Source organism: Rhinolophus hipposideros (assembly GCF_964194185.1).
Source record: "Rhinolophus hipposideros genome assembly, chromosome: 8".
Lineage (NCBI taxonomy): Eukaryota > Metazoa > Chordata > Mammalia > Chiroptera > Rhinolophidae > Rhinolophus > Rhinolophus hipposideros.
Window position 1 is genome coordinate 83,257,303 of NC_138054.1, and position 143,203 is coordinate 83,400,505.

At 51.4% G+C, this 143,203-nt stretch overlaps 1 protein-coding gene across 2 annotated transcripts; it reads right to left on the reverse strand.

Moving 5' to 3' along the window:
* Window positions 1-5,811: 5,811 nt before the first annotated feature.
* PAX7 (paired box 7) lies at window positions 5,812-103,629 on the reverse strand (the record flags this gene model as incomplete). Of its 2 annotated transcripts, none has more annotated exons than XM_081056081.1 (9): window positions 5,812-6,189; window positions 12,937-13,183; window positions 42,165-42,367; window positions 43,526-43,691; window positions 50,458-50,657; window positions 99,017-99,145; window positions 100,114-100,243; window positions 100,803-101,038; window positions 103,545-103,629. In XM_081056081.1, the coding sequence occupies 9 exons, from the start codon at window positions 103,627-103,629 to the stop codon at window positions 6,074-6,076; spliced, it is 1,512 nt and encodes a 503-aa protein (XP_080912207.1). In that variant the 3' UTR covers window positions 5,812-6,073. The 2 variants fall into 2 exon arrangements, with proteins under 2 accessions (XP_080912207.1, XP_080912206.1); XM_081056080.1 differs by having other exon boundaries at window positions 99,017-99,151.
* Window positions 103,630-143,203: the final 39,574 nt, after the last annotated feature.

A 143,203-nucleotide genomic window follows, 5' to 3' on the forward strand; every position in this document is an offset into this window, starting at 1 on the left:
GAATATGAATGAGAAAAAAACTGAACCTTTGGTGTTTTAAGCCACGAGCTTTGGAGTTGTTGCTTCCTGCATTCTAACTTGATACAGTGAGACAGACTTTATTTCCATTTGAAGGAGGAGGGGAAGTGGCTTGCCTAATGTCACACAGAGGGTACCTGGAACCATGGGCAGGGCTTTACCTAAGGGTGACTAGAGCCCTGAGCATTCTTCCCTGGCATGGAGGGGAAATGAGTCCACACTCGCTGCCACAACTGTTTACACACCAGGAGAAGGAAAATAATTCTCTGCTCAGAGTAAGTCAATAGCAGCCTGGAGAGTGGGAGGAGTGGTTCTGGAATCTACTTTCTGGAGGACCAGAGAGATAGTCTAGACTCAATTCTGCAACAGATGGGATGATACTCAGAAGCCCCAGTCTCTCTGTCCTGTGTGTCCCTCCCCACCGCAGTGACTCCATTTATCTCTCTCTCAGAAGCCTCATTCCTTCACTAGTAAATTTTGCTCAGGGAAGGGCTGTGAAACTCATCCACCATAAGGTGTGCACGAGCAACGAGACCAAGAACAGACTGCTATGTTATGCAGCATTATTGTGGCAATAGCTGACCAATACACTTGTCTATTCAATATCCATTCTTCCCTTTTCCCTGAGAGGCAGACACTGGATTTTATTCTGAGCACCAGTGTGCCTGGGCAGAAGGCTACATTCCTCAGCTTTCTTTGGGATATAAACAAATGTTGGATGGGACTCCTAGGAAAGCTCCCTTAGAAGGGGTCAGAGAGCTCCCCTGGGGACTCCAATAGGCTGGGAGCTCCTTGGCATCATACAATCGCCACCCAACACAATGAGTTGCATTCCCAGCACTGGTGATGGACAGCTCAGAGCCATCCAGGCACTCTCTGGACTGCTTCAAGGCCAGCCTCTGACTCGGTTTATTGTCATGGTAACCTGGAATATCCTTAGAGATAATCTAGCCTGCTTTTAAAAATATATACAGAAATAGGGTCTGAGAGAGGCAGAAAATTGTCTAAGGGTAAAACTTGATTAATATTGTCCAGACTTACTGAATGATCATTTCCTGGTTGGGGTTGGGGCAGGTGGGGTGATAGACATGGGGTAGAAAGTGGTTGGGAGCCCTGTTTCTGACATGAGCTGCCTGGATTTCATAGGGGGCTGGTACAGAGCTCATCACACGGCTGTGACTCTATGTGGAGGAGTATACTGGGGCAGCCCTCCGATGGGTCTCAGACCCTGGGAAAGCCCAACCTCCCTTGGTCCTGCCCTGAAGCACTTGGCTGGGTTGGATGGACCAGTTCCATAGGAACACCTTCCCAATCCTTCATGTACAATTTTTTCCCAGAAACTCCCCCACCAATGCCCCCTTCTTGTTCAGCTCATTCAAGGAAACCGGCACTCTAGAATGACATGGGGACCCTGGTTTAGAGCCACGGGAACACATGTGGAGTAGACGCTGCTTGTCCTTGCCCAGATGCCCTTTATTGGGTTAATGCACTTGTCCCCTAACTGACATGAATGTTGCTGCTAAAGGCACACCACAGCACCTTTCTGTGGAGCATGGGCCAGACTATAGGAGCCTGATACTTGCGCCTATAAGCCCTTTACCCACCCACCCACATCCCCAATGAATAGCCAATGAATGACAGATACTGCGGAACAAAACCTGGTCCCTGGTTTCAAGGCGTGACTAACTCTGTGCTACAATTCACACCCAGAGCTCCCTGCAGTATCAGGTTGAAGGCAGACTACAGCTAAAACCCCTCCTTCACTCAGCTCCTTCCCCTGCCTAGCTTGCTTCCTTCACTCCCTTACAGACTTCTCTTGAGGGCTCTCCCTCAATAATTTGCCTGGCCAAAACTCCTCCTGTCAGGCTCCACTTCTAAGACAATATGTAAGCTTCTGAGCTCTCTCCCGTCCCCCGAATTCTGTGTCCCAGTGAGATGGCCAGAGGGTTCTCAGCTTAGCAGCAAGAAGAGTTTGTCCTGGTGACGAGAACTGAGGTCACACCAGAGAGATGCTTAGATAACAGGGTCCATTGATCAAATATTGATTAGGTATCCATGTGTCTCGCAGCTGCTTGGCCCTGGGGGACCCGGAGAAACGCAGTTCCTACCCTGACCCTCTAAATTAGGTCAAAAGGCTCCTTGACCACCCCTCAGTCCCTTTTAGGGCAGCTACATAATGGCGATCAACTGAGTACACGAAACCTTGGAAATGCTTTTAATTTCTTTTAATGTATAACAGTTACGCCTGAGTTACAGAGGAAGCGCTTACAAGCAGGTAGTTAAAGCAAATGCCAGTTTCTCTTTCTAGTCTACTACTCCATATAGCTGAATAAATTATGGTGCGATTATAGTTAAACATACACCTTTACGCACACACCCATGCACACACCCCACGCACACTCTCATGCACACACACTCAGTTCCACATGGAGGAAAATGGCTGTGAGTCAAACACAGAAGCAACTGAGTTGCAGTTACTAGGAAGAAGGAATGATCTAGAGTGCTATTTCCCAGGTAGGGGATTGGCCACGTTAGAGTTGACAGAGAAAGCATTCAACATGGATGTCTCTGAGCATTTCAAGATGGCAGCTGGAGAACCCCCATTTGGTCTTGGTTTGGTGCCTCTGCAGGAGAGGAGGAGAGAAGACTTGTCAACCTCAAAAAGCATCCAGTAGTGAAGGGCACATTTGGGAGCTTGAGGAACAGCACATCAACCTGAGAGAGGCCCCAGAGAATGTCTTTTTGGGGGGCAATCATGGAGTTTCGTTAAGTTCCAGCATCCAAAGCTCAGAATGCTTCACCAGCTCCACCTAAAACAACATTGGATTTCGGTGGAGTGGTCAAAGTCTGGGACCTGTCCTGTCCCCAAGCCATAGTCAGATAGGGAATCTGACCTTCTCATTTGAATTCTAGGCAAACCTCTCTCTTCATTCTTCCCTTCTCTCTCGTCCCCCTCTCCCTCTTCTCCTTCGTGTTCCTCTGGCAAAAGAACGGCAAAGGTAAATCAAGTAAAAAATAAGAGTATAAAAGCATAGCTTGGTTCTTACACATTTTGTTTTTCATAGCAAGAGAGAAATACCAAATGAAAAAACAAAGCAACAAAAATGAAAGAACCCAATAGAGCCTGGAATGTATAATCTGAAACACACGATATGCAGATATATCCCTACAGATGGTCCCTGGCACTAGCACGACACGCACTGTGGGGGTTTTCTTTCCTTTTTTAGTATATATATATTTGAATATATAAAAGTCAACTTCCTATAAACGAACAGCACATCACCACATTTCCAACTAATGTACAATGAACTCAGAAGAGGGGCCGCCCGTAGGTAGGACCAACAGCTACTTGTGATAAATTGGAGGAACCATCTCTTATTTCGCTACGGACTCTATTTACAGGGATGGATGGGGACTGTTTCTGGGCTGGCCTCGCCACTGGGACTCAGGCCGTCTTGCTCAGGTTGTGGTCAACCCTCAAGAGCTTGAGGCCTCTTGTCCCAAATCATCTCTCTAGTGAAGTTGCAAGCTGCCAACACAAGACTGGATTTTATAGATTGAGTTGGCTAAACACATGAATACATGGGGTTTTAGAGAAAACCTGTCCGCATCAGGGTCTCTTTCTGAGGCGGGTGGGGTTTCTGGGGGAATAAGTCCCAATTTCTACTAAGATGGTGGCTTGGGAAAACTCCAGAGAAGGTGGACAAAATGAGACATCATTTGGTTTATTCCCATTTCACCATAGGGGGCAGAGATTTGGATTGCTCCTAGCATTGGAATGTCACCGCCTAGGGGTGGGGCTGGGCACATGCCTGACATCCCTGCTCCTGGGTAACACAGGGTGTAAAGAGACTCAGGTGATTCCTGAGCCAGGCCTCCAGGAGGCAGGCTTAACCATTCAAGGAATGTGGCTGAAGATTGTAGTTGATCTTAAGGAAGAGCTGCTTCTTGGCTGTGACAGCTACGAAAGCGTGGACGGGAGCATCAAGGAACAACACAGTCTTCCTTTGTGTCCAGAGCTTGAAGAACCAAAAGTCTCCTGCAGTGGATGCTATAGTTGAAATCTTGGCTGAACTTGATCTGGGCCACACACGTCTGGGTGTCCCCTGCTACCAATGACTCTATTTGTCCCCAACTATTAATAGGTTCCTCTAAACCAGAGACACGAGCCACTCTGGCATGGTCCAGGACAGGCTTGATATTACCGGGTCTGAACAGGAGAGACAAGTGAGCATTTGTCACAGGGGTGACATCCATGCAGGAAAGTGTCCCAGCATCTTGCCAACCAAGCTCCCCAGTAGGGAGGAACTCGGCCCAACTCCCCAAGCAGCCGCCCTTCCCTCAAGGAATGTCGTGTTGGCTGAGGGCAAGAGGCATCGTTGAGCAAAGAGGTGGCCCCCTGTGCCCAAATGGGGACAAGCGATTTGGTCCAGTCTTTGTGGAGTCAGTGCTGCGTCTCCCGTCACAAGTGCCTTTTACCCAGCAGCACTTGATCAAGGTGATCCAAGTGTAGATAATGATGGTAATGGTGAAGATGCATTGCATTTCGATAACTAGGTAAAGGTGGGGCAAAGTTCCAAGGGAGGTGCAGTTAGGGGCTTCAACCATTCCCCAGAGGTCTCAGCTCTTAAACAGAAGGGAGCTTGAGGAAGCCACTGCAGTGGCCCAGGAAGGCGCCTTTTCCCTCTTCTCCAGAACTGTCGCTGTCCCCCTCTGCCCAGGGTGAAGGCTTGAAGATTGGCCACATCTGCCCCGCCCAGCTGTGTGGGATCAGGAGAAAGGGGCCTCCCATGAATCAACCCTCAAAGGTGCCACTCTGGGTGGGACAGGGACATGCCCTCGCCTTTCCAAATGCCAAGGGGAATCGGTGGTGTTGTCTGTGGGGCAAGTAGTCCCTGCTGGTCCTAAACCCCTCTCCAGAGCTCCAAGGGAAGTCCTCTGCACCCTCAGCAGTTTAAAGGGACTCCCGGACAGATAGAGGCTCCCTTCCTAGAGGGTGGGGAATGCAAGGGATGGGCTTAGGTCTCTGCTGAGGCTTTGTGAGAAATTGATGCTCCTTAGAGCTGAAGCTTTTGGCAACAAAAGTTTGCCACCCATAAGCAGAGGGACCCCAGTTACACAGGCCCTTCTGAGACTGCCTCAGGCCTCTTCACTCAGGGGTCCTCAAGACTTGATCCCCTCTCCTTTCCATCTGATCCAGAGAATGAGAAAACTGGAGGGTTCTGTGGGCTCCCCAGGCCCTACATGGGGAGGGCAAACTTCTAACTTGGGCTTCAGTCTTAAAGCTGGATGCTTCTGGATGCCTTATTGGGTCCTTGTATCCTGGGCCCATCCACTGCTGACAAGCTCCACCCCCACACGGCTTCACCCCCTGGTTAGGTCTCTTCCTGTTCTTCCCAGTGCCCCTGCCTTGGCTAGACTGCCCCTTGCACCCAGTAGAGGTGTGTGGAGAGGGTCCTGAAGTCCTCAGAATTCCTAGGTGATTCTTCTAGGAAAACCTCAGGGGTAGGGTCCCCTCTCCCCTGGAGCCCCAGCGTCCAGAGGTGGAATGGCTGTGGTTCTCACCCTGGGCCAGAGACATACCTGGGAGGACTAGCTCCCAGTGCTTCCTGCTGAGAGTGGCCTGTGCACCCCACCCCCACCTCTAGCCAAGGTACCCACTGGAGTCAGGTCCCAAGGGCTCCAGGACTTCATCCCAGACACCATCCTCCTGTGGGTGCCCGTGATGCTCTATTCAGGGTGAGCTTCGAGCTCTGTGCCCGGGATGGCACAGAGGCCACAACAGAACTTGACTGGAAGAGGACTGCAGGCTGAGCAGAAACCCTCCTCGGGAGAGAGTCAAGGGGGACACTCCCAGGTGGGCTCACTCTAGGTCCCTGACCACAGGGGAGTGATAGACTGGCTGCACATCTCCAGAGGGCTGGTTATGAGAAGGGAATGGGCTCCTTTCCTGGCTTCCTGGGACCCCAGGGTGATGAGGGGACTGAGACTGGGAGTTTCAGGGATTGGTGAGGGTTGAGCTGGACTTGGACGGGGACAAGTCAGCCCAGGGGCCCTAGTAGGCCTGGCCAGTTTCCACTGGCAGGAGTCCCAGCACAGCAGAGTGCTCCCCAAGCTTCATGCGACGCTGTGTGGAGAGGCTCACGTTTTTGGCCAGGTAATCAACAGCAGCTGGAAAAAAAGAGGAGAAACTAGTAGAAATTAAAGTTCTTTTAGCCTGTTCTCGTGTCCTATCGCTATCCATCCATCCATCCATCCATCCATCCATCCATCCATCCATCCATCCATCCATCCGTCTATCCATCCATCTCTTCGTGAAGCTCTTTCTCTCACCCCCTCTCCAAGCATTCAGCAAATATTTACTTAACATTTAATTAAAAAAACAACAACACCCAGCTCTCTCATGGGTTCTTTAGGGAGGTCCAGGGGGTGTCCACATTGTTGAGTAAAGAATGAGTTCCTCTTTCCAACACACCTGTGCATATCCCCTGTATGGGGGGCGTCTGGTGAGTCCAGTGGAGCCCCGGTCCTTCTGCCTTCTCTGGACCCTGAGCCCAGCTTATGTATGAGGCAAAGCAGGACCCCTTACTCTAAAGCCAAAGCAGTTTTTGTGGATGAGCTGAGGGGTCCATGCCGAGGAAGAGGAGTCAGGAACATGTTATGCAGGGAGCTGAGACCTTCAGCCTTGTCAATTCTGGTTCCCCGGGGGAGAGAGATGAGAGTCTGAGGGTGTGTGTGTGTGTGTGTGTGTGTGTGTGTGTGTGTACACTGGGAACAAGAATCTCCGTGAAGTAATGTGGGTACAAACATGAATGCTCACACATGAGCAATACTTACAAATGCACGTGTGCACAGATGTATATAATTTGTGTGCACCTGTATGAGTAGAACAGTGGGAATGCTTGTGCAGGTACAGGTAACCGTACAGGTGAGTTCCACCTAAGCCAGGTACAGGTGTCAGTGTCTGTGTGTGTGCAGGTGCAGGTAGCACTGCTAGGCCTGCGTGTGCATGTGTTGTCTCGACTGTACTCATTGTGCCTGCCTGAGGCTATGGCAGAAATCAGCCCTGACCAAACGATTTGACTGGCATGAGACCAAGGCCTCTTGAGGCATAGAGATGCTGCTTCCCAAGCTGGAATCTGCGGCTATAGCCAATCCAACCCCCACCCCCCCCCGCAGCCCCCCGGGATCTCTCAAATCCAGAGACAAGAAGAAGATCGAAAGAGTACTGCACTAAGAATCACGAGGTTTGGCCCAACACCCGCTTTGTCACCTGCCCACTGAGGGATCCTGTGACACTCTACATGCCTTCCCAAAGTTGGCGGCTCCTGCCTAGGACAGGTGGGTGGAGCCAGGAGGTGATGGGCATGATCAGAGGGCCAGGCCCAGGGGGTGAGATGGGCAGTATCAATAATCGAGGCCATACAGCTAAGGGTGCAAGTCACCTAGGCTCAAACCCTGTGCCTGCCAACTTCGGGTGTGTGATTTTGAGCACCCCACCTCGCCTACCCAAGCCTCAGTTTCCGTGTCTGTAAAACGGGGATAATAATAGTACCGAGGTCCAAGAGTCGTTGTGAAGATTAAATGAGGAAATACATGCAAAGCAGTTCGCTAGCACTGTGCCTGGTATATAGTGCGCTCAGCAGACTTGGACTGTGAGGGTTGGGGTTTAGTGAGCAGATGTGACCTTTGATGGCTCAAGAAGAAAAGAGAATGGGGTAATTTGGAGTCCCCACTACCTCCTGCTCATGTGGCTTTGGGCAAATCATTTTGCTTTTGCAGACCTGTTTTCTTGCCTAGCAAATGAGAAGAACGAATTCCACCCTCCTCAAGGGCTGTTATGAGGAGCAAATGAGATCATGTGCTTTAAGTTGCTGGGCACACAGTGCTCAGGGCATGGCCCCTAGATTCATAAAGGACGTGGCATTTTATGAAGCCCCAGGGCATTTGCCCTGGGGTTTCTGTGTGTCTAGATCCTGTGCTCCTCGGCTTCCCAAGCTCTAGGGCTTGAGCTGAGCTGCTGGGTGATGCCCTCACTCAGCCTCCAGGCTCCCGGCTGGTAGGGGCGAGGTGGTGGAGGTCAGCATTGCCCGCCTGGGTCTGCCCCTTACTCTGAGTGGGTGTGAGAGAATCTCTCATCTCTGGCCTCAGGGGGACCCTGCAACTTTGGCCACGCCATCTTTGCTACTTGAAGCCAGTCTTATCTGGGCTCCAGGGTCTGCCACATGAGGAAGTCTCATTTTCAGAGTGATAATAGGAATAGGACAAAGCTAACATTTACTGAGAGCATGCTCTATGCCAGTCCTCTAAGCACTTTATGTGCATTATCTCATTTAATTCTCACAACAACTCTATGAGGCTAGTAATATTATCATTCCATTTTACAGATGATGAAACTAAGGCCCTGCCCTGAGAGACTGCATAACTTGAAAGATCACATGGCTCATAAGTTGTGGAGCCAGGATTCAAGCCCAGGCAGTCTGATGCCAGCTCCTAAGGACCCCACAAGCGTCACCCAGCAACCTCCTCTAGAATAACCTCAGGTTTGTGTGCAGCAATTTAGAGAGCATGAGGCACACCCCAACTCCTGCATCGCTTCATTTTCCACTCCAGGAAATGTAAGTGATTTGTCCCAGGGCACGTGGCCAAGTCAGGGGACCATTCCTGAGTTAGGCTCTTGCCTGCCCCTCTTTATTCACATCATGCCAAGCTAGCTCTCCCCGTAGGTGGGATGGAAAGTTCTGGCTCTGAATAACAATGGTGAGAACAACAAAGCACATAAGAGCACTTCCTATGTGCTAGGAGGACATGATCTCATTGAATTCTTTCAACAGCCCCACGCTTTAGATAGCTCTGTTCCCATTTTCCAAAGGTGTAAACTGAGGCACAGAAAGATTGCTGGCCCAGAGTCACGCGCAGCACATGAAATGGTGGAGCCCCGACTTCCACCTCTCGTGTCCTGTTTGCACGTCTGGTCACTCTGAGTCCCACAGTAGGAGCTTCTTTAAGCTTGGTCAAGGTGGGCAAGGAAACACCACGAACCCAAACTTTCCTGATGACCCAGCCAACTTCAAGGGCATCCATAGCGCTGCAGAGCCTGCCTCTCGCTGGGGTCAAGCTGGGGACTGGTGAGGGCAGGGCTGTGACATTTCTCATTACGGCCTCTGTCAATGGCCCTCCTTGTGCCTCTGTCTCTCTGTGTCTTCCCTTCTCTGCCTCCAGCTCGCGCCTGGGCTCTAAACATCTCAAATTAGATTAATCAGGAGTTTGCAGGAGATATGGATGCGATGCCAACCAGTAAACAAATCTCAGCCGTCAGCATCTCGTCAGCCCGCGGCCCCAGAGGAGGACCCTTCTAGACACAAATTCTTATTAGACTTGTCACATCTATTAAAATTCTTTTCACACTTCTGCGTTCTATCAGCCCCATCATTAGCACGGCCCTGGCCTCTGGGAACACCAGGGCCATATTAATCTTCCGTGTGCCCTGTCCCTGCCCCCTACCGTGACCCCCTCCAGAGACAGGAGAGACAGACAGATGGACGGACAACAGCCAGGGACAGGAACGGAAGGTGCGGACGTGGCCCTGGGAAGACACGACGCCCAGGGAGAAGAGGTGAACTCTGCTGTTTAAGAGTCTGGCCCACGTGTACACACCATGCACACCTGCGTGAGGGTCTCTGGGGGCGGGGCTGGAGGTGTGGCCGTGTGCACACGGATCCACACTGCAGTGTGAGCTCTGGCAAACCACCTGTCTGGAATCCCATTTCCTCACCTGTCTGGTGGGAATAACCATGTCCACGTACACTACACAGCGTGACCGCGCGGATGAAATGCCAGATCCACAGTAGATGTTCCATAAGTGGTCATTTATCCTTCTTTGATACACACGCATTTTGTATATTTATACCTTGAAGGCATGTCTGTACACATATTAGTGAATACTCACGCAGAAATCAATCGCAGTGTGTGTGCATGTGGGCATGTGTAAGTGGGTGTGAGATTGTGAACGTGAAGTCACACACATTCTAGGTGTGTGTGGGTCAAGGTGTGTATCATTACTGGGTGTCTTACACAAGTTTCCGGTTTGGCCAAAGAGAACTGGGTTTAAAGTCTGGAGACCTGGAGTCGCCCAATCACCTGCTGTGTGACCTTGGGAAAGTTCCTAGCTTCTCTGATCTTTAGTTTATGTGTCTGTAAGCCTGAGAACAAGTAACATTTACCTTGGGTGGCGTTTTGAGAATCACATGAAATGAGGAACACGCATTTCACCCTAGTGGGTTAAATGCCTAGTGGGTTAAAACTCATGCACAGGACAGATGTCAGCAGATGACAGGAGGACCTGGGTCTACACGAGGCAGTTTGGGACATGCAACTCTTGCACATGCACTGTGGGAACCAGTCATAGGTTTATTCGATTGCTCATGAGCGTGGAGCAGTGGGAACACAATGTGTCCCTCAGCTGTCCCAGAAAGTCAAAGGTGAGGAGATACTTTGAGAAGACTGAGTCTAATTCCTGGTCCCCATTTCACAGATGGCAAAACTGAGGCTCACATATGCAGGGTGCCTTGCTTCCTCTTATGGAAAAAGAGGGGCAGGCTTTCCCTCAGGTCCCTCCCAGCCTCTGTGGGGTGGGGTCTGTGCTCAGCTTCCCTCTGAGTTGGGCTGGAGAATGTGACTCAGGAGGAGCTTTGAGCTACCCCTAGAGGAAACAGGAGAGCAGGGCTGGACCTAGAGGACAGTGGGAGGAGGGAGGAAGGGTGAAAGATGAGGGAGGAGGGGGAGGAGGAAATGCTCTGGCCAGCTTCTCAGAGCAGAGGAGGAACAAACACTTCTTTCTCGCCTCCTGAGCCCTTCCCCTTTTGATGCCCCCTCCATGCCGCCCATGTGACTCTGGGGTTAATTTTATTTCCGAGTTGGGCAGGCGCCCCTGGAGTGGGGCACGGGGCCGGGTGTGACTAACGCCTGCCCCAGGCCGAGGCTCTAAACTCTTTATCAAGAGCATGTGTGTCGCACTCCATGTCCAGGCACATGGGCTGGGCCAGGGAGTCGCCCCCTGGGCCCCTCTGGAAACACATCCGTGCATATAAGTGCACCCTGCTCTCAAACACACATGCACACACGTTATATAGCTCCACACACTTACTCCTCAGGCACACACATTAACACACACGTGGTTATTCACAGGTGCACAACTGTATACAAGAGCACACAGCCACACCTCTGCACACACACAAGCATACACGCACCCATATTTACACACTGCATACACAGCCTACATGTCCACATGCATACTCCCAAATACACAGATGCACTCAAGCGTGTGTACACACATGTACAGCCACACATATTTGCACACTCACACGTATCTATACACACATATTCCACACGTCCACATAATGACACATGCATATCACATATGTCAAACACACAGGCACATGCAGACACAGCTGAATGTACATTTAAACACACGTGTGTGTGTTACAGCCATGTGTGCTTCCATGACCAAATGTGTGCACGTATATGTTCACATGAAAGGCAATGTGCAGAGCATGTACACACAACGTGCTCATTTAAACTCACACGGAAGTGAATAGTCATATGCACATATACCCACACGTGCCACTCACATTCACACACACACACACACACACAGACTCATCCCTACACAGAATGTGTGCACTAATACTCACATAATACACAGACACAACTGTCCCACATCCGTGACTCATATTGCACTCGTGCACATACAGGTGTGCACATATATTATACGCAAACACGCACATAAACAGGGGCCGTGAACACAGCTGGGAGGTGGAGGCCGGCACAGCTGGTTCTCATTGAGCGGTGGAGGCCAAGGCCATATGCGGAGTGGGTTGGTGTGGGGGACAGGAAGCAGAGGTCAGTGAGGCCAGGCCAGGGCTGCGGCAGGGGAGAGAACCCCCTTGGGCTGGGAGGTCTCACCCTCTCACCGCACGCCCTTCTGATTAGTTTGACACCAGCAGGTGAGGCCTTTGCCCGGAGGTGAGGCAAGCGGGGCAGCCGTGACCTCGGCTCCCTGTACCCTTTTGACCTGCCCTGCTGCTGCCCCATCTAGCAGTTGGAGGCTGTGGCTGAGCCGGCCTTTTGCAGCTTTGGGTCTGAGGACCTGCCTGCCAGCCTCGACCCAGGCCAAGAACCAAGGGAATGGCATTCAGGGTGGGCACGTGAGACCAGCTCCAAGTTTGGGGAAACCAAGGCTAAGGATGCGGAGAGAAGAGAGGACTCAAAATACAGCTATCCCCCAGGGCGGAGGGGCAGAAAGGGGCAGGATTTCTGACACCACACTGTCCCACACGTGGCTAATGTGACTGAGGAACCAAAGTTCCCATTCTAATTTCATTTTATCTAATTTAAATTTCAAACCTGAAATTTATTTAGTTTAGTGATTGGGAAACCCTTCAGTATACGTGGAACAACTTGGGTGTATGTTTTACGAAATTTCAATGGCTAGGTCTTATTTTCAGGGAAACACGGTACGAAGAAAAGACTATAAAATATCTGATCAATAATTGTATATGGATTACACATCAAAATGATCATCTTTTGGGTATATTGGGTTAAATCAAATATGTCAGTAAAAATAATTCCACTTATTTCTCCTTCGGTTTTAAAATGTGGCTACTCAGATATTTTAAATGACATTTGTAGCTCAGGTTATAATTCTGAGAGCAGGGACAGCCGTCCTTTAAGGCAACAGTAGTGTGAGTGCAGGGGCCCCGCTCAGTATCGTCATAGAACAGCTGTTTCTCCATTCTGGACCTCAACTTCCTCATCTGTGAAATGGGCACCTCTGCCCCAACACCATTTGCTGTTCTCTACAAATAAGCAGGGCCAGGGATGGGGAGGAGGACGGCGGGGAGCCGCCAAGGCACTCACTCTGGCCGTACTGGCCATACTGGTAGCCAGCCACGGGGTCCACGCTGTAGCCGGTGGTGCTGTAGGTGGGAGGGCAGTACGACTGGGAGGTGGGCAGGCTGTCCCCCGGCTTGATGGAGTCCGCCCGCTGGCTGCAGCTGGCCGAGATGGAGGGGGCCGAGTCCAGGCCGCCATGCAGCGGCGAGATGGAGAAGTCGGTCTGTGGCTGTGGAGGCACTGCGCTGGGGTTGCTCAGAATGCTCATCACCTGCAGGGAGAGACCATCACTGGGGGCTGAGCAGCAGGGGTGGGGGCTCGGAGGACCCCGCAGATGCGGTGCGGGGGCTGGGGGACGATGCCAGGCTGGCTCTGCACAGGTTTTTGCCGGAGTCGCTCCTCTGAGGTCCCTGCAGCGTGGAGACCCTCAGTTGACCTGTCTGCTTGCCCTTGTGGGTGAGATGGTTAGCGGTTTCTTCTGCTTAGGTCCTGACACATAGAGGCTTCCTCCATCAAAGAGCACTAGGGGCGGAGCAGGGCCTCGTGCACCTCTCTATTCCCAGGCCTGGCCGAATGAATGAATGCATAAGTGCATGCATGCATGCATGCATGAATGAATAAATGCATGAAAGAAAGAAAGAAAATTATTTCTCCCCTATCAGACAGGGAGCTGCCCTATGGCAGGGACTATGCGTTCCCCGTCAGACTGGGACGCCCCCATCTTCCAACACAAAGGTTAAAGCAGGACTCTGGATGGGTCTGGCTTCACGCCTCATCCGGTGCTAGGCCTGCTATGCTCTTGACTTTGAACTTCTGCCACTACAACACCAATGTGCCCGGCTAATGCTCTCCAATAGCCTCCCAGGCACCTTTAATTCTGGCAGCTCCTGTTTGTCTGTGAGCATCACCCGCTTCCTTGCGTGGCCTGGTTTAGCAAACAGGAGCTGGCAACTGGGAGCTGACAGGGTGAGGCTCGTCTCTGGAAACTCAGCTTCAAGAACCAGGTGTTGGTTCACTGGTGTGTTCACTTATTTGTTCAACAAACATGCATCGATGGTGACGATAGCTGCAGGCCTCAGGCTGGGCCCTGAGACGTCAGAGGAGAAAGAGCCATGGTCATGACCCTCCACAGGGGGAATGTGTTGGTCAGGGGGTTGGTGACTAGCAAGAGACCATCAAGATATGGAATGATGAGAGGTGCGCTAGAGCTAGCTCCTGAGGGGGCTTTGGGAGCCCAGAGGAGGGCACTCCACTAGCCATATGGTCCAGGAAAGCTTCTGGAGGGGATGCCTGTTGTTCAGTTATCCAGGAGAGAGCGGTGCAGGCAGCAGGAGTGGTAGGAGGGAGAGGCAGGCCTTTGCGGACCTGAACTACATGACTCAGGACCCTGGCGACCTTCTGGTAACACCACCTTTTGGGAAGGAGGCCACCTGGCCAGGCGGGGTCAGGCTTGCTGACAGTCTGCCTAGCACCAAGCTAAAGAACGACACTGCCATCCATGCTGAGCACGTGGCTGTGTTCTCCGATTCCCCAACCCGCCTCCTGGGAGAAGGCAGGCTGCGGCATCCGAACAGTGACCTTGTGGCTAACGAGACACCTTCTGAAAACGTTTACCTTCTCACTTTTGACTTGTCCCTGCCATGGGCACGGGGGCATGCTGGGACTGACATCCTCAGGCCAGACAGACACTGAGGCCCTCCCCATACTAACTGTTCCGCCTCAGGGTGTCCCTTGCCTTCTGTGACCACCCCATCCTGAGGGAAAGAGATGATGATTGACCTAATGCAAAGGGTGGCTGGAGAATGAGATGAGCTCTGCATGGAAAGGGCTTTGTGCCCAGCCTGGCACACAGGAAGTGCTCAGGAATTAGCAACCCCAGCTCCTCTACTCCTGCCCTTCCCTGCCTCCTTGACTAACTCTCCTCTTAGCCATGAACTCATGTGATGCTCCCAATCCAGAGACCTAGAGAGATATGCGGGGTAGAGTTAGGAAGCCCATTTCTCAGATGAAGAAATTGAGGCCCACAAAGGGCAGGTACTTCTTCAGATCTCACAGCCTGACCCTGCTTGCCTGATAATGGCAAGACTGACTCTCATGGATACGTTTTAGGCACGTGACCCCTTTAGAGGTTCTCACTTCAGGACCAGCCGCAATTTGCTCCCTGGGCAGCTACTGGAGGGGGTGAGTGGAGGTGGGGTCTCTCACCTCTGGGGGCTGGCTCCTCTGAATGGCGTGAGCACAGCCTCCCCCCATTCTTCCCTCGGTGCTCCCCGTCAGCCTGGGGTCATCCCTCTTCTGTCCTTTCACTCCTCTACCCCTTCCCAGAGCAGAGCCAGGGTACTGGTCTGCTGGGGCTGGTCTTTGTCTCCACTGCAGCTGGTGGGGTTCAGGTGGGACTTCACGTTGTGTCAACCCATTGAGATGGCAAAGACACACGGGCATGGGATTGTGAGAAGGAATGAGAAAGTCTGGGCAGGAGATGTCTGGGCTACTTTGGGCAGTAGTCCTGTTTGAGGGACCTGAGTTCTCTCCAACTCACTCTGCACTGAACACGCTTCAGAGGCCTCTGTTTTGGTACAGTCCACACAGGTGTGCTGGGGTGGTAGCAAGAGGGACCCCATAAAGGGATCTCCCCATCGTGGGGTGAGGAAGTCTGACGCCATCGGGCTGTGTTGGTTGCTTTCTGACTAGAGATGAGGTCCCCTGGGCCAGAGAAATTTGCTGTGTATAGGGAGGGGGGTGAAATTCTCCAGGAAAACTCAGGAATCTGAAGCTTCCCTGGGGGTTAGAAAACCCCATTCTCTTTCAGGTTGCCTGTTGGGTTCCCAATCTAGACCTCATTTTCCATCTAAATGAAGAAAATCACCACGTATCCCATTCCCCACCCCATGCAAACACTAACCTTGCTCTTTTCTCAGAGGCCTGGGCCGCAAGAAGAGACCCAGAGGCTCAGGGGAAACACAGGCCCACTTCCCTTCCTTCAGAAGGACACTTCTGGGGACAGAAGAATCTCAGGAGGGTTTGTCAGTTTGGGTAAGACCCCAGTTTAATCCCTCCCTCCTGCGTATCACGAAGATGCCTAGCTCAGAAAAGACGATGGGATAGGAGGAGAGAAACGGGAGAGGTAGGGAGAGGATGAGGGTGTTTTGTTTCTTGCAAAACAGAGACCTACAGGGAATTGCCCCAAAGCTGAACCCAATCCCTGAAGAACTATCAGGGCTCCTCAGTACCTGCCAGATACACAGGGCAAGGCTTCTTGCGATCTGACTGCTACCTGCCTGTCCCACTTCCTCCCACCCCTTCCTACTTTGTACTTTATGTCCCAGCTACACCAAACGCTCTGGCATTTCCTGAAGACATCCTTCATTCATTCATGTATTAACTCAACAAACATTTCATGGAGTGCGACCACGTGCCAGGCCGGAAATAGAGCTGGAGTGTGAGTTCTCCGAGAACAGGATGGAACTGTGTTTCATTCATCTTTGCAGCCCCAGTGCCTACATTGTGTCTGCTACACACTAGGAGCTCAGAAAAATCCTGTTGAATGCATGCATATTCATTTAACGACTATGTATTGAGCACCTATTATGTGCCAGACACTGAACCAGGCACTGAGATGCAGCAGACAACTTGAGCAACTCCCTGCTCTCCTGGGGCTGTTGTTTAATGAAGGAAGTTGACAACAAACAAATGAACACATAAGTAATATAATTTCTGATAAGTGTTATGGAAGAAAAATAAAGGGGGTATGTGGAGCAGTCAGGTAAGATGTCCCCAAAGAGGTGACATGGAGCAAGACCAGAAAAAACCAGCCATGAGAAAACATAGCAGAGTGCTTTCCAGGCAGAGGAATCAGCAAGTGCAAAGGCCCTGGGGTGGGCCCATACCCAGCAGGTTTAAGAAATAGCAAGAAAGTCAACATTGAGAGTGAAAACTCCAGGCGCTGCAAGGCCTCCTGGGGTCCTTTGTGTGCTGCCCAGTGGCTCAGGAGGCCTTGGACCCTGGGACATTTACAGATAGCTCCGATCAGCTCCGGCTCAGGGAGCTTTTGCTGTAATGGGATTTGTTCAATGGGATTTACCCTGGAATAGCAAAGCAAATCCACACCTGGGGTAGGTGTGAATAGGGGAGGTGTGGCATCTCCTTACTCTCTCCCAGAGTCCCCAGAGACCTGTGGACCAAAGGGCTTCCATTTCATCCAGTCCCCTGCCGCTGAACAAAGCAGCTCCCAAGCAAATGGGACAGGACCCAACTGAAGAAAGGTGGGAGGGGGAAGCTGTGACTCCTCAAGGAAGTAGACTGTTATTACCCCCATTGTGCAGATGTGGGAATTGAGGCACAGGGAAGCGAAAAGTTGCACCCGAGATCACAGCCAGGAAATGGCAGAGCTGGGATTTGAACCCGGGTCTCCCTGACGTCTGGCTGTGCTCCTTCCACACCACAGGCTGTGCTGGAGAGCACGGAGTGAGAGGCCTTCAGCAACCCCACTGTGCAGAGCCCTGCAGGCCTAGGTGGCCCTGTGGGCCCCTGGCTGGCCCACGGGCCCCAGGGAGGCACTTTTTGTCCACAGAAGCAGGAAGCATTTACCCACAGTTAGGGGCCCAGCCAAGGTCTGGGGCCTGCAAACTTTTGAATTTGAGGAAGTCCTGGTCTGACGCGGTAATCCACCCCCACCTCCCCAAGAATGCTAGGGCCTCTCCCTGGTGGGTTTTACTTTTTTTCCTGGTGACCTTGCTTTCACTAATGTATTACTTCTTGGTACGTTACCGTTACTAACTCAAAATCAATACCGACCTCCACATCTGTAAGGTTTTATCTGAAGGCAAATCTCTGGGCTGTCCGTCAGGCTGAGTGACAGCCATCCCTTCCTCTCCCCCCAGCCCGCCATGGCCCCCGCCCACCCTCAGCCCCTTCCTCTCCCTCTGCTCTAAATCAGTCCCAGCCTCCACCAGACTAAATCAATAAGGGGCGGCCTCACCCCCCTTCCGCTGCTGGGTAGAGGCTTGCAGGTTTTGGGGGTGGGGGCAGAGGAGCCCTGTGCCAGCCCCCCCTTCCACATCCTCTGCTCACCACCTCCTCCCCCAGGCCGGCGCTCCCCTACTTTAAAAGAAGGGGATGGGAAAAATGTAATTAATTCCCTCCGTTCCTGAGCTGGCCCCAGGGCCTGGGACCAAGGAGGCAGAGCTTGGAGATGTGCACTCTCTGTGATAACCGAACGTGGCTTTGGGAGCGAGGCTGCAATTAGAAGGGGTGATCGCCATCATCGGGGCTCCGAGGCGGGGTTTGGGTGGGTGGCTGGGGGTGTCAGCAGGAGGCAGAGGGGAAAGGGAGAGGCAGTGGCCGACACTGGGGAGGTCAGGACAGTGGACCTGGAGATGAGACTGGGGCTAGAAAGAGGCCAAAGACCACTCGGCCCAGTGGGCAGGTAGGAGTCCCCAGCTCCGCAGTGCCAGAGTGGATCCTGAAGCCCCAGAGGGAATGCGATTTCTACAAGGGCACTGGGCCAATCCGTGTTCTGAGGGGCTTCCCTGCAGCCCTGGAGGCCAGGATGTGTGCGGCAGTCTCCAGGCCCTGCTTCTGACTAGCTGTGATCCTGTGTAATTTCTTTAACTTCCTGTGCCTCCGTTTTCTCATCTGTATAATGGGAATGGTCATCGTAGCTACCTATAGGATTATTACAAGGATTACGTGAGTTAATGCACATTAAGACAGTACCTGGCACATCAGTTTTCTCAATAAATGCAAGCTCTCCCCTCCTCTTCCTCTCTGCCCCCTTCCCCTCTGCTCTTCCATCTGGATTAGAAGGGGACTTCTAAATTAAATTAAAGTAGGGGACCTGGCCTGAGGGTGAAATGCTCACTCAAGCTCCCAGGGGACTGTTCCCTATTTGGGACTGTGTCTTTTTCATCTCTTCTTCCCCACGGGGCCTGGCCCACAGTGGGTGCTTTCTGAATAGAGAATCACTCTGCCTCCAAGGAGAAGCTAGGACTTGCACTCTGAAAAGGGAGTCAGCTGCATGCCACTTGGACAAGCGACCCTCCCTCTTTGGCCTGAATGTGAATCTGTAGAGAGGGGGTGGCCTCAAAGGTCACAGGGCCCGGATGGCGAATCTGTGGCCCAGAATTCCCATATCTACACAACACACACACCATACAGGGCTGCCCACATCACACCTCCACAGGGACACACACCTGAATGCAGGTGAGACAACTCGAAACGTCTTTTGTCTGGATCACCAAATAGCTTTTCATCAAAACCCCGGTAAACTGGCATGAAAATCCGTCACACGTGCACACGTGCTCTTCTTAAACTCATCAGTACATTACATGCACCCACACTTACATGTAAACACACCTACCTACACGCATGAAACCTGGAGGCACTTTGGCAATGGCTACATTTTCACAGATGGGGAAACTAGGGCTCCAAGAGGGGCAGTGACTTGCCCTCAGGGAGAGTGTCCCTGCAAACTAACGGCAGTGAAGCCATCCCGGAGCTCACTACTGCCACTCTTGGCCCAGTCTCTGGTTTGCCTCCGAAAAGGATGGGCTGGCTTGGTGCACTGAGTATATTTATCTCCATGCCTCAGATCCAACTGCAGCCCTGATCCATTCTCTCACGAATTCATCCTCTGACTTCCACAAGAGGTGAGAGGGGGCATGTGTAGGGGGCAGCCTGCTCCCGCTGTCGTGGAAAGAAGGCAATGGCACAGCTTGCCAGGAATGGAAAGCAATGTTTGTCTGGACTGAGTGAAATATGCCTCTATGGGCCAAGAACTGTCCCAGGCTGGAGGGTGAGCTGGAGCCGCCTGGTTCACACTTGCCCTGGTCTCTAAGGGTCAGGGGCCAGGAGTCCATCTCTGTGTCCAGATGGACCCCGTGGGGCAGGCTAAGGGCTGAGAAGAATAGATGGGGCTGCTCCACTGGGTTCTGTCCACTTAGTCACTGCTTCTTCCCCTTGGCTGCCCAGTGGAATGACCTGGGGAGTCGTTTAAAATGGTGATGCCCGGACCCCACCGCTTAGAGATTCTGATTAGTTGGTCTGGGCACCAGGATTTTTAAAACCTCATTCCAGTTCATTCTAACGTGTAGCCAAGTTTGAGAACCACTGCTCTCAATTCATCACTGTTATTGCTACACACACAATACAACCTCACATCTACGTCCAGATGGGTGAAGACACGCGCGCACACACAGAACACACACACACACACACACACACACACACACTCATCCTGGAATGCACACAGCATTAGACAGACTGGCCAACACGAGCACACAAAGAATCATACACATGAAAACTGCACCCGCCCACACCGCTAGGCTACCTGCCATCCACAGGCTTCACAGATGCCCACACGGGAAAGATGCACTCACGTTAGTGCACACCGCGGCCTCACAGCTCCCTACCCGCCAGCTCACGAATGCAAACCTGTGTGCCTATATTCAACCCCCTCCAGCCTCCAACGGACCCCCAGACACGCATCACACAAATGCACCTCCTCCCATCCCGCTGCCTGTCCCCAGCTCCACGCTGGGATTAGTGCAAGCAAGAAATCACCCACCCAGGCAGCCAACCACTCCACTCCTCCTCTCTCCAGCTCAATTCTCTGCTAAGAGGATCTGGGCCCCCTCCCCTCGCGCTGCCCCCTGTGGACAGCGGTAATGGGCTTCGGGTGCTGACTTTGAGCTTCCAAACAAGATTTCCTGCAGGTCTCCCTGTACCTGTCCCCCCTTCTGCCTTCCATCTCTGCTTATGGCTCTCATACTCCACCGCCCTTCACCGTGCACATCTCATACAGCAGCCCCCCACCCACCAGGAAAGCTGGTGCCCAGGCATGGCCAGCAAACTCCCACCCTTACCCCAACCTCAGCCCCAGACCTCTGACTCCCATTATCCCTTCATTTTTCACCACGCAGCCTTCTAGGAAGTCTCTTGTAAGCATGGCTGCTGCCATTCTCTTACACAAGTGTAACGCCACCTTACACCAACTTGCAGTTTCCAAAGCATTTCCCTTTAGTCCTCCAAACTACTCTATGGAGCATTGTTACCCCCAGTTTTCAGATGAGGAAACTGAGGCTTAGGGGCTCACCCAGAATTGACCCCTGGCTTCTAATCCGGTATTCTTGCTGCATCTGGCTGTGGTCTTCACCACCATAAATGACTCTGGGTCCTTCTTTACTCAGTGTGTGTGTGTGTGTGTGTGTGTGTGTGTGTGTGCACATGCGCACGCATGTGCCTGTGGCAGTATCGTGTGTGAGATTAGTCTGTGTGTATGCACACATGTGCACATGAGAGTGTCGTGTGTATTCTATATGTGAATTTTGTACATGTGCTTGTGCGTCTGTGTGTGCCTGTGTGAGAGTTTGTGTGCATGAGAGAGCACCGTGTATGCATGTGTGTGATCACCATGTGTGAGTACTGCTTGTGCATGTGTGTGTATGCATTTCACGTGTGCATAGGCACATGTCTTGTCAAACCTTCTAGTTCACCTCCCAGAGGGCACACACTGGGGCCTGGGAACCTCAGAAGTTCAGAGCGCACGTGGTAAGTACCTGGTCACTGACTGCCATCTGTGACCAGAAGGGGACTCCCAGCCCCAAATCTAGCAGGTTATCGCTTCTTTCCACGTGGGAGCTCAACACACCAGACCCGGAAAGACTCATGAGACAAGCTCCGTGTGATTGCAGAGGAATTTATGCGGAGAAAGGAGTCAGCCAAGACTTTGGTAAGAAACTCGTAGTGTGTGGAGGGAGACTCCGAAAGGCTAAGCCAGAAAAGGCCGTGAAGTCTTGGGTTTGGATCTCATCCAAAGAAAACTTTCAGCCCTATTGTGGCCCCACCTTCTGCCCTGGGCACAGACTGACTCTGGCCCTGGATTTGGACTTGGTGTCTTATTCCCTGTGCCTAGTACATGGTAGATGTCCTGCAAACATTTGTTGAGTGAGTGAATTTCTGAATGAATGAATGAATGAATGAATGAATGAATCTATCTGCTTATCCCCAGTACAGGGCCTGGCATAGAGCTAGTTGAATGAATAGAATAAATGGAGGGTCTTGTGGCATGCTCACACCCACCCCTCGACACAATGGACTTCAGAGCCCCCTCCCAACCCCAGGGGTCCTTGGAGGCTTAGCTAAAGATTATGTAGAAGTGAAGAGCTGGACAGAATGACTTCCCACTCATTGTCCAAAAACTAAAGAGTGTCATTGACACACACACACACACACACACACACACACAAATTTCCCATGTTTGGTCTACAAGATATCAGCCCCCAAATATCTGGAAACACCTAGAAATATCTGGAAACACCGGAGGGGGCCTGGATTTGGCCTCCCCTTTCTCGGGAGGATCTAGGTTGGCCCAAGTCTGACGGTGTCTGTGCCAGGATGGGTCTAAGGGCTCCCGGGCCCTGGTTACTGCTGGAGCTGGTGGGGTGCGGCGGGATTCAGAGACCATCTCTGATGGTGTGATAATGGCGGACGAGGGATTAGCGCGACTCTGCTCAGAGCGGCGGCGGGGCTGCAGAAGGAAGGGGCCGATCGCCGGGAAAGATATGACTATTTAAAGATAATGATTGCATAAATTTAATTAGCACACTTTCACGCGGCAAATGGCCGTTTTGTAATTAATGTATCTGGCCTTACTAAGCATGAAAGATCCCATCTCCTCCCCCTCCCCTCCTGCTCCCCCTCCTCTGAGCCCCCTAATGAAAGACAGAGAGCAAGTGACAGAAACAGTTTGTCAGTGGCTCCAGGTGTCAGGGGCCTAATTGGCTGAGTTGAGGGGAGAAGGGGGAGGCAGGAGGGCTGAGAGGGGAAGAGAGAGGGCCTCCTTGACTCAGACAGGCCCAGGTTGGGAAAGGAGGAGGAGGATGGGGCTGCCTAGGCTCTCAGCCCCCTGGCATGGGGGGAGGGGCTCTCCCTCAGTAATTGCCAGAGCAGAGGACACAGATTGGCCATGGCAGGAAGTGAGTGGTGGCAGGGAGGCCTCGTTAGTACCTGGGCAGACAAGCCGGCACATATCACGACGTGTTAAGGACTCGTAGCCATGATAGCTTGCCCTCTCCAAGGAGCAAAGTCCCTTACATGGAATGAATGAATGAATGAGTCTCAGTTTCCTCTTCTATAAAACGCTGCCGAAAGGCTTAAAAAAAAAAAAAGAAAGAAAAACCATCGCCTTCCATTATTGAGCACCTAGTATGTGCTGAACACCTACTATGTGCAGGCAGCACCTCCAGTCACTCCTTATCATAGCTGTCCGAGGATGCGTATTTTAATCTTTCTGAAATTGGAACGCATTTTACCATCCCTTGCCTTTCTGTGGCTGGGGATGCAGCCAGGCAGCATCACTGTCAGGTAGCAGTGATGACAGAGGTACGTGCAAAACTTTTGTTGACACCTTCGGATAAGATCAAGAAAGGGCCAGCATCAAATTGTCTTAGATTCAGTGAAATATGGGTATTGGCGGTTCTGTTAGAAATCAGGAAACTGAGTTTCTGGGAAGCTAAATAATTTGCCGAAGTCTGTGCAATTAGTAAACTCCAAAGCTGGTTCTCCTTCTAGTGTCTACCTTTGTGACCCACTGCAGGGCCAGCTCAGCGCCTCTCCTACCCACTGCAGGCTAGCTAAGGTGCTCAACTGGCTCCATAGGAAAGTCTCTTGGTTAGAGGGGTACAGCGAATTGCAACAATGTCTCCCAAAGTTAGAGCTGCTTGATTTTCTTGGGGGGTGATGGAGGAACTGGGTTGAGAGGGTTCCAGCTATCCTACATTAATTACCTTAGTGCAGTGGCTGCCTTGGAGCTGTGTGCACTCCCACCTCTCTGACAATGATCTTCCATCGTCTTCACCAGCTGCCCTACCCAGCCCAGGCCCTGTCCAGTTTTCTCCGAGGAAGACAAGGCAGGGAGGCCTTGAGCCAGTCCAGGCCGGGTGGAGAAGGGCCCGGCCAGCCCTCTCCCAGACCAAATTCAATTTCGAAACGTAATGAGTTTGCAGAGGAGCCGGGTGAGCTGGCTGACGCCACTCCTTGCCGGCTGGGTGGTTCCCGGCCAGGCCACCGAGCTCGCAGCAGCCAGAGCAGGGAGAGCCCTGGGCTCCATTGAGAGTGGCGGGGGCACTGAGCGAGTGAAAAATGTCAGAGCAAATTGCTCTTGACAGCGTTAATATCTGCACCTCATAGCAATAATTACATGTAAATAAATAGCAAAATCACACTCAGCTGGAGGCAGCTTGGGGAGGACAGGCACTGCTAAGGACCAGCTGGGGACCTGAAAGCCACTCCATCCTTTTCTTTCCTTTTTAGAGTCTCTGCTCCCCCCTCTCGCCCTCAACCACATTCTTGCTGCAGCACAGAGAGGGGAACTCGAGATCCTGACCACTCATATCGGAAGGGAAAAGAAAACATTTGGGTCCCCATGGCAGGGGACATCTGGACCCAGCATCGTTCCAGTCTCTTTCGCTCCTCTTTCTCTGAGCATCTTATTCCATCCCTGGGTCTCTGTAGAGAGAGGCCTCTGGGATTCACATCGCTGCCCTGACCTCTGTCCTGAGGTCAGGTACCCTCCTGGCCTTGACCTCCACCGGTCCATCCCTGACCCAAGCCTTCCTCCTGCACTCCCCGTTTCTGTCTATGATTTCATCACCCTCTTGGGCCACCCAGACTCCAGACCCCCAGTCATCTTCGCCTCCTCCCTCAGTCCCAATATCCATGACGCTGCAATATCACGTGCCATGCAAAATCATCAGCTAAACATGGCACAACTTCCTGTAGAGTCAATTTGACCCCATGCTAATTAATTTTATTATTATGACCAACAAATATGGCTTCACAGTGGTGAAGAATACAAAATGAGCATGCATTTTAAAGATAATATATGAAAGCTTGTGTTATACCCCACCCCCAGGGCCTCAGGGGGAACACACTTAACTATGCTTAGGGGTCCTTTGGAGAGAAGCTGAAGCCCGGTGTGCAACCAGAATTGCCTCTTGCACCATGGTTGGAGACCTATTAATTCGTTGCTTTGGTTCTGTGCTTTAGTCTGCAAAAGCAAAGACCATGTTTTACGCATGTCTGGATTCACAGAACTTAGCAAAAGACTTTTGGAGATGATTGAGGAAGGAAGAAAGAAAACAAAAAGGCAGTGAAAGGCTAGGAGGAAAGGTTAGGAAGGAAGGGAAAAGTATAGGAAGGTAGGAGATGGGGAGAAGAAAGCTGCTGCCCAGGGAGGTGACATTTTCCAAATGGTCCCAGGTATGCCAGGTAGCTGGATTTAATGCAGAGTTTCCCTCTCCCCTCCCTAGAGGGCTGAGGCTCCCCTCGCTCCGCCTGCACTATAGAAAGTTCCCAGGAGTCAGGGCTCCCCCTCCAGGTAGGAGCACAGAGGGCCCTCCAGTTACTTCTCAGCCCTGCCTACCTCACCTGCACAGGGCAGGGATCGCAGGCTCATTCTTTGCGAAACAAATATCTTCTCCGGAGCAGCCCCCGTGTCCCGGACCATCTTGTTTAGCTCACCGACTAATCCACTTATCGAGGATAAAGTGGCTGTGAATCCCCATTTGATAAAGGCGGCCACAAAATTAGCAAAACCGTGCCCAGGGCTCCCATGTACCAAACAAACAAGCGGCTGGGGACTACGCAGAGAGCTGTCGTCTCTTTTCATGCCCTGGGGAAGGAGAGATGCGGGCGGAGATAGGAAGGAGCTTTCTCACTGGCCCTGGTGCTCAGGCCGGGAAGATGCTGCCAGGCATACGGAAAGGGGTTGGGCATGGTGGGAAAAGGAACTGGAACGGAGTCGCCTCTCCATCATGTACTGCATGCACCCAATGCCAGCCTGGGTCCCCAGCTCCCATTACAACCCAACTCCATGATCCCAGAGCCGACCACACTTCCAAATGCACCCATTCCTAATCCCAGCTCATACTTCTTCAGTGCTTCTCCATGCCAAGCAGTGTTCTAAGCATTCCATGTTACTCCTCACATTTACTCCTCACAACAACCCTCTGAAATAGCTATTACTGTCACCCACGTATTATAGATGAGAAAACGAAGGCACAGAGAGGTCAAGTCACTTGCTTAAGATCACACAGTTGGTAATTGCAGTCCCCAATTGGAGAGCTATTATCTACGTTTTATAACCTATTATCTAACTTAGATAATAACTCTCCAATTCGACCATGACCAATTCAAAGCTCAACCCGCATCTCCAACCACGGTCCCTAACAGCCGTCCCCCAAACCACCTGGCTCTACCCCTAACTACCTTTGGTCCCCACCCCTGCCACTCTGCACAGGGCCTTGAAGTTGCTGGACCTATGTGCCCCATATACAATCTGACGACAGTCAAGTTCACCAACCTGTGTCACTGACAGGGCCAAAGTTATCCCACGTCCACCATCAGTGACTCTTATCAGTGCTGTGGTGCCCTCCCAGCAGGTACCCCGAGGCCTCTCAGCTTTGCCCCAAGGGGCTCTGGTTGCTGATACAACCTCCTGACCTTGGCAGCCAAGTTAGCAATGAACACCATCTCACAGAAGGAGACAGAACAGATTTGAATGAAAACTCAGCCACAATAAACTGGATCATCTGAGCATGAGGTTTTGAGGAGAGGTCTCTTCTTTGCTCCTGCTGGCTGGGGAAGGTCCAGGAAGAGGGAAGGACTAGGAGGGCATTTTGGAAGCTCTGTCCCTGTGCTGTTCCACGCCCACCCACAGACTCTGGTTGGGGGAGGAGGGGCTGGTCCCAGGCCCAGGGGGTGGGGACATTAATCACAGGGGAATACCTGTCAGGGTGGCATCTGGAACTAAAGGGAAACACTTGGCAAAAGGGCAGTACTTCTCACCCCAGGCTCCTGGGGCTCTGGGACCAACCACTGTGACACCAGGAGGCCTGGGCTAGGAGCAGGGCATCTGGGGTTCAGACCCGGCAGCCCCTTTGCTTGGGAAAAAGTCCCTACCTCAGACAACTGGACTGTGGGTGGGAGAAAGAAGCACGGAGAGAAGCTGGGCTCTCAAGGGTTACAACAAAGGATAAAGGGACCATTCTACTGCTGCTGCTCCTGTTGAGGGAGGAACCCAAGGCCAAGTTCCGTCCCTCCCCAAGGCACCTAGCTAGGAGGTGGTAGGGCTGGATTCAAACTCGGGTATGTCTGACCGCAGAACTGTGTCTGAATCTCCCTCAAGCCTTCTCTCTCTGCACCCACTCCAGCGGTGGGGTCCTCCCTCCTGTCTCGGCTCCCTGCCCCATATCTGTAAGTTCTTCTCCTCCAACTGCGTGTTTGACTGTCCATCACTCCTCACGTCTGTCATCCATGGCCATCCCTGCTCCTCTCTCTTTCTCTTCCTATCGCTGTCCCTGTAGGCGCACCTGTCTGTGTTGCTCTCTCGCTCTCTGCCTGTTTCTGTCTCTCAGTCTCGCTCTCTCTCTCCTCTCGCTCCCCTTCTCTCCTAGACTCTCTCTCCCTGCCTGTCTCCCTCTGACTGCACTCCTCCTCCATCCCTCCCTTTCCCTGACCCATCTGTGTGTCTGTCTGGACCCACCTCCCCTCTGTCCACCACCACTTACACTTTGATTCTCTCTATGGGTCTGTCTGTCTGTCCACTTCCATGCCCCGCTGCCCACTGCCCTGCATACCCCCAGCAGGAGGCGCCTCCCGAATCAGCCTGGGAGTTTAGCGCACCAGGGATGAACCCACCATGCCTGGGTGCCAAGCTCGCATGCTGGTCCAACTGGTTGTGAGCACAGGACTACAGGGAGGGCTGGAGGAACCCTCGGCCCACCTCGCCTGACCCCCTGCTTCCTCCTCTGAGCCTCTGAGGGATTTCAGCTTCTCTCTCTCCCAGGCCCCTTCCTTTCTCTTTCCTCTGCCGTCCAGGATGGTCCACACTGAGTCACTGCAGGAAGCTTCTGGGGCATCTGAGAGCTGGGGAGTTGGGGAGGGCATGACGAGGTCATTTCAGCCAATGCTTCTCAAACTTTCCTGCGCACACAAGTCCCCTGGGAAATTGTTCAAGGGCAGACCAGAGCTGGAGTAGCAAGGGTCTAGTCCAGCCCCTGTCTGTTCTGACAGCCCAGCACGAAGGACTGAATTTGACCTCTGGCATCAGGTGGATCTGGGTTTGGGATTTTGACATTGTCCCTTGCTGCCGACCTTGAGCTGCACCTCTCTGAGTCTGCAAAATGGGCATGACGATTCCAGGCCCTGAGGACTCAGTGAGGATCAAACAGATAATGGGATAAAAGTGCCCAGTTGACTGCCAGGTTCTGAACGAATCACGGATAGTGCCATCACTATACAGATGGCAAGATGCTGGAACAGCAGTCCTGCTTCTTCAGGGGCCAAAGCAGGGCAGGACCCCAGTTGGGACAGCTGCTTCTCCCCAGAGGCTTATAGAGGGAGAATGGAATTGGCTGGGGCTGGAGTCAGCACCCTAGGGGCAACGAGAAGGACCCTTGGGGAGTTCGGGGTTGGGCAGGGCATTATCTATGGTGGGGAAGAGAAGGCAGCCCCTGGGGCATCGCGTCTCCATTTCAGCCTGGATGTGTCCCCTTGTGTAAGACACTTGCAGAGCCCTCACAGGACCTTAATCCTCTGACACTCTCTGCTGGCCCCCAAGACCAGCAGGATGGGGGGACAGGAGCTGGGTCAGGTGGGTCCCTAGCATACACCCCACTAGGTCTCCTCATCCCCCTCCCAGGGCTTTGTGTCAAAGAGGGGATTGTCCACGCCACTTGGACCAGAGGCAGAGATGACTATAAAAGCTGTGCACCCATACTCTGAAATGATCCAGCCATTGCTATAGCTATTATGCCCTCAGCAAAGCCCTGCTGACCCCTAGTCTTTCCAGCCAGTGAAAAGCATGCAGGCAGGTGTCTCTATTTGTAAAAGGAGGCCCCGGATTAACTATTTCTAGGGTGCCTTCTAGCTTGGCTGGAGAGGGGCTCTCAGTTCAATTCAAACAGACCCTTCCCTGCATCACTTCCTAAAGAAAGTGGGGGGAGGGGGTCAAGGTGTTCATGCGATGTTGACAAGCTGAAGGCCCCCTAATCCAATGCTTAGATGTGCCAGGCCTGACCTATAGCCTGGGGTGGTGCCTTCTTTAACATACAGATTCCCCCAGGCCCACAGCAGACCTACTGTGTCTGCCTGTCAGGGTGCAGCCTGGAAATTTAGATTTTTCCCGCCCTATCCCTACCAGCTTCCACCCCACTCTCACCCCAGATCATTCTGAGGCAAAAGTTTAAGAATCACTGACTAATTTAATGCCTCACCCTGCAAAGGACCCATTCTCCAACAGGCTTGACAAACCTAGATTCTGCTTGCAGCCCACCATCCTCCCCCAGAGACTGGGTGCTCACTGCTTTACAAGGCTGCCCCTTCCACCCGCAGCCGGTTCCACTGTGGAAAGCCCTTTCTCTTCCTGAGCTGAAACTGCCTCCTCATAATCTCTGCCTCCTGTCATCACTCCAAACACTGGCTCTCTCTGTCCCCAACAGTCAGCCCCATGGAGGGTTAGAATGGGATGGTGAAGGTTCCCTTTTGGCCTCGCTTTACGTAATGTGACCTCCTGAATGTCAGTTGGACTCCAGCTTGCCAAGGAAAGTGGTTAGAAAGCAAAGGTGGGCCTCAGGCATCCTCTGTTCTGGAGGCCTTTGGCTCTTGGTTTGCTTTCTTGTCTCTTGCAGAACTAACTGGAAGGTTGTTGAAGGCAAGGGCCACAGCCTGGGCATAGAATGGATGCTCAGTGTCCAAAGTGTCCTCAGCTGTTTATTGGCTCCTACTAGTGCCAGGCTTTGTGTGGGAAACACAGGCCACCAGGAGAGCCTGGTCCGTGCTTTAGGGGGACGAGGGCGGTAACCACAAACTTAGAATTCAGAGGCAAAACTGCTACCCTGGGAGGGAGGACAGCCTCCCAGACCCGGAAGGCTTCTGGGAGGAAGTGACCTCTGAGCTGAGACCAGAGAAAGGAATCGGGTGTGGCTAGTGAAGAGAGGGGAGGGTGAGAATGTTCCAGCAGGTACACTGGTGAAGGGAACCGAATGAACTGGTGAGGCCTGGGGAGAAAGCCCTCACTGGAGGTGCGAGCTACCAAGTGCCTGCCTGCTGCTTTCCCAGAGCAGGCAGCGTGGCTGGCTCAGCCTCGCAGACCCAGTCACTCGGCCACCAAACACACGTGGGCGCGCTGGGACCTCAAGGTGGAGATAGACCCGCCACCGCAGGTCCGGAGCTCCGCCTGGGCCGGGCGGGCGGCTCGGCATTCCGGGGGGCGGCGGCTCACTGCTGCTCCCCATCCCGGGCCGGGCAGCAGGAATTAAGCAGGCCGCCCAGCCCGAGCGCGTCCTTATCTCGGGGAGACAGTTGTTGGGAATCACTTTGACTGAGTGGTTTTGTCTCCCCGCATTTTCCACTGTCAGGCGGCCTCGGGCCATGGATCAAAGGCGCGGCGGCAGCGGCAGGCGGCAGCTCAGCGCGGGGAGGGGCGGCTGCCCGGATCCGGCCCAATCCTGCCACCTTCCACCCCCCCCACACACACCGCCCCACCCCCACCCCAACCCAGGTCGGCCGGGCCCCCCAGAACCTGTGCCCAGCCAGCCTCTGAGGCCAGCATTAGTGAGCTGGACAGGTCCAAGAGACCCAGGCACTGGGAAAGGAGAAATGGGAGGGGGGTGTCACTGGAAGAGGGGAAGGGTGAGGACGGCGGGAGGAGTTGAAGATGGAGGAAATAGAGGTGTTTGCGGGACAAATCGGGAAGTGAGAGAAGGGCTGCAGAAGAATGAGAGAGATTAGGGGGAAGAGAATGGGGAGGGGGCTGGATTTGAGAGAAGGAAGGAGGGAGAAAAAGGGGGTCTGAAAGAAGACAGGAGGGAGAGGGGTGGGGATGGAGGTGGGGGAGGGGCAGAGGAGCCTGTCTGGGGAGATATTATTGGAAGGAAGCTTATGATGGGAGCAGGGACAGGACGTCAAGGGGTGGTGCAAATGGAGAGAGGGGGAAAGGGGCTGAAGGGAGAGAAGGGGCTGGGAGAACCCGGGAACTGGCGGGAGGAAAGGGAGCCAAGCAGAGGCAGTGTGCAGAAAAGAATCAGGGGTTAATTTCCCATCAGCTGGGCCCAAGAGAAAGTTCTGGGCTGAGTGACAGGAGGTGGAGGCGACACTGGCTGGAGGAGAAGGAAAGTGGGTGACAGGCCTGGCTGGACTGGGGCGTAGCACAGGCTGTCCTCTCTCCAAAGAAAAGCTCACCTTTATCTCTCAGAAGGAAACAGAGGCCCAGAGTGGGGTGACTGGCCGACATTGCACAGGTGTTGGGGTAGCCCCCAGGCCCAGCCTTCCGAAGGTCCCACTGATGCCTGGGGGACAGTGGCCTAGATCTCTGATGCTCCCAGAAGCCCCAGATGGGGAGCTTCCTCTGCCAGTTTCCTCCCCATCAGCTACCACCGGGCAACAGAACTCCCTGGGTGGCTCCAAGCACCTGTCCCCACCCTCAAAGATGCTGCAGAAATGCTCAGAGCTGAGGAGATGGCCAGGAGAGAGAGGGGGCTGGGGAGCAAGGTTGGGGCAGGGCAGACGCCCAGACAGGCAGGCAGGAAGGAGTAGGGGAACGGAAAGGTGCTGGCTGGAGGACAGTTAATTCCGAAACAGGAGGTGTGGGGTCTAGCCCTGTACCCACTCATTGTATGGCCTCAGGAGCCCCCCTCGGCAAATATCAACCACACATTGTGTCAGATGCCAGGGTGCTTTGCATATATCAACATGCTTACTCAGAGACTACCTCTGAGTAAGAGCTAGGAACTCGTGAGATAGGAACTCTTATTAGCCCCACTTTACAGAGGGGGAGACTGAGGGAGAGAAGAATCTGTTTGGAATCACACAAGTAGGAAGTGACAGAGCTGGTGACTGGGCTCAGGCTCAGGGATTCCAGAACTTCTGTCTTGTGACCCCTGCACTCCTGCCTCTCAGGGCACCGGGAATAGCTGAGATCAAAGCGTCGTCACGCTTGGCCCTCAAAGAACTCACCAGCAAGTAGAAAACATGTCCATGATATGTACGGGGTAAGAGCATGGTCTCTGGGGCCAGGCAGGTGGGTTCAAGTCCAGGCTCTGCCACGTGTTAGCAGCTTACCTTAGGCAAATTATTTAAACTGTTTGGTGCCTTCGTCCTCCCATTTGTAAGACAAGTAACTGAGGCCTTCCCTTTTCAGAGGAGATAGCATTAAGATTACATGAGATATCCATTTAATGGACCTTGCACAGCATCTGGCCTATGGGAAGTGCTCAGAAAAATGGAACCATTATTATCAATATTTGTCTAGTATTACAGGTACTTTTAGTATAGTGATAAAGTGTGATAAGTACACAGTGAAAGCACAACTAACCCACCGTGAGGGGTTGAAAGAAGTCTCCCTGGAAGGGGCCAAGTCTTAAAGGATAAGTAGGAGTGGGATTGAGATGATGACACCATGCAGAAGACCCCTGCAGAGGGAGCAGCAGGTGCAAAGACTTGAAGGCAGGGGACAGCATGGCCCTAGGGAACCCTCAAAGTCACCCCTGTGTCTCCTACTGGGGTCTTGCCTGGCCTCCCAGGTCCAGTGGCTGGCCATCCCGGCGGCCTCCCTCCCACTGGGGACCCCAGGGACAGGCCTGTGCAGCTCAGAGTCCACCCGCCATATTAATTGCTAATCTCCCTCATTTTCTTCCCCTCTATCTGCTGAGCCTGTCTCATTCCGAGCCCCCATGCTAATCAGGAAGAAGGACAAATCTGCTATTTGCATTCTTTCCCACCGAACCAGGCAGCTCTGGCCGCTAAAACCCCAGCCTGCTAGGAAGCCTAGCAGGCCCAGGCTGAGGCCCCAGGAGGGTGGGGAGAAGGTTCAGACAGAGAGGAGGGCCAGCCCCTCCCGCAGAACTGGAGGCAGTGACTCACATGCTCGTACTAAAAGCCCACAGAAATCAGACTGAGCAGGAAGGTTCTTTACCAGCAGGCCATCCGTCTCTTTCTTGTACAGATAGGGACACTGAGGCGCAGAGAGGGGAGGGGACACAGTGGGTCAGAAGCAGAGCCAGGAGGGAACTCAGATCTTCTGACATTCCAACCAGTGACTAGGCCTAGCCTAGGCTGAGCCGGACCTCCATCCCCAGGAAAAAAAAATGGCCCAAGCAGAGAAACCTAGCAGGTCATTGCTAAGTCAATTTCTAATCAGGGCATGGAGAGGCAGAGAGGGAAAAACTCCTTTATCAAGCTCTTCCTGTATGCCAGGCATGGTCCTAGGTGTTTCACATAAACAGTCTGATTTATTTCTCATAATCCTGCAAGGGGCGTGGTATCACTCGATTTTACAGATGAGGAAACTGAGGCTCAGAGAGCTCATGTATAATAACTTGCCTGTGGTCACCTAGCAAATAAGGAGAGGACCTGGGATCCGAATCCTAGTTTGTATGATCGTTCCACTGAGTCCACGATGTATCTGAATGAGACACTGTTTTAGTATTTGCCATATTGTTTGCTGCTGTCCAGTCTGCACCAACCTCCTCTCCCTTCCTATCCCCACCACCCCCAGCCAGTCCTACCTCCCCTTTGAGACTCCTCCTCCAGAAAGCTTTCTCTGACGACGACCTCCCTTCTCTAAACTCTTCTGCTCTCTATACTGTCTGACCAGCAATCCCACTCAATTATCAACAACTGATTCTCTCATTGCTCTTGAGGAGGGTGGGGGGAGTACTGTCTCCCCCCAGATATATGTAGTAAGAGTGGAGATAGCTGTGTGTCTTTCTTTTTTGAGCCTCCATGTATGCTGTGCTAATAACAGGAGCGAGATAAATGAACTGGAAGGGAATGGTACGCAATGATATTCAAGTGCAAACTCAATGCTCCGCTGCCTCAAAAAGCTCTTGGGAACAGATCACAGCTGTGTGTCATCAGGCCTACCACCACCCCTGGTCATCAACTGTGGCTGGAGACCTACTACGTGCTAGACACTGAGTTCTGTGTGTTACCAAGCGGACCATCATGCACCTGCTGTCACTGCCTTGCCCATGGTCCTACTGAAGACCACGGTCCCTGATGTCTGCCCTTAGAAAGGGGGAGATGAGCTCTCCCCACACTTTCTCAAGGTACGGAGAAGGTATTCTCAAGGTATGGATTGCTGCAGATGTTTCCGTGGTAGGCAAAAAGAGTCCCAGAGTGGCCCTTGAGGGCAGCCCTCCACTCACATCTCTTGTCAGACTCACCGAGTTGGGCTCAAGACACCATCTTCCCAGAATCCCACTCGGTCCTCTAAGAAAGGAAAAAAGGCCAGGGTTGCCCTCCTGCTTCTCCTTCAATGATTAAAAAAAGTCCCCAAACTCACCCAGAAGCCAGGCAATAAGCCAGGCTCCCCAGTTCCTAGCAGGACCTGTGCCTCAGCATGACCAACCCCTCACCAGCAGTCTGGAAATTTCCTGATCCCAGTCTCGCCTTTCTCTCTCCCACTCACTTGTTTCCCTCCACCCAGGAAGAAGGGGTGAGAGAGGCAGAGACGTAAACACGGGTCTGTTTTCACAGGAGACGAGGCTCTGTCCAGGCCTCTCCCTGTGGGCTAGAGCCGGGCGTCTGATTGACATGAGCAGGTGGTTTTGTTTGGCGAGGAGCCACGAGAGGGAAATAACTCAGCTTTTCCCACTGAGGTAGGTTAACCGTGGACAAAGGCAGAACTGGATGTGAGAGCAGAATCTTGGCAGGCTCTATCTCCCCAGGGGCTGGAAGGACTCAAGGATGCCCAGGGCCCCGTGGCCAATTCTCTGAGACCTATAGATGGCCTGGCCAGAGTCAAGGGGAAGGGGCGCTCAGGGTGTGGGGGGTGCCTGCGGAGATGAGTGGACAGTCCCCACGGTCCCCCGTTGGTGCTCTCATCAGGGCTGTGAGGAAGGGCTGGCAGATATGGCTGGTGTCTCTTGGAGCTGGGCTGTCACTGGGTATGGCGAGGACAGACACTGTAAAATGTCATTTGGCTTCAGGTCCAAGCAAATCTGACCATAGACTCTTGGCCCTTTCCACAGCTGATCTCTGACCCGGCATCATCACCATTGGTCATGGTGAAAAATGGTGAGAAATGGGTGGGTGGGTGGGGTGAGTCAGGTTTTCCCTAATCCTGGGAAAAAACACTCAGAGCCAGAGCCTTCCAGTGTGAGCTAGTGAACCCTTCCATTCCAGCTCATCTCTCCCCAGAGCCGTAGGTGGGAGGGGGCGACAGCCTTTCCTGTGCTTTCTGCAGACAGGGGTGCTACCTGTACCCCAACATCCTCTCTTCTCAAGAGTGGGGTCAGTAGAACCCAGTCTTGTTCTGGATTAGAAACCAACTCAATCATTTTCCAACCGACTGAAGGGAATGAAGGGAAGGGAAGGGAAGGGAAGGGAAGGGAAAGGGAAGTGGGGAAAGAGACCAAAGAGATGGGATGGGAGTAAGGCAGGGTTACCAGAGAACAGGACATAGATGGGGGTGGGGTGGGGGGAGAGAATTCACATTTATTAAGCACCTACTATGTGCCAGGCACTTTATCCAAATTCTCTCTTAGTCCTCACAGCACCCTGGGGAGGTAGGGATTATCCCTCCCATTTTCAGATGAGGAAAATGAAGCCCAGAGGGGTTATGCAAGCTACCCCAGGGTCACACAGCAACTTAGTAAGTTCCAACCCAGGGCTGCTCCTTAGCAAAGGCCATGCAGTTTCTGTTGCCCTGGGGGCCTGTGGGAGACCGTCTCTAGGAAAAGGAAAAGCGAGGTAGAGACCCTGAGAAGGGAAAGGGAAGGAAGATGGAGATAGAAGAGCCACAGGGAAAGAAGGAAGGGCTGGGCGGGGCCCAGAGGAGTGCTAGGCTGGGGTTAAAGCCCTGTGTTCCTACAACCTGCTAAGCCGGAGAAATGAATTCTGATCCCTCCAAAACCCAACCTTGGAAAATGTGCGCGAGAAGGGTCTCCTTTCAGGGGAGCAGGAAATCCTCCACACCTCCTCCCGACGCCCCAGTAATGCCAGGATGTCCCCAATCTGCTTTGAGGAACGGAGAGATTAAGAATAATAAAAAAATTGCAATAAAATATGTGTGAAGGAGGGGGTAATTGTGGACAAACGCAGCATTCAAATTCATTTTTCAGCTCTTTTACACACCATTTCAATCTTATTTTCTGCTTGTTAATGAGATCTTGTTGCCTGGGTTAGGCAAAACCTTCCAATATCGGGACGTAATTGCACATAATTTTCTCTCCTACCAGTGATTTGCATCAGTTTTTTAAAAATTCTGGGCTATTTAACACCCCACAATCCCCCTCCCCGTCTTCCTGCCTACAAATCTCTCACTCCCGCCTCCTTTCTCATCCCTGGTCCAGCAAGACTCATTTTAAATGCTTATTATAAACGCAGTGTCACCAATAAAGGGTGGGGGGAACACAAAGAGGAAGTGAGAGGAGACAGAGGCAAAGGAGTTTCCAGTGTCCCCCGCGTGAGGGGCATAGCTCAGCGGCCCGGAGCAAGTGGACTTGAACGTACCCAGCTGAGGGTCACGGGAAGGGACAGTACACTGGTTAGGCAGATCTGCCTTAAAATTCAGTCTCCACCACTCACCTGTGCTGTGGCCTTAACGTCTCTGAGCAAGTTACTTAACCTCTCTGAGCCTGTTTCCCCAAGTGTAGGGTTTCTGTGGGGTTTGAATGACGTCACAGAGGCAAAGTGCTTACATGCGGGTCTGGCACCCTATGGGTGTTCAGCTGATGGAGTGTCTTTCCTTGCTGGATGGACTCCCCTGGAGCCTTTGAGTGATGCCAGGAGGGCATCAGTGGGAATCTGCTGTTGAGAGGCATTCAGGAGATCCCATTCATCAAGAAATAAAAATAAAGCCTTGAGCCTTATTCCTGCTGGTTTCCGAAGGAGGCGGAAGCACTGAACCTGGCTATGCCCTTGTGGCTGCAATCCTCAGCTTCCCCGTATGGATAACAGGACCAACCTTCCCGGGCAGACGCAACAGGATAGCGTAGTGGGCTCTGGAGCCAGACTGTTTGAATCCTAGCTCTGCCACTTCCTCAGGGCCTGGCACATGGTAGGGGCTTCATAAATAGTTGTTGGATGGATGGGTGGCCCTGGACATGTCAGTTTCCTCATCTATAAAATGAAGGTCATAAGATAACTGCCAAGATTTAATAAGTGAAAGCAGGACGGCAGTTAGCCCCTCCCACTGCACTCCAGGCTAGCTGCCACCGTCATTATTACAAGCACAGGAGGGAAAGGAGAAAAGAAAATCAAGGACAAAAAGGCTTGGTTTACGGTGATCATGGCCTGGCGATGAACTGTACATTTAAGGAATATTTTTCATTAGTTCTGGGGAGGGGGTGGTAAATATATAAATCCCTTTTGCAGGTTCCTTCATGTTAAGCTCCAGAGAGGAGAAAGGAAAACGACGAATGTGGGACATTATGAAGGAGCAAAATGAGTGGTGGTGGCAGGACAGAAATGCCCCCTTTCCAGGAGGCAGTGGCAGGAGCCCTGGGCCGCATCTGGGGCTCAGCTGCTAACTGACAGGGTGCTAGTGTGATTTGGGGCAATTTTCTCCTCTTCTCTGGGCCTCAGTTTCCACTTGCAACCCTGATAGAGTCTGCATCTTAAACAGCTTAGGGCAGAAGGGTGCCCCAGCTAAGGTCTGCCCCCTGGGGACACACCCACATCCGTCCTGAAGGATCCCTAAGCCCCGGGCACCCTGCCTGTGGCCTCCAGGCCAAATGACCCTCAAAATGGCAGAAGTTGGCTCCTGATTCTTTGCTTGGGAGCTTTGACTGGTAAGCGCTACGGCTATGAGCTCCTGATGTCTGCTTCCCCCATCATACTGGGAACTCTCCCAGAGAGGGCTGTGCTTCTACCATCAGACTAGGGCATCTAAAGACCAGGGGATTTTCTCGTCTATCAGACCTGAGCTCCTGACAGCAGGAGCTGGGTACCTCCTCTCAGACCAGGAGCTCCTCAGGGAGGGGGCTGTGTCTCCCCCGTCAGACTGGAGAATCCCTAAAGACAGGCCTAGGTGTCCCTTTATAACTCTGCTTACTCCCCCTCAAAGGGTGGGTGCCCTGCTGGTGATTCCTAGACAAGGGCTGACAGGAAGTGAACAGACTGCAGATATCAGATCACTCAAAGTCATTCAGGTCATAAAAGGTTTCCTTTGCCCTAAGCTGCCCTGCATTGTTTTCCAAGGAACTGACCTCAGCCTACAGCAAAGGGGAGAGAATAGGCTGGGGGTCTTTGAGTCCCAGCCCTCAACCAGCCATCAGAGAGATTCCTCACAGGCAGTAGTTGTTTTCCTCTAAATCCTTCAGAAGGACTCAGCGAACAAAGCTGGGGACATTCAAGTGCTGAGTAACTGATCCTAGAAGGCTGGGCTTTTTGGGTGGATAAGCACTAGGCTACCGGGAAACCAAACCTCATGGTTATCCAAACCTCTAGGAAGGCTTGTACCTGTTTGACTCAGCCCTGCCCATTGCTCTCTAACTTGTGGTCCTGGCCTCAGCTTTCTCATCCATGACATGGGTTGAATAAGCTTTCCCCTCCACCAAGCTAAAAGGACTGGCCCTCTGAGATTGTTTCTTTTGCTGCCAACAAGTCTCCATTAAAAAGAGCAAATGTGGGCATTTCTGAGACAGGAAGGCCATGTGAGTGGTTAAGAGCTCAGACTCTAAAGACGAGGGTTGAATCCTGGCTCTGCCTCGTATGTAGATTAGAATATAGGAAACGCTCAGAAGAGGGTCTGAGTCATAGGGGCTCAGAAAGTGTAGCTGTCCTGGTCAACACTGGCATGAAACATATTGCACGACTTGTTCTTTGATGGTGTTTGCCGTCTGTCTGCCCCGTGACACTGCCAGCTGTACATGGGCAGACAGGGGTCTTCCTCCCTTAGGTTCACTAGCTGTTGCCTAGAAGAGTGCCTGGCACACAGCAGGCACTCCATAACTATTTGTTTTCTTACAGTCAGGGGTCAGGTCAGGCATGGTGCTGAGATGACTAAAGGACTTTTTGGTGAAATTCTGCAGGCAGTCTCCCCGTGGAGTCCCTGAGGCTCAAAGCACCCGCTTCCCAGGCTGGGTCTGTGACAAAGATGGGATCAACCACCTGGAGGGGGCACGTCTTCTGCAGACAGCAGCAAGCTGGCCAGTGTGACAAGCAGGGGCTCAGCAGAGCCCCAAGGTCCTCCCCCAATGTAATCCCCTCGGGCTTTTGTAAGAACAAGGATCAAAGCTATCTGGGCAACAGTGGCAGGGACAGCAATTCTGGGTGAAGGGCCAGCCCCACAGCCCAGGTGGAAGCCCCATCCGAGACGGGGCCCATTCTCTCCCTGCTCCCCAGGTGAACTACAGAGAAACCCCTCCTGTTGGGGAGATAGGACACGGAAGCAGCTCTGTCTTGGTGAACTTCCCCCCCACCCCCGAGACCACAGGGATGTCCAGTGGGCCTGCTCAGACAGAGGAGGGAGCGTGCGGGGTGTCGAGCTCAGAAATGCCTGGAACTTTTGTACGAGACCCACACGCCCCCCCTCACTGCCCCCTTCCTTCAGGAAGTGTTTGCAGCTTAACCCCCGAGGGTCACACGCACAGAAGCACACACAGTCTGCCCTCGTGTCCACCCTGCACGCAGCCCCCTCCCCCCACTCCAGCAGCTGTTCACCTTCTGGTCCCCTCTGCCCCTGTCAGACCCTCCATCTGTCTTCACACCTTTGGTGGGAACCTGTGGGCAAGTCTCCGAAGTTCGCCCAATCCGTCATGGCCACACAGCCTCTCCTCCCTGAGGAACGGGAAGGAAACTGCTCAGGGTCTCGGGCAGGAGGGGTGAGGGTCCAGCTCGGGTAGGAAGAAAGTTGTGCTGCTCACATCAGTAGGTCAGTTTCTCTTCTTCTTCCCTCCTTCCCGGAGGTTCATTTCTGGGCCCAAACAGTGCATGGAACAGCCTCATTCTTTAATCCCCTCGCGGAACCACACTCCAGAAGCCAGGGGCCCCTGATTTGCTAGTTTTTCTTCTGCCCTGTGACAGAAGTGCTGCTCCGCGGATAAACCTCAGCCCACATCTGGATGGGTGGGCTGGGAAAAGCAGTGGTTCGGAAGCCTGGTGCCTTAGAGTCAGCCCTGGCCTGGCCAGTGTGTCCTGAGCCCTCCATCTGTAAAGTAAGATGGCTGGCGCCCATAATCTCAGTGTCCCTCCTCAGATTTCCAAGGAATGCTCCTTCAGCTGGTTTTGTACCCTAAGGCCAGGCCTGGACCACATTCTCAGGTGTGGACACCTCGGGCCTCTGCGGCCATCCTCCCCCAGCTGGCTCTGGGATTGTGTTGTGTCTATCTCCTGGCTCTGGAAGGTTAGCTTGGCCAGTTAGTCCTCAGCACTAATGAGACAGAGGTCATGACCTTGAACCTCAAAGGGGCTCCCCTGGGTTCCAGACGGAAAACATTCTGGTCTGCAGGCTGTATCACCCCCCATAATGTGGGACCTAAGGGGATTTGGTGCACCACCATCAGGGAATCTGCATTCAGCTGCCTGTGTTTACTGGGTACTCAGCTCTACAGGGATATGGCCCAGGGCTTTATATAGATCATCTCATTCAATGCTCAACAACCCTAAGAGGCAGGTAGGTGTTAGTATCATCCCCATTTCATGGGAGAGGAAACTGAGGTATAGAGAAGGGAAGGGAACTTACCCATCAGTAAAGAATGGAATAGAAATGCAATTAGCTCTCAGCTATACACATTAACAGAGGCCAACAGGAATGAACCCAACACGTAGAGAATTAACATTCTTTAGACCAGGGGGTGGCGATTTTTTTCTGTAATGGCCAAATGGTAAATGTTTTAGGCCTTGTGGGCCATATGGTCTCTTTTGAAACCACTCAACTCCGCTGTTGAGCACAAAAGCAGCCATAAATATATACATGAATGGGCATGGCTGTGTGCCAATAAAACTTTATTTACAAAAACAGGTAGCTGGACGGACACGGCCCTGGGGACGTAGCTGATCTCCTCTTTGGCCCCTATTTTTGCTTCAAGGCAACAGCTTTCTATCCTAATGATATCGTCTTGGCAAGAGTCGGGGGACATCATGTTTACTTGGCCCCCACTTTGTGCCACTCTGTGCTTGGTGCTTTGATGTGTTAGCACATGAATGCAGAGAACACCTTTCTTAGGAGGTTAGTGACTGTTTGTTTAATCACTCTTGTTTAATGGGGGATAAACTGAGGCTCAGGGTTGCTACCTTGCCTAACACCTACCTGAGCGGTGGAGCTGGGATCTAACCCCACTTCAAGCCTTCACCTGCCCAGCACACTACAGCTGTTCAGGTCAGTTTGTGACCCATGTGTCACATGGGTCTGTGTCTTGTCAGCACAGACAAGAGAAAGGTGTCTCCAAAAGGGGGAGGCAGGGTAAAACCAGCCTTGGATTTAATTCCTTCTCCTGTGGATATTTGGGAACCTGCGGTAGCTCCAAGAATGAATTCACCAGCTCCTCAAATTCACTAGAATGTCCAGCATCACTGAGACCTGTTCTCCAAACCCACCAGCAAGCACCATCAGCCTCAGCATTGTCTTTCTGCCTTCATCTATAGAAGGCCCCAGGACTTCTAACAGCACCATCAAGCAAAGAGCCATTAACCAGCAACCAATCACACATGAGTGAACAGAGGTCCAAGACCCAACGGAAGTGGAGTTCCCAGTCTAGAACTCCAGCCACTCATTGGCCACTCCTGATGAAAGGCGGGAGATGGAGCACAGGATGGAATCCAGGAAGGACTCCTGGTTCTAGAACAAAGCCCCAACCAAAGTCAGTATCGCCCAGGAAATGGCCCAAGCCTTCCACCAATGCACTGTCTGAAAAAAATGCCTGATTTTTGTGGACGGAAGAGCCCCGAGGTGGGTGGTCGGCCAGTTTCACAAACTCTGGGTGACCGTTGGGTCAGGAGCAAGTCTGTACTACAATATGTGTTTCTGGGTGGCAGGAAGTACAAAAACCTGTTACGGAACGTTTTCTGTGCACCCCCTGACTGGGTCACCCAGGTCTACAGCGTGAGAACATAAACCCAGGGTGAAGGATCGCAGAACATTGACAAGTGAAGGGGTCTAAACTCTCTCATGGTACCCAACAGCCAGAGGTTTCACGGAGACCAGGAACTTCTTCCCCAAGAGAGCCAACCTGTGTCACCCGCCCCTGTTGGCTGGGCTGGTGGGCGTCTGGCGATGGGACTCTGGGCCGGGGGGCGAGGCCACCTACCTGAGGAGACAGGCCGTTGCTGACGGGGTTCATGTGGTTGGAGGATGCCGCTGGGTTCATGAAACTGTCTGAGTAGCTGGAGAAGCTGTGGCGGGCTCCATAGGCAGCGCTGGTGTCTGCGGCGGCAGCGGCGGCCGCTAGCCCCCCCTGGTGCATGGTGGATGGCGGGAGGGGTTGGGGTCGGTGCACGGTGCTGCTCCCATCTGTGGAGAAACCCAGGAGATGGCCTGAGCAAGGGCCTCACCTTGGAGGGCGGGCCTCCTGGGGCAGGGAAAGAACCTCCCGTTTGAAAGGCAAGCCACGAGCCTCCTTCTCCAAATCCACTTCCAGTGGAGGGAAGGGACCCCCTTCTCTCCCTACTTGAGATGGGACAATCTGGCTTCTGGGCAGGGCACTAGGGACTGGCCAAATCTTGACAGCCAACTAACATGCCAGACAACTTCCAGGCAACTACAAGCTGGCCCTGTTGCTCAGTGTTTAGCACACAGTAGGTGCTCAATAAATGTTACCTGGACTGAAACTCAGACATCCTTGGGGACTCTGTTAATTTACCCAGACCTGTCCGCATAGCATTTTGTGAGCACTAATCATTGGCCAGGTGCTTTCACAAATACCATCTAAGGGTATGAAGCAAGAATATGGATTCTATTTTATAGATGAAGAGACTGAGGCAGGAAGGGTTGGGCCACTTGTGCAAGGTGACAAGGCTAGTGAGTGACAGGACCAGCGGTTGAAGTGCTGCATCTGCTCCTAGCTGCTCTGCTGCTACTCCAGTCTGACAAGACCCTTCTATGCAGCCTTTTAGCCGATGAGAACATCATCACTGGCAATGGTTCAATTTCTCATCAAGTATCCCAGGGAGGGTCCCTCGCCCCTCTCCTCAGTCTCCAGAGCTCCAGCCTGCCAGTCCTTTAAAAGGGGGCATTGGGGCTTCATGAGGCAGATACCAAGTAGCGGGATTCCTGATGTGTGCTGTGGGGGTGAGGGGGTGGGGAGAGAAGGGAGAGGGCAGAACTGAAACAGGATCCAGGAGGGAGGGCAGGAGAAAGCCTTCTCCCCAGCCAACACTCACCATCTCCTCTGCATTTTAATAAGAGCCCAGGAGAGTCACGTGACTTTACAGTTTGAGAAGCTCTACGCTAAACATGGCAATGGAGGCGACCTGCTGGGCCTCACCTGGCTGCTCTGTGGCCTCTTGGCAAAGCCAAGAAGTTCAAAGGCAGGACCTCACCCTTTTGGTCTTAAGAATCTGTCCACATAAAAGTAGACAAATGGTCATAAATATACAACCCTTGGATAGGGCAAGGGGAAAGGGACAAAGGGGCACTTCTGAGATACCAGGGAGGGGCTCGGGGGCTCACCTTGGGAGATGGTGGTGGTGGGATAGGTAGAGTCCGGCAGCTGGTAAGGGGGCAGCGTGGGCATGCCAGTGGGTGGGAAGCCCCCTGGCAGGAGGTGGTTGAACGCTGCCAGCTGGTTGGCTCCCGCTTGCTTACGCCAACGGGCACGGCGGTTACTGAACCAGACCTGGGGGATCGAGAACAGAGAATGGAGAGCCCTCGGCCTGGCTCCTGGAGGAGAGCTGAGTCTCAGCTGGAACCGGGCCCCCAGCCATCACCTTCCACCCAGCCAGCATCTTCCCCGACAGGAGGACATCCCCATCTTCATGCAGCTCTGGAGTGTTTGCCAAGCAATTTAATAGGCATGGTTCCATTCTGTCCTCACCATGACCCAGTGAGGAGGTTATTATCATTATCCCCATTTTACAGATGAACAAACTGAGACCCAGAGAGTGGCTGACTTGCCCACGTGACAGGCTGTTTGACTCTTGGTCCAGTGCTCTTTCCACTGTCGCTGTTCCTTCCCCAAGGGACGTCCATAGGTGACTGTCCTTGTTTCAACACACACGCACTCCCCACCTCCTCCAGGAAGCCCACAAGGAGGAAACCACACATCCAAAACCCACCTGAATGAGACCCACCTGCCAGACTCTGATATGAAAGCTAGTTCTTTGTCTGGAGCCTGAAGCCTTCCTTTGCTTGTCCAGCACAGCCCCCCCTTGATTAGGAAAGCCCACCTCCCACAGACACAGGGGTTTGTTAAGTGTCAGTGGACAACTAACCTAACATCTTCAGAGTCTCCCTTCCCTTCAAGCCCTATACTGCCGCTTCACATGTCTGTCCATGGGTAGACCTTCCCATTCCCACTTTACAGAAGGGGAAACCAAGGCTCACAGAGGTCAAGTAACTTGCCCAAGGCCACACAGCTAATCTGTACTAGATCTGAGGCTCAAACTTAAGTCAGTCTGACTTTTTAGAGTCCACTTATCTGGATTAGCAACAAGTTCTCGGATGGGCCACAGAAAGAGAATAACTGTGTGCAACAAGCGCTGCTCTGAGGGGGCTCTTTTCCACCTTCAGGCTTTGCATATGCTGTTCCCTCTAACTGGAACACTCTTCCTTGCAGCTGGCTACTTGGCTTGTAGACTCAGCTGCAATGCGTCCTCCTGCTCCGATTCCCTAATCACTGCTTGGAAGTATGTTCAGGCAGGTCCCCGCCTTCTCTCAGGTAGTGTGTGTACACACACTTCCTCACAGGAGCAGTCATTCTATTTACTTGTTTCTTGGTGATGCTTCTCTTTGTCCTCTCTTCAGGCTCCAGGCCCCGTGGGCAGAGGCCCTGCATGCTTTGCTCACTGCTCCATAGCTTCTCAACCAATGCTTGTTGAGTGAATGAATGAATGAGTGAATGAATGAACCAGGGAAGGCAGAGATGGCGCTGGTGTGTCTTGCTGGAGCAGGGGCCACAAGGCTCAGTTGGCAGACCCTCCTGGTGGGGTGAAGACCCCGCCCTTCCCTGGCATGGTATCACTTAAGACCCCACACCTCTAAATCTTGTCCGCTGACATGCGGGAGGGGAGTCTCAGCTGGGTGGAGGGTGCTTATGTGTCCGTGGTATCATTTGTCTTTTCTCCCAAGGGAGAAACGGTGTTCAGTGGACAACTAACATCCAAGCTGGATGAACAGAATCGCCAGCTTTGGCGCCTTTACAATGCACGGGAAAAGGCAGCCAAATCAGGAGGAAAAACTGGCGCAGAAGTAAAATTCAAGTCCTGACTTCTTCCCATCTCCCCAGGGCACACAGGGCTTCTCCAGGGACGTCCTGGGGTGGGATGGATGCCGGCCAGTCAGACTGAGGCTGCCTCAATGCTGGGAGGAGTGGGCAGTGTCTCCTGCTCCCTGCTTCGGGAAGGCGTGGAAAACAGTTTTGTTTTAATTCCTCGTTTCTCAAAGGGTGGGACTCCTGTTGCCCACGTTGGGGAGATGTCCCAGATGGTGTGACACAGACATTAAATAACTCTAAGCCGCTTCATTTCTCCTCCAGTGCTCCTTCCTGCCTTCCTAGCACTTGCTAAGCTCCCTTTTTAACACACTGAGTTGACCTTTTCCTGCAGGACTTTTATTATATCCTTTTATTTTCCTTGTGTGTGTGTGTGTGTGTTTCCAGTTGCCTTCCTTCTATGAAACTGAGATGCACTTTTATTTAAAAAGATGTTGATATTTTTTTAAAAAAGTAAATAACAATATGGAAAATGCAAATGTGGCAAAAATCGTCATGATGGTCAGAGAATCACTTAAGTGTGGGATATGCTGGTTTACTTTGTTACATGGCAACTGTTCCTTAGGGGTGGGTCATCTATTCCTCAAACGAAGAGCACTAAATAAAGTTGGAGACATTCTTCCCCCTTACTCCTTTCCCTTCGTTCCTTCCCCTTCTTGCCTTCCTTACTTCCCTCCTTCTCAGCTTGAACCTTTACTGGGACTCTGAACTGTGCCAAGCAAGACACTAAGGAGAGAGAGGAACAGGACACAGCACTAGCCCTTAAGCTACCCTCTGCCTGGGCACACAACAGTCACACCAAAGAACAGTTGCTTTTCAGTGCAGTGATGGGGTGGCATGCAAGGTGCTCTAAGGAGGTGTGAGGAGGGGCTTCCAACTTCACCTCTCAGAATCCAGGAGGGCTTCCTGGAGGAGAGGACATGCCCTTTGCTGTCAATTCTCTCACCTCTTTTCACCTTTATTGTCCTGTTTCCCCAGGGCTGCCTCTACCCCAGCAGGCAACTCCCTCCTCACAAAGTGTAACACGATGGTTAAAAGCAGTGACTCTGGAGCCCGACTGCCTGGGTTTGAACCTTGCCTTTGACTCCTAGCTAAGATGGACCAATTCCATTGTCATTCTGTGCCTCAGTCTCTTCATAAAATGTGGCTAATAATAGCACTCACCTCCCAAGTGGTTCTGGACCTCGAATGAGTTAACGCAGGCAAAGTGCTTAGAACAGTATCGACAACGAATATTCCACCGGAAACTCTCCGATGGCTGAGTTGGGAGGGCTCTCAGCCAGCAGCCGGTGCAGGCTACCTAGCTACAGGTGGGGAAATGGGGGCTTCATGAGGGACAGTGGCAGCCTGGCACCCCACGCAGAATCCCCGATCAGGGTTGAGTTCTTTGAAAACAGAGGCTGAGTTTTATTCTTCATTTTTGATCCTTCCCTCCACACTTAGTAATAGAAACAGACTATTTCACCTGGCTCTTTTTTCAATGCAACACAGAGGAAAAGAACATGACCGACAGACTGGAGCTCAAGTCCCAGCACAGTTGCTTATGAACTCTGTCTGTAGGAAGTTACTTCTCTTGCTAAATCTCAGATTTCTCACCTGCAAAATGGAGAGACTAATTGTATCTACCTCCTGGGATTATGGTGAAGGTAATAAAGATAATGTATGTAAAGCATTGAGCATCGCGCCTGGCGTATAAGAAGTGCACTATACACGTTATCTAGTGTTACGACCAGATTCGGTTTAAGTTGCTAATTAGCGAGTCCCTCTAGTGCCTCCAAAAGGGGATTCCGTTCAAAGTGGCCTCTGTTTCTAGAAGAAACGCAGGCTCAGGGATGTTGGCATTGGGACACAATGAATTTGTTTACATCCAAGGAAGAGGTATGTAAGGTTGGGGTCAGCCTCCAGCTGTTTAGAAATGAAGGTTTCCTCCAGAGAAAGTTATTGGTCTGCCTTCCTGCCCATTTTGTTGCCCTTCAGGGTGGCCTGGGCTTTCTGTAGACTGAGACAGGGATGTCTCTGCCAGACATCAGGGGTGCTATGGGACACCCTGCAAGCTTCAAAAGCAGGGCTGGAGGGGAACCAGAGGGAGGTAACACACTTGCGTTACTAGAACCCCTCCTGACATGTGTTTACCTGCTGACTTGTTTATTTGAACATCAACTCCACGACAGCAGAGATTTCTGTCTGCTGAATCCCGGGAACCTAGAACAGTGTCTGACACACAGGTGGTGCTCAATAAATGAGTGCCCGATGAATGAACCTGGAGTTTCAAGATGGCCAGCATTGGAACCACCAAGAACAGGTGGAGTTTTAATAAGAACAACCCCCCTCCCCCACTTACGGCGCTTTTGTATGCTAGCTACTTCCTAACTTTGTGTGTACGTGTGTTTCCGCGTCATTATTTAATCTTCAGAACGAGGCAGACCCTGTTGTCATCTCCATTTCGCAGATGAAGAAACTGAGGGTGGAGGGGTAAGTGATGGCTCTGGAATACCGAGGCATCTGGCTTTGAGACTATGCTGAACCACTTCACTATCCCACCCATTTCCCAGGGCCACCGAGATGAGATGGTATAGGACTGCAAAATCCCTTCACCATGAACTCTTAGAACCAGAGGTGAAGACCTCAAAGGTCTAGCGCCATAAAATCTAATAAACGGTACTTCGGGGGCTTCGAGGTCCCTACCAAACTGTGCATAGCTGGAACTCTCTCACCAGGGTCTCTGACCAGCTGGACATTGGACTTTTGCTTGAATGCTTCTGGTACCAGTGATCTCATCACTTCACGAGGTAGCCCTGATTGTCAATAAGTAAGGATTCTAGAGCTTTAAGGGGCCTTAGCGACCATTTAGTTTGATCCCTTTATTTATAGATGGGAAATTAAGTGTCAGGAAAGGAATCTGAGCTGTTGAAGGTGACACAGCTGATCAGAGGCAGGGACCGATGAGAACCCAGACCTGGGGCTCTGAGCCCTGTGCTCTTAGGACATTTCCCTGTTGACCCTGGTCCCACCCTCTGGGGCCTCTCAGAGCAGCCAGGTCCTCCAACTCTCCTGTTCTCCAGGCCGAAAGTTGTATCATTCCTGTCTCGATTATTTTGGTTAGCCTTTGTTCATTCTTTAAAAAAAAAAAAAAATCAACATTTATTGTTCCCTCCTCTGCAGAGAAAGCTCTCGGGCTAAGGAGGGAAGACCTAGCCCTGCTCTTGGAAGCCCACAGTCTGAGTGGGAAGAACCAGCCCTGAGCTGGGGGGGCCCAGAGTCTGACTGGGGAGTCAGCATGTGGAGGATGTCTGCTTTGGCCCCCTCGCTGTGGCTTTGCCTGGGCTCTGGCCATTCCCACTATTCCCAGCCCCCCTCCCTCGTTGGACCTTGAGTGACACCTGTTTTTGGGTCCCCTGGGCCAATAAAAGCACTGCCCTGACAGCCAGGAAATTTTACAAGGAGCAGTTAGGCTTCAAGGTGGTGGGAAGCAGCCTGGCCCCCAGACATGGGAATGAGAAAGCACCCAGGAATGTGCCCAGGAGAACAGCTGCAGGAGGATTGAGGGGAGGGAGGCCCGAGCTGGGGGCAGGCTCAGATATCACCCTGGAAAGGAGGGAGGGAATGAGATGAGCTGGCTGCTGCTGCCTGCCCGCTGCCCCTTGGGGTCTCCCTCAAAGGCAGCCAAGGGCCCCCCACTCCAGGAGTGGGGGTGGGAACGGCGGAGGGAGGTGCACTGGTTCTTGGAGTGCTTTAATGCCACTTTGCTTCTAGAATTTTCCCTTTTGCTTTCAAATTCCAGGCTCTGAGTCAACGTCTTTTTCCTGGATGTAAAGAACCTGGGCTTTGGCATAGGCCCACCCAGCTCAGCCCCTGTTGGGCTCTGTGCCCCTGGGCACGTCACTTCTCTAAGCCTCAGTTTCTGCACCTGTGGCTCATGGGGTGTGACCATACTGACCTCACGAGGTGGTCTGAGGTTCCTTCAGCTCATGTAGGAGAAGCCTCAAACCCTGTGACTGGCCCAAGATGGGTGCCCAGCAAAGGCTAGTTCTCCTTGGATGGAAGCGCCCTCAGGGAGCAGTTTGGAGTGGTCCCTCTGCAGACCTGCCTCCTCCATTCAAGAAGACAACAGGCCAGGAATGGGTTCCCACAGGAGCTATTCATCATGACCTTCCTCTTTCACCACCCAGCCTGAGCCCTTCCCAGCCTGGCCCCCAGAGAATCTCTCTGCACTTGGAAAAGGACTGCAGGCCTTGGAATCTGAGAGCTCAGCCTGGGGAGAGGAGGCCGGTCCCTCCCCCACTGCAGGCCGTGAACTCCACACGGGCTCTGCTTTCTGCACTCTCCCTTCCCCCAGCCCTGCTGCTTAAGAACTGCACATTTGAGGGGGTAGAGGGCCTGCTCAAGGTCTGCCCACCTTCCCGCTGATGCTTCTAATCCACCAGGAACATGCCTGCCCAGTCTTCTTGCATGCTTCCCATAACAGAAAACTCACTGCCTCTCTTAGGAAGCTAGGTCTGTTTAGGAAATTTCCTCCTGACTACTTCCTCCCCTCATCAGAGATTTGGAGACTTTTACCGTGTTTCCCCAAAAGTCAGACCCAGCTGGACCATCAGCTCTAATGCGTCTTTTGGAGCAAAAATTAATATAAGACCTGGTATTATATTATGTTATATGAGACCTGTTCTTATACTACAGTAAAATAAGACTGGGCCTTATATTAATTTTTGCTCCAAAAGACGCATTAGAGCTGATGACTCGGCTGGGTCTGATTTTCAGGGAAACACGGTATACTCCCTAGGCCCTCTCTTCTGGCTGAACTAGTGCCCTTCCTTCGTCTCTCCTTTTTCCTCCCTCGCTCTCTTGCTCTTTTCTTCTCTCCCTCCATCCCTCCTTCCCTCTTGTTCCTGAAGTCCTTGCTGCCTGGAGAGGTGAACGCAAACCAACAGGCCTCATGACAGCTCCTGGCTCCCATGGGGCTGTCCACTGCTCCTCCAGTCAGCCAGCCAGTCAACCAACATTTGCTACTCACTGTGCATCAAGTGCCGGTGGCATGACTTGTCTAGGGTCCCCAACCACCGGCTGCAGAAGCCCCCGGAGGTCCACTGAACCCTCAGACCCTGGCCACCCCTACCTTCTCAGTCCCAGTTGGTGGATTATGCCTGCCGTGTAAACACCTGAAACGCCTCCATACCTGCACGCGGGCCTCAGTCAGCTTGGTCCTCTGCGCCAGCTCCTCGCGGGTGTAGATGTCTGGGTAGTGTGTCCTCTCGAAGGCCTTCTCCAGCTCCTCCAGTTGCTCGGCCGTGAACGTGGTCCGACTGCGGCGCTGCTTACGCTTCAGAGGGAGGTCGGGTTCCGACTCCACATCTGAGCCCTCGTCCAGCCGGTTTCCTACAGCCAGGTGAGAGGCAGGAAGAGGACAGGGCCTGGTGAGATGGAGGGGTGCTTTGTGCCCACCGTCAGGCCCATCACTGCGCTGAGATCAGCTCCCTCCTTGAACGCAAGGAGAAGGCTGCTCCCACAGCATCGTTTATCAAAGGGAAGGATGGGAAGCAACCTCCATGCCTCGTCCTAGGGGATTGGTTAAATGCCTTATGATGTCACCATTCCTTTATATATACAGAAGGTGCCAAAAACAATGTATACACATTTTAAGAAAGGAAAACTGTATTAAAATTGTAATACCCAATACATACCAATAACAAAAGAGGAATACAAGTCACGTTTGACTTCTGCAATTACAAGAGGTGCTCAGAGTGGTTACCATCAGCGTCCAGAGACTTCTGATGATGGCAAACTACGACTTGAGTAACGTTAGCTGAAGTATCCACTTGTGTAAATTTTTTGGCACCCCCAATATGTTAAAAAAAAAATCCCCTCTATTTGGGCATTTAGGTTATTTCCACTGACACAGAAGGATGTCCATAACGTAGGACCCAGGGGGTGGTTTCACAATGAAATACATTTGTCAAAATTCCTAGAACTATATTCTCCAAAAAAGGGAGAAGTTTACCATATATTAACTAAACTTCAATAAACCATATTTTAAGAAAAGGGCAAGGTACGAACCAGGGTGCAAAGAGCAATCCCACTTGTGGAAAAAGTGTGCATGACACAGTATGAACATTACAGTCCAAAGTTAACAAATGCTAACCTCCAGGATGATAGGAATTTTGTTTTCTTCTTTATACTTGTTTATTGTTTCATATTTTTAAAATGATGACCATTTAAACAACAACACTATTGCATTTGGGGAAAATATTACAAAAACTAAGGAAAGGAGGAAGGCAAGAAGAAATGAAGGGTGGGAGAAAGGGATGGAGGGAGGGAATGCAATCACTATTTGCATTCCTTAATGTGTCCTGTCCTTACCCCTGTTTTTACTCAATTGCTTCAAATGTTTGTCACATAAACAGGTCTTGGCCCCTTTCAAAAGGGACAACCTTCCCACCCCCACCCCCACCCCCAATAACCTAATATCCTCTTAAATGTCAAGTGGAGATGAAGGGAAAGGCATTCTGGGAAGGGGGAAGAGCATGCACAAATCCCAGCCCCACCTTGGGGCCCTCCTAATCTTATGAGTGTCAAAGGGCATGATGGGTCATGTTATCGTGGGGCTGCAGCCACAGCTGGGAGGTCATCCAGTCTCGGGCAATGTCCCTCCGTCCTGGGTCCCCTTCCCTCCATCCTGCAGCCTTGGCCATTAGGCAGTCATTCCTGCTTTTTATTGGTCATTGCCAGGCTGCCCCTGATTGTGACAGCACACAACAAGGGAACCGAAGGCAAGAGAGACTTCCCCTCATCACTGCTGCCTCCTCCCTAAGAGCAGAGACTGAGGTGGATCCAACCCCCTCCTCCAGCCTTTCCTGGCTGCCTAGCAACCTGTCACTGAGAGCAGGCCACAGGAGGCAGAGCTGGCATCCTGGGGCACCTTCCTCAACATGTCTGGGGCTCAGAGCCGAGGACAACTCATCGTCAAGGATTCATTTCCTGAAACTCACTGCCTCACCTCAGTTTTCTGACAGTGACAAGGAGAGCGAGCCCTGGAGGTCTCAGAAAGAGGCAGCAGCACCCGCCGGCAGGAAGGGAGGCCAGCCCACAGACAGGGAACGAAACGCCAGGCTCCGGTCCTCCATTGGGGACCCCCGAGTTCACACAGGAGCTGAGTGAATGGGGATCAGGGTTGTCGGGGGCAAAATCTATGGGCAGAGACTGTGCTCAGAGCTGGGAGGTCAGACTGGGGAGAAGACACAGACACCGCCCGTCCTGGGAGAAACCCCTCTCAGTAAGTCTCAGTTCAGTCCAAAACAGGGGTGTCCAACAGAACTTTCTGTGGTGATGGAAACGTTCTAGGTCCGTGTGGTTCTGTGAGGCAGCATGAGCCCTCTGGGGCAACAAGCACTTGAAATGGGCCCAGTGCAATTGAAGAGCTGAGTTTCTCATGTTATTTCATTTGAATTCAAACGTACATAGCCCCACGTGGCCGGAAGCTACCACCCAGGACAGCGTATCTTTAACACTCCTCTTCTGCCTTTTTCACAAGGAGACGCCCGGCCTCAAGCTCAGAGCTTTCTGCACGCAATAGTCTCCAGGTAGATTTAACAACAAACATGGTGTGTTTTTATGGTTCCCATCCATTTATAGGACATGATACTGATTTTCCATTTACAAGAGCTTCCTTGGATTCAGTTTTTTGTATAAAGTAAAATATTAAGGGAACAATAGGCCAGGCTACGGGACTATAACCAAAAGCATGACTGCAGTTAGCAGCTAACTGACCGTGAGCTAGTAAAGGTGCATCTGATCCTGCCTCGCCAGCCTCAGTGCCCACTCAGGCCCCATATGCACCTGATGCCCTTGCCCTCCAAACGATGTGCAGCTTTCTAGACTCATCGTGGAGTTCTGAGTCTATTTCTTCCTCGTCTCCCTGTCCCTCCCCGTACTCAGCATGGATCTGGGAACTCTGGGCCCAGAGAGATGCCCAGACCAAAACCCAGAGTGGAAAAGGCAAGTCAGAGCCCACAGTTCTTTGAAAGGATCTGGAATGACCTCTCTAGGATGTTAGCAGTTGCCATAACAACCCTCTGGATGCTAAGTGGAGAGAGCAAGGCTCTGTCCCACTAGCCGGGAGATGGAGAGAGATCGCAAGAGAACTGGACTATAGTCTGTGTGTAACTTCAGTCCTCTGAAAAAGATCTCTCTCCTCCTCCCCGATCCAGTCCAGGGGAAGAGATCCTTCTAGGTCTGAGCCAGCCTCACAACAGGTCTGGGGCTATTGGCTCTTTTACAAATGAGGAAAACAAGGCTCAGAGAGGTTGTGTAACTTGATGGAGGCCACACATCCAGTCAGCCTATGCTCATTCCTGGGCAGGGGTGGGGAGGAAGGACAGATTGGGAGGGAATTTGGGGGCCCTCTGGGGCAGCTCTGGTCTAGTCAAGAGTCCTGGTCTGGGAGGCCTGACACCTGGATTCTGGGCTCTGTCCCGCCCTCCTTGTGTGGCCACGGCCAAGTCAATTGTCCTCTCTGGAACTGTTTTCTCTACTGTAAAAATGGAGATAATGATACATCCCTCTCATGCCTCCCTGAAATGCTTTAAGAATGGAATGAATAAAGACTGTGGGAGTGACCTGGAACCTGTACAGGGCACGTGAGGGATGATAATGATGATGACACAAAAGGGAAGAGGGTGGGGGGTGCAGGACCAAAGCAGTGTGAGTGAGGGGGGCTCATTCCCAAAGAACCCCGATGCCACCACACTTCCCTCATTTCGCTTTCCCCAATGATGCCCTCCCCTCCCCCTCTGGAACCCTTTAGTCTCAGAGTTTAATTAATCAACAGGATTATGTGGGCTTGGCCGCAGAGAGGCCCTGCTGGCGGGGGCCGAGTCATCCATGCATCGCAAGCCTGAGCAGCTGGCACAGGGAGGGGTACATGTGGGGAGAATGGATATGGGAGCGCATTCATTAAACAGAGGCTGGATCGGGGTGGCAGTGGGGGAGTGGCCTCCTGCCATCCTGCTCTCAAGCAGCTGTGAGATGGAAAGGTCCCAAGGGTGGGGGTGCGACAGAGCTGGTGCTGGTCTGGAAATAGCCTCGAGAGAGGGTTATGGTGAGGGACCCTGTCTCTGGGTTCCTGGATCCTCACTCTGCTTAGGGATGTGGGGAATCGGATACAGAGCAAGGAAGAATCCCAGCCCCACCTTGGGGCCCTCCTAATCTTATGAGGAACAAACATCCTCCGTCTTAGGAAGCTCCCAGCAGATGGAGATCACTCCTGTTCTGGGAAGTTCCCAGTCCGATGAAGGAAACACTGCTTCCAGATGAATTGGGGCCAGGGGAGGAGTAAAACGCATGACTTGAAAGAGCCAGACAGCAGCGTGAGCATAGAATGAGGGGTGGGAAGGGTGACAGGAGCCATTTGGTTTGTCAGAGCTTACGAGTGGGCAGGAACGAGGACTGCGCAGGGCTGAGTCCAGCTCAAGCCAGGCTGATGGAGGTGGATAGAATGTTGCTTGGGGGGCGGGCGGGGCGGGCAGCTCTCACAGCCTGCACCCCAGCCTTGCCCCCTCCTTCAAAGCTCGCTAGCTCTCACAGCTGCTGACTCAGGAAGCTCAGCTAAGCCATGAGGTTCTGCCACCATCGGCCCTGCCCACATGTCAGATTCACCCCACCACTCCATGTGGTTCCTGGTTTAGCCCTCGGCTTCCTTAAGTGACCCAGCCAGGCTATCTTACACCTCCTTGCCTTTGAACGGGTGGCTCCTCTGCTTGGAACACCTCCCCCCCCTTTCACTGGGCACACTCCTACTCATCCAGCAAAACCCAGCTCACGGCTGTCTCTTCTAGCAAGGTTTCCTGGGCCCATCCAGGCTGGTTTCAGTGCCCATCCTCGGGGCTCTCAGAGCTTATCGGGAGACACCAAACTTGCCTGTTCATGGACCTTTGAATCCCACTGGACCAGGAGATCCTGGAGTGCAACAGGGACTATGCCTGGCATACAGCAGGTGCTCAATAGAGGCTTCTTAGATGAACAGGGCTTAGTAGGATGATTACAAAGCTCCTTTTGGACCCTGACACACTGCAATAGTCTAACCTTGTGCACAGCACACTACAGTTTACAAGCCCATTCATTGTTCTAACACACTTTCTCCCAATAACCCTGGGGAGCCAAGCAGGCACTAAGAGACCCATTTTACGGATGTTCAGTGGAGTCCCAGGGCAGCGAGCCTGGGAAGAAAACCCAGGACTCAGAACTCCCAGCCCAGTCAGAGCCAACTTTGCTACAGTGAATTCCGGGGGATGGAGAATTCCATTTCTGATCATGAAAACGAAGGTGGCTTTTTCTCTCCATCCCCACCCGCCAAACCTTCCATGCTCTCCCTTTTGCCAAAGGAAAAGCCTTCAAATGAGATGGCCACAATTTCTGGACCTACAGGAGGGAGCTGACCCATCTCCAAATCCTTGCCATTCTAGATGAGGGGAAACCAGCAGTGGCCTTGAGGTGTGGGACCCTTCTCTTAGACCCCCACCTCTGCAGAGACGCCCTCCCACCCCTGTTCTGGGCTCCCATCCCACTGCCTCCCAACCTAACCTTTATTACAGTTTAACATAGGACGGCTAGGAGCTGCAGCACAGAAACGAATCACATAATAGTTGATATGCGTTTTAATCAAGTAATTCGGGCAGAGCTGGGAGCTGGCGAGTATGGGCCCAGCATCCCTGAATACCAAACAGGCCTGGGCGCAGGTCTCAGAAAATGGAAAAGTCATTTACAGCTCAGCTGGGGGCCCAGAGAACCAGGACCATAGCAGCACCCTCCCTGCCCCTCTGCTGGAACCGCTCAGCTGTAACCAGGGCATGGTGTGTGCGTCTAGGAAATGTCTGCAGGAGCCGGCTGCACACAAGGGCCAGGCAACAGGGCGTCAGATGAACAGGTGGGGCTTGGACCCCAAAGTCAAACCTCCCTGGAAGCGACACTCACCCAGACTTCTGCCCAAACTTCTCTTGGGTGCCCATCTCAGTACCCCCACCCAAGTATCCAAGTGGCAGACCTGGCACTCATCCTTAATACCCCTTTCCACCTTCTGCCTTAACACCTCACACACAACCAGCCCGGCACCAAAGCTGGGAGATTCAGAACCCCTGTTAGCTCCGAACCTACCCCATACCCGCAGCCATGGCCCTGCCCTGGAGTCTGTCCTCTCCATCTCCCCCTGGTCTCCAGCAACCCCAGCTACTGCAGGGTTTTGCATAGGCTGTGCCCTCTGCTTGAAGTACCCTCCCCACACCCTTCCTGGCCTGCAGTCTGCAGCTGGCCAGGCGAAGCAGAGTGGGGCATTTAAAAGCACAGGCTCCTGACGCAGTTTGCCTGGGTTCTATGAATTCCACATGTGTGTAAAATATGAGTAATATTAGCGTACACACACACACACACACACACACACACACACACACCTGCCCACCCTCCTTGCTTTGTAGTTTTTCTACAGCGCAGATCGCAGTCAGGCATGCTAAATATTCTATTTTATTGACTGCTCTCAACGCCCCCCCCCCCTCGTCCTGGTCATCGCTAGAGCACAAGCTTCCTGAGGGTAGGCGTTTTTGTCTTTTTTGTTCACTGCTGAATCTCCAATGCTGGGCACAAAGTGGATACCCAAATAGTTGTTGAATGAATGAATGAATGAATGAATGAATGAATGAATGTGTGACTATATTAACACCCATGAAACAGTGCCAGGGACAAGTGCGTGTTCAGCAAGTATGTATGTCTGTTACATGCTGTTGAGTCAGCTCCAACTCCTGGAAATGCCATGAATGAGTGACGCCCACAGTGTCCTGTCCTCAACAGCCCTGCTCAGTTCCTGGAGATTCACGCCCATGGCGTCTTTTATGGAGTCTGTCCATCTCATATTTGGTCTTCCTCTTTTCTCCTGCTTTCCATTTTCCCAGCATTATTGTCTTTTCCAAAAAAAAAAAAAAACCCTGCCTTCTCATGATGTGCCCAAAGTAGGACAACTTCAGTTTTTTCATTTTTGCCTCCAGTGATGTTCCAAGTTCCATTTTCTCTAGGACCCACGTGTTCATCTCTGGCGGTCTAGGGTATGCGTAGAACTCCCCCCCAATATCATACTTCAAATGAATCCATTTTTTTCCCTATCAGCTTTCTTCACTGTCCAGCTTTCTCCTCCGTATGTAGTAATTACGTACAAAGGAATACGAGCGTGTGGACAAACAAAGCCTTGGTCTCTAAGGACACATCTTTGCTCTTAGTGATCTTTCTTAATTCTTCTGTTGCTGACCTTCCAAGTCCCAGCTTCATGGGATTACTTGGCTTTTCCATTAATCCTCATCCTTTCTGACTCAGCTTAGAATCACCCCTCCAGGAAGCCTTCCCCGCAGGTACCCTCCTCCATCTGGCTCTGAGGTGTCTGCATTGCCAGAACTCAGCAAAACTACACAGTTTGATTCATTTCAGTTCTGCTCTCCGAGAGGCCTCCCAGGGTGAGGGAGGCAGTTGCAAGGTGGGGCTCCAAACAGGTTCTGTCTGACTCCAAATCCTGCGCTACTTCTCAGTTACCGAGATCAGTCAACAGACCCAACTTCACTCTCCCAATCCAAGGAAAGGAGGGAGGGGAGGAAAGCGTCTTTAGAAAGCTGGGGTGGAACTCTCACTTTGCTTACAACCTCAATTTAACAAAGCTTTTCCTTCTCCAGGACGGCAGGTCTAACCCCATCAGGCTGACTTGTTTGTTTGTTTGTTTGTTTGTTTGTTTTACTCTGAACCACAGGAATAATTTGCATTACAAACTGTGGGGCCTGATCATGGCTTGGGTGCTAACAGCATAAAACTGTTCTCAAGCAGTAGAGGGCACTCTTTATACATTCCTTCCAGGAAGGGGCAGCCCTAGGAAGAAGGAAGTAGTACTGCTTAAAGTGGTGCTGTGCAGTTGGATGGCCAGAATTCAGAGCCACGCTTTCTTAGGTTGGATCCAGAACTGTTTTGGCACCAAACCGCGAATCAAGCACAAGTCACTAATGGGAGAGAAGAGAGGGTGTGTAGAGGGCTGGAACCATCTGAGGCAGGGCACGCAGTCAGGGGAGGCTTCCTGAGTGCAGAGGTCCAAGCTGAGGTTCACCTGCCCTGACCGCAAGAGGTGGAAGCTGAAAAGGTCGTGAGGGAGCTTCCAACCTGGTCTCTTTAACCTGCTGGCATCATACGCCGTAAATGTGGAGGTTTGGAAGGGGACAGCAGGTGTGGATTGGAGAGGGAAGATGGCAGGACATTTTAAGCAGACCTCTTGGAGGCTGGAGCAAGCCCACTAGAAGAGGAACTCAGCTCACCATGTCCTTTTACATTCTGCCTGTGACTGTACGACAATCTTAAAAACAGTCCGTTTCTCTTCACTTCTTCAGAGGGCTACTGGCAGATGGCAGAGCTCGCTGTGTCAGTTCCTGAAGGGGGCTTGCCACCTGGGTCGTGTTTTATGGAGTGTGGCCCAGGCAGCCACGGTTAGACACTGGGGGGAGGTGGGAAGACAAGCTGTGGGGTCAGATGGACCTACAAGTCGTATGAATTCTAGATCTGCCTCCCCCCCAGGAGCTACAGATGCTGGGTGTGTTTTCAAACTCCAGAGCCTCATTCCCTCCATTTTTAAAACACAGACACTGATGGGGAGGGAGGGAGTCAAGAGGGAGAAAGAGAAGAGCAGAAAGCTGTGTCTGGAAGTTGAGCTCCGAGAGCTGTGGGTGCCAGGGCACTCAGAGAGACTCCTGGACCTCATCTCTCCTCTCGCTCAGACAGAAGCCCAGTAGGAGGGGAGCTGGCACTCCAGGCTCAGTCCCTGACTTTCTGTGACCTTGAGCATATCACTTGTCCTCTTGGAATCTCCATTTCCCCATCCACCCACTGGGAATAAGAATTTCCATCCACCTACTTCTCAGGGTATTAGTGTGACTGTATAGATGGGAACCTCAAAAAATGCCAAGGGGTCACTTTCATGCAATTATCACAGCCTGCTTGCCACACCAGCTCAGTTACTGCACTCCTCTAGACTGCAATTTCCTCACCTGTAAAATGAGGGAAATAGTGCCTGCCTCATAGAGTTGTCATGCACAAAGATTACATGAATTACTGCAAGACAGGGGCTTACAACAGTGCCGGGTACACAGTAGGTGCTCAATAGATGTTAGCTATTATTGTTGTCATTGCTGTTGTTATTGGTGCCTGCATACAATGAGAACTTAATGTACCTCTGTATCCCCAAGATGCAAGCTCATTTTTGCCTGGCACAAAACACAGAGGCAAGGGCTGTGTGAATAAATGAATGAACAGATGATTACATGAATGAATACCTGTTTGTCATCCCTTCCTTACTCTGCTATGATGGGGGCTCTGCACAATTCCAGCCATGCCCACAGACCCCACACTCCATCCCATCCCTAGGGGAAGCCATCCCAGGTGCAAATGGTGCCCACAGACAGGAGAGGGTGCAGGGTCTCAGGTAAGCCTGTGGCTGGCGTACAAATGTTGACAGCTGTTAAAAGTCCATAAAGGGAGACAGACCCTCAGGAAGCTGGGCTGGGGGAGACCTGAGGTGAGGCCTCAAAACCAGCGAAGGGGAAACAGCAGCAGCTGGGGCCCCAGTGACCAGATGAAGTTGCCGGCCCGGCGAGGAAAAGGCAGCGAGGCCACCCGTCAGCGCCCCACAAAGCCACTGTGAAAGGACCATATGCCTGAGAAGTCAAGCCTGCCCAGACCCTCCTTCTTCCCCTCCCCAACCCCTCTCCCTACTCCTCAGTGCTGGAGCCCGGGGAGACAGGGGGGTTGCAGCCAGTTGGAAAGTTGTCAAAGGAGGCAGGACGGAAAGTAGCCTCTGAACCCCTGGCTCCTGCCTCCTTCCTGCCATCAAATCCCCTGCCTCTGGGCTCAGCCCTGAGGGAATGGCTTCAACCTGGCACTTGCTGTACCCCAAAGACTGAACTCTGTGATCACACACTTTCTCATACAGCAGGACTGGGCACAAGGGCCACAGGGGAATACACAAAAATAGTTGCTGATGCATTTTGAGCTTACCATGTGCCTTTCCTCTAACAGGTCATGTAATCCCACTGCAACCCTAAGAGGTAAGTACTGTTATTAGTATTATTATTATTAGCCACATTTTACAGATGAGGAAACTGAGGCTAAAAGGGGTTAACTAATTCAATGGCAGAGAGATAGTGAAATCCAGGCAACTGGCCCCAGAGGGTCCCTTAATCACCAAGGTGACATTTGTGAGCCTCACATTCAAAGCCTTCCTTGCCCTGGCGCAAACGTGCCTCTCCCAGCAGGCCACTTCCAGGCCTTTCTACCTGCTGTGGCTTGGGATGAGGCCTTCACATTACTTCCTACTGTCTCACTTCCCTCACCCTTCAAATCTGAACTTGAGGTCCACCTAGTCCCCAAAGCTTCCCAGGGCTGCCACACCCAGATTCAAGCTCTCCTTGAATCCCTGTGGCATTGGCCCCCTGGGCCACCCTCCCAGCACTTGGCAGACTCCTGCTAGAGGCTAGCGAGTCACTTTTTTTCTTCTTTTTTTTTTTGTTGAGGGCACAGTTCACAGTGGCCCCTGTGGGGATCGAATCCACAAGCTCGGTGCTACCAGCAGCACGCTCTAACCAACCAAGCTAACCGGCCACTCTGGAGATTAACTTTTAATGCAGATGCTGTTACAAAATGCACCTCATCCTCCAGGTTGCAAAAAGTATACTTGAACTTCTTGAGTGTGGGAACTTGGTTTGCCGCATCAAACTGAGGACGCCCTAGCGTAGCGATGGTGCCTTTCCAATAAGACTGGGAGTTTCTTGAAGATAAAAACTATGTTTCTTCTATTACAACCGGTTATTACCCCAGGGCAGGATGACTGCAAACAGCTCTGTGGTTTTCATTCTAGAATGTTCTTAGTAACAATCTCTACTAGGAACTGCAGATACCAGTCAGACAAAGAAACCATAGACCTTGTCATACAGACACCACAAGAACAGACTCAAGCTTTCCCAAAGTCCTCGTCTCTCTCAGGACTCTGCACTGACTTCTTTCCCTCGAGGGTCACTTCTGTCCATCCAACTTCCATCTATCCCCACCTCCATCTCTCTTTAAACAGAAAACTCCGAAACCAAACCTAATATTGTGTTGCAGGTCAAGGTGCACAGAGAAATGTGTGCCCAACAGGGACTGACTAAGCACCCAGTGGGAGCCCCACAGACTCACCCTGATAAAAGCTACAGCAATTCACGTCTGCCACAACGGAAATGAGCACATAGCCCAGACACTGCCCCTTTAAAACACAACCACTCTCCTGAAGCGGGGCACAGCTGCAGGCCGACCCTAGAGCACGGATGTGACAGCAGGATCATTGGAAAAGCAAGCCAGACCTTCCTGCCACAGGGACAAGTGGCTTGAAGAAAGATCAGCCTCCCTTCTTAGAAATGCAAAGCTTTACCTGGAAACACACGAGCAGAGCCGTCTTCCCTTCTGTAGACCAACACCAAAGCCATCAACTTGAGTTACTTCTCCCCTTATTGCTACTTCCAGAAATTTCAGATTAACATGCAAATGGTCACTGCCAAGTGCCCAGAAACTGGTTACAGGCACCCAGCACCCCAGCCAGATGACAGGACTATTACCTTGCCCAGAGAAGGGTCCCCAGGGGACCTGGGGGCTGGTTGGAAAGACTAAAGCGCTCCAGGTTGGAACCCTGAAGTTTGCGTCTGACTTTGCCTCCAACTTGCTGTGTGACCTCTGGCAAGTCTAAACGCCTCTCTGGGCCCCATTTTAGAGGTCCTCCTGAACAAGAACAACCCTGAGAAGGAGGCTTGGGTTGTACCTGATTTATTCATTACTTCACACTGTAGAGCCCAGAGCAGTCCCTGACACACAGTAGGGCTTTCAGCAAATGCCTGTGGCTGGAGGAAAGAATGACTGATCGATGAAAGTAGTGAGGTGCTCCAGAGGGGACTGGGATTCTCAATTAGGGGTGCAGTGTGGACTACAGGACACCCTGAGATCATCCGATTCCTGTAGGGGCAGGAAGGAGGGATTTTATCACCGTTGTTATATTCTGTCTGGGGCCAAGTCCACTTCCCAATAGTCCCAGGCCCTTCCTCTCTTAAGGGAAGGGAGTGAGGAATATTTAACCCGCCCTTCTCCTCCCTTCCCCTCCCCTCTCCCGGGCCAGTCACAGCCCTTATGTCTCAGGCTGGTCGCTGGGCAGCCAGAGGCCTTTCATGGTACATTCTCCCGCTGCCCCCTCCCCAGCCTCTCTCCCCAGCAACCCCTTCCTGTCGTGCCCCCATCAATCTACTGCAACCCGGTCTCTCCAGCTGGCCTGGCTGGGCCGTTCCCAGGCAGAGCAGGTCCACACTGGAAGGTGGTGGAAAAATGTGGACAAATTTCTGATTTGCAACACTCTGGGAAAGAGTTTATTGCCATTGTTTGAGGACGAATGTATAAATAAAGCAAGGCGAAGATTGCAGGGGGAGGCTGATGAAAGGCAGAAAACGAGAAATTTTATGGCCATAAGGAGCGTACTCTAATGGTGATTTTTGAGGCACTGGACCATGGTAGTTACTTAGCCAAATGATCACTGTGAAGCTGGGCAAGGCGGCTTATTTCTTAATTACTGTTACGTATTATGTCAGGCGGATGCCCAGCCCTGGAAAACTTGGTCCTGAAGCACACACAGGCTGGAGCCAGGTCCCGGTGCCGAGATGTGGTGGGCCAACAGGAGGGCCATCACTCGCACCCATCCAGGGCAGGGGAGCGCCCCCCCCCCCCGGCCTGTTACCCTTTCCTCCTCCCCAGGCTCCTGACCCCAGAGAAACCTCCATGAGAAGCAGACAAAGAAAGGCTTGCACTTAGAGCCACACCTTCAAACTTTGGCTTCATCCACTCAACACATAGTGATGAACCTATGTCAGTTCTGAGCTAACTAGGGCTGATAAAGCAGAGAAAAAAATAGACGTGATGTCCAGCTTCAAGAAATATTTGCAAAAGGCACCTAAGGGCTCATCTGGGGCTTCCTCGCCATGAATCTCTGCACAAAATAACTCAGAAGGCAGGACAGAGATGGAGGGAGGTGGCTGTGTAGTCGAAAGTGGGGGGCGGGGAGGAGAGAAGAGGGATGGCTCTGATGTGCTGTGTCCCCCGTGCCAGGCACATGGCTTCTATGAGCCTCTATTTCTTCACCTGTAAAAAAAGGGGGTGGGACTAACATCTTATGGTTCTAGGATTTTTCTTGCTCTCGGAGTTGGTGAGGTTGATTTTTCAAAGCTCCTCGGGCACTTGTCCTCTTGAACACTTTTGTCTGCTTTCAAAGGGCCATGGAATACAGTAACAGAAGGAAGAAGTCAGAGCTTGTGGTGGGTGTACTGTGTGCCAGGAACTCAACTGGGGTCGTGTCCTTCACTGTACCCTCACCATCGGCTCGGGCCGCGGTGCTCTTTGGTGTGTGCTCAGAAAGGTGTGCAGATTTGCTCAGATTCTAAGCGGCAAAGCCTCCCTTCAAAGCCAGGTGAGTCCAGCGCCAAAGCCAACAAACGCGTTTTAAGTAAATCAAGTGGCCTCCCCAGCATCTTCTCGACTAGCAGCTCTCAAGCTTCTGGGCATCAGAATCCCCTGGAGAGCTTGTTGAACACGGATTGCTGGGCCCCTGTGAGAGTTTCTGAATCAGAGGGTGGCGTCTAAGAAGTTGACTTCTCGCAAGTTCCCAAGTGTTGCTGCTGCTGCTGCTGGGAACCGCTGTGCTATAGAACTCCGAGGGAAAAAGCAACAGCTAACAAAGAAAACCGTGCGGCCCCATGAAAAGAGAGACCCATAGGACTTCTGCCCCAATATCAGATGAAAATCGAGGGCCTGAAAGAGAGTACCAAGAGCTCACCCTCACGTGACTCTGAAACTATGGGTCTTTTTCACACTGGAGGAGTGAGGGGAAGACACTCGGCTCAAGGTGTGTGCAGCCCGGGGGTAAGCTTGGCTGATGAATTTGCTCCTCTCTGGTCCCTGCTCTTGCAACTTTCCATGGTGACTGGGTCATCAGATTGTTGACAGACCATGTTTGGGGAGGCCTAGATCCCTGACCAGGACCCAACCTGTTCGCTGCGCCCTTCCCCCAGCCTCCGAACTCACCTCTTTCTACCCCTTCTCTCCTCCTGGCTCCCTACTTAAGTCCTCTTTCCTTTCCCCCACCGTCTTTCCCTTTGCATTCAGCAATCAGATGTGTCACAGGTATTACAAGGGGAAAGAGGTGTCACAGTATCAGGAGAATGACGTTTGAAAGGCTGAAGTCAAACACCACAGCTGACACCTGTCTTCTCCACGACCCATCTTCCAGCCTCCCGGCTTGACTTACTTGGAGGGGCAGTATTTCCTCTCCAGGAGGATAAGTGTCTTGATCTGTTCTATTCATTGCTTTATGCCCAAGGCCCAGAAGAGGGCTTGGCCCATGGGAAGAACTCAACACACAGGTACTGAATGAAGGAATGAGTGAAGGAATGCGCATTTATTGAATGAATGCATGGCCTCCTGCTAGACGCCCAGATCTGTGCAATAACTTGCAATGTTCGGACAGACGCCTCCAATGGTTTGCTCTTCAAGCCAATGTGGTTATTGGTAAGTACGTAAGGCTCACCCTGCACCATCATCTCATTAAAAATGAATTAATGCAACCCCAGACACCTGCCCCGTGTGGGAAGCCCCAGCTAGCCAGCTGAGCAGTTCAAAGAGGTCTAGAGGATTGGTGCTCTGTAAACCAACACACAGGTACCCCACTGAATTCCCCGGTCTGCACCCAGATGTTGGGTCCACTCAGAGGCGGCCCACATGCAAATGTGGTGCCTTAATGACAGCCTGTGGAATCGCTCGGCCCCTGGACTGTGAGCATCTCACCACAAGGAGTCGGACATCTTTGGAAATGGGTTGCTGGAGGGAACCAGTGTTTAAAGGAGTTAAGATTCAATTTGATCCTGCTGCTTACGCCTTTTCTAGTTCGATGTGTTTTTAATAAAAAAATTTTTTTTGATCAATAAAAATAAAATCTGTTACTCGCACCCTGGGGCAATGATTGCTCTGGGCCCAGTTTGCTGAATCTTGATAGAATAACTAATGTTCTTGTCCCCAAACGTGGCCAGCCAGAAGTTAATTACATTAAACTAGCAAGGAGGGGGTGGACTCTGAAAACATACTGGTTCTCAGAGGGCAAATCATGCGTCTAGGTGTTTCGGAGTGGCTGAAATGTTCTCATTTAAGGCCCTGAGGGTGATAAAACAGCGACAACAGGCATTGGTGACACACTTACCTGATACCAGGTACTGTGCTTGGCATAACTGGGGCATCACGCAACACTCAGACCTGGCAAACAGGTTTCACTGACATTAAAGCAATTCTAAGGATGAGGCTCAGAGAGGGGCAGGAACTTAGCCAAGCTCACACAGCTATATGTGGCTGTGCCAGGACTTGAACCCAGGTCCATCAGGAGTCTGACATTGTATACAGACCACTTTGCCACTCCACCTCCCTTTCTCTAAGTGAGGACGGCGAAAAGGCCTTGGAAATTGCCAAACGTTCCCTTGCCAATGCTTCTTTTTCTATCCCCCTTTGCCGCCTTTCCTTCTCTTCCTCCAATGCCATATTGTGCTTCCTCCAAATAGCCCTGACAGGGACTGCTGAACAGCCCAGTGCTCTGTGGCCGGGGGCTGCAGTTGGTAGGAGAGAATGCAGCACTTGAGATATGGATGGGACATGGTGGGACGGTGCTGGGTCCTATGCCCTGTGAGGTAGACGTGGAAAGACACACATCTTCTGTTGGCCCTGGTCCTGCTGGGTGTGTGCACGTGTGTGTGTGTGTGTGTGTGCTTACAGTTCCGGGCACGTTCACTCTCTGTTATACACTTCTGAACAAAAGAGTTGCTCTTTTACTAAAAGAACCTGAAGCATCCTGCAAGTGGTCGAGGGGAGGAGAGAAGAGGGAGGATGGCTTGGTGGTCTCAGAGGCTGAGCTAGATATGTAATGCCAGGAAGTGAGGGGACCTGGGGGCTAGATTCAGAGGGTCAGTGGTGAAAGAGAGGGGACATGATGGAGGTTCTGAAAGTGAAGGAAGTGATCAAGGGTTCCTAGACACGTGGAAGCTGGTAACCGCAATGGATAAACAAGGATAGAAATCAACAAATATTCAGTGCCCAGTGTGTGTCCACCTCTGCTCATACTGTCCTTCATTTCATCCTGACAACTATACCAACGAGGAATTGTATTATTCCCATTTTTAAATGAAGAAACAGATGCTCGGATTAAGCCCCCAACTCAAAGACATAAGACAAAGCCAAGATTCAGAATTCGAATCCAAGCCACCTGTGGCTTCCATGATGCCTCCCAAAGCCCAACTTTACCCTCCCAGCCATCCTCCCACAGAGCCCATGGGGCCTCCCAGCCCCATCTCCAGCTTTCATCCCCTCACAGGCTCGGCCGCCTGCCCTCTAATTAGATTCCCCTGGAAATAAGAATGCATTGTACAGTTCTGCTAAAGGCAAACTGATTTTACAATTTCTTTTCTTTCCTCCTCTTTAATAACTCACAATGTCTCAAGGAGGTTTTACTTATGGTCTACACACTGGAAAATTATTCTGTCTCCCATGTGCTCATTTTTCTCTTGAGGAAAATTGAAAACTGGATTTCTCCTCCATCAATGCCCCCCTCTTTGCTTATTTTGTGCCCAGAATATTCTAGTCCATTCCCAAATTGCCTCTTTGGCCCTTCTCTACCTCAAAAGCAAAACTCCACCCTCGCCCGCCCTGACCACAGCCTTCCTACCCCACAGCTTGGAAAGGCTGGCAGCCGCAACGATCTTGGGAAGAGTGAGGAGCCTTGCACAAGCTTGGCTGGTGAGCAGCAGGAGGGAGGGCAGCATGCAGTGGGGGCGCAGAGCGGTTTGCCCCACTTTGAGATGCATTTGCCTCCAGAGAAGTGGACTGGCTCCAGCACTTTTGAGGTAGGAGCTGGGTGAGTGCAGAGCCTTTATTGGACCCATCAGGTTCCCGTTAAGTATCAGGGAGTAAATCATAAACAAATGGGTCCAATTTCCATTTCTGAAGGCATCTCCAGCCCTGCCTTCACCCTCCACATTTAAGGGTACATCCCCTTAAGTGGTGCCTGATGGGACAAGGAGCCAGGTGGGTAGTGTCACACAGGCCTGGGCTGTCATTTAAACAGCTTGCAGCACTTGCCGGCCGGCTGGCACCCACTCTCTAGGACCTGGAGCCAGACCTGAGATGACGTGTGATGGATGGACCAATGGACAGACAGAGGCCCCAAGGGACTGCGGATCTGGCTTCTGCGTTAGCAGGTTTCATGCATTAGGGTTTGAGAGCTCTGGCCCAAGGGGAAGCAAGAGGGTGGAGGGCGTACTTGCTGGAGAACAACGCTTGGGCCAGGGCTGAGCAGAGGGGGCGGCTGGCATGCTCACTGCCATGGGTTAAGAGGGTGGGGAGGGGACCTGCAGGTCTCTGAGCCTGGGTGCTCAGGGTACGTGGGACAGAGTATCTTTGGCACTGTGGGGACAGAGCCAGGAGTGCAGTTTCCAGGCTCTCGGCCTCACGTGGAAAGGTGCTGGCTCAGGTAGTAAATGGCCATCAACTGTGATTGGATGGCCATAAGCTGTGGCTAGTTGGCCATCAGCTGTAACCAGTGAGCCATTGGCCACTAATATAACTGCTGTGGCTACGCTAGTAGAAAATGGGGGCTAGCAAGAAGATGGTGGCTGAGCTACCAAGCGAGGATTGCAGTTAGCACGGCGGACTTCAGGTTGCGAATCATGTGGCTCCTGCCTCCTGTGTCTCCAACCCAGCCGCCAGCGAGACTATAGTGATATGACTCCCCTATCTATGGCTCCGTTGGTGATCCTTTTTGTCCTCACCATATCCTGAGTTCTTGTGTGGGGAGAGGAACCAGAGACCCTGCCTGACACCCTGCGTGACACACACCCTCAGCAGGCAACCAAAAGCCACCCCACCCTGTTCCCACCCTAACCCCACTTCCAGCTCCTACTGCCTCTGCTCCCATTGTGGGGTTTGAAAATGGGAGACTCAGCCACACCTAGGCACATTATTGATTTTACAATAACTGCGACCGTTTGCCAGGTACCAAGGTCTGGGCATTTATTATCTCATTTAATCCTGGCAATACCACCACCGGGTGGGCTGTATTACCCCCACTTTATAGATAAGGGCTCTGGAGAGCAGGGACCCATTACCAGCGACCAACGCAACTCACCAGGAGTGCTTCCTCTGTGCCAGGCACTGCTACAAAGTGAGCTTTTTGTGGATTAGCTCATTTAATCGATATTGTGACTCGTATTCCATTTACAGATAAAGGAAACCAAGGCTCAGAGAGACAGGGATTGGGGTTGATCACTAGCCTCCCTGTTTAGGACGCTTCCCCAGATGGACTTGGTCCCTAATGTCTGAGACCTCCTGTGTCATGAGAGTCAGTCCATTCAAGCTGGGAGCAACCTGAGAGAATTTAGTCCCAACTCATTGTCTTAGATGAAAACTCAGCCCAGAGAGAGGATGTGACTGGCAAGAGGTCACACAGCAGGTTAGTGGGAGAGCTGGAACTGGAGTCAGCCCCCCTCTCTAGTCCCAGAGACATGACAGACACCCTCAGGATAGGTTAGCAAATGGTGGAGGGTGGTGACAAGAGGTCTCCACAGGCAGGGATCCCCTGAGGGTGTTGCCAGTATGGCTACTGTTTTAGCTAAGTCCTGGAGCAATATCGATGCCAGCCCCAGCTGAGGGTGCTCCAGCCCTGGGAGGAGAGGAAAGGAGAAAGAAGAATGAGGCCAAGTGCCAGAAACTGAGTGGTATCTGGCCAGGCTGGGTATCCACAAGCATCATTCCTTTGTCCCTGACACAGAACTACAGGCCACCAGCAAGATATGGCCTTGGAAACCGAGACCCCCCAGATGAGCTCAGGCTAATCACTTAGTCTTTCTGAGTCCCAGAAGAGGCAGGTGGGTGCTCAGGCAAAGCAAGTGTCTGAGAAAAGGGAGGCAAAGTAGAGACCCCGGTCCCTGGGCCCCTGATCCTTCTCAAGGGCCCCCAAGGAAAACTGACACAGGCGCTTGCCACAGCCTCGTGGGCCCTGACTTGTTGCAGGAAGAAACTTGAAGCTGGGCCAGCCTGGGACGGAACTTGGCTACAGCTCAGTCACTGTTTGCCGAAGGTTACCTAAGATGTGTCCAAACAAGAACCAGGCACGGTCCTCCTCCAGGGCGTCCAGACACACCCGCGCTGCTCAAAACCAAGACAAAGGCAACCCTCCTCGTGAAAGATGTGCCAGTCCAGGAATCTAACAGGTCCAGAGAAAAGATTATGCAAATGTATGCAAAACACCTGGCCAGGCGCCTACGCTCTGTGAATGGGAGCCATTATACTTTTAACGAGCATTGAATGAGCACCTACTAGGTTCCAAGGCTTTCTCACAGGTCTCCCTTCTCCTCTGCCTTACAGCTCTGTGAGAGGGTTCTGACCATCCTGGTTTTTGCAGGTGAGGATTTTGAAGGCGGAAGGGCGTGGCTTAGGCCTCTGTGCAATGCTGGAATATCCACAGCTCTAACTCCGACCAGGGGTTCTCAACCTGCGCTGCTCAGTAGAATCACCTGGAGAGCCTTAAGACAGACTGTCCTCCATTCTAATGTAATGGTCTGGGACGTGGCTGAGCATTGGGATCTTTAAAAGCTTCCCACTTTGAATCTCCTATGCAGCCAGTGCTGAGAACCACAGCCCTAGCCCTCCCAGGTTTTGCTCTGCGTTTTCCCATCTCCTAGTCAGCCCCTGAGGTTGGCTGGTTAAGAGATGGGTGGGGTGGGGGGAGGAGGAGTCGTGGCGATTTCTAAAGGAAGGGGAGAATTGGGAGCCACGGAAGGGGCATGTGTCCCATCAGCCTTGGGGGGCGGGTAAGGGGAGGAGAGAAGAGCAAAGACTGGACCCTCCCCCACTCCTGGTGCTGAGTTGGGCTGGCTCAGCAAGAGTGGGCGGGGTCCCAGCTGAAGCTGACAGGTGGGCAGGAGCTCCTGGGATTGGGCTGGGGAGGCCATTTACACCATCCCCCTGCCTCTACCACATTCTCACCCACCCAGCTAATCTTCCTCCTCACCCCCAGAACCCTCAGGACCCCCAGGACTTGTAGAGACTAACAGGTGTGGAATTCCTTAAGTCTAATCTCAGTCCCTCCAACTGCATTCTCCAGAATCAATCTGCTGAACTTGTCCTCCGTGTGCTCCATTACGTGAGGGTCTGGCTTCCTGGGAAAAGGGTTCCCTTTATGAGGCTGCTGGGAAGTCAGGGGGCCTGCCGACTGAAGCATCCTTCCCTCCCCTGCAACTCTCGGAAAGATGCAGGTGAAGCCCAGCCACAGAGCAGGCTTCTCCCCCACTCCTCCCCTTTCTGTAGGATTTTATACTTGATCAAGAGCCGCAGAGTGAGTATTTTTACTCTCCCCAGTTTACAGGTGGGGAACAGACACGGAGCAATAAGGCAGCTTGCCCCACAGCACACATGGCTAGCTGCGGTAGGGTCAGGACTCAAACGCAACTCCTCTTTCCGCTGCTGAACTGTGGCAAGCAGTTGAAGTCTTGCCATCTTTTGATCTGCACCACGTGGAAATGAAGTCAGACTAAAGGAAGAACTGCCCAACTTTAGTAGTCCTGAGTCCTAGAACCAGCTGCGATGGGGAAGCTGTAGAATGTCTCAGTAGTCTTTCTTGGTGACCCCTGAGCCCTAAAGGCCAATGACTGTAGCCAAACTTCCAGATGCCACCACCAAGTGGTCTGAATTCTTCCCCAGGTGAGTCGGAGGGGAAATTTGATCCAGTCTGCTTTTCTCTGAACTTGCCAAAAGTTTGTTTGCTCTGAGAGGCCCGTGAGGCCTTGGTTTCCCTGGTTTCAAATCACTGACTTTGAAAGCCTGTCTGCAGGTGGAACGCTGCCATGCTCCACCTGGATGAAGGGCTGCACCTCTGAGGACTTGGCCAGGGAATGAAGGGGAGGTGTCCGGGCTTCACGATTGGCCGGGTGCCTCCTAGCCAACTCTAGGCCCCACTAACCCCTTCCCCCACCCGAGAGCCTTCCCCACAGTCAGGGCTTGCATGGAGTTTACTCAGATTGGGGCTGAGATGGGTAGTACAGGCCCCCTCGTAGTCCCGAGGATATAGTGGGCGGCTATTAAAGAGAATGTGGCACTTGCGGGTCAGAGAGTACACCACCCCCCCCCACCTGACAACTTCTCTGGAGAGCCCTTAAGGTCCCCACCGGCCAGAGGGCACTCACGGTCTCCCCTAGACAGCAACCAGGCCACTGTAATGTCGAGGGGTTGGGGACAGGCCAGAGGTTTGGAGTCGGTTTTCAACCCTGGACCATAGAGCTGGGTTTTTCCCTCCTCCAAATTACATTATTATTTTGAGACAGGATAAGTTGAATTGGCACAGTCTCTATGGAGAGAAGGTGCAAATAACCACCTCCTTTCTTTCTTTTATAGGAAACTTCAACATTTCTGCGGCTGAAACGCCGCTGAGCCTGCCCACACCCATGTCTGTCTAACTCCAGGCACAGGACACCTTGTTCCTTGGGCTTCTGTGTTGGCCTGAGACCTCTGAAGGACACGTGTCACAGGTGTGTTGTCCAGCCACTGGGGTTGAGAGCAGGGCTAATCTCAACCCCTCTCAGTCCACCCTGTTGAGAAAAATAACCAGCCACCCACATGTACTGAGCACTGTGACCAGTCTCTCTGCTAAGCTGTGTGTGTGCCTTATGTCATCAAACCCGCTCTATCTATAATGGAACTCCATGTTGTGTGTGAGGAAACTGAGGCCCAGAGAGATGCGGTAGTTTTCCCAAGGACACACAGCAGAGTCAGGACTGGGATTGGATCCAGCTGACTCTGGAGCCTGGAAGCTCTGCTAGCACCCTACACGGTCATGTTTAGACTAACTGGAACCAAAGGGTGGCATCTCCGGCGAGGCCTCGTCAAAAGCTTGGCATGTTCCCTGGGAAAGGCAACGTATTGTCCTATTTCCCCTCAGGATCTGGGGTTCCCCTGTCATACGTCTTAGGGGAACAGGTCCCAGAATAGGGAGCTCCTGGCCTCTCCCCCTTTGGACCTCGTCTTCCTCATCTATAAGACAGGGGCAGGGAACTCGATGGGCTCAAAGCTCTTCCCGACCCAGGTCTGCCACTATCACTTCCTGTTTGACTCTGAGCTGCTGCTGTCACCCTTTGGGCCTCAATTTCCCCATGTGTAAAACAGGGGTGACAAAGCTCCTTCGCAAAGGGTGTGAGGATCACAGCCTCGGAAGAACTTTGTAAACTGTAAAGCGCTGACCCCAGGAGAGGGCTGCGATAACATTGTAATGGACGTCCAGTATGGCTGCCTCACCCTGCATCCCTGGGAACAGCTCCTGTCCTCTGCCCTCCCTCATGCCAGGCTTTGTCTTCCCTTTTCCAGGTCACTAGCTCCCCATTTGTCATGCCTGCTGGCCTCCTCCGGGATTGGAAAACTCAACAGTTGGGAAGGGGAAACCCAGATGTGGCTACAGGCTGTGTGGGGGCCAGGAGAGAGGTCACCACTGCCTCAGAGGGATGAGATCACCTTTCCAGCAAGATGGAATCCATCCTGGCCCTGTCGCTAATTAGCTGTGTGACCTTGGGCAAGTCACTTAACCTTTCTGAGGTCTCTGCCCCTCTATCTGTGAAAGTGAGAGGGTCAGACTAGATGCTTCCAGATCTGAGATGTGCGGAGGGCCTGATGTAGCAGAAGTTTTTTCAGCTCTAAGTCCCAGTCTTAGTACAATGAGTCGGAGTGAGTTTCAGGATCCTCGACTGGGAAAGGGAATTATAGCCTCAAGATCCCATATTCGTAATGCCAGTGGATGAGGGGCAGGTTTCCTTAGCCTCCCTTTCTTCTCCTTTCTCTCTGACTAGGAGGGAAAAGGGAAGGCTGTGGTACTTGGGAGCAATCTTGGATGGGCTGGTAGCAGCTGGCCTTAACTTCAGGGCCACGTTAAGGTGCTGGCCTGTCGGGACGATGTCAGCCCTGCTTATCCTTCACCACAGGGCCAGGCTGCGTTCTTATCTGGAGTCTATCTTCCGAATTGAGTAGTTGTATTTTAGGATGGGGCCAATTCCTCTGCACACCCAAGAATATTCCAGAGACTTAAGAGTTGAAAAACCCAACTTCAAATTCCAGCTCAGGAACGTTCTAGCGGGAGGCCTGAAGGAACCTTCTACTTCCCTGGTCCTTGCTTTTTATCATCTGTAACGTGGGGTCAGCAGTGGCTCCTTGGGCTACCAGATGAAAGTGACAGGCACAGGTATTTCAGGCCAATCAGTTCTCACCTGCCCGATCAAGGTGACAAAACAGCTGATACAATCCATCACTGGTGAGGCATTAAGGAGGGAGCAGCCTCTCCTATCAGCTTTCAGAAAATGACTTCCCTGACACATTAACTGTTTAAGTCTAGAAAAGCGCATATTGCCTAAGCGAACTTTGTCAAAATAAACATGTGTATGGAAATGTACGTTTCCCTGCACAGAAATATCTGGAAGATCACACTCCTGTGTTATTCACAGTATTTAACTCTGGAGGGTGGAAAAGAGGGGATGGCAAACTTTTTAGTAACACTTTCTATACTCTTCTAGCATGTAACTATTTTTTCCACAACAAGCTGTCATTCTTGTGTGATAAAGAGCTAATAAAATGTTTTTGGATGTTAAAAACCAGGGTTTTTTGTTTTTCCTTTTTCTAATTCCAAGCAGAAGTCTGACCTGAAGCTGCATTCTGTCTCACAGGGCAAGAGAATAAGTGATTGAATGAGTGAATGAATGAATGAACTAAAGAAGGAACAACTGCATGACTTCAGAAAAGATGCCTAATGTCATCACACGATTGTTGCTTAGCCCATCCTTCGGGGTGGCTAGGGTGGGTTCATCATCTTTAGGCTCGTTTGGAAGACAAGATCACCAAAGCCCAGAGAGGAAGAGTGGCTTGCCAGGCCCCCTGTCACAGGCTTCAGACTTGCTCACTTGAGGCTTTGGGAAACCACAGCTCCCTCTCCCCACACTCGGGATCCGTCCAGCCCATCAGCAGCTCATGGAAGAGAAGCGTTTGCCCTGGCCCCTAAGTGCCCACCCTCTCCCCAGTAAATTGCCATCCTGTTGTCCAGCCCCAGAGCAGACCTCTGAGGACACAGAAGCAGGCAGAGACCAGGCTGTGTTCAATCAGAAACCAAAAAATAAATATTGCCATTCTCTAAGCTCCAGGAGGCTGGCTTCCACCCCTCCCTGGAAATGTTCTTTGTTTTCAGAACAGGCTGCAGTGTAAAACCAACAAAGCTTCCTGTGCCCATAAACAAACAGGCAGCACTTAACCACCCCTGTCCCGGACATCGCCCTCCGCCTACCCCCTGCCATTAGAAGGCCCGGACAGAGGGCAGGCCTGAGCACCATTGTCCCAGGGAATTAACTGGGGTCATAAGGATCTGCACTGAGTTTCAAAAGCCAGGCTGGGCCCCAGGAGCCCGAGCTCTGTCCCCGGTGTGCAGCCGGAAGCCAGCATGGCAGCAGGCCTGCCTCTGGCACCAGTGCCCACACTCTGAGGACCAGACACATCACCAGACACGTGGCTTTTTCCAACAATGTGAGGTGGGTGTCATTCGCCCTGCTTTACAGATGAGTAGACTGAGGCGCAGAGAGGGCATTTCTTGCCTGAGGCTACAGAGCAAGGGACAGGGTTACACTGACACAGAATTCAGCTCCATGCAGGCTTCCAGAAAACCTGGAAGGAGAGCCTCTTCTTTCCCAGCAAGAAGGTGGGGGAGAATTGCAGTCAGTGCAAGAGATGTGGACGCACCGCAGCAGGTTTGGGTGGGCAATGGTAGTGGTGGGAGCAGAGAACAGAAAGTGTCTGGAAAGGTGCACAGGAAATGGACTTGCCAAAGTAAGGACAAATTTGTTTCTGTCTCACGGCACCCAGAGCCTGCATCTCCTCCAGCCGCTGTGCCCCCCACAGCCCAGGGACCTCTCACACTGAATGGGGGGATCTGTTTGCCTGTCTGTCTCCCCCACCAAACAAGGGGGCCCTGAGGGCAGGGACACTCCCACATAGTTCTGTGTGTCACCCAGGGCCTGGCATTTAGTTAGTGCTCAACAAAGACATTGACAGACTGATATCAGAGTGTCGACTCTTGAAAATCCCAATCATCCCCCATTCTGTGCCCCCTGCTTTAGCACAGTTTCCTTTTCCTTTTCCCGCTATAGCACAGTTACACCCCTACTACGTGCCAGGCTCATGGGAGCTGCTTTTACCCACATTATTTTACTGAATCCTTACAAAAAAACCCTGAGGACGGTATGCTTTACTCCATTTTACAGGTGAGAAAACTGAGGATCAGAGAGACGAAATATATCCTCATTGCGGGGTGGGCTGCCCATTTCTTCTCCCCAACTCTTTCCACCTCCTGAACATCCTCCCACCCCTACCCAGCCCCCCTCAGCCATGTGCTTGCAGTCCAGGACGGCCCACCTCAGAGTGCCCTTCTGTTTTTTCACTCAGGATTCCTGAGCCCAAGGAGCCAGCTTGTTTATAGCTCTGCCTGCTCTGTTGCCTTGGTCCCAGCTCAGGTCACCTCTCTGGGGTTAGTGGGAGCTTTTGAAGGTGCTAAATGCAGGTTATAGGGGTCAGGGGTCACAGCCCTTTCTGGAGGGAAGTTCCACTGGAATCACCCATGAAATAGCAACTCTTATCTCAGGGGGAGGGGAGGAGGCAGATTTCTTAGTTATAATGATTCTTCAGGCACTTCCCCGCCTCTCCAAGCCCCACTCCCCGACCCCCACCTTGGTCTCTCTGGATGTATTTGGCATCTGGATTTCCCGTTGTCTTCCAGCTCTGTCCTTAAGCCAGAAAAAATTAAGGGGTCTGGGGGACAAGCAGAGCAGACATGAAGGGAGGAGTTGAACATTTGGTGGAGGCCTGCTTTATTCTGAGCAGATTTAGATTTGCGTGGTATCACCTCCGTTTCACAGGCAGGGTGATGATTTCCCCCAAACCACCAGCCAGGATTGGAACTCCAGGCAGTCTAAAGCAAAGGGCGAAGCTCCCACCCCAAAATCAGAACCTGGGCCCCTCCCCCAACAGAGGCTTCATGGGAAGGATGCATGCTCCAGGCACCCATGAGAGGACGTCTCATTTGGCCACCCAGCACAAAGCGCTGATGTCCAAGGGTCCTCCCCAAGGAAAAGCCTCGCAAAAGCAAAGACCGCCATACTTTTCAACGTCCTTTTGCGCCCCCTTTTCCCTTCCCACCCAGCCCATGACCCCATTGAACGATGACATACCTGTGTCTCACTGGGAAGGGGGCAGAGAGACTTGTCCCTGTGCCCCAGGGATTAGGGTAATCAACCATCTTGGGACAGAGGGTTTTCTGGGACACGGGACTCTGGGCTAAAACCAGGACAGTCCCAGTGAGTCGCCCACCAGGGAAGAAAGGCAGGAGCGATTTTCTTCCACCCGCTACTTGCCTAAGCCCCCTTCCCTGCCCTTCTCCCTCCCTTGCCCCAGGGAAGAACCACCCGGGAGGCAAGCACTAACAACCCCCCCCTCGCAGATACCGGAGGGAAGGTGAAGGTCAATGATACAGGTCCGATTCTCTAGCCCATGATCTTTTCAGACCCCTGCAGCACCCAAATGAAAACAAGTGTGGGATGGGAGAGAGGGAGGGAAGGCGAAGAGGAGGGGAGGGAGGGGTAGCGTGAGACTTCAGCAGAGGCCTGGTTGCCCCTCTCCCCTACACTGCTCAGGAAAGTTCTAGATTTAGAGAGCATTTAGTGAGTACCTAATCTGCCTACAGCATTGTACTGACACTGAGTGGAAAGGATGAAGATCGAATAACTAGTCCTTGGCCTCCGAGAAAGTTCTAATCTGCCGCAGGAGCTGGAAGCACAGAATGAAACGCACTAGGACAGTGAATCTGCAGAACACACACCCGTACACACATGCACTCCATACACACTACACATGCACACACGAACACACACCACACACGACATACTCACACGCATACTCATACACATATGCACACACTACACACATAAGCGCATATACATACACACAAGCATGCATGCACACTTCTGCACGTGCACACACATACATATGTACACACACTCCCCATCCCCGTTGGAGGGAATTTTGGGTCCCCCCCCCACCTACTGTGGCTTGTCTGAGCCCCAGCGCCTTCTCCTTCAGCAGTGATCACCAAGAGAGAATTCTCCCCAGGCGTCGTCCCAGCACCCCAGTCAGATCTCACACAACCCCGCCCGGCCCCGTGTCCTGGGGTTCAGGCCTCCTGAACACTTTCTCTCTCAGCTGACCGATTGCAGCCGGCATATAAGCAGGGATAAGGTTTGCTTTGCACCTCAACCCATCCTGAGTGCAGGAGCTGAAAACCAGGGTGAGGCTCGAGTCAGCCAGGCCTGGAGTCCCATCCCTGCTCAAAACTTCCCTGACAAAGATACTTCTCCTTCCTTGCCTCACTTGCCCATCTATAACTTGGGGGGAAGTCACCCCTACCTTGATGTAAAAGCTCCCAGGAGTAATGACATACGTAAGCTCCTACTGCAGCCCCTGTACATAGTAAGTGTTCAATAAAGGTGGTGGCCATGTTGAGGACAGACAGGAAGAGACAGGGGTGGGAATCCCAGTCTCTCCTCCAGAAATACCCACCCTAGGGTCCCTCAAAGGCACAAGCAGACTGTGCTCAGCAACATATGGCTGGAGGGCCTCTGGGGGAGGGGAAGGACAGTGGGGGTGTGTGTGGAGGGCAGGTGGGGGTAGGAACCAGGAGGAGGGAAGGGTGTATTTAGGAAAAAAGAAAAACCCACACAAAACCGACAGAATTCCAGCTGATTATTCCTCCTGCTGCAGATGTACATTAATGCAGGCGAAGTGGGGGGCGGAGCTTCGGGCTGGGGAAAGAGAAAACGCCCGCAGACCTTTTTAACAAGCCGTTGTCTGGCTTGATCTTGTCACTCTAAAGAGGGCCATTGAGAGGTATTCATGCGTCGGCCCTGGGGGGACAAAAGGGCCCAGTATATATACTGACTGCTCAGTTGCCTGCCGGGCCTTGGGGCCTTTGTCTAACCTTCCCTTAATAAACTTTTGGGAAGAGTTCATCAATCCGCTTCAATAGCTGATGTTCTCATTTTCAGAGAAGAAAAATAGCAGAAGGCCGGCGTGGGTTCTTTTTTTTTTTTTGGAGGCATTCTCAATAAGAAGGGGAATGGGAAAGAGAGAGGGAGAAAGCCCATAGACACCCCACTTTAAAGGGAAAAAGAACACATCACAACTACAGCCAGAAATCCTAAATGGGAGCCCAGACAAAACCGCTATTCATGGAGCCTGACGTCCGCTGTCATCTGAGTGTCCCTGGGCCGCTGGAGCTGGTCCCCTTGGCAGGGGTTAGAGAAGGTTGAGTTGGTAGCTGCAGGGAGTCAGGGGTGAGAGGTGGCATTTTTTAGGAGAAAAGTGTGGCTTACTGTGTTTCCCCGAAAGTAAGACCTAGCCGCACAATCAGCTCTAGTGCGTCTTTTGGAGCAAAAATTAATATAAGACAGGGTCTTATAGTAAAATAAGACCGGGTCTTATATACTATATCAGAACATAATATAATATAATACCGGGTCTTACATTAATTTTTGCTCCAAAAGACGCATTAGAGCTGATGGTTCTGAAAGGTCTTCTTTTCAGGGAAACACGTTAGAAGCAGGCAGGAGCTCTCCCTCCAGCTTCTCTTTTTGATTTGGGGTCTCTTGGTTTCCTTCCCATCAGATGGTTTCAAAAACTAGAAGTGTGTTGTTTTATTTAAATTGAGGAGAGGGGCCAGGTTTTCTCCTCTAAGCAGTTTTTCTTCTCTAATTGAGACTTCTGCTTCTAAGATCTCGGGAACCTCTACCCTCAGGCTGCTGTGGGGTTTCAATCCCCAGCCCATCTCCCAGAAGCCTATATTCCCTTCAGCTTTGCTTTAGGTTGTAGGAAAGGACCCCACCTCCTCACCAAAGAGTGAAACCTAGACATGCCCCTACCCACTGCCTTCCGCACTGCATGATGAAGTTAGGGGGAGCCAGTTGAATTGGGGAAGGGACGAAGAAGAAAGGATACCCCTAATATTCCTACAGTGCCAGACATCACACTAGTTTTGACTCTGTGTTAACCCACTTCTCACTACAACCCTATCTTTTAACACGCATTTTACTGTACTCATTTTACTTGGGGAAACTGAGGCTCAGAGAAATGATCCCTGATTCAGAGTCTCAGAGCAAGAAGCTGAGGTCCAAACACGAGTCTCATCAAATCCAAATTTTTGAGTTCTACACTAAACTGCCTCTTACATTTTAAGTTATTAATAATCAATAATAACAGCTACCAGTAGTTGAATTCTTAAAATATGCCCGGCATTGTTATAAGTGCTTTACGCACATTATTTTCTCACCAGCAGAATGAGATGGGTCCCACTATTAGAATACCCATATTGCAGATGGGGTAACTGAGGCACAGATGAGCAGGAACTGGCCCAGGTCAGAGAGGCAGGAGAGCAAAGGCAGATTCTAACTCAAGTCTGACTGTGGGGCTAGGCCTCATCCCCCACCCTGTTCTGCCTTCAATGAAAAGCAGATAGAGAAGAAAGTAGATGAACAAACCAATCTGACTTCTGCCCCTGCCAAGCCTCAGAGATGGGTCTCCCAGGGGCCTGGTTCAGCTTTGCAGTGCACACTCCTAGACACACACACACACACACACACACACATACACACACACACCGCTCTCCAACTCTCCCCAGTGGCTCTAGTTCAATGTTTTACAGGCCTAATGAGTGTTGACAAGTTTAATGAGTTTGTTTTAAAGAAGGGAGGGGGGACCTGGTCAAGTTGAGATTTCCGAGTCAAATGAATTAGTGGAGGCCGCCAGACTTCAGCTGACAGGCCTGGAAACCCTCCCGCTGACTGCAGCCTTGAGCCACGGACCCCGGCTCCCCTCAATGGGAGCTGGGCCCCACGCCAGACCCCGGGGAGGGGGGCTGCCGGGGCCTCTGAGCAGCCCCTGGGGTGCTTGGGTCCCAGTTGAAACCCATCTCTTCATCCTGCAGCCCCCCATCCTACCAGCCCACCCCTGGTGGGCTCCTCTTCTGCTGGACTCTCCTCCCCCACTGGGTCCCCAATGAGAAATTTGATTCAAACCCAGTTTGGCACTTGTTTGCATATTGATTACGTGGTAATTAAGTGGCTTCATCTGTGGAGGGGACGCGCCACCTGCATTTCTAAGCTTCCCAGTCATGGGCTGGGACTGGCCACAGCCCTCGTTTCTGACCATACAAACTGGAATCCAAAGAGACTGGCTTCTGGCTGCCAACAGGGAGGTTCATGCGTGTTCGTTTAAAATAGTATTATGTATTTTTTGCAGTAACGAGATGAATTGGGAAGGAGCTTGCACAAACCTGACCATCCAGATGAAACAGCAGAGTTAAAATTAAAGCATAATCATTGTGTCCCCCCCCCCCCAAAAGGAATATATGTGCTCTGGCCTAGAAGCTCATGTCACTGTGGCATGGTAGACACAAGCAAAGCAAGATTAACTCTCCCTTTGGCCCCTCCTGAGCCACCTCGGGGCTGACCTGAGTCTTGGACCCAAAGCCAGAGAGGCTCGCATTCAAACTCCTTCTGCCTCTTTCTCTAGCCCTGGTCATGGGCAAGTGATTTAACCTTCCCGGGCCTCACCTGTGAAATGGGATTAGTAAAACCTGTGATGTGCCCAGGGTTGTGAAGCCTAAGGGGCTGTGCCCAGCACACAGTAGGTCCTCCACAATCCCAAATTAGCTCTGAGGGCTGCATCCCAGCTGGAAATGAGTATGACCTCTCTAATCATTACAGCCTTGCAAATCAGCATAAGCTGTCTTCCAATCCACCCAATGTGCTTCATCTTTTTTCTCCACTAGCCAGGGTACTCCGTGATGTTTTCAGGTCACAGCTGCCATCCTTGCCGCTCACCAGGAGGAAGTGGGTGAGTGGAGATTGGGGAAGGAGAAAGGCATTGCATCGCTGGGCCTGGGTTTGCCTTATTATGTCGTGTTTTGTCATCCATTAAGGAGAACAGAGTTGGAGCTGAGACATCTTAGGCTGGGTCACAGCGTCCAGCTGGGATTTCAAGCCCCCCACCCAGCGCTTGCTCTCTCTCTCTCTTTCTCTCTTTCTCTCAATTATGTTTTGGATATTTGCCACTGGGGGTGCCCTCTTCCTCTTCTTTAACTTTCCCCTAATCTCGGGTGTAAGGCGGTGGACTTCTGAGACGTGTTCTTTCTAGTGAGAATTTCTTTACAGACTGTTTCCCCCTTCTAGCTCTGAGCATGGCAGGGGGCAGGCGCAGACAAGGGCAGGAAGGGGACGGGTCACTCCGAGTCAAGCGCGTAGAGCCTGTGACCCGCCTCTCTGGACAGAGCTGCTGTGCCTCTCTGGCGATTTCTTCACTTCCTAGGACTTGCCATTGTTCAAAGCTGCAGCCAGCTGCGGGCGTTAATCTTTGGCGTATTTGCAATCCCCAGAAAGAAAGACCCTCGTGCGACAGGGCTGGGCTAGGGGCTGGGGAAATGGACCGAGGCTGAGACGCCAGAATGGGGAGCATGTGACCGCACACACGTCCGCCAGGCCCCTGACCAAAGGCGGCATTGCCGCTCGCTGGCGCGTTTAAACCTTTTGTTGTCACTTAAAACCTTTCCTGGGGAGCAGGGAAAAGAGGCTGGATGCTGAAGGCAGCCTTGTTTCCCCTTGCTGGCTCAGCCACTTACTGGCTAAGTGACTTCAGGCAGACGACTTGACCTCTCTAAGCTTCAGTTTCTTTTCTGTAAAATAGGGGCAGATACATTTAGATCATGGACAAACGCGCTGACCTTCACCGATGCATAGTGGAATGGACATGGCCCCACTGGTGCACATATCCCTTATTCTCCAGCGACACACAGGGACATCCACCCCTCAGCACCAACAGAAGCACACCCATATTGATACAACCACACACCCCTAAACATATCCACACTTGGTATCACAAGGACAAACCCAAACACCAGCCCCCAAAGACAAAACTCACCACCTGACATAACCAGGACCCACTACTTCCTTCCTAACTGTAGATGATACATCAACAACCATGTGTTGCTGCTGCACAGTGGCAACAACAAAATACTCACAAAAAAGAATGTTCCCTTAACAGATTTCCCAACACCTACCTTCCAACACACTCCCAAGGCCTACTGGGATTTCTCAGTTCACAATCCCAGGCGCAAGTCAAAAATGTGGGTGGAACACCCCAGGGAAGAAAACAAATCAGCAGATCCTCCTAATGAATCTTCTGTGAAGGACAAGCCCCTGGCTCTAGAGACAGGGGAAGCCACTCCCCAGGGCCACAGACCCCTATGAATTAGTGGAGGGCATTCCAAAGTCAGATACTGGCCACAAAGCTGGTGCGTTCGGGAGCAGCAGGAAGAGTTTGGGCACCTGGATTCAATTACTGGCGCTGACACTTGAAGGCTGTGTGATTCTAGGGAGCTGAGCAAACCTCTCTGAGCTCCGCTTTCATCTGCAAAATTGGGGTAATAGACACCCAGAGGCAGGGCTGGGGGAAGGTTAAGTGAGATGAGGCATATAAAGCACCTGGCACAGTTCCTGACATGTAACAAGAGGTGCCAGGTGGAGCACAGGCTTCCAATGAGACGTACCTGCCTGTCTGTGCTCAGAGGGTTGAGGCACGAGCTTATGCCTTAGTTTCTGTATCTATAAATAAGCATCTTAATAATCCCTCTTTCAAGGTGCTCTTGGGAGGCTTTCATGAACCCATTCCTGTAAAGTGCTTAACCCAATGCAGCCAGCTCTCAACAGGCTATTCTCCTAAGGAGATGTTCAATAAATGACTTCCTCTTTCCTGCCATCCAAATCTCAGGTGAAATATCACCTCCCATGGGCAGGCCTCCCTGATAACCCATCTACCACAGTTATCCAGGTGAGTCATTCTCTGTCTTCTTCAAACCGTTGTCTACCTTCTGAAAGTATCTTCTTCTTTGTGGACATGCTCATTGCCCACCTGCCGTGTGTGTTAAGCTCCATGAAACCAGGGCCTTGTGCAGTTTGCAGCTGTACTCCCAGCCCCTGGAACACTGCCTGGCACAGAGGAGGTGCTCAGCACATTGTTGCGAGAATAAAGTGGAAGTCCTAGCTCCACTTTCCTGAGGCACTGGTGGCGGCAGGGAGGTTGCAGGTGGAGCGGCCCTCCCTTCTCCTGCTTCTGCCCTCCCTGCACACCCACCCACCCCTCGGGAATGTGAGTCCAAGCTGCTGACCAGCCTTTCCACTGTGGCCCGGATTCTCTCCCTGCCTCCTGCCAAGGGGCGGGTGAACCTTGATGGGTTTACCTGGGTGTTAATCCCCCAACAATCCCCCCTGGCCTGACCCTAGAGCCAGCCTCCATTCTTGTCCTGGGTCTAATTAAGTGCCTGAAATGCCACTTCCCCTTTCAAACCTGCTGCTTTTCTCAGAGGCGAGGCAGGTAAAGCCCAACCCGTGCTTTGAAGCAGAGGAGGCCGGAAGCCCAGCAGGTGCAAGAGGGGAAGGGGGGGTACTGAGAGTCCCAGGGGGAGGGGGAAGGGGACTGCTGCTGCCCCTCCTCAGAGAGGACAAACACCTGCAAATCTCCTGACGTGGAATGCTTAACCTTTTGGGGACCCCCGTCCTAGGAGACCCAGGAAAAGCCAAGGATCCCTGCCCAGGGCAATGCACACAGCCTTACACATATACATGGTTGAGAATTCCACTCCTAGGCTTCATGTTCACCCCTGAAGCCTCTATCAACCCCAGGTTAAGTTGATATGAAGCCACTTTCCTTTAAATCTATATTTATATCTAGATACATGGATGAATAAATAGATAGAGAGATCTAGATATATAAATCTAGACAGATATACTCCCAAACTCAGCAAGATGACCTCTGGGGAAGAAGGATTCTCAATTCTAGCATTATATATTTTTTTGTGATTTGCAATTTTATAAGTACATATTACTTTTGTAATAAATCTTTCAAAGACATAGGATAAAACTATATGCATATATGTTTTAGAGCCCCTGATAGAACAGAGTGCATTTGCCTTGGGGAATTCTCAGATTAGAAACTTTTGGGGGTCATCTATTCTTCACAAATTACTTTCAGGTCTTTTCTCTCCGTTTAATCAGGCACTTCCTACGTGCCAGCCACCTTTTGTCTTTTAACTCATTTGCTCCTTTTGTGATTTTTATCCGCATAGGATGGGTGAAAAAACTAAGGCTCGGAGAGGTAAAGCGACTTGTTCAGGGGACCCGCAGCAGGGAGGCTGTACCTGGTCTCACTGATTCCGAGCCCAGTGCTCTTTCTGTGGCCCTGAGGCTACCTTTGAATTAAGGCCTGAGAGCCCAGGGCTGAGGTGAAAGTGACTGTTGGGGGGGGCCAACCTCAGGGTGTAGGCAGGTGTTGGGGGTAGCAGGGCAGGTGGGGGTCGTGCCCTGTCAGGTCCCTTGTTTCTAGCATGGTGCCCTTGCAGATCAGACCCTCAACGGGGCAGGTGATAGTAATCAAAGGTGAGGGACCCAGTAACTTTGGAAGAATGCTCCATTCATGGTGCCTGGTTTGCCAGTCTGGAGACCAGGTCCTTGTTCTGATTCTGCTCTCAATTTGCTGTGCAACAAGGAACAAGCCCCTTTCCCTCTCTGGGCCTCAGTTTCTCCATCTGTAAAATAGGATGTTACACTAGACCAGTGGCTCTCAACCGGGGCAGCTTATCCCAAAGTCACTCCCCTGAGGTGCTCCAAATCAAGAGAGTGTCCAGGTGTGCATGCTTTGCAAAAGCACCTAAGTGACTTGGGCACATCCTTCTGCCCTCCTGGCTCATGATTCTTGCCATCTCCCACACGCTGCATTGAATCCCCCTTCAGGACCGTGCCAGGATGGCACAGCAACCCAGCCACACCACTAGTGCCCCACTGCAGCACAGATTGCGTCACTGCTTCCTCTGGTCACACAGCAAGCTGGGCAGGTAGACCCCAGTGTCTGGACACCAGCCATGCCTATTATCGAAAAAGACCTCCCAGCCAGGAGAGAAAGTTCTCTAATCAGGGAAACAGATGAGGAGGGGAATCATTTGTCACCAGATAAGCAATATCAGCTTATCTCTGAAGACCAATAACCACAGCCTGGGGCTCTGATTCCAGGCGTCCATAGAGAGAGGGCTCTCTCCTCGCCTTCCTCCAGAGTAGTCTCAGGTAGGAGGTGGTCCCTGCTCCTCCCTAGGACAAAGCGCTGTCTCACCAGAATCTCCTCTATCAAAGGGGAGCACGCTGGTTTCTGACTCCTCCTCCGCCAATGCCTACGTGCCTTGAGAAGAGAGCTCCAAGCTCCGTCACCGGCCACACTGCCACCTGCCCTGAGCCCCAAGGTGCCATGGGACACAGTTTGGAAATCACTGGGCTCCTCATGCCTTGCCATTGTTCAGACAAAGGGGCAAGGACGAGAGAAATTAAGTGGTTTGTCCAGAGTTACACAGCAGCTGGTGCTAAAGCCAGGGCCGTTCACGGGAAGGTCTGAATTCCAACCCTAGTCATCATACTGCAGTTCTTTTCCCTCGCGGCTTTCTTTTTCTTGCTCCTAAAAGGACTTTTCTCAGGAGATGAACAAACCCTTCAAAGGGTCTCTCCTCTGTGACATCTGTCAACTCTCAAGATCCCAGGAAGGGCTCACGGGTGCTGGGAGTGTGGGTGTTCGTGGGTGGTACAGGCTTGAGCCAGTCTCCCCTGGGCCTGAGGATGTAGGGTTCATGAAGAACAGGGGAGGGTGCCAGGGCTGCAACGGTCCAGATGGGGCAAGGAGAGCAGCTGGATTTGTGCCCTTCAGGCCACTTAGGTAAAGGCATCAGACTCCTGTAGACCCTATTAGGAGAGGCCCCTCCTCCCGCTATAACCTTGGGCTAATCTCTGTGCCTCAGTTTCCCCCTCTGTGAAATGAAACTTAAAAACATGTATCACATTATAGACAAAGGATGATGGACTGCAGGCATGGGAAGGGGCCCTCACCCCAAGCCTTTGGATTCCTGGAAGCAAGCCTTCAACCAGCTTGTTTTGCTCCTCTGCAACACAACTTTTCCCTCCTTTGGGCTCACTCATGCCATGCCCTCTGGACCTCAGCTTTTCCATCTGCCAAATGATCAGATGACCTCTGAGTTTTGTTCCACTCTGACTCATCCTTTGGGATCTCAGCCTGGAAAGGAATTCAAGATCCCTTTAATTGACCTCATAGCCAGCCAGAGGCTTTGCACACCTGGGCATCGGCTTAGAGGAGTCTGGGAACAGACACTTCCCTCCCTCCACCCATCTCAGGCTGGGGTCACCCTCTCCTTACACCTCTCTCCTCACCCTCTGCTTTCTATCCCCTCTGCACCCCTCTCACTCCCGGTTATAGCATTAACCTCGTGGCTGGTCTCTCCACACCTTTCATTGCATTCTCTGCCCAGTCTACCACTCCCTTACCTAAATCCCCTCCTCTGGCCCCCCACTGCCCTTGGCATCAATCATAACTCCGTAACGCAGCCTAGAAGAGCCATGACCTGGACTCTAGCAGTATCACCCCAGCACAGCCCACACAACGTAGGGCTTAATAAAGAGTTGTGGGGTGGACAGATGAAGAGCCAGATGCTTTCAAAGCACTTCCTAGTCATCCGATCTGGCCTGAGAACTGCCCTATTTCAAGGCAAGGAGGACAGCTATGGCTGGGGGAAAGGATGGATGTGACTGGGCTGTTTCACATCCCCTCACCTGTCTCCTTTACACCTGGAAGATGTTTCCACCATCTCCTTCAATCACCACATGGTGCTCACCCCTGCCCTCCCCCCCTGCTCACCAAAGCTGCTCAGCTTCTACCTGGGTGGGGACAGAACTCATCTAACAGTAGCTGTTGGGCGAGGAGAACCAACTCTGTTTGTTTCTGCCTTCTTCCCCTGGCCTTCTGTTGAACGAGGAGCTGCCCATAGGGGCCACTTATTGCTTTTAGACGGGGGAGGATGCCTTTCATTTGCATATGGCTGAGTACCTGTCCCCATTCCACCCCACCAGATTTACAGCCCCCATTATTTCTCAAGTCATAGGAGAGTGGCCTCTAGATTGAAAGCAGCCTTGGGGGAGAAGAGGAGGTGGAAGGGATTAGAGAGTAAAATTTATCCAGCCTCCCAATTAGCCCTGCACTTTATGTAATTATATTGTTGACTCTTCCCAAAGCACTTTGAGTTGTCATGCACGGGACTATTTTGCAGACAGGGACACTATTTTGCTCTCAGGGCACCTCACTCAAAGTTACCCAGATCGTTCAGGCTAGAGGTGGGGCTCCTTTTTCTCGTCCATCTCCCCTCTCTGCCATCTACCCAGGCACCTCCTAGAGCATCTCAGAGGAGTGGCCTCTGCCCACCAGACCACACTGATCACAGACCCGCAGGGGGCCACAGCTGGGATAACTTTTAGAGACCTTTGGATCCAATCCCTCAGGTTCACAGAGGAGGAAGAGAAAGCCTGAGAGCTAGAGTGCAGTTCCCAAGTCCCACAGCACTAAGCAATAGATACTCCCGTTTCCATGGCTGTAACCTTTTCCTCCATCACCCCCTCCCAAGAAAGCCACCGACTCGAGGCAGCGGGGAAGCGACCCTAGCGTCCCCTGCCCCCCTACCCCAAATGCGGGCTGCCGGGGCAGCTGACCCCGCAGAAGCTCAGCAGCCCAGGCCTCTGACAGGCCTGGCTTCCCCTCGCCCAGAGCTGGGGTTTTGTTGTGGGGTTTTGTGCGTGGTGTTTTGTTCGGTCTCCCCGCCCCTTCCCGCGCAGGGCCAGCCCCCTCCCCGCCCCCCGCGCCCTCCCCCTCCGGAGCTCCCAGCGCGCCCCTCTTGACTTCATCCCACTAAGTCAATAGCCCGGGCGCGGGCGGGCCCGCTCCCCCCGCCCCGCGCCGCCCCCCGGTTTTCTTTTCGGGATAATGGGGACTCTTTGTGGCCTAATCAGCCTCCTGAGGGGCCGGGAGGCCGGGAGCGCTTCCCCCCGCGGCCGTCGGTGAAAATGAAAGCAGGATTAGGCCGGGGCCTCGGCCCACAGCATAGTAAAGCGCCACCAGGCATTCGCCCCTTCAAAGCCTCTTTCGGGGGTTTGGTTACTTTATTTCTAAAGTTGTTTGTATTTCTAAAGTGGCCATTGAGGCGCGAGCGGGGACTGCGCCGAGAGAGCGGCAGGGAGGAGGGCGGCCAGGGGGAGGAGGAGAAACTCTTGGAGTCTCCCTCCCTCTCCTTGGACCCGCTGACCAGTTCCCAAAGTGCCTTCCCGGCCCTTGTTTCCTCCTGCCCTGGGACCGGAGGGGCCTCATCCCCACTAATCAGATGGGGAAACTGAGGCTCGGCACTGGAAGTCACTTAAGGCTCCACATCAGAAGATGGACTCCCGGGATTCACATCTGCCACGCAGCCTGGAGGGGAAAAGGGTTTCGTTTTTCTGTTTTCCAGGGGGGAACCGCCGAGGGGGGGTATTTACAGTGGTAATCGCCCGCGGTGCACAACGAATGCACCAGCTAAACTCTTGATTGTCGCCTGTACAGGCCAAGGAAGGGAAAGTCCCAACCCTGACACAATTTGACCCCCGAAGGAGGTGAATTCAGCCCTATTCATTAAGGAAAGTTCCAGAGCCTCTTTTCTTAGGTTCACTCTCAGCACCTCCAGTAAATGCCAGCACAATAATTCAGAATCTTCCCCACCACCAAAGACGGGAGGGTGCGGGCAGCTATTTTGAATGTTGGTATTTTCAGGCAGCTGGAGGGAGGAGAATGGAAGAAGGGGTATAGACTGGGGCCCCGGCAAAAAGCAGAGGGAAAGGGTTTCTCCGAGCTGCGCCCTTCTCCCGCACGCGGACGTTGGAATTTATTTTCATTATCAGGACTTTTGGACCCTCGTTACGGTGAACCCAAGCTCTAGAAGTGCAGGCCAGGAGGAAAACTGCAAGCAGAGGAGCGCGGGAGTGGGGCCTTGGTGCCAAGTCAGGGGAAGAGCCAGGATCTGCGTCCTGCCTCTGGACCAGCGGCCTTTGTGGTGTCAGCGGTCACAAGAGAGCGCGGGAGATGAGGCGCTTCCACGGGGGACGAGAGAGTTCCAGGAGGTTCCTGAGGACTCCCCGGGACCCCTACCAACCCCGAAGTTGTCGCTCTGAGGACGAACTCGAGCTTGAACCTGCTTTTCGTGTTTGTGCAGCGCAGATAAACACAGGGCTTGATCCCAGACCCACAATTCCCACGGCCAAGTATACACCACACACCTCGCGGACATTCGTACACCTACAAAACTTCCTGCAAATGTTGCCTTCTCTCCCCCTTCCCCAGTCCCCTGGAGACCCACAACCACAGTGGGCCCTCTCCACCGCGCGCGGAGGCTCGGGACCGTGGAGAGGGCCCCGCGGAGAGTGGCCGCCCACTCTTTTGGGGGCTCCTCTGGGTCTAGGTCCCACCGAAAGGATCCCAGAAATATTCAGGGTGGAGTTTTCCAAGCTACTTCTTTCGCCTGACGCTCCACCCCTTTTTCTGTCGGGTCCGGCGCCTCTTTGATCTTCGGTAGTTTTTCGGCTTCAGACAAAGAGCGCAGTGAAGGCGGGAGGCTCGGGAGACCCGCGGTTCAGCCGGTCCTCCCTCCTCCTCTTGCTAGCTCGAACCCGCGGAGCTGCGAGGTCCTGGCTGTCGCCTGCCACTCCCAAGGTCGGGTTGGGGGCTGCCTGCCAAATTCAGCCCCGGCCCCAAACACATCCTGATGTGCTCACAGACAGACAAACACACACACACACCAATCACAGACAGACCACCTGGCAAGGAGGCTTTCGCCCTTGGAGATACAGGTAAACACCAAACAGAGGCACTGAGGCAGGTGGGTTTATCGTGGGCTTGTTCACTTTCTATCTCAACTGCCTGAGTCAGAACCACCTGACTCAGAAGGCAGGTACCTTCTTTCTCCTCTCAGGTATTCCGCGGCACTTAACACAATGCCTGACACATAGTAGGTGCTCAACAAATGTTTACAGAATGAAGACATACACCCCCCCAAGAGGACATTTCCTTCCTTCCTTCCTTCCTTCCTTCCTTCTTCCTCTCTTCCTTCCTTCCTGCATTCCTTTCCCCCTCCCTCCTTTCTTCTTCTCTTGGGACAAATGGGGGGAGCTCAGTATTTGTGCTTACGTCTGCGTATAACATCCTCAGAAAGGACCCTTCCAACAGCCAAACAGAGAGGGTTAGACTGTGCTACCTTTTCCGAAAGGTGAGGAAGCCGCCAGAACCAGGCCGAGGGCAGGCTCTCCGCCTCACCCACCCACATCCCCTCCCCTCCACACCATCCATTTCCTCATCCTGGGCTCCTGCTTCTGGAATCAGAAGCTCCCTCAAGATTACTGGAGTCACCAAGAAACATGCACGTGTGGGGTTCTTAATGAGGTGTGGCCCACAGAAGCCCAGAAACCCTTGTCTACTGGCTGCAAACTTCTGCCTGCATGAACACGGTGTGAATGACCAGTTTCTTAGGTTTGATCCGATTCTCACAGGCGCTCAGGCTCCCGCAAAAGGACAGGAATCTTTGTCTCAGTACAAGTCTCTGGTTTTTCGTGGGAGGAAACTGAGACCCAGAGAGGTTGAGTGAGTCCCAGGTTACATTGCTAGTGAGATGGGGGCAGGATGGGCAGTAGAACCCTCACTTCCTGGGCCCACCACAGCGCACTGGGCTTCTGCCCATGCCTTCTACTTTGGACAGCTGGGTTTAAACCGAGGTAGGTAGAGCCGGCCCTCGGACAGGGAATCTGACAATCGCTGGGAACTAGTGGCTGTGGATGGACCCAGAGCAGCAGGAAGCCTGCAGCTCGCTGTGTGGTGACTTCACCCTTATTCACCCTCCCGTCTGCAGCGTCCCAAGCAATGGAGTGCGGCTGGTGGCCTGTGCGCCATCCCTCCCGAAACTGAGAACTTCGGAGGGACGGCTGCTAAAAACCGGCAGGCGGCGAGCCTCACTGTCCCGGCAGTGAAACCCTCACTGGCTTGTTTGTTTAGCGACGCTCTGAAAAGAGGGCTTCCCGCCCCGCCAGCTCCGAGTCCGGGCGGCCAGGCGCGCGGGCAGCCCCCGCTCCGCGCCCCGAGCCCGGCCCCGCCGAAGGGTCGGCCTCCCTCCCGCCTGCCGGCCCGGCCAGCTCGCCTCTCATTGAGCGGCGGGATCGCGGGGAGCCGCCGGGCGCCCTGTAATACGGTGAACTGCCTTTATGCCGGTGTCGCCGAAAGCGCTTCTGATGAGGAGGAGCCGCGGAGGATCAAAAGGACGGCGGCGGCCCGCCCGCCTCCTGCCGCAGCCCGCGCCGTCCCGCGGGCCGTGTCAGGGTCCCGCGGTCTCTCAAGAGCTGTCTGTCCAAGGGCCAGCCTTTCGGGGACTCTGTGTCTCTTTGTCTCTCTTCCTGACGCCCGGAGCCTGCCTTACTCCGTCTGCATTTTTCAGCGTCTCAAACGCTCTAGGCAGGTTCTCTTCTCCCGCGCTCTTTCTCGCTCTGAATTCTCTCTCTCTCTCTCCCCCCCCCTCCGCTCTTCCTCCCCCCCCAACGCTCTCCTCCTCCTTTCTGACTCTTTCTCGTCCCACCTCTGTGTCTCCCTGTCTCCCTGTTCTCTGCCTGTCCTTCTCTGGGTCTCCACCTGGACTCAGCGGACCCCCAGGGCCCAGGCGACCAAGTCTTGGAAAGAGCCATTAGATGACCAGCCGTCTCGGGGAAATCGAACCAATTCACCCGCAGCAAGTGTGCAGAGGTCCGCGGCCCTCTGCCACCCACCCTCTCTCCGCGGCCCAACAGAGGACCAGGCGAGCCCCCAAGGCACCCGGGAGTGCTCTCGGGGCCTCTTCGGAGCGTGACTTGAGGCGCACAAAGCTTCCCCTCAACGCACCCGAGGCTGCTGCGGCCCCCAATACTTTTTCTCTCCCCCGGAGCTGAAGTTCCAAGTGCAGCCGACCCCCCCCTTGGCATTCCCGTCCCGACACCCCTTCCTTTGGCCCCCACTTCCCCTTTGCCCTCGACCCCTTCTCTTCCTCCTTCAGGCCCCTCCCCTTCTCATGCTCCTAGACCCCCCCCCCCCCACCCAGCGCTCGCTCCGGACTCCTTCCTCGCCTCGCCTCGCCTCCCCACCCCCCCCACCCCACTTTGTTTGAAGTTTTGGAGAGATCTATCTACTAATGGCGAAGTTTCCCCCTTAGGTCACCGTTCTGCCTTGATTCGATTTGGGAAGGCAAGTTCCCTCCCTCCCCCTGCCCGACCCCAGCCGGGGCCAATCGCTCTGGAGCAGGTCAGAAAGCGCTGACCCCATTTCCACCTTTTCCTCTTTTCAGCCAGAGTTGGGGGAAGGGAAGGCTTAGGACAGCAAAAACTGAGGGGAGCACCCCAACCTTCCATTTTTCCCTCCCGTCCCCATCCCCAACTGAGTTTCCAAATTACCTCATTAGTCTGGAGTGGGAGAGGGAGAAGAGCTATTTTTTTCTGGAATTCCTGGAATGTGCCCCCCTTTGTCATGGCCTTCAAGGCCCCAAAGCCCCTGGAGAACCTCCCTTTGGGTTTCTATTCTGTGCTCCTGGCAGCCCGCTCTGTCTCTTCTGGGCTGTGAGTTGTTTGGCTTACGATCAGGCCTTCCGGGCCAGAGCCTGAGGTCTGGTACTTTTCACATTTATATCCTTAGGTTCCCATTAGGAATGAAGCCTCCTCAACTTTGCTGTATGATGGCAAATAGGAACTCTAACGAGGCAACCTGAAAGGAAATCTCATTTGCTCAGCCTTCTCTGCCTATATCAAAACATGTTTTTCTGTAGTAATATTATTTATATATAATGTAATATGTAACAACTCTCATTTTCTGGAAGACACTAAAAAGAAAAAAAAAGAAAGAAAGCCCAAATAATCACCTTACTGCTTTAAGGCTACTGTTATATGTGCTTTTAAATCCTTCCATGTAAATTCCACTGAAAATTTTGGAAAGCTGTGAAAGGGGAGGGGGCGGCGGGGAGGGGGAAAAGGTTAATCCGGGTTTAACGCTGCGATGCCGTCTTAGGACCAGGGTTAGCCTGATTGCGTTATCTCTTCCCAACATTTGAGACGCCCATATTTCACCCAGCCAAACAGCTCGGAGAGCAGCGCAGATGGCTGCCGTGGTCGCGCCTCAGGAAAATGTGTTATTAATATCTAAATAACTTCCCAATACTGTCTGGTAAATCTCCCGTCCACCATTCCAAATGATGAATTCGTTTGAAGTCTTCCCTCAGTCTCATCTTTTCAAGGTCTCTCTCTCTTCTCTCTTCTTCTTAGCCAGGCTTATTTCAGACTGGTAAATATCTAATGCCTTTCACGGCTGTGCCATGCACGGGGGCCTTTTAGGTATAAACGCCTGGAAACAGCCAGTGTGTGGCAGTGCGTGCCCAGAGGTGACCAGAAAACCCGCAAGCCCTGGCAGCGGGGGACCCCACCCTGTTTAGAAATGTGATGGGGAGACAGGGGCTTCGCGGGAACCTCAATCTGGGAGCCGAGCCCTTCCCTTGTGCGCCCTGGGACCCTCTCCTGGTTCCCTGCAGAGGACTAGTGGCACCCCCACTCCCAACACGCAGCTTTTCGGTGGCGCTGGTCCCGCCACCCCACCCCCAGCACTCCAACGGCTTTCCTCGCTCTCTGGGGCGGATAATTACCCTCCTCTGGCCTGTTCTCCCTTGTTTAAAGTTTGTTCTCTAAATGTATTCTATTAGATTATTATGTTCGTTCATTCCCCCTCCAACCTTATCTCCTTCTGTCTCTTCTCTCCTGGCCCGTCACACTCGATTTAGGCACGAGTTTATCTGGCAAACAGTTTGCCGACTTTGTTTATTTACCGCGGGTTCTGGGGCTGCAAGCGAGCGAGCGCCAGTGTTTGCCTTTGTAACAGTTATCTCATTGTTGTTCTGCCATAGTCTCAGCGCCCTCCTCCCACTCTCTCCTCTTCGGTTGGGGGGCAGATGGAGGGAAGAAAGGGGGAGTCTTGTCTGCCCCGTGTGGGCTCGCCAGGGGCCCCCGCCCCCGGGATGTTCACCCCAAGCACCCCCCGCTCTAGTCTCACCCCATCCCCCCCACATCCACCCCCCCCACCCCCCCCCTCCCCGCCCTCTCTCCCCCTGGTCTCACTGAATATCCACCGCCGAGCGCTGCCTAAAGCCGGGGAATTGCCTGACACCCTCCCATCTTCCTCCGAGCCCCCATTATGCGAAGCTGATCCCACTTTGAACAGCTTCAAATCCCGCCTGGACTCTGTTTGATTAGATTGCCAACCCGGGGTAATCCTTTGATTTGGTGGAGTGTCAATTACCTTTCTCTAAACACACATTTACAGAGGAGGGAACTTGTTGGTTTCAATCAATGCAGATTGTTTCTGATAAATGGACTGTCGTGGTCCCCTCCCTGGCTCCCTCTTGCAAGGCCCCTCTCCCTCTGCGCCCCCTCCTCCTCTTCCCTTTCCAGTTCTGGCCTATCCGGTAAACAATGCCCCTTCCAGGTGTGAAGCCGGAAAAAAAAACGCACGACGTGGGCAGAGGGGAGTCGTGCCCCCCTTTCCCTATTCATTCGCTCCCCCGGAGCCTAATTAAATTTGGCAGGTCCATGTACACACAATCAAAACAGCTTCCTCCAGTGTAGCAAACGACCGAAAACCGCATTAGCAGCTATCGCCGCTGCCAAATTAAATTGTTTCCCACCTCCTTTTACAAGTGTCTAAAACCGACACTCGGGGCTCTCCCTCCTTTCCGAATCTTCTCCGTCATGTCCCACTCCACACCTGTAAGGTTTGCTGCTTTAAAAGTAAATTAAGGAGAACTACTAAGAAACACAAATCTGCATCCGTCACACACCCCTTCTGCCCCCTCCTCAGAGGGTCTTTCATACCAGAGAAGTCAGCACATTCTCGGGTGGACTGTCACACTGGCACTTTCTCCCTGCAAGGGAAATGCACATTCTTCTTTTCATTCATTCATTCATTCATTCATTCATTCATTCATTCATTTTAAGGAGGGCACAACTCACAGTGGCCCAGGCGGGGATCGAACCAGCAACCTTGGTGCTACCAGTAACATTCTCTAACCAATTGAATAACCCCCTCTTCTTCTTTTTAAACTTGTGACTTCCCCCCTTATTTCATATTAATTGAGACCCCAATGGGCTTTCTAGCCTAGAGACCAAGTGGAGCCCCATGTCTGATCTGGTCAGCTTCAGCCTAAGTTTGTGCCTTGTCAGATGCATGAGGTTTTGGTGTTCTTATTGTTAGTTACTGTTGTTATTTTTATTATTACTGTTGTTGTTGTTGCTTATTTCTTCACACTCACTGCCTCAGAAGAATGGTTTGACTCTGTTCAAACCCCTAACAAATTTCCTACAAGAGTCTACCTGGGTTCAGGTTGGGAAAATCGTATTCTTTCCCGTCCCTCCTCAAACCCTTTCCCAGTTGGGACCCTGGCTGGTCTCTCCCCTAATCCTCCGAGAAGGGGTGAGGAGGAGAGAGTCCAAGTAGATGAGGACAAGGAACTGTCCACTTCCCTCTCCAGGTGAGCGGAGCATGGCTGGAGACCTGGAGTTCCTATCCGCCGCAGACTGCGAATTCTCACAACCAACAATCCTAATAACTCAGTCTTAACGAGGATAAGAGCGAAAAAAAAAAATATGAACAGCCTCATGAATATCAGCCCAAGGGGAACAGGAGTGAGCTGTTCAGAGATGAAAGTGCACAGAAATAAAAGCTCAATTTAATCTGCTTTAAAACCCTTCAACTTAACGTTTGTGCTTCAAACTCTGAGAGTGAGGACTGATTGCGGATAAATAGTTTCTTACCATAGCTGGAAGCTATTACACCCCTCTCCTACACAGTTTCCCATTCAGCAGTCCCAGTTTTCATTACCAGCTCTAATAAGTCTTAACATTATTAAATGCCAAGCGGACGATAGGAAAAAACGGACTCAGGGAGGGATCTCTCTTTAGCGCTTAAAGAGGAGAGCTCTTAAACCCCTTCTTCCGAGGCTCCCCGCCATGAGAGGGGCAACCCCCAGAGAAAGCATTTGTCAAGAGCAAGGAGCCAAAACAAAGTTTGTGGATGTACACCTCTCCCCCTGCTCTGCTCATGGGATCTCTCTGCCTTTCCCCACCTGGCCACGTCGGGGGGTGGAGAGGTCTTTTCACCTTTAACTTGGCCATGGAACTGCTGTCTGGGGCCTGGGAGAGAGATGAGACGTTCCAACTGGGCAGTTCACCAGGATGCCCGCAAATTGGTCCAGGTACCACATCGGGAGCTGATAGGATTTGTCCTCAGACGGACAGACAATCCCACTGGCCCTGTCCATTCACACCCATCTCCAATCACACTGCGCACCCACACTTGCTCAGAACACAACCACGCAATGCAATCCAGAGGCCCATGGGCAAACAGTCACACTGAGAAACACGAGCACCTCTGCAGCCATTTCAGTCACAGTCACAATGCCCAACGTGCCCCCTGTCATTCAAAAACCGTGGGACTTTCCGGACACCAGGCCTGCTGCTTTCATTTCATTCCTGCCAACTCCTCCCACAGACTCAGCACCTACACTGGTAACTTCCTCATCTGAACTGCCGGGCTCCTCATTCATCCCTGGAGACTTGAAGCTTCCTGGTTCTGTTGCAGGAAATACCTCCATCCAGCGAAGTCGCCTGTTAGCAGGTTATATAAGCCCAGACCAGCACCAGAAGCCCCAAACTCCCTTGAGTCAAAGGGATTCCCCAGACCACACAATCTTTCCATCCTCTTCCTTTCCTTCTTTCTCAAAAGAAATTCATCTATTGTGCTTCCTCACAGACTGAATTGGACATACCCCTGCCACACACACACACACACCCCTAAAGTCTCTCCAAATAAAATCAAATCTCCTTCCACTTCCTCAGGGACACTGCTCAGAAGTAGTATCTGCTGAGCAGTATTTGGCTGGGCAAGATTAGTTTTATGTCCCCCCTACCCTACAAGAAAAGAAGTCCAACAAAGTCCCTTTCCAATATGAACTGAAATAAGAACCGGGTCTCCCCAAGTGGTGCCAGGGCTCTGGGCGGCCTCAGCCACGCTAGGAGCTGCTTGGCAGCACAGGGCCCCTGAGGCTGCAGACCTGAGGCCCCTCGGCTGGCCCGGCACAGCAGGGTGCCAGGCACAGCGCGATTCCTTTCTTCCCTCTCCCTTTTGTCCCTGGCGGGACTGGGCTCTACTTGGGGACCTGAATGTCAATAGCCCGCGCCTTCCCCAGCTCCAAGCTGCTCACACCGGACTGCCCCTGCCCCCCTCCACCCTTCCCGTCCCGCTCGGACCAGGCCTGTGGGGGCTGGGCTTCACTGGGCGTTGTCTTTGAAGTGGGCTTTGTCTGTGAAGTTCATCTTCAAGGTTGGGAGAGACCTGGGCTAGGAGTTCACTTGAAGCAAGGAGAGGGGTTCCTGGAGAAACCTCTAGAAGGAAACTCGAACATAATGTGCTCTTTACAATTTTCCCCACTTTCCCCCAAGCTACCGTTCTGCAGGTTCGCATGGCCACTGTCTTTCCTGCTGCCTGCTGCTTCCGCGCGTGTGTTTGGGGAGGTGCGTCTTTTCCCGGGTTAGTCCTCCTAACTCTGGGTTTTCATTTCTATTTCTCCCCACGCCCTGGCTTAATGCACGCTTACCAAGTGTCAGAGACAACTGCGAGGGCTGCGGGTACAGAGGAAGGGCTTTCCCTGCTCCGGAAACTTCCCGCGCCCATAAATGAAAACATAATCCCCTTTCCCGGGCGTGCAGGCGCTTGAAAGACAAACCGCTGGCCCAGCTGTTCGCGAGGCAACTCAGAGCGCGGGGCTCGGACTCCAGCCCGCGCGGCCGCCGCGCCGAAAGTGGGGAGAGGGCGCGTAGAGCCCCCGTCTCTCCTCCCCTGGGACCCTGCTCCCCGGGCATCTGGGACCGTGGCCTCAACTCCTGGCGCAGCCGGAGGAGAGCACCTTGTTAGCTCACCCATCTGCCTCCCCCGCCGCTACCGTCGCGGCTCGGGCCCTGGCATCGCGGCCCACGCCGCCCTCGCTAATTTTTATTGATTGCAGCGGTCGGTCAACTGTCAGGCGGGGTTTCAAGGGACCGTTTAGAGAGCTTGTGCGGGTCTGGTTAACAAATTCATTTAGGGAGCCGCGGCCGGCTCCTCCTTCCTCGCCCCCCGCCTCCTTGCGCAAGTTTCCTATAAATAATAGATGGCCACTGGCAGCCAAAACGCCGGCCCGCGAGGACACGCGGTCAGCGGCGCACGGCCCACGCACTTGCAGCCGCGCTCCCGGGAGACGCAGGGCCGTCCGCGCCTGCTCCGCTCCCTGCTCGGCCCCGGGGCGCACGCCAGGGGCACCCTCCGCAAACCCCGGGAGGCGCTGCCGGCCCCAGGCCTGCGAGGTCTCCGGCTAAAATGCTGTCCGCCAGTGTGAGCGGCGGGAGCGAACCAATGGCCCGCACACGTGGGCGTGGGAAGCCGCCGGCTCCGGCGCCGCGTGTCCCGGGGTGGGTCCCTACCTTTGTCGCCCAGGATGCCGTCGATGCTATGTTTGGCTTTCTTCTCGCCGTCGTCCTCCTTCTTGTCCGTTTCGTCGTCCTCCTCTTTCTTCCCGAACTTGATTCTGAGCACGCGGCTAATCGAACTCACTAAACCTCAGAAATTCAAAGGCAAAAGAGCAAGTATAAGTTATTGGGGCAAGGGAGCCTATGGCCCCTGGGCCCCTGGGAGAAAGTCCCTAAGCCTTTACCCCTAACACACTGCAAGGGGAGTGACACCCACATTAAGTGTTCACACCTCCTTGGAGGCAGGAGTGCAGCCGCCCACGTAGAGAAGCCTGCCTCACAGCTGGGGCACTCACAGGGGCAGACTGTGGCAGAGGCACCCACCTGTGCAGGCCTATGCACTTGGCTGCACGTACTTGCGCCTGACACTACTATGTGCCCTGGGTGCCCTGCCACCCACACCCACTTCCCCGCGTCCTCCTGGACAGCAGGCCCTGCAGCCCCTGTTGCTGCCATCCCACACACAAGTGCGTCCCCGCCCTGCATGCCTGAATGCCCACGTACACATGTACACATACACCCCCCAGGCCACTTTCCCTCTCACAGGCAGCGTGGTTCAGGGCCTCCATACATGGGACCCACTGGTGGCTGGTGGCAGCAGCAGAACAGAAACGGTGAGTAGGAGAAGGGGGTGCAGGGAGCCCACGGAGATCAACCCTCCTGGGACAGACCCACCTCAAGGCCACCTTTCTGAGAAAGTGCCTAGTGAGCTTCTCTTATTACCAAATCGCATAGGTTAACTTTTTGCCCCTTCCTTCCTTCCTCCCTTCCTTCCTTCGTTCCTCCCTCCCCTTCTATCCTTTCCTCATCCCTTTCTTTCTTCCTTCTCTCCTCTTCTCCTCTCCTAACGTCCTCTTTTTTCTTTCCTTCTTCCCTCCTTCCATCTTCCTTTCGGTTTCCCTTCCCTCCTGTTCCCCCGCTCCCTTCTCCTCTCAACTTTTCTCTGAGTTCCCTGCCATTCACCATCTCCCCTCCTCTCCCACGCCCAGCCCCGCACACCTGGAGCCCTGGACAGACTCGGGCAAGCTCTGTTGGCTCAGCTGCCTTCTCACCTGAGGGCACGGTGCTGCGGTCGCAATGCCCATCCTTCAGCAGCCGGTCTCGGATCTCCCAGCTGAACATGCCAGGGTTTTCTCTCTTGTACTCCTCGATCTTTTTCTCCACATCCGGAGTAGCCACCTGCTTCAGAGGTGGAGGTGGGAGAGTAGGAGTGGAAAGATGGGGTGGAGGGAGGGAGATACTTTTAATATCAACCTCCCAAGAGCCCCAGGCCAAGCTGCTGGCTCTGGTCACCAAGCCCCCCGCCTCCTTCTGAGATGGACTTTATCCTTTCAAGAAACCTGTTCCTGGCTCGCAGGAAGGCAGCCGGTGTGGGTAGGGGGATAGGATAGTGACAGGTCATAAAACAGAAACCTAATGAGGACCCCCAGGATCTTGTTCCTCACTATTTCATGCAAGACTGAGGGAAGATTTCCCCTGGTCTGGGATGCTGATAGGGGATCGGGACAGTAGGTGCAGCCCAGGAATAACTTATTGACCTCAAAGTCTTGGACAACCTGGACCTCAGTTATCCTCATCCCGGAAAAAGGCAGCCCGTGGGGGGTATCGGGGTGAGGACACTCTCCCACTGTACTTTCCATAGGGAGCATATTGTCACGCTCCTGGATGACACAGGATAGTTGTGAAAGGATCCCCCAGCCATGGGAAGGCTGACTGCCAGCTCTGCAGCAAAGACACTCACTCTGGGCTTGCTGCCACCGATGGCCCCAGGTCTGATGGACCCGGTCTCCTGGTAGCGGCAGAGAATCTTGGAAACACATCCATGGGAGACGCGCAGCTGGCGGGAGATGACACAGGGCCGAATGCCATGGTGGGCCATCTCCACTATCTTGTGGCGGATGTGGTTAGGCAGGGGTCGCCCATTGATGAAGACCCCACCAAGCTGATTGACCCGGCCTTGGCCAAGCGGGGTGGACACTGGAGAAGGGAAGGGAGACGAAGGAGAGAAGCACAAGGTGAGGACGGGGAAGAGACACTGCGTACGCCCCTTGGCTCCAGTGTTTGATGAGCCCCCACAGCTCCAAGTTCCCCACACTCGGAGCTGCAGCAGTTCCGAGGCGATAAAAACCTGTCATGAAGCCGAGGGAGTCCTGCAGGATTGAGGGAAGGGTCACAGCTGGCTGCTAGTCTTCCCAAGTGCTTCATATGCCCGGTCCTGCCACACTAAGGGGAATGAGGACACACCAGAGGCATCCGAATGCCTCTGAGAAGGAGAGGGAGAAAGATAGAGGCAGAGCCATGAGGCTGGTGGAAACTGGAGGCTCCGGGTCCACTGGCTTTCTGTCCCCCAGGATGCAGTGTGGGCGGCAGGCCTGTCTGCCCCTTAGAGAGGCCAGTTCTGGATGCGCCCTACATGGTCAAGACTGATCCATTTTGTTGGGGACCAGAGGGGCTGGTTGATTAGTACTATCCACAGCCCTGGCCTGGACAGCAGAACCGTCCTAGCCACGAATGAACAGCCCAGGCAGCTGAGGGTCCCATAATGCTGTTGGCTGCTGGCTCTGGGGACACCTGGCTGTCCCTTGAGGGACTCCCCTTGCTTCCACCCCCTTTCAAAGTTCTAATTTCGTTTTGGGATGATTCTGGAACATGCTCCATTGTCAGCAGTCTCCTAAATCAAATACTTGCTTGGCCTCAGAAATCCATGAACTGTCCCTGCGGACTCTGAAAGGCTGGTACACAGATGGGCCAGGGTCCCTGGGTGTGGGAGACTTTGGGAACCCGAGAGACAGGCACCCCCTTGCGTGCTGGGGAGGGGGGAAAGCCTTGGAAGCCTTAATGCAAAGTCTACACAATTTCCTCACAGAAGGTTGGGGGACACCGGGTGCACTAATCCGGCCTCCATCCCCCCAATTTGAGCACTCGGCGGCTGCGGAGATCTGGCAGATTAGAACAATTTCACAGCCGCCGAGTGGAGGGAGCCGCCAGTATAATTGGAAGGGAGGAGGCGAGAAGAGGCTGCCGGCTGCTGAGCCGTTCCTATCACCTCCTCCCTTGCTCTCCCGGTGTCCCCACCTCTCTTTGTAAAAGTAGGTGTCTGAAGCCACCCTCGGATTTAATCAGAAATCGTGCGTCGCCGAGTCAGAGTCAACTCGGTCTCCGTGGCGGGATATGCCATTAGCACTCGAGAGCTCTCGAGCCCCCAACTTTATATTCAAGAGCCTCTTTAGCGACCGGCACTCGGCTCTCCTCAGTATTCTCCGTCATGTTGGGCAAATATTGTTCTAATCCGCCGCGCGTCCTCGGCCGCCTGTTTTACTTGCATTGGCTCCAGGAGAGTGCCGCGGCAAATCCCCGGGCGTGTGCGCTGTCCCGCCTGCGTGGCTGCTCGCGCGCACTTGATCACGGAGCCTCTCTCCTCGCCTCCGTCTAATTCAGGGACCCTCCCTCCCCGGAGCGCAGGCCGCCAGCCCGCCCACCCCCTCCCTGCCTGCTCGCCCCGCGCCGCACGCACCAGGGGCTCCTACAAATCACAAGAAGACTAATTAAAAAGTGAAAGTCGCACCTATCTCGAACCACTTCTCTGTGACACCCCGGACGACCTAACCCCAGGAACCGAATGACCCCCCCGTTGACAGGTTGAAGACCTTCCATTAGTTTAAAACGAAAACAAGACCAAAACGCAGGAAAGGGTCCCGGACGCGTGCTCCCAGCCCTTTGCCGAGCCGGGAACCCGTTCGCCGCCCGTGCTCTCTCTCCACCGGGTACTGGATAGTTAGGGAGGACACGTTACAAAAGGAACGCTCTCCCCTTCTCTGGACATTCCGGTGCCCTCTCTCCCCGTCTTTGACGTTCTCTCCCGGGAGATTTTTCAGAGTTCCAAACCCAAGCAAGAAGTTGTTTTTTTTTTTGGGCGGGGGGGGGGAATTCGTTACTATTTATTCTTTCATATTAGTTTGTTTCCAGACCCAAAAGCAGGAGTTTTTCTGAGTGTTGCTGTGAAAGAAGCGGACAGCCTTCCTCATTTAGACACGGAAAGGATCACAGGTGGGCATTTCGAAATAAAAGAGACTGGAAAATCATCCTAGGCGAAAAGAACAATTCAAAACAAGAATAGAAAGCCCACAGCCGGTTGAACGAAGAAAGCCGAGGACGTATCTGGGGAAAAGTATCTGAAAGCAGTGAAATTCACTCGGAGCTGAAATGTGCTGGGAGCCGACATCTACGCGCAGCTCAGCGCTGCGGGCGAAGGCCGGGGCCCCAGACCCATGAACCTGAGGCCGCTGGGTCAGAGCGACCCACGCCAAACCCGACAAGTGCGGATCCTAGAAACTTCCTGGGTCCCGCGCCCGCACTGGGACCTAGAAGAGAAGGGGACCCCGTGCTGTCGCTGGCGCCGCCACCGCCCCCTGGGATGGCCGCCTCTCGGGGGACCCCGAGTTCCCGGCGGAGGAGGGCGGCGAGGCCAGCCTGGAGCTCTTACCTTCCAGAGGAAACCCAGTGCGGGGGTAGTTCTGCCCGGGCGCCGGCCGCATCATCCTCGGAACCGCGCCGGGAAGGGCCGCCATGCTCGCGCGCGCCGGGGACGAATCCGGAGTCGGCAAAAATCGCTTCCAGTCCGCTCCCTTCACCCCTGCTGCGATCTCTTTCTTTCTTCTTCTTTTTTTAACCTCTTCTCCCTCCCCTCCCCACGCTCTGCCAACCCCCCCCCCACCCCGGCTGCAGTCTCCGCTTCCAGAAGCTGGGGAGGGGGGTGAGGTGGGGGCGGAGGTTGGGAGGAGGGAAGGTGGCGACGACGAAGTTCACACACACACACACACACACACCAGCCCCAAGTCCGCCGCTGCCCGCTCCACGCGGCTGGAAGTTGTGCGGGCGGTGGCGCCGGGCAGAGCCGGGAGCGAGGCCGGGGAGGCGGCCCGCGCGCGGGGCCCCCAGCCTGCGCCGGCCGAGCGCTGCGCTCTCGCGCTCCGGGCCAAAGTTTCCCGGCCGAGAGGCCGCCGAGCGGATTCTTCCTCGTATTTACTGATATATTTATTCTCTCGCTTTCCCTCCCGCCCGACCCCCCCGCACTCCTCCCCACGCCTTTCTGCAGACAACACTCGCTACTCCCTTCCACACCAGCTTCCACACCCCCGCCCTCGGAACGCTTGGGGAGGGAAGAAGGTGCCTCTCGGGTTTCGGGGCTTGAGGGGAGGCGACAGGAGGTGACGGGGAAAGCGAGGGGGCGACTGATCCTCTGGGTAAGTTGTGCAAAAGTGCTCCACTGGAGTGCGAGGAGGAGAAGGAGGAGGAGGCGGCGAACGAGATCTGATAGGTTCGGACTTTTCTTTTATTCATGAGGAGGGAAGGGGGCCAGGGCGGAAGGGAGCCGAGGACCAATAACGAAAAGAAATCGCCAACGAATATTTTTTTCTCTTTTAGTCCCCGGCTCGACCTGGTTTTTGGGGGAGAATTTGAACTGCCCGTTAAAACAGAGGGAGCAGAGGCCGGGGGTTGGGGACGAGGGACAGGAGCAGGGGGCCAACTTTGTCCAAGTGTCTTCTTTTGACGAATGGGCCAGATCCGCGGGGTGCCCGGCCCCCTGTCGTCCACGGCCCCTCTCCGCGTCGGGCTGCATGGGAACGTCTGCCTCCGGCTTGCGGTTCCCCTGGATTCCGGCCTTTTCTCCGGCCTCCCAGAGCCACAGTCCGCTGTACTTCACATCTTCCCCTCATCTCACTCACACACTAAAATTTTCGTTAGCGAGGCCCAGGGGGTAATGGCCGAGGGTGACTTCCAGGGAGCGATTTATGACTTTCTCTGAGATAATGTCTGAGCCGGTGTCCGGTTCTTGCCTGACCCCCCGCAGCTCTGAGAAGCCCAGACTGACCCCGCGGGAGTTCCAGCGCTTGGAAAACTGGGTCTGCCAAGTGTTAGGGACTTGTCTCTTCTTTCCTATCCTGCCCATCTCCAGCCGGTTTAAACCTGTCCTCCTCTTCGGATTCCCAGGCCAGTCCAGAACCCCTTTCCAGCAGATAGTCCAGTTCCCTGAGGCTGAATAGCAAGAGGGTGTCCAGGTCTGGGGGTACAAAAGGATGGCAGGTGGCAGCGGGACAGGACGTGGTACCACTCTGAACTTATCAATCCTGAGCTCCTCCGCTCAGAATTTGGAGGGGGCGATGCCCCGATTAAAGGGTGGAGAGTTGCGGGGGGTTGATCAGAGGTCCGCAATACTGGGCTCTCCCGACCAGAGTGACTAGACGCCCCTGCCTGGGACACTGAGTCCTAGGGGCAAAACGCCCTCCCAGCGGGGCAGGACGCCAAGACTGCAGGCCTTTTGTCTCCCCCGGGAAAGAGTGTCTCCACCCCAAAGCTGGAGGCAAAATACAATAAAATAAACGCAGCCCTTAAACTCGCCCCCAATCCTCCCAGCCCGCCCCCTGACTGCCCTCTCCCGAAGCTGGGGTCAGCCTTGTCTTGGCCTGGGGGCTCTCCTCAGGCTGGCCCCACTGTGCCCTCTCCCCTCCCCTTTTCCTCACCTGTGACCTTTGCCCTCTCAGCATGGGACACATTCCCTCCCCACCCTTCTCTCCCAGCGCGAGGGGCTCATCCAGTTCTTGGGGGGAAGCCCCCTGGGAATGAGGGCCTATGGAAAAGCTGTTAAACCCACCTCTCCAGTGGCCCCAGAATTGAGGAGGGGGAGGCCAAGTACCTTTGGAATTGAAAAGGGGGACACCAGGGTGCTTTGGCCAGACCAGGGTGCCATGCCAGGCTGCCTGTTAGAGCGGCTTTGGGGACCCTTTCTTCATTGGAGGTGTCACCCCACTATATCCACTGCCCCCAGGAGAGATTGGAAAATGAAGTTTTAAGCCACAGTGTGTGTGCCTGGGGAAGATGAGTTAGACTTGGGTCTCCTTTACATCTCATCTTGCTGGAGGGTCTGGCCTACCTTGGCCTCCAGAGGTGGCTATATATTTCAAGTGCATGTACATTATGCAGATACACACATGCAGATATATGTATATAATATACATACATATATACATATACATTTCATTCATTCATTCGTCACCAATTTCCCTCCTGGTTCGGAAGAATTTAAGACCCCTCTTCTCTGTGAGTGGAACGTGTCTGTGTATGTCTAGGTGAAGGTGGGTTTGTGTGTAGGTCTGCTGCGGGGTGTGCTCCAGGCTGAGTGTTTCTAAGTGAGGGTCTCTGTCTGTGTTTTGGAATCTCTTCCATGTTGCCTGAGCATAGCTCCAAGCGCCATCAAGAAGGTGCAAGTATATGTTTTGGTCAACCCCCCCTGGGCGAGAAAAGACTCCTTGGAGCGCATCTGGCCGCGGATGCTGGAAGACTCCGTACCTCCTCCTCTCGGACTTTGCAGACCGCGAGCCTCCCAAACCCAGTGGGGCGAGAGCACAGCCGGCCCCCTCAGTTCAGGGTCCACCAATTGACTGCTACTGGGCACATTGGAACCGCAGGCGTCCCGCGCGGGAGCTACTTAACCCCTGGCAGGGTTCCTGACCTCTCTGACAGCAGGCTCGGAGCGACGGGTCCGGTCGCAAGGGAGACCCCGAGCAGGCTCCCCCAAACCCCGGGCTGGCGGCGCCAACCCTGCGTTTTCGCAGCTTGGGGATTCCGTGGGCTCCCGCGGGGCAGGCGGAGGGGGAGGAAGGGGGGTGTTTGTCGGAATGAGCGTGGCCGTTCTTGCCTGTTGGAGACCAATTTCACAAATGAGTTTTGCAACAATTAAGAAGTGTGGCGGGGTGAAATGGCGATTTCACATCCAGCAGAGGAAAGGGGGGTTCACCTGGGAACTGGGGCGGCTGCAGATGGAGGTGGGAGGGGGAAATCTTTCCCCTTCCTCTCAGTTCCCCTTGCTCACCTCCTTGCCCAAATTCACTCCCCCAGAGACATTAATGAATGCCTAAGAGACATTAATGAACTTCCAATGGCTGAGGGGGCTCCCTCTGCTTGTGGGTGTTGGGTAGGGCTTGGCCTGGCAAGGTTTCACCTCAGCCCCTCACCCTAATCTGTCTCTCTTTCTGCTTCTTCCTTTCTCCCTCTCCTCTCTCTGTCTCTGTGTCTGTCGGTCTCTCTTCTCTCTCTCTCTCTCTCTCTCTCTCTCTCTCTCTCTCTCTCTCTCTCTCACACACACACACACACACACACACACACTTTTGCTCTCTCTCTGCCTCCACAGTTTGTCTCATAGGCTCCTCCATCTCTCTTTTTGTCTCTCTCTCTTCCTTCCTTGCCTTTCTGTCTTCTCCCAGCGGTTTCCCTCTCTGAATCTGAACATCTCGTCCACCGCCTCCCCCATCTCCATGGTTTCCTGAGGTATGTACAGGGCCCCGTTGCTCTCTGGGTTGTAACTCAGATCAGAATCCCTGGGAGAGCCCTTTGGTCCCCAAGGGGTGGGGCAAAGACCTTGGAGAGGGCCCCCCCCCTGCTTTGCATTTCCCTCTTTCTCTTGAGGGGCTTCTCCAGGCCCAGCCCAACCTGATTCCAGCACCCCCCCATCACTCCTGTCCTAGTGCTCTCTGATTGGATAGCTATCCCCTACCTCCACCTCTCCCTGTCTGGACTGAGTCCCCCCCCCAGCCCCACGTGCTCCTTTCTAAAGGTAACAATGTGTTGTGGTTTTTTTTAAAGTTTATTGGGGTGACGATTGTTAGTAAAGTTACATAGATTTCAGGTGTACAATTCTGTATTACATCATCTATAAATCCCGTTGTGTCTTCACCACCCAGAGTCAGTTCTCCTTCCATCACCATATATTTGATCCCCCTTACCCTCATCTCCCACCCCCCACCCCCCTTACCCTCTGATAACCACTAAACTATTGTCTGTGACTATGAGTTTTTGTTTCTCATTTGTTTGTCTTGTTCTTTTGTTAGACAACAACAATGTTAATAGGAATTTCTCCTCCCAAGTTCCCAAACTGAACCCTGCAAACCCAATTAAAACGGGACAGAAAGACGTAAGCCCAGGGATCAGGAGTAAGACCCCAGATTGACATCAGCTCTAGAAGCTGGCCTTTCTCTGGTTGCTTCCACCCCAGATGATGGTGAACGATGGAAAATGTGAGACAACTCACAGCCACAACTAGGTCTCCTTTTCCCTGCCCCCACATGCCCAGCAGTCCCTCCTGCCAGCCCAAGGAAGAGGACACTCTTTATTCCAGATCCCCGTGCAATGAGCACTTTTTTGAAAATGATTGCCCAATAAATCTTCCTTTAAAGGGTGATAAATCCACCTTGAAAACCAGGGGGTTTGATTTTGGCGGGGCCTTCCGCATTTTCAGAGGCTCAGGCCAAAGACATCGACAAATGGAATTATTCAGTCTTCAAATGTTTGATAATGAGAGAGGAAGGGGTGGGCGTGGGGGTGGGGAGAGAAATGGAATATCCATGAACAAAGGACCCTGTGGAGCTTCACTCCAGGTTCCGGATGCCAGAATTCCTCAGTGCTGCCTTTGAAGAGGCACCCTTGAAAAACAACACCTTTCCACCACTTTCCCAATTTATTATGATTATTTTTCTCTTAAGAAGTAGCACTCTTCCAAGAGTGACCTTGAAATATCTGCCCAAACCTGAATACAAAGGCAAGGGAAACTGCAATGTTTTCTTGCTTGACATATTTCTTTTCCCCAGAAAAAATACAATCGTGTGCCTTGGATTTCAGTTCTCAAGGTGAAGAACAACGACAGTAATAAGAATCCAGCTTCTCCCAGGCCCGCTGCTAAATGGGGTCTTCGTGAACCTCCTCCTTTCCTTCTTCCTGGCCCTGCTTCCTCCTCCCTCTCCTTCCTCCTTCTCCTTCTTTCCCCCTCTCTTCTTACTCCTTCTCATTTTTCCCCTCTCCTTTTCCTTTCCCTCCCCCTCCACAGGCTGGTCCTGGGAGCCTCTGACCTCCTAAAGTTCTGGAAATAAAGAGCGTGAGGCTGAAGCTTACTTAGATGGAGGCCCAGGAGATGCCAAGATTCCTCTCTTGCCCACCATGCCACGGTGACCGACTGCTGAGGTGCCTCCTCTTGACTTTCCTCTCTGGCTAACTGCTTTCCCACTGGCTTTCAGAAATACAGTCAAGGCCATCTTTACAGTGTGTTCTCCAATATCTGGAAGAACTTTTCCTCTGCCTAGTAATCCCTCTTTCCTTTCCATTTCTGGTGTGGGAAAAATGCCTCCCCCCCAATAGGAGAATGTCCCTATCATCTGCTGCCAGTGTCATAAAGGGAATGGAGTGGGATGAAGGTGACTGTGTGTGTACTGGCGTGTGCACGTAGGAATATGTGAGGCTGAGAGCACATGTGCACCTGTGTAAGAGTATATGAGAGCATGTGAGTGTGCCTATATACGTACACGTGCTCATATATGCACGTGTGCACACAGGTGGATGTGCATACACACAGAAATGTGGAGGTGTGTGTGCAATGGGAATTCCTGTTTCCTGGAACCACTGGAAGTTTCCGCTCCCGCTCCCAGCAGCCTGAACAAAAGACCAAGTGTCGGATTGCACTTCTCCAAGTTCAATTTGCACTGAGTCCAGCGTTAATGGTTGTAGACTGTGCCCTTGGACAATTATCTTATCACAGCCAAGCATCTATGGAACCAGCAAAGCATTTTCATTAAATAAATCAAGGGGGGAGGTAGCGGCGCCCAGCGCCGGCTGGCCTGGAGCTCTGGTTATACACAAACGAGTTCCAGGGAAGCCCACAAGCCCTGACTAACAACTTTCCCTCCAGGCCCCCAGATTTTTTGGGGGTGAGGTGGGACAGGAATGAGAATGAAAAGATCAAACATTGTCTGGTCCCCATCTCAGATGGGCTTGTTGCTAAGGGGAAGCTGATGGAATTGGGTACCTTTGGTTCCCAGGGTGCCTCCTTTTTCCTCTCCTTGGGAAACCCCCTCCTCTATCATGGGCCACTCAGTAGGAAAAGGTCTTTCCTCTTCTGGGTGTAGGAGTACTTGTTCTGTGTGGTCACTGCTGCATCCTAAGTTTTCTAATAGATGCTCAATAAATATTCATTGGATGAATGAATGAATGAATGAATGACTCTGGCACAAGCAGGATATCTGGCCTTGGGAAAAGGCTGGGAGACCTGGGCTTGAATCCTGTGAGCCCAGCGATTTGGCATGATATTGAACCTTTGCTGTGCTACATGTAGTATATACACATATAATGAAAGATGCTCAAATGGAACGCAAAACACGGCCAGTCTGGACTGTCTTAAGGAGAAATGATAAGCTGGGTGAAAACACCTAGCCTAGTGCTTGGTCTGCAGGCAGCACTCAATGCATGTCGGCCCCCTTGCTTCCTGCTTCCTCTTAGTTGGGACCTTTCTGCATTCATTTCTGCAATTCTAGGACTGAGCCCAGTGTCTAAAGAACACAAAGATTACTGAATTAAAAGCTAAGTTGAGGGGCGGCCGGTTAGCTCAGTTGGTTAGAGTGTAGTGTTCTTAACAACAAGGTTGCCGGTTCGATCCCCACATGGGCCACAACTAGATTGAAACAACTACTTGCCTTGGAGCTCATGGGTCCTGGAAAAACACTCTTAAAATAAATAAAAGTTAAAACAAAAAGAGCTAAGTTGAATGATCATATTGCTCTTTGACCTCGGGCACCAACATTACTAACTAGCCTTTTTGAATGCCCACCCGATGCCAGGCATCTAACAGCAAGACTGTTTAATCTCAATGCCACCTCACACACTTGATACCAGCATCTCTGATTTACAGAGATTCAGGGAGGTCCAAGGTCAAACTGAGCCTGTTTCAAGGTCAAAGAATATGAGGTGGTAGGGAAGGGATTTTAACTTAGGCCTCCTAGAGATGCTTAATAAATATTCATTGGATGAATGAATGAATGAATGAATGACTCTGGCACAAGCAGGATATCTGGCCTTGGGAAAAGGCTGGGAGACCTGGTCTTGAATCTTGTGAGCCCAGTGAGAGTCGGCCCTCTTTCCAGAGTCGGCCCTCTTTCTTGCTCCCATTTCTTTTCTTGTGGTCTCAGTTCCCCTTTTATAAACCAGATGATTCCAGCACTGAGCACAGAGATGGGCACATAGCAGGGGCTCAAGAGGTGCCATTGATTGAATAAATGAAGCTGAAACATTCTAATGGCTGTAGGATGACAAGGGAGTCCACCAGTGGTGGGGGTGGGGGGCTGCAGGGCCGGAGAATAGGAGAGCTGAGAGGGAGCCTTCGAGATGACCTTGTTCAAGGAGTTTCCAGCTCTTGGAGCCCATCTCCCTCCTAGGGGCAGTGGAAAAGCCAGAAGGGCTTTTGCCTGATCAGAAAGTGTCTAGCCCAAGGGAGGAGGTGGCCAGTGTGGGGGTGCCAGGTCTTCATTGAAATGTATAGGTGGAGGGAAAGCTGCACTGCATATTTGTCTAGGTGAATTAAAAGCACAATCCCCATTTCCCAGAGGGAGCAGTTGGTTCATATTTATACATTTAGTCTTACAGGTGTAAAATAGGTTTCCTTTATGCTTATATAATAATTTTTCATTTGAATTTCAAGGCTTTATTCCCTTCTTTGGATTCAAGTCTTCCACCTGAACCCGATTCTTTCCATAACCATTAATTCCTTCATCATAAAAATGAATTCCATCTAATTTTCTATAGTGGCAGTTACAGCAGATCAAAAAGTGCCTTTGCGAAGGGGCTCCCCTCCACCCTCTATCTCCCCCCACCCCGCTTCTACCATTGTAATTTTCAGCTCGCCTGTCCTCCCCACTCCCACCAATGCTGAGTTTCAGAAACCAGGGCTTGGAGCAGAAAAACTTATTTCTCTTGCTTGGGAAGAGGGGTGTGTGTGTGTGTGTGTGTGTGTGTGTGTGTGTGTGTGTACACTATAGAAAATCTTCCTCAGTTTCAGGAAGACAACAACGACAATAATAATAATAACAACGGTGACTCAATACTTACGATGAGCCAGACACTTAGTAGGCACTTCACATACATCGTATTGTTAACTTCTCATACATCCATGAAGTAGCTACCAGTCTCTTCTTATTACAGATGAGAAGACAAAAGTCTAGAAATGTGAAATAAATTGCCCAGGGTCACACAGCCAGGAGGTGGCAGGACTCACAATTAAGAAAAATATTAGTAAACATTTCACACAGACATTATAATAGAATGGGCACTTAACAGACGCAGGGCACTTACAGGGCACACCCTCCCCTGCCTCATTTTCTTTTTTTTCTCCCACAAGAAACCACGCTCACAAGTTTGGTGTGTATTATTTCTATACATGCCGTGGTAGGCTACATGACGACCTCCAAAGATATTAGGCCCTAATGTTTGGAACCTGTAAATGTTATCTGAAAATGTGAAAGGATCTTTGGAGATGGGACTAAATTAAGGATCTTGCAATGGGGAGACTATCCTGGATTCTCTGGGTGGGTTTGAAATGCCATCCCAGGTGTCATTATCAGAGAGAAGAAATGGGTAATTTAAGAAAGGAGGAGAAGGTGCTGTGACCGCGGATGCAGAGATTTTGGGGTGACGTGGTCATACGAGTAAGCCAAGCAAGGCTGGCGGTCACCAGAAGCTCGAAGAAGGAACAGATTGTCCCATAGAGCCTCCAGAGAGAGCACACCCTGTGACCTTGCTTTTGGCCCAGGGATGGTGTGACTTAGGATTTCTGACCTCCAGAACTGTAAGAGAAGACGTTTCTGTTGTTTTCAGTTACTGGATTTGTAGTTTCTTATAGCAGCCACAGGAAACTAATACATATGCTTTTATAATTGTACTATTAAGTTGGTGCAAAAATAATTGCGGTTTAAAAGGTTAAAAATATTAATAATGGCAAACACCGCAAGTACTTTTGCACCAATCTAATATATATTTACATTAAAGTATATAGTATATATACTGTGGGTATATATATATATATATATATATATATATATATATATATATATTTGATGTACTGTGGGTTTCATTCGGAAACTTGCTTTTCTTGCCCAAAGTAAGGTTTTTGAGGTTTATCTTTATTGACGTGGGTAGTGTTGGTTTAAAGGCAAAAAGAAAAAGAATCTCATCTGCCACGCAGATACAGTTGGGTCTTGAATGGCCTAATTTTGCCTCTGCAGAATGTTCTGCTGGGTAGAAGCTGAGGTGCCTCTGGCTGCCAGCACTTGCGCTCCCAGCACTCCCAGGTGTGGGGGGATTCGGGAGAACACAGATTTGCCAGTGTCGGGAAGGCTGGGCTCCATGGGGGAAGGTGTGGGGAACTGGTTTCCAGCGAACTCAGGCTTCCATATCTCTGAGACCTTGGAAAATCAAGGGTTCAAAGCCATGGAAGAGAAAGACACTCAAATGGAGACGAGCGTGTGTGTGTGTGTGTGTGTGCGCTTGGTGCTTGCCATGTGCGTACGTGTGCACATTAGTGTGAACATCTTGAGATCACAGACACAGCCTGCCTTTCCCCTCAGGACCTGGAAAACAGCGACTATGGTTGAATGAAAGAATGAGTGGGATTGTGCAGGTGGGCAGGGAATTGGTGATCTATCTTGTGAATGTAAGTATCTGGCTATATATACTGATACAATAAAAGTTGATGTAAATTGTAAGGTCGTGAGAGAATAAATGGTCATGTTCCGTGAATTTGTCTAGAAGGTGCCATTGGAATCATTGATGAACACTTTGACAGTTTATAGCGTTTCTATGCCTGTGTTTTGAATCCTTGCTTCTCACCCCGATGGTGAGTGGTATAAAGCAGGCTATTATTATCCCCAGATGAAGGAAGACCAGCGCTGGGGTGGGGAAGTGGTTTTCCTGCTGTCACAGAGTAAGCAGCTGGCAAAGCTGGGGGTTGAAGGCAGGTGGGTCCAGTGAGTGGTGCTCTGCGATAGGACAGGCTGAAACCTGGTGAGCAACATCTTAATTTTGGTTTCAGGCCTCACGAGCTGGGCTTCCTGGGGCAAGTTACTTCACCTCTCTGAAATTCCATTTCCTCACTTAAGACATGAGCACAGTAACACTTAGCTGTGGGTTATTGCTGGAGAGATAACATGTGACCAGCCGCTGACACTTAACAGGGCTCAGTAAGGAGCAGTTTTTATCACTTATCCTCAATTGAGTGTTATTTTCCCTATTGCAGTCCTGGGCTATAACCTACATTCCACCCAAAATTACAAGCAGCCAAACCAGTTGGCTGGCATCAACTGTTATCACCAGGGGGCTTGAGTTATCTCTTTTTGGGGGTCATTGGGGCGTGATGACCTGTGACCTGTACAGTCAGCAGGGGTAGGAACCCAGCAGATTTGGGGTCATCTAGGACTTCTGGAAAGACCTGATTGACCACTTTCCAATCTGGGGTTTTTCATTATGTAGGAGGCAGTAAATCAAAGGGACTGCTCCAGGCTACCAACTTAAAAGGGCCCCAGGCTGATGGAACTTGGCAGGGAAGATGCTGATGGGGCAGGAAGCTATGGCTCCTCTGGCTGGTTACCAAATGAACCTGAGGGCAACAAAGTAACACACCACGGGGGTGGGGGGGGGGAACACACCAAAAATAAAATTGAGAAGTCAATGACAAACTGGAGAATATATTTCCAACATCTGTGTTGCAGAGGGTTAATGTCTTTACTATATAAAGAGCTCTTGCAAATCAATAAGGATAATGAACAACCCCCAAGCAAAGGATATGGATAGGCAATTTATTAAAGAGATCTCTGAAGGCTAGAAGCATGTGAAAAATTGTCAGTCTTAGCAGATACCCGAGAAAAGCAAATTAAAACAATGAGATACCATACTCACCCATCCAAGTGGCAGATGTGAGAGGGGAAATTATAGCCAGGGTTGCTGACAGTTCTGGAAGCTGGGACTCTCATATATTGTTTATGAAAGAGTAAATTGGAACCAGCTTTCTGAAGGGCAACTTGGAATGTATGTTTCAAAAGCTCTAAAATGCTTAAAACCATCCTTGCAGTATTACTTTGTCCTTCTAGGAATTTATGTGCAAAGATGTATATATATATATATGTTCATCACAATTTTTTATAATAGGGAAAACGGAAAAAAGCCTCTACCAAGAGGATATTGACAAATATATTATGAAACATCAGTAGAATGGAATACTCTGGAACCATCACAAAGATACATAATAAGAGCTAACACTTGTGTAATGTTTCTTTCTCTCCATGCTGGCAACCATCCTAAATGCTTCACATACATTAGCTCACTTAATCGTCATGACAACTGTTTGAAGTAACTACTAGTATTATCATTTCCATTGTATTGGTGGAAAACTGAGGCGTGGAGAGGTTGAGTAATTGGTCCACGGTCCCTTTCTTAGAAAGTGGCACGAACCAATGTGAACCCAGATAGTCTGGCTCCAGAGTCTGTGTTCTTACCTGAACTGTACTCCCTAAGAATTTTTAATGACCTGGCAAAACGTTCATGAAAAAAGATAGCTTCCAAAACAGCAGATCCTACTTAAATCTCTCTCTCTCTCTCTCTCTCTCTCTCTCTCTCTCTCTCTCTCTCTCTCTCTCTCTCTCTCATCTAGATAGATAGAGAGAGAGAGAGGTGTAGCAAAAAACCCCAGAAGAAGGTGTACCCAAATGATGAGTGATATTACTAAGAGGTGACATTATGGATATGTATTTTCTTCTTTTTCACCTCTAGCCATCTTTTAAATTTTTCATAATGCCAATTCTAACTTTTAAAAATAAGGACATCCAAGTAGAAGTTATTACAATGGAAGGATACTGACCTGGGGCTCCTGTTTGTGCCTCAGACCCTAATTAGCCCCAACCCAGCACCAAGGCAAAGCAGTAAGACTCAGGGGTTCCTCCTCAGGTTCCTTCCTGTAGACTGCCATGTCTCCCTTCCTTTCCACTGAGTGGGGAGTGGGGAAGCACTGGTGGGATTTACCTCCATCCAATAACAAAGAGAGCTGCAGAAACACACATTCATGGGACGCCCACAGGCCAGTCCCAGGGAGCAGCATGACCTGGCCAGCACTGCTGGAGTTCACGGCAAAGCTCGGGTGCCAACCATCTCTGCATGACTTTGAGTCCTGAGCTCATCTGCCACATTCTTCTGCTCCCAGATGAATAAAGTTGTCTTTTCACCCCTTTGTCTGAACCATCCAAATAGCTTCGATGGTGTAAGATGCTGATTTTCCAAGTGTGGACCAGCCGTTTTCGGCATCACCTGGGGTGTATTAGACATGCAACTTCTGGGGCCCCATCGCAGACCTGCTGAATCAGAAACTCTGAGGGGAGGAGCAGCAGTCTGTTTTAATAAGCCTTCCCGCTGATTTCTGATGCTCGACCAAGTGGGAGAGGCACTAAATCGGAGGGACCATCGTGCATGTTTAGAGTAGTTGAGGGTGAGAGGTATTTCTCATTTTCTACAACACCCACGAAAGTGACTGGCTCTGCTAAACTCGTGTTTTTTGCCTTTTTTTTTAAAGAGGGCACAGCTCACAGTGACCCATGAGGGGATCAAACCATACTCTTATCAACTGAGCTCACTGGCCACCCCAAAACTCGTTTTTTTGAAATCCTGAAGACAGGCTCTGGGAAATGAGTCTCCATTCTCCACTCCCCTCCCCACCCTCAGAATGCTGCTGACAGCTGATTAATGGGGAATGACTCTCCAAAGATTTCTTTACATATATTAGGTTAGGAAAGGCTTTGAAACTTTTTGTCGCAATTGCGCTTGCAAAGATTTCCTTCATGGGCTCTCCTTGGGGATGGAGAAGTTGTATTTGCCGCCTTGCAATTTAGACAATGACCTCTATTCCTGTGCCTCTCTGGGCAGTGCTGGACTGGGAGCCCCCCACTTGGGCTCCAGCACGGAGTCATTGTATGACCTTGGGCCAGTCACTTCACTTCCCCTGTGGACTCTGTACTTCTCTGTTTAATTATGGGCTCAGATGGTCCCTAAGCCTATATTCATCGTTTCAAACCTGGAAATTTTCTTCGGTTATGAATTTCCAGAGCTGGGCATGTTGAGAAGGTTGATGGAGGTGTGTTTCATATATGGATTAATTTTAGGGAAGACATCCATGGAGTGGTAGGAGACTGTGTGTGTGTTGTATGTGTGTGCGTGGGTGCACACGTGGGTGCCTGTGCCCTAACGGCTGAAGTCCATAGAAAGGAAGATACAGACGGCTGCATATAAAAGGAGCAGATTTCCGTTTCCTTCATCCCCAGAAGGATATATTAACACAAAGGTGTTGACCGATACGTTCGCAGAGGTTGCTGCAAATGACAAAGCATGTGCCATTCCAATGTACTCACTGGAACAGCAAATGTGTCCCGTGGACTCATGGACACTGAGGGCTTTACATTCAAGCCAGGAATCTGCATTACAGCAGAGCTTCCTTTAAATGAAGGGAGTCCTTCAGAGGTAAAAATCTTTATTCTCCCGTTAAGTGAAAAGTAAATCCTACAGGGGTGGGGTGGGAGGCAGTGGAGAGACCCCCCTGAGCCAAGCCTCCTACTTTGTGTGTAAAGGTTTGGATTCCCTGAAACCTGGGGTGGGAGTGCAGGGGTGTGTGGGGCGGAGCCAGTTGCCTCCACCTGCAAGTGGTCTTGTCTGTTTGTCCCAAATGCCATGGTGTATAAGCGGCTGGGAAGTGAGCACCTACACTTTCTCAGTGGGCCACAACCATGGTCTGCAAGGAAAAGAGCATCTTGCTTTGTCTCTTTCAGCTGAGTAATGTCCTGTGACCTACGGCTGAGTCACGGTGTACACCAGCCCACAGCTGGCCGCTGTTCACTGCTCCCACATTCTCTGCCTAGTAAAGGGACACTCAGGGTCGCAACTGCTCTAGGCCCAGGACACTGCTGCCCAGCGATACGCTGGAGCCAGGATCAAGATTTCCAGTGCCTGAATCTGCCCAAGGCAAAGAGTCGGTTTACAGTCCATTCCCCCTGGTCTGATATAGAGGTATAAGGCTAATAATTCCCGAGCCCTAGAGCTAGTAATCGTAATTTTCCACACCTCTGACACTATGGAGTTCAGATCCCTTGACTCTCCAGCTGTGTGTTGTTGGGTGACTCAATTTCCCTCTCTGTGCCTTCATCTCTTCATCTGTAAAAGGGAATAATAACAATGCCTACCTCTTAGGGACTGATGGAAGCTTAAACGAGGTAATGTATGAAAAGCACCTCACGTAGTGGCTGACACTGAGTCATTGCACAATAAACATCTGTTATTACAGATTCTCCAAAAATATTTTCTGAACCAGATGGGAACACGTGGACATAAAAATGAGAAACAATTCAAAGGAGCTTGGGCCCTGCAGCCAGGGATCTGGGTTCAAATCCTGCCATTTTCCAGCTGTGTTACTTTGCCTGGAGTCTTAACCTCTTTGAGTCTCTGTCTCCTCGATAAAGTTGCATATGCCCCAGAGGGTTGTTCAGTTGGGCGAACAATCAGCCCAGAGTGTCCTACATGCCGGCACAAAATCCCAGGCAGGACCAGGGCCTTGAGGACTCGCTCATCTGAATCTCACTGGAACAACCATCTGTTTTCTGGTGAGTGATTCAAATGACTTGTCCAAGGACACACGGCCAGTTAAGTGGCAGAAGCGACAGGGCAGAGCATTAGCGAGAAGACATGGGAGAGAGGTACCTACGTTTAAGTCTAAAAGTTTGCTCCTGACTGTCTCTGAGACAAATCCATCTGGGGTGGAACCAGGCAATGGAGACAGGGAGGGCTTTCTTTCGGAAGGAGGCTGTGTGTCTCCAAAAGCCCCATTGCCTCTCGAGAGCTGGCTTTCTCCACTGCTGTCCACTGAGGCAGCTTCTTTGGGAGGTGGGCCGACGCAGCCGGACAAACTTCCCTGCCTGTGATCTGAACTTCCCCCGCCACAGTGACAGGCATAGAGCGAAGAAGCATTTAGGCCATTTGCAAGCTGGAAGCCATTTCAAAGGGAAGGCTGGTCCTTGATATAGTCCCTGAAAATATTTGAAAGAAGAAAGTTTGTGGTTTATCAAAGCAACACTGACTGTTTGGAAAGTATGTAGAACAAAATAAGGACTGCCTGCCACGGAGTCATTCCTTGCATTTTCACGTATTTTCTGCCAATATTTTCCTCGTCCCTACGTTTGCAATGACACGATGGGCTCAAGAGCCATTTTACTCAATCTATACAAATATAGACCTTCAGGTCCTTAGTTTTTTTTTGTTTGTTTGCAGACAGCATGTGCAATGGCTACATAATATTCCATTGTATGGACATAGTAGAGTTTCACGAGCCATTCCCAACTGAGACTTCTGTAGTTTCCTTCCCTTTCGCCAGGATAAATAATGCTTTGATGAGCCCTCCAGCACACGTTTTATGTAAAAACCTTGTCTCTCAGCCCCAGGGAAGAGTGAAGCCCACTAGGCATCATTTTCCTATAGCTTGGAGTGGGACCAAAGCTCACTTTGGCTCCAAATGCCTGAGGCCAGATCCTTCCAAGTAAGGACGTTCCCTCTTCTGTTCATTGGGCAATCTGCAAACCTGGGCTTGAATAAAAATATTATTTTCCCCAGTCATTCTCAAATTGCTTATTCTCCAAGTGAATGTACCCAGTCCAAGCGAGGGAAAAGAAAACAAAACTCCAAACTTCGAACCAGCTGTGCAGTGTTGTGTAGACAAAATAAGCCTTTGACAGACTGATCGCATCAGCTCTTTGGACCTGTTGATTTTTACTACCGTCAGGGAGATGTCAGCTGTTCCAGTGGTTTGGGCCTTTGTTTCTTTCTTTCTTTCTTCTTCTTCTTCTGGTTGGTTTGTTGTACAAACAGTATTCTAATATTAGAGAGATGGAATGAAAAGAAAGACAAAGCTGCTCACATACTCTGGGCCCAGAGGAGCCCTTTTTTCTTTTCTTTCTTTCTTTCTTTCTTTCTTTCTTTCTTTCTTTCTTTCTTTCTTTCTTTCTTTCTTTCTTTCTTTCTTTCTTTCTTTCCTTCCTTCCTTCCTTCCTTCCTTCCTTCCTTCCTTCCTTCCTTCCTTCCTTTCTTTCTTCCTTCCTTTCTCCCTCCCTCCCTCTCTCCCTTCCTCCCTCTCTCTCTTTCCTTCCTTCCTTCCTTCCTTCCTTCCTTCCTTCCTTCCTTCCTTCCTTCCTTCCTTCCTTCCTTCCTTCCTTCCTTCCTTCCTTTCTTTGTCTCTCCCTCCCTCCCTTCCTTTCTTTCATTTTTTTACATTTTAAAAACTTTGTGATAAAATACATATACATAAAACATACTGTATTTTAACCATTTTAAACTGTACGAAACAGTGGTCTTTAGTACCTTCCCAGTGTTGTGCAGCCGTCACCACTCTTAACTCTGGAACGTGTTCAACACGCCAAAAGGAAACCACGAACCCATAGCAGTCAGTCCCCATTCCTCCCTCCGAGCCCAACCCTAAGCAACCACTAATTTCCTCTCTGTCTCTATAGATTTGCTTATTCTGAATCTTTCCTATAAATGGAATCATACACTATGTGCCCTTTAGTCTCTGGCTTCCCCCAGTCAGCATATTGCTTTCCTGGTTTATCCACGTTGTAGCATGAATCAGGACTCCATCCCTTTTTAGAGCTGGATGATACTCCATTGTGTGGATAGACAGACCTGTTTCCGACATTTGGAGTCTGGTGTTCCCATCAGGCAGTGGTGGGGGGAATGGGAGGGAGGTGCTGTGACGAGGAAGCTGCCGGGAAAATGGGCAGACAGCATCCCAAGTGTCAATCATCTGGGTCACTGGGCCACAGAATTAACTAGATCAGCTCTTGGACGAGGACATCTAAGTGGGTCATCCAGGCTGCTTGGGAATTCTGGGTTTCCTCATCTTTAAAAAGGAAATGGTGTCATTTCTGAAAGGGTTGCTGTCAGTATTAATTGGTTAATTCAGAGAATGAATTGAATTATTACTATTCCCTATCTAAGCAAATCGATGTGATTTATTTTATCCTCAACATTTCATTTAGCTCGTGAGCAAGTCCCCGCTTCACTATTTACTCGCATGGTCACCTGCTCGACGGAGCCTGTTTCCTCAGGTGCTCGTTTTTTTATGACTGGTAAGAGGAGGAAATAAGTTATAAATGAAACCTCAAACCATACAAAATTTTAAAAGTCACTTGCAAAATAACAGAGGTTAGGTTTTGTTCGGTTTATATGTCCTCTTCTCCCTATAACAATAAAACATGATTAAAATGAGACAAACATCCTATAGGCTTATTGAAGGAGGTTTTAAAAAGATATATTAAGTCATTGATGATGGGAGTGGGGGAAGGTGTTGAATCAGAAACTCAGGCTGAGAGAAGGTATAAAAGTTGACTATAAAACTTTGCTCTGAGCTTCCTAGTAGCCAAGGCAAAAGGGAAAGCAAGTGTGTTTGATCAATCTGATACATGGTCTCTCAACTTAGGTATCATTGACAGATTAGGCTGGATAATTCTTTCTCGTGAGGGCGTCCTATGGACTGTAGGATGTTTAGCAGCCTCCCTAACATTTATCCTCTAGATACCAGAACACCTCTGCCTCTTCCCCTGCTCAGTTGGGACCAATCAAAAATGTCTCTGGACATTACCAAATGTCCTCTGGGGATGAAAACTGCCCCGGTTGGGAACTGATGATCTAATGAAAGGAGTCAAACCTTGATGTGGGGTCTTCAGATAAAGGACTGACAATGTGACCACGAGGACCTTCAGGATCAGGCCTCAAAATCCACAGATAACTTTTCAGCCTGTGCTGTTTCCAGCCGGTGAAGACGCCAGACCTAGCTCTGGTGACTTCCTCATTGGTGCTCATCTCCTGACATATCTCTTCCTCCCTGTGACCATTTCCTTGGTGAAGCACGTGAGGCAGGTGTTGGCTAAACAGCTCGTTTGCACCTCTTAGACTTTATCTCATGGACTCCTTAGATCACGTCCTTTCTTATCATTATCATCCCCATTTTAGAGACGATAAGACTGAGCTTTACAGAAGCTAAGCTTCCAGCCAAATGCCACGCTCTCAGTGGCAAAAGGGGCATTTGCCCCAGGCTCCCTGTCTATTTTACCCTCTAGCCGTAGAGGCCAAAGCTGTTGCTAAACATCCCACTAAGCATGAGACAGTCCCTACGACACAGAATTATCCATCCAAGGTGTGAGTGGTGCTGAGCCCCAGCCCCAGATGGTGGTTCAGTAGGAGGAGGGTAAGTCTTGTAGGATGGGACGCAGTTCTGGAGAAGGAGGAGGGAAGAGGGTGAGTGTGACATGGGGAAGTTGCCTCCAGTGACAACTTGGAGGCCTTCTTTATCCCCTGTCCACTGCTTGCAATAAAGACTCGGACTGAGATTTGTCCATATTTCCTCTAACGTCTACACGCCATGAGAGAGTGCCGCTGTAGCACACATAGGGCCTGCTCCACAAGTCTTTACGATTCTGGACACATTTCTTTCTTTATTTTTAGCTGATGAGGAAAAGTTGGAAGATAAGTGTATAATCCTAGACCTGCAGAACCATTCGTGATGGTTTTACCACGAGTCACGGGAGGGATTTGGGGTCAGGCAGGGTGGGGGACAGCCAGGCACTGCCTGGTGACAAGGCTCACTGCGCCTTCTAGGGCCACTGCACTGGCTGCTCTTCTGCTTCCTCATTCCGCCCAACGGGAACAATAATAGGACCAGCCCTTGGTGTTGCTGGGAGGATTCAAGAAGATAATATACCTGACAGTACGGGGCAAACAGCCAGTCAGCTTTCACCATGTGCTAACTCTCGTCATCCTTGTTGTTATTATTATTATTGTCAAAGTCGGGACTATCCCTAGATGTGATCTACTCCAACCCCTTGATTAACAGATGGGGAACAGTGCAGCCCAGAGAGGCAGCTGCCCTGAGACCTCACCTAGTAAATGAGGGGAGAAGCTGGGCTCTGCTCCCAGCATGCTGCTTGCTCTGGGCCCGCCCGTCCTGGACAGAGCAGGAATTTCCCCCTGAGATTGGAGACACCTTCCCCGGCCTTTCCTTCCCTGAACCAATTTGTAATTAATGGCTTGTAGCCACATTTCTCCAGTCTCTGTGGCAGACCTGTAAAACCTGTATGAGGAGCTACTGTGGGTAGGGCAGCTGGCTGGACGGCCAGCCTCTCTGTTCCGGCCTCTTTGTCTCTTTGCATCTGCGGGAGAAGGAGGATGGGTCACTTCCTCATCCTGATGCCCCCCAGCCCTTTCCTGCTGGCCAGTAACCCACACTTGTCTAGGCTGTAATTTGTGGCTGGTGCTGAGGCCATTCTGGGGTGTGGTGCCCTCTGGGCGAGTGGGAAGACACCGAGTGGCAGGGGGTCCCAGCGGCCATCTGAAAAGTTCAGGAGGTGCTGGGGGACAGCAGCTGAAACGAAGGAGGATGGAGGTAGGTGCCGAGCCCAGCCAGGGCGCCTCCCCACTCTCTCCCAGAGGCCCTCTGGGCGATGCCACTGCAGCCAGAGTTCCGGGAGTTGGGGCGTCTCTGCCATAGGTGCTGACTTTGGCAAAAAAGAAATCCTCCTACTTAATACACTCTCCTTCCACACAGACGTGTGCTGTGGAAAGGGAAGACAATCTTGTTACTAATGCACCATAAAGTACAATAAATATTCTGCTGACAGATTCCGAACCCAGGAAACAATTCCAAAACCCTAAAAAAATAAAAATAATAAAGAAAAAGAACCCAAATCTTCCCAAAGCCTCTTTCTCCTTTGGTACAAGTTTATTAATGGGAAATTAAAAATTTAATTGATGGGAAGTGAAGTCACGCTCCCTCCCTGCACCCCTTCCACGGGAACCTCCCTTTTGGGTCAAGGGCTTCCTCTTGTGCCGAGAACTCAGCTCCGATTTTACCACTTGGAGATCAGAGCACCTGGCAAGTGGGTCAGGACGCTGCGCCCTTGTCCAGGGCCCTCCTGATGGAGTGAGGCCTCCAAAGAGCCAGCCAAAGAATATCTCCCAATACCCCCTCCCTGCACCCCATAAGCCCACCTGGCTTCGAAACCCACTCCATTTTCTCATTAAATCCGAGAGTCATATGGAGAGAATGACCTGGCTACTTCAATTAATTTTTTTTTCCTTTCAAATCATAAGGTTCCATTTCCTTCGGAGAAAGTCGTATCTTGCAGGAGGGAGGTGGGGTTTCAAACGTAGGGCTGCATTTGAATGTTTGGTCTTGATAGGAGATAGGGACCAGCATGGAAAATCATCTTTATCACCCCAATATGGAAGGTAAAGCGTGTGGCCTTGGCTGGCATACCAAACGGCCTGCGAGCCCTTATCGTAATCCTAGGAGCCGGCCCCCCCACTCTGTCACCTCTGCTATTCCAGGCAAGTGTCAGCTGTCTTCCCTGCTGTAGGGAGCCAGATAGCACTGAGCTGGGCCGGCGCAGCGGGCATAATAAGAAGTGGAAATTGCTCCCAAGGAAAGTTTCCAAGGAATTAACTTCTGATGGGTGGAGGAGGCAGTGTGGGGGGTGGGAGGGTAAGGAAGGGTGGGAGAGGAGGAAGGTGAGGTGCTGGGTGAAGACAAGAAGAATGCTGGCTGCATCCGGGAAAGGAGGGGCAGCCTTGGAAGTATCCAGAAGGGACGCGTTTCTCCGAATGGGAAAGACAGGTGGGCCAGCATTGCCCTTTGGGACCCTAGACATGCCTGGTTGCCCAAGGGAGGGGATCTGAGTTCTCCCTCCGGGGGCCAATTGTGCTGGACAGGGCTCCGTGCCTGTCCCAGAAGTCATCTGGCTTTGGGTCAGAAGGAGCTTTGGCCTGGTGCATTTGTTGATTTCCCCTTCTCTGTGCAGCTTCTACCCGTCGCAGCCTCTCGGGTTGTTTGAATGTAAGCTTCCCACCCCTGTGCCAAGGGCTCTACAAAACACTGCCTTCCACCCTTTATGGATAAATATTTGTTGAGCATTTGCTACGTGCCCGATGCCATTCCAGGCCCTTTGTGCCCAGCAGGGGATAGGAGGGGCCAGATAAGCTTGCAAAGTCAATGCAAGCTGAAATACATACCTCCTGGACATAGATGCATGAAAAGACAAACCGAGAGAGCGCGAAGTGCTGCAAAGAATATGAAACTCGGTGGTGCCATGGACGGTGGAGCGGCCATATTTTACCTATGAGACCTTGGGCAAATCTCTTCTCCCCATGCCTCAGATTGTCCACGTGTAAAATGGGAATGAAAACACCACATTTCCCAGAAGCTGGATTAGATATGAAGGGATATTGTTCAGCGCCGAGCCTGGTATGTAGTAAATTCTCAGTAAAACTTTCTTTAGGTTTATGATCAGCCAGGGGAAGTGGAAAGCTGGCAGATGTCCCTGTCAGGAAGTTCTGGGTATGAGAACATGGGGAAAGAGGCTGGGATGTCTCCTGCAAACTTCTATTGAGCACATGTGAGGAACATCTGGAGCTAGACCTTCTAGATTTGAATCCAGGCTCACCTGCTTCCTAGCTGGGGGACTTGGGCAAGGACTTGCCCTCTGGCCTCAGTATCCTCTTCCGGAGATTGGGTATGCTATTAGTAGCTATGTCATAGAGCTGTGGGCAGGATTAAGTACATTATGTGGAAGGGACTCAACAGCACTGTGTTACGTGGGAGCTATTCTTATCAAAGAGTCTGATACTCATTTGACCATGTGTCTGGGGTCTCGGTGTTTGGCTAAGATGGGGGCAGGAAAGGAGCTTGGGCTGGGAGTGAGGTCCCTGGCTTCCTCCCTGGGTGGACACCCACGCAGGGTTCACAGGTCTCTTGTGTAGAAGCTCTAGGGCCATACGGGAAGGAGGGGCAGGCACGGTGAGTTACTGGTCTGGTGATTTGCAGGGATCCTCAGGACAGCTAATGAGGCAAGGTACCCAGAGAGGGTGTGTGAACTTCCTGAGGCCACACAGCAAGCTGGAAGGACTCAGGCCTGAGCCAAAGAAAGACTCCTGTCTGCCCCAGCCTGGTCCCAGCAGGGGCGAGTGGAAGGGGTCACAGGGAGAGGAGGCCTCTTTAGTTTTAGCTTCTGGGGAGCCAGAATGATCATTCCAGAGTAATTGGGTGCTAATACCATTATGGATCCCATTTCATACTTCCCTGGTCCCCAGGGCTCTCTCTCCAAGGATCTCAAAGCCCTTTAGATGACAATGCCGCCATTAACTCATAAATCCTTCCTGGCCTGCTGGGAAGAGAGGTGGGTGGTACATGCGAGGTGCTGAGGAATTAACCTCAATTATTTGCCTCTGATTCAGACCTCACAGAGTTGTCAGGTGGCTCTGGGGTTTGTCAGGCCCTCGTTAGTGCTTGAGGGCCAGGAGGGGGGTGGGGGAGTTTGCTGAGCAGAGCTATATTCTCCCACTGAGCTGCTTGTCTACAATTTCACTTCCTAATTTTCAGAACAGCTTGAACATTCAGGAGCAATATTTCCGTTTTACAGCGGGAGAGACTCAGAGAGGCCAAATGACTGGTAGAAGGTCACACAGCCAGTAAGGACCAAGGCTTGGAATTTAACCCCCAGCCGCTGCTCTGTTACCAGACGCAGAGTGGGAGGGGACAGGACTGTGAGATGGGGTGTTTGGCCTCAGACCAAGGTGCTGTGTGACTTGGAGCTGTCGATGTCTGTCTCTGAGTGGGACCCAAGAGCTGATGCTTCAGGGTCAGGGATGGAGGTCTTCGGTTTAGTGTTCGCTTCTAGATTTGAAGGGGGTGCTCTGCCCCACCCTGTCAGAGAAACGTAGGCCCTTGAGGGAACTGGGTGAGAGAGGAGGGTGGTGCACTTATTTGTGCATTTATATATTCCTGCATGCAGGCAGGTATTGTCAATTATTCTTTGTGCTCCCACTGGATAGGGTGGAACTCCCATAGGATAGGTTCTGGAGTCAGGCTGCCAGGGTTTGCATATACTCCCTATGTGACCTTGGGCAACTTACTCCATCTCGAAGCCTCAGTTTCCTCATCTGTAAAAGGGGCGCAGTAACAGCACTCACCATCTAGTGTTGCTCACTCATTCGTTCCACACCTGGATACTGGGCACCTGTTCTGAGCCGGGCACTGTTCCCAGCCTGGCGTTACAGAAGTGAACAAGGCAGATGGGACCACTGGCCGCAGGGCGTGTGTGACCTGGTGGGGAGGCAGACGGCACACACACGTCAATCCATAACCATTAGGAGATAGATGGACGTGCTCGTGGGGTTTGAGATGGTTGTGGGGATGAGACCCAATAATCTGCATAGAACGGTTCCTGTGGGGCTTGGTGCACAGAGTGTTTAACTAGTGTTAGCGGGGATTTTGACATGCTGGGCCCTACACTGGTGGCTGGGGACATGTGACACACACAGCTGGGGCATGCATGGGGCCTGGTCAGTATGGCCATCAGAGGCCACCTGCCCACCAGAAAGAGGGGCAGAAGCAGCATCTCCTGCTGGCAGAGGTGGGTCTGCCCTCCCATCCTCTACCCTCCATGCTGACCCGGGAGGAGAGATGTGACGCCTTCACAGAGACCAAAGCCTGGAGCCCAGAGGCACAATGCCCTGTCTTTGGGCGGGGGGCATGAAGATGTTTCCTGAGCTGCCGTCTCCTGGGCCAGGGCTGCAGGGAAAGGAGGAACTGGCTCTCATTTCACAGATATGGAAACTGAGGCCTGGAGGGGTGACAGGACTCCTTCAAGGTCACAAGGTCTCCACTGTTTCTGAGAGCTACTGGCTGCTCAGACATGGAGTCCAGACCTGCAAGGGTTTGGGGTGGGGGGAGCCTTTTGCCTCCTTCCTCAGATGACCCCAGAGAGTTGGGGTGTGCATTAGAAATGAATCGGCTTCGATACTTTGTGGAAATAATTTTTCCCAAGTGTTTGTTCAAATGTTTATTCATTGCAGGGATTGCCAGTGAGTAGAGCTCTGGCTGGGGGACACAGCTCCTGGGTTTCTATTACCCGCACCTATTCTAATGCTAAAGGATCGTGGGAAGCGGAGAGTGGGGTGTGCCCTATATAGGGCAGCCAGATTTAGCCCATAAAAATGCAGGATGCCCAGTCAAGTTTGAATTTCAGATAAACGAGGCATTGTTTTTCAGTATAAATGTGTCCCAAATATTATCTTGTATTTTATCCGGCGACGCTAATCCCGTGGGTGGAGCAGAAAGGATGCCCAGAGTTATGGAAACTCCTCTGCCTTGATTTCCCTGTCTGTCTAAGGGATCTTTTTAACTAATAGAGATTAGGAATCTCCAAAAGACTGCCTAAATACAGGGTGACAAGCCAGGGGTTCCTTGTGGCGGGGTGTGTGTATGACCATTCATTATCTTCCCTTTCCCCACTCTGAATTTCTTCCCATCCCGGTTCAGACATTACCCTGTAGGCAGAGCAGGGATGAGCTGGGGCTGTGGAGACAGGCAGCCCTGCATCCATCTGTCTCCTGGCTTTGCTACTTTTGAGCTGAGTCGCTTCTGTCCAACCATCAGTTTTCTCATCTGTGTAATGGGCACAGTCATAAAGCCTATCCCACAGAGTTGCTGGGAAGCTCAAATGCAATTGTGGGGGAGAGAAATGCTTGTATTTTAACCAGTGTTGCTGGCCCCAAATGAGACTGCCAGGTGAGGTGGGAGCAAAGTCTACTGGGGCAGGACTCCAGACTCCCAATCCGGTGCTCGCTCACTTGGGATTTCCTCAAAGTAGGTGAGGATTGTTATGGAGTCAGCACTGGAAGACTTTTGGGCATCATTATTCTAGTATCCTCCTTCTGGAAAATGAGGCCTGGAGATGCCAGGTGGCCACCTTAAAGTCACCCACCGAGTACCTAGCTGGTGGTGGTAGTGGTGGGGCGTGTCTGAAGGCAGTTTTCCTGAATCCCAGTGCAAGAGGTTTGCCCCTCCACAATGTTCTGACTTGAAATTTAATTGAAACATTTCTTTCTGGAGGCAAAAGTTCATTCTGCTTGAGGCAGGATTCAAGGAGGGGGAGAACCAATGACTACAGCAACAAATGGAAACTGAAAGTGTGGGGATGTGTGACCTCTGCATGCCTATCCTTGAGGACAAGAAGGTTCCCCGCTCCCGACAAGGACACCCTGAGAATAGCAGTTCGTGCTGGCCCAGGTGTCCTGTCCTGAAGTCCCTGGATCTGCCACAGGTTCTGCTGTGTGACCTTGGGCAAATGTCTTCCCCAGGCTGGACCTTGATTGGGAAGAATCTTCTCAGGAACAGTGAGGCCATCAGTCTTATCTTGCAGAGAAAGACACGGTGGCTATACTCAGCACCTAGGGTCTGGAACATAGATTCGCGAGACAAGAGGGGCTGTGCCCCCTCACCTGCCTGTACAGGTGTCCTAGCCATCCCTCCGTCCACTTCTCTGTCTCCCTAGTCCTTTTCCACGACTTCCCGTCTTCATCTCCTTGGTTCTGCCTCTGTCTCTCTCATCTCTTTGCCTTTCTCCCTCCCCCTTCCCTCTCCATCTTCCTTTCTTCCCTCTTGCCTCTCCTCTTTCTCCCCTTCCCATCTCTGCTCCCCTTCTCCCTCTCCTCCTTCTCTCCTTTCCTTTCACTGCTGGGTCTGTTTATCCCTGAGCCACTTTTCCTGCAGAGAGACACTGGAAAGTCCTGGCTCCAAACCAGTGTGATACTAATCTTCCCAGCAGACTGCCCGACATGTAATTTATGAGCAAGGCTCTCCTGGCTCCTCAATTCTGCAGCCTGGGCAGGACTCCCAGCCATTGACTGAGCTGGGGGAACAGGAGTAAGGATGGGGGCTGGCTTCGCTGGGTCATCTCACATGCTGCTCTATTTGCCCATCAGTGGGTGGACAGGCCCAAACCCGGTCGGGGAAGATTTGACACAGAAACAACTCTAGTTCTGTGTTCATGGAATGCCGTTGCTCCTGAAGCAGCAACAGATTGCTCTCTCCTCCCTCCCCCCATGGACTCTGCAGAGTTCAGGGGCGGGAAGGACCTCTTGGAGGCCACGGGATTAGGCCAAGACATTCATGCATGCATGCGTGTTTACTGAACACCTGTGTGCCACACACCAGTGGCGGGAGCTGAGGATACAGTTTGGAGCATAAAGAGGCCAGTTCCTGCTCCTTTTGGAGCTAACAGTCTGGTGGGGGAGAGAGATATAAATCTATGGTAATGGTTACTTAAGAGAATGTTAAACAGGTCTCCTTTAGATTCATGCTGAAAGAGAGGTAGGTGCTCAGTGCCTTACAACACGGGGTTTGACTTGGTCTGTGTGGGGAGGCACATGGGGAGCCACTCTCTTTTTTAAAGTGCTACAATAATAATAATAATAATAACAATTAATACCATTAATGGAGTGTTTATAAAGACGGGAATTACAAATATAATTCCTTCTCCTTTTGGTCCTGTTTTTATTTCATGTGACCAGCTCATAGGATGGGGTTCTGGTGGCCTCTAAAAGGTCCCCAAGTATGTGCACTACGCTCAACTCTTCTCCCTTCTCATCCTCAGAAGGGCTGGTCACCTCCTGAACCCATAAGCCACGGAAGGTAAAGGCCACTTGCCCCACTTCCTCCACCCCCACTGCACTCCCTGCCACTGTTTCGGGTTCAGGGACGAGGGGCAAGATCCTTGAGGAGGATTGGAGGATGGGGGGCCAGCCACACTCCCCTCTTTGGGCCTCCATTCTCTCCTGTAGAAAGGACTTCCAGGTCCATAGGCTGATCTCACAGAATTTGCTGTGATAGTCATGAGATGCAATTGATGTGGAAGGTATTTATTGTCTTAGAAACACCCGGCAACGAAGGGTCCCTTGGGGATGAGGGGCAAGGGGAAGGTCTGCTCCCTTCTCGCAGCCCTTCTCTCCGGGACTGAAACGCGCAGCTCCAGGTGGTTGCGGCGCTGCCTTCTCGGCAGAGCAATGCTGCCACCTCGTGGCCATCCCATGCCTTTCTCTTCCCGATGCCAAGGGTCCGCCACACCTGAGATCTGCCCCCAGGAGCCTCTCTGCAATCTCCCTTCCCCATCCACTCAAATTTCCTAATGGTCAGGGCTTTCGTGTCTGGTCCTTGGAGGGCAGATATTGCAGGGGGGAGAAGAGAGTGAGGATAAAGGGTCACTGCCTTTAGGGAGAACATTGGTCCTGAGGCCCCCTCTCGCCTCCTCCTGTTGGGTTTGGCCAGGCCAAGAGCCTAGGGTGGGGAAGAGCAGAAGCCTGAGGCTCACAGCATTCAGCTGGACTTCAGCGGCTGGGTGCCTGTCAGCGTCAAAGGAACGCATTCCTGTGAGCCTTATCCTGCCTCCGTATGTCCTAGTCTCTAGGGGACTTCCACAGTGATCCCTTTAAATGTCACTCAGATCAGGTCACCACTCCACTGAAAATCCTACAGTGGTCCCACTCCACTCAGAGTGGTCCCACCCCACTCAAAGACAGCATCTTGGCCACCGTGACCCTTCCTGCCCACGTTTACCTCACAGAGCTCACCTGTCCCGTACTTGCTCTTCTCCAGCTGCACCGACTAACCCCTTTGTCGTTCCCTAAACAGTCATGCACTCGCCTGCCCCCGAGCCTCTGCGCTTGCTGTTTCCTCGGCTTGGAATGCTCTTCCCCCAGACATCTACCTGGCCTGCCCTTAGTGTTATTCAGTGCTCTGCTTAAATGGCATTGGCTCAGAGACATCTTCCCTAACTAAACTAAGTGACCTCCATCACTTTCCCCTCCTTTATCTTTTTCATAGGACTCAATATATCATGAACATATTTATATGGGGTATGGGAGAAGACATAGCCTCTACCTTTGGAAGTTTTCTGGTCAGATGAAGAGACATCACTCAGGTCCTTTAAGAATTCCAAGTCTGATGGGGGGAGAAACAGTTTCTGCCTTTGGGGGTTCTCCTAGTCTGAGAGGAGACCAGTGGCACCTTGTCAAAGATGGGAGCTATAAAACTTTGTACATGGCCCCTGGAGTGCAGCACGCAGGGAAGGGCAACTGCTGGAATGACTCAACAGAATGCTGGTGAACACGGCAGCACAAGACAGCAATTTTCATTTTTTTTCCCTAGTGAATATCATATAAAGGTGAATAAAGACACTCACATAAACTTCGTCTTCAACAACACTAGAATTTAGAAAATGCAGACTCAGAGATAATGTACAATGGCTGCCCAAAGCAGCTACGATCGGTGTAAAAGCCATGTAGGGTGACGAGTTACAGAAACTACCCGGGAGGATATAATGGTATGATGTCTCAACCACTGGAGGCTCAGAAAACATGAGCAAAAACACACTTCCTGTCAGCAAGGGGCTCCCTCTGAAGTGAAGATATCTCTATCTCTCGAATATCGCAAGAGCGGAAGGTGTTGCCTACAAATAATCAGCTCTTTCCCCAACCAGCAATATTAAGATATTGTGAGACAGTAGAGCAATGCTTACGAGATATAACTGGGGAAAGAAAGTGCGAGGCAGGCTTTTATATGGAGCTGAGTTGAGCTGAACTGAGCTGTTCTTCAGGTGTCAGGGCACCCCAATTACAATTCTGACCATCGTAGAACTCAGTGGGTATTGGTTCCAGGGAGTCCATCTTGAGAAAACTCAAAATGAAGATGGACAGCAGCCACTCGGACAGTACTGACAGAGGACTGGTGGTGCATTGACTGTAATTACGTTTGCAGTGGAGACGAACACAAGTAGAAGGTAAGATAGAAGTGTGAATGATAGCCCTTGATGATGTGAGAACAAAAAAAACCAAAACACAAAAGAAGAAATGGGAGGGGAGGGGAGAAGGAAGAGTGTGTTTGCTGAGCGCCTCATCTGTAATAACCAGGCAACAAAGAAGATCATTCGAAGTTGACAAATGAAAAAAGAAGTGTAAAAACACGTAACAGAACACAGGAAATCACTAAGAAAGGAAACTTAATGCCTAAAAGAGTGATGGTGGAGGAAAGCAAGAGGGGTTGGGCAAGAAGAAGAATCACCCTAATTTTCTCATTTTCTGAGAAATGATGGACCAAGAGTATCACACAGTTATAATAACAAATGAAAACACACAGCTCCTTGTATGGTAGAAGAGCCACATATAAAAGCAAAGAGAACAAACCACATGGTAAAAGACTTAAAAATTCCACAAAAACAGAAAAAAAGTTACAAAAAATAATGTGCGGAACACAGATATTGGAAATATCAATCAGCGTAAATGGGTTTAATTTGCTTAGTAAAAGAAAAAAGAAATCAGAGTGGAGTCCCAAACCCAGTCCCAACTCTATATTTTATATGAGAGGCATCCCTAAACCAAAGGAATTCAGAATGGTTGAAAAAAAAAGCTGGGCAAAGGTATACTAGGCAAATACAAATAAAAATCTTAATCCTATAGCATAGTTTAATATTTAAAATGTGGAGTTCATACCAAAAATAGTATTTAATGAGACAAAGAAAGACACTTTAGAATATATGAGAATGTAATCCACAATGGAGGTAATATGAGTATGAACACTGATACCCTAAATCACATGGTACCTAGATGCCTTTATAAAGGAGAGGTTACATGAGACACAAGGAGAAACACGCTTCAATTCACTTTCCGTATTACATAACAGATAAAGATATAGAAAATCTCCATAACATGATTGATAACTCATCCACTGCCTGACTGTCAAGACAATATCACATACTAGAACCCCACTTCTGGTACCAATTCCTGTATTATTGAGGGTAAAAGATTGAAATTATAACACAAAGACCCAAAAATCATTGGCTTGAAGAACACAGAAGTCTAATTCTCACATGGAGACATTGTGAGCTGCTTAGTGGGTGGACAAACTCTGCTCCAGAAAGGTCTTCAGGAAGCCAGACCCCTTCCAACATGCTTCTCTGACCTCCCATAGGGCACTGTTATTATTGTCATAGTTGATACTGAGTCACTGTGGGTTCCAGAAAGAGGGAAGGGGAAGTGTGGAGGAGGTGCACCCTCTTGGGAGCATGCAAGGAGCACACAGACTTCCATCATGGGCCATTGGTGAGGACTCACCAACCTATTCATGGCCTTATCTAGCTGCAAGGGAGTCTGGAAAATGTAGCCTCCCTTTGTGCCCAGGAAGAAGGGAAGAACAGTTTTGAGCAGATCATTGGTGAAGTGGAAATGAGTACCAGTACCTTAGAAAAATATTTGGTAGTATCTGCCAAAGTTCATATACACATACCCTATGACCTAGCTATGCTACTCTACTAGGAGGGCCCAGCAGAAATGAGCTCATATTTGCACCAAAAGACATGGAGTAGAATGTTCACAGCAGCACTGTTCTTAATCACCCTAAACTAGAAACAACCCAAATATCCTACAGAAGTGCAATGCTTGAACACATTGCAATATAGTCACATAGTGAAAAACTGTGCAGTAATGAAAATAAACAAAGTGCTGCCATGCCTAACAGCATGAATTAATCCCACCAACACAGTGTTGAGTGAAAAAAGTGTATAGACAGACAGAATGATTTAAGTTACCATGTTCAGGAGAGATCCAAGATGGCAAGGTAGATAAGCCCTGTGCCTGCATCCTTCTGTGAACACATTAAAATTACAACTAAATTATAGAACAATCAATCTGGAGAACCATCTGAAGTCTAGCAAAACAGAAGTCCTATAACTAAAAATATAAAGAAGCCACGTCGAGACTGGTAGAGGGGGCAGAAATGCGGAATGGGTACCAAACTTCCCTGTGGTGGTTGAGAATTGGGAGGGATATCTCAGCCATGGAGGTCCCCCCTGGAGAAGCAAGGGACCCCAGCCCCAACCAAGCCTGGAGTATTGGTGCCGGGAAGAGGAGCCCCCACAACATCTCACTTTAAAAAAACAGTAGGGATTCTGACCATTTGGGTGGGATGGAAGGCTGTGGGAATCTCAGAAGTCTTCTTAAATGGTCTGTGCACAGACTCAATCAATTGCAGGCACTAACCTTGGGCTCCAGTGGAGGGACAGTGACTTGGGGGGCCTTGGAGACATATGGGGGGCAGACTGATGTGTGTGGCTGCAGGGGCAGGACTGGAGGACAGTGGCATTTTCCCAGTGAGGAGTCCTTCTCCCATGCAGCCAGCAGATGGACACCCTCTTTCGTATGTTGACCATGCACCCAAAAGACAAATCTGAATCTGAATGGCTTGGTGAGCTCTGCTGCTCTGGCCTGCTGACTCAGCTGGGCCCCTGCCCCACCCAACTCACCCCTGGACGCATTTTCTCTGCAAGCAGCCAGCCCTAACTGCATTGCACTCTTTCTTGGAAAACTATTGGAGTCCACAGGCCCCAGGTGGGCAGCAACTTGGTATGCTCTGAGACTTCTGCAGAGTTACTCCAGGCTCAGCACTGGCACCAAACCAGAGTCTACATTAACCTGGTGACCACAACTCTTCCCACTCTAGCGACTCCCTGAGACCTTGCCCAACTTGTGTACTGCATAAGGCTCTAACCTGGCCAAGGAAATAGACATATGAGCACAGGAAGCACATAGAGTTCCAAATAAGATGAAGCCAAATGGGCCCACACCTAGACACATTATAATTAAAATGGCAAAGGTTAAAGACAAGGAGAAATTCCTAAAAGCAGCAAGAGAAAGGCAAGTAGTAATTTATAAGGAAGCTCCCATAAGACTGTCAGCTGATTTCTCAACAGAAACTTTGCAGGCAAAAAGGGATTGGCAGAAAATATTCAATGTGATGAAAAGCAAGGACCTAAAACTAAGACTATTCTACCCAGCAAGGCTAATATTTAAAGTCAAAGAACAGGTAAAGAGCTTCACAGATAAGAAAAAGCTAATGGAGTTCATCACCACCAAACCAGTATTATAAGAAATGTTAGAGGGACTTCTTTAAGATGAAAAAAAAGATCAAAATTATGAATAATAAAATGGCAATAGCTACATATCTATCAATAATTACTTTCAATGTAAATGGATTAAATGCTCCAATCAAAAGACACAGGAGGGCTAAATGGATAAGAAAACAAGACCCTTACATATGCTGCCTACAAGAGACTCATTTCAGATTGAAAGGCACACACAGACAGAAAGTAAAGGGATGGGAAAAGGTATTTTGTGAAAATGGAAATGAAAAGAAACAAAAACATCTGGGGTAGCAATACTTATACCAGACAAAATAGACTTTAAAACAAAGGCTATAAGAAGAGGCAATGAAGGATACAGTAATCCCACTTCAGGGTGTTTATCCAAAGAAACCCCAAACACTACTTCGAGGGGCTGTGTGCATCATATGTTCATTGCAGCATTGTTTACAATGGCCAAGATGTGGTGTCCATCAATGGAAGAATGGATAAAGAGGAGATGGTGCATATATACAATGAAATATTGCTCGGCTATGGAAGAGACTCTTCGGAGGCATGGATGGATCTGAAGGGTTTTATGCTGAGTGCCATGTGTCAGACAAAAACAGATGCAGTGTGATTTCGCTTATACGTGGAATCAAAGAACAAAATTAACAAACAAAACAGAAACAAACTCATAGATACAGAAAATATTTTGATGGTTGCCAGATGGGAGGGGGGTGGGAGTGTGGGTGAAAGAAGGGGAAGGGATTAAGAAACACAAATTGGTTGTTACACAGTAATCATGAGGATGTAGGGTATAACATAAGGATTATAGTCGATAATATTGTAATAACTATGTGTGATGTCACATGGGTACTAGATTTGTTGGGGTGATAGATGGGAGGGTGTTGGGGAGCAGGGTGAAAAAGGTGAAAGGATTAAAAAGTACAAACTGATAGTTACAAAATGGTCATGGGGATGTAAAGTAAAGCATAGGGAATATAGTCAATAATAGGGTAATAACTACGTGTAGTGCCAGGTGGGTACTAGACTAGTCAGGGGGACCACTTCTTAAATTATATAAATGTCTAACCACTATGCTGTACACCTGAAATTAATATAAAATAATATTGAATGTCAATTGTAACTGATAAATTTAAAAAGTGGAGGAAAGGGGAAAGGGAATGGGGGTCCAAATTTCCAAGTATAACACAGATAAGTAATGGGGATGTAATGTACAGCACGGGGAATATAGTTAATAATATTGTGATAGCTGTCAGATGTTTGCTGGATTTATGGTGATCACTTCTTTAGGTTTATAAATGTTTATAAATAACTATGGTGTACCCCTGAAACTAATATCATATTATATGTTAGCTATATTTTTAATAAAATTCTTTTTTAAAAAGTTACCATGTTCAATATAAGGAACACTCATGACGACAGAAGTGGGGACAGAAGCTCCTTTGGCGAGGATGAATATGGAGGAGAGGGTATCAGCGGGGCTTCTGGGATGCTGGTCATTTTCTATTCCTAATTGGGGTGGTAATTTCACAGGGGTGTTCCCCTTTGTGAAAATTCATCGAGCTGTCCCCTGAATGATTTGTGATTTTTCTGTACACATGTTCTATTTCAATAAATATTTTAATTAACGAAACTAATAAAAGACAGAAAGGTGTGCACAAGTGGAAAGAGGCATCATGTTTCAGGAAGGAGACGCAACACCATGAAATTTTAAATCTCTCTAAACTAATTGATAAATATACTTTGGTTCTGGGGAAAACATCAACAATTTTTGTTGAACCAGGTGTGTTTATCCTAAAATTTGTATGAAACAGTAACCAGTAAGCACAGCCAGGAAAACTATAGAAAAAGAAAATACTGATGGGAAGGCCAACTGTATTATGAAGCCGCAGTCATTAAAATAATGTACTTTTGAACCATGAATTCTCAAATGGATCAGTGAAATTGAACAGAAAGCTCAGAAAGAGTCGTTTAGTATTTGATAAATTACCCAACCAAACCAATGAAGAAAAGCTGAATTATTCAATAAATGGTGTTGGGGCAACTGGACAGCCATCTGGAAAAAGAAAAATTCTGGATTCCTACTTTATACCTCAAACAAATTACAAAGGAATCAAAGATTTAAATGTGAACATGAAGCCATAAATGTTTTCAAAGGAAACAGGGAGGAATTCCTTTAAGGATTTAAAGTGTGGGGACTTTCTAATTATAACTCAAAAAATCTAGGAGCCGTTTCAAAAGGTGGATAACTTTACTTACATAAAAATAAAAAATATTCTGCATGCTGAAAAACATCCCATCATGAGCAGACAAATGACAAACTGGAGAAAACATTTGCAATTCATATCAGAGGCAAAGGCTCATCTTGCTCTTGAAAAAGCTATAGAAATTGATGAGAAAGTCAAACAACCCAGCATAACACTGGATACGAACCATTTACAGAAAAGGAAGTCCTGATATACTTAAACATATGAAAAGAAATTCAGCTCCTTCATAGCAAGATCAATGTCCCTTAAACTGCAGCCCCCTGTCATTCCCTTAGCAAATGGCTACCTCCATCTAGTCTGCTGGTGATTCCTTCTAGTGCATTCTTCATTTCAATTATTGTATTCTTCACTTCTGACCGGTTCTTTTTTATGGTTTCTATGTCTTTTGTCATGCTGCCTATCTCTTTGTTGAAGTTCTCACTGAGTTCCTTGAGCATCCTTATAACCAGAGTTTTGAACTCTGGATCTGGTAGGTTGCTTGCCTCCATTTCATTTAGTTCTATTTTTGGAGTTTTCTCTTGTTCTTTCATTTGGTACATTCCTCATTCTGGCTGACCCGCAGGCTGATTGGCTGTGGGGTTTGGCCACATCCACAGCTTATAGACAGCTGTGCAGGAGGCTTACCCCACTGAGTGGAATTTGCCCCCGTAGATTCTGGTGTCTGTTGAGACTGCCCTTTGTATGTGTCACTTGTGGGGCTAATTGGGCAGTGCTCTGCTGTGGTTTGAAGCCAACCTGCAAGTACGTTAGTTCTGGGGTCTCTTGCGAGGGGCTCTGGTGCAGGCCCAGGTCAGCCACTGCCGGGCCTACCTCCTAAGAGCTACGCTGTGATCCGAGGTTGTTTGCTACCTCTGCTAACCCTGGAGGCATGTGGGAGAGGTCATGCTGGGAACCTAGGACGTCTGCCACAAACACCAGGCCTGGGTAGCTCTGCAAAATGCCAGGACACCCCGAGGCCTGCTGCCACCTGATGGCTCCTTTAAGGTTCAGCCACTGATAGAACCTTGTATGGTACACGAGTTGGGTGAAGCAGGGTCTCAGGGAGTCACAAGAGTGGGAAGAGTTTTGGTGGTAGTGACCAGGTTAATGTAGACTCCAGTTTGGTGCCAGTGCTGAGCCTGAGTGACTCAGCAAAAGTCTGAGAGCACACCAAGGCCAGTCACCGCTCACCTGGGGTCTCATATTTTTCCAAGAAAGAGTGTAATGTGGGCAGGGCTGGCTGCTCTTGGAGAAAGTGCTTCCTGCGTTTGGGGAGTTGGGTGGGACGTGGTCCCAGTGAGTCAGTGGGACAGAGCTCACCAGACCAATCAGATTCAGATTTGGCTGTGTGGGGGCGGGCTCAACACAAGGAAGATGGCGGGCGCCTGCTTGCCCACTGCTTGGGAGGAGGACCCCGTCGTAGGGAAATGGTGACTGTCCTCCAGCCCTTAACCCGAAGCAACACAAGTCTGCCCCCTGTATGTCTCCGACACCCCCCGAGTTACTGTCCCTTCGCTGGAGCCCCAGGTGAGTGCCTGGGAAAGAGAGAGCCTGTGCGTCGGCTTTTTAAGTGGATGCCAGCGTTTCCTGCCACCTCCCATCCCACTGGGATGGTCGCAATCCCCACTGTTTTTCACAGCCAGATGTCAGATGTTGTTGGTGCTCCTCTTCCTGGCACGAGTACTCTGGGCTGGGGAGGCCGGTGTGGGGCTGGGGTCCCTCACTCCTGGGGGGGGACGTTCTGCGCCAATATATCCCTTCTCGTTCTCAACTACCACTCGGAGCTTTGGGTTTAGCGTTTTGGCTCCTCCTAACAGCTTCTACATGGCTTCTTTATATCCTTAGTTATAAAACTTTTGTTCAGGCAGACTTCAGATGGTTCTCCAGGTTGATTGTTTTATAATTTAGTTGTAAGTTTAGTGTGTTCATGGAAGGAAGCAGGCACGGTGTTTATGTACTCCGCCATCTTGGAGCTTTGTAGCTTTGTTTTAATGCTGTTTTCATCTTCTTGGAGGCTGAGGCTACCACAGGCTTGGTTTCCCCCATCTGATTGAGGTTCCCTTGGTCTCTGCCACCAGACTTGGGGTCTGATAGGGAAGGCGCCGTGCCAGAATACTTCATAAAGGGCTTTGGCCAATTCCCAGTGTTGGCCAGAGGGTTCACATACTCTGTTCCTGATGGCATTTATTAAAACTTGAGCTGCATCAACCCCCTCTAGCCTCAGAGGAGACCCTGAGCAGAACTGCACGCATGCCCCTTGGCTCTGCCTTTTCCTTTAGGCCAGGCCACCCTTGGCCAGAGAAGATCAGCCCAGGTGACTCAGAGCTCCCAAAAGGGCCGGGGAGTAAAGGCAACTTTGACAGAAGCCTGCACAGCCAGCAGTTAAATGTTTTCCAAGGCCAGGAACAAATCTGTGTATTGATTAGAATCCAGAAGAATGAATGGGACCCCTCAGAAAGAGCAAAGGCTCCCCTCAGAGTCACTCAATGTGTCAATACAGTTCTGTGAGGGCGGGTGGCTTGGGAAGCAGGGATGGGCTTCGCCAGAACCCCAGGGACCCTGCTCAGCGCACCATGGACCTGGTGGTGTGGGGCAGGCCGCATCCTGGGCTCCTGACTCTTTGAAGAGAGAAGGCTCATACTCACAGACAGAGGGAGTGGACTAAAAGGGGCCAGAGGTTGGTTGACATTCCAGGGACAAGCTGGGATTTCTTGGGAAAGTCAGGCTGAGAACATTATTATCAGAAAGGACCGCAGAGATGGTTCCATGCTGCTCTGCTACCGTACTTGCCAGCTGGGTGCTTTGGACAAGTTGCTAAACCTCTATGGGCTTGTTTCCTCAACTGTAATACGGGAAGAACACTAGTGTTTACTTAAGAGTTGATGTGAAGAATAATGTGTTAGCTACTATTATTGTACACCTTTCTTACTTTATAGATGAGGAGACTAACGTTTAGAGAGGGCAAGTAACCTGCCTAAATTTGTTCAGCAAGTGAGTGCCACGTCAAATGTTTGCAGGTCTCCTGATTTGAAGTCCACAGGAGTAAGAGTTGGGACACCGTTAAGAGGCAGCCTGATGTAGTAAGAGCACAGCCATTGGGCCTAGGTGCAAATTCTGCCTTGTCAAAGCTGTGTGACTTTGGGAAAGTAGCGTGACATCTCTGAAATTCAGTTTTCTTGAGTTGGAAATGGAGATCCTGAGAGCAAAACTGCAGGGTTACAAGAGTGAAAAGGACATAGACCAAAAACCCCTGGCAGTGCTGGAGATGTGGGTGGGGAGTTAGGCTGGAGCGGAGGACAAGGGAGGCAAAGGAAGGGGGCTACACAAGCAGAATCCCCACCTTGGCCATGGGTAGTGAGCGAAGTTCCAAGGTGCAGATTACGAACTGATGGGAAAGGTGCCCTCCTGCCTCAAGAATCTTGTAAATGCTGGTTTTGCCCAGAACACTTTTCACTTACCATGTTTCCCTGAAAATAAGACCTACCCCGAAAATAAACCCCAGTTAAGATCATCAGCCAGATGGACACATTTAGTACGTTATGACAATGTTCCAGAAGAAGATGACATGGCTGTATTTGAATAAATGTCGATTGTTGTACATGAAAAAATAAGACATCCCCCGAAAATACACCTTACATGTGGCTTTGGAGCAAAAATTAATATAAGACCTGGTCTTATTTTCGGGGAAACACGGTAGTTAACTCTTACTCTTCTTTCAGATCTCAGCTGACACACCACCTCATCCAGGAAGTTCTCCCTGACTTCCCCCACCAGGTCAAATCCCTTTATTGTAGGCTCATCTAGTTTTATAATTTAACAACATTGTTGAGTCCTCATTTTATATTTCTTTTTGTGATTCTTTGACTTGTGTCTGCCACTGGACTGTAAGTTGGGTGAAGATGGGCCAGTGTCTGTCTCCCTTGGAAGGAAGCGCTCCACCCTTGTTGACTGACCCAGCAAGGGAGGGAGTCAGCTTTTGAATGAGCTGTGCTGCCCAAAGTGGGAGTGGTGAGACAATTTTACGAGGCACATAAATACAAGTTTTGAAATTGTGTATTTAGTATTTCAAGTTTATTATAAAAAAGTGCAAGTAGCACATCAGACTTGGGATTTCACAGAAATTGTTGCCGACGATGAAGCTAAGAAAACAGTGAGTTAATGTGAAGAGCAACATATGGAGTAAATAATAGCTCAGATGGTATGCAGATGTAGCAAAAACTGAAGGTGGTGTGGGTGGGCCTGAAGTCTGGGTTTAAAAGCCCAGCCCACGTCGAACCTGCTGGAATGGCTACCAACAGGGCTGCAAAGAGACACAAGGTGGCGCCAGGGCCCCACCTGTCACAGGTATGGGCTGAATTGGGCCTTGGCTGGCACTAGATGCTTGTGTACCTTGGGATGTCCCTCTAGGTAGCCTGTGGTGAGATCCTGAGGGTTGGGGTCGCCCCAACCACCTCTTCTCCAGCCACTGCAGGCATCGCCCACTGCCCCTTCGCAGGCACCTGGACAGAGAGTCCCATGCTTGGCAGACAGTGGGGGTCTCTGGGGGAGGAGCAACCTAGACCTCGTAGGGGGAAAGCCTGGTCGTGTTGTGGGTTCCAGGTGGAAGACGTGAGTTCAAAGCCTGGCTCTATCGCTCACAAAATATCGCTCACGTGACCTTGGGTGAGCTACTTAACCTTTCTGTGCCTTGATTTCCTCACCGATAAAGGAAAAAATATATTACTTCTCATAAGATTGTTGGGTGGATTAAATGAATGAACAGGCGCTCTGCCCCGTGCCCGGTGTAGGGAAAGCTCTCAGTGGGTCAGGCTGCAGGGGCACTTGTTAAATGAGTGGGTGGAGAGGAGATGCCAGAGGGAAAGCAGGTAGCACCGTGCCATCTGCATTCTGGTCCCAACGGCAGTGTCCCTGTCACAAGTGTGCCAGAATCATGCCAGGGCAGGGTGACATCTGGGTGGCATGCATTGGCATACACATGTTGGCGCCATGCGGTGCCATTTGTCCATCCATGCGCCAAGAGCTGGGGACCACATGTGGCTCATCGGGCAGGGGTAGGGGCACCAACAAGGGAAGGGGCCTTTTGTGAGTCCCTTTAGTTCGTCCGTCTGTCTGACGAGGGTTGTGATATTGACCATCTGGGGGATGTTGGTCACAGGTAGTGCCTGGCCATAGGTTCTGGCAGATAGGAATTTCCTCCCCTCGTC